The sequence below is a fragment of the Siniperca chuatsi genome, linkage group LG15 (genome assembly GCF_020085105.1).
Source record: "Siniperca chuatsi isolate FFG_IHB_CAS linkage group LG15, ASM2008510v1, whole genome shotgun sequence".
Classification (NCBI taxonomy): domain Eukaryota; kingdom Metazoa; phylum Chordata; class Actinopteri; order Centrarchiformes; family Sinipercidae; genus Siniperca; species Siniperca chuatsi.
Genome location: NC_058056.1, coordinates 17,864,308 through 17,966,972, shown reverse-complemented (window position 1 = coordinate 17,966,972; position 102,665 = coordinate 17,864,308). Strand labels below are relative to the sequence as shown.

General features: G+C 38.4%; 8 protein-coding genes across 11 annotated transcripts; 1 reads left to right on the top strand and 7 right to left on the bottom strand.

The window, feature by feature from the left end:
• Positions 1-2,580: 2,580 nt before the first annotated feature.
• On the top strand, positions 2,581-22,840 carry kcnk10b (potassium channel, subfamily K, member 10b). 2 transcript variants are annotated; one of them, XM_044167160.1, is made up of 7 exons: positions 2,581-2,733; positions 6,806-7,221; positions 16,069-16,186; positions 18,260-18,420; positions 19,368-19,560; positions 19,657-19,799; positions 20,611-22,840. In XM_044167160.1, coding segments are annotated over exons 1-7 (1,665 nt in total). In that variant the 5' UTR covers positions 2,581-2,732; the 3' UTR covers positions 21,244-22,840. The 2 variants fall into 2 exon arrangements, with proteins under 2 accessions (XP_044023095.1, XP_044023094.1); XM_044167159.1 differs by lacking the exon at positions 2,581-2,733 and adding an exon at positions 2,906-3,354.
• An 8,402-nt stretch (positions 22,841-31,242) lies between these two features.
• On the bottom strand, positions 31,243-34,856 carry LOC122862242 (psychosine receptor-like). The gene is made up of 2 exons (XM_044167589.1): positions 34,725-34,856; positions 31,243-33,604 (listed from the first exon to the last, which is right to left on the bottom strand). Exon 2 carries the CDS (start codon positions 33,592-33,594, stop codon positions 32,626-32,628), a length of 969 nt encoding a protein of 322 aa, XP_044023524.1. The 5' UTR covers positions 33,595-33,604; positions 34,725-34,856; the 3' UTR covers positions 31,243-32,625.
• Positions 34,736-36,709, bottom strand: LOC122862241 (G-protein coupled receptor 4-like). Of its 2 annotated transcripts, none has more exons than XM_044167588.1 (2): positions 36,226-36,709; positions 34,736-36,024 (listed from the first exon to the last, which is right to left on the bottom strand). In XM_044167588.1, the coding sequence occupies exons 1-2, from the start codon at positions 36,637-36,639 to the stop codon at positions 35,668-35,670; spliced, it is 771 nt and encodes a 256-aa protein (XP_044023523.1). In that variant the 5' UTR covers positions 36,640-36,709; the 3' UTR covers positions 34,736-35,667. The 2 variants fall into 2 exon arrangements, with proteins under 2 accessions (XP_044023523.1, XP_044023522.1); XM_044167587.1 differs by having other exon boundaries at positions 35,668-36,027.
• Positions 36,710-40,277: 3,568 nt separating this feature from the next.
• LOC122861958 (B2 bradykinin receptor-like) lies at positions 40,278-45,729 on the bottom strand. The gene is made up of 2 exons (XM_044167076.1): positions 45,539-45,729; positions 40,278-43,143 (listed from the first exon to the last, which is right to left on the bottom strand). The coding sequence occupies exons 1-2, from the start codon at positions 45,556-45,558 to the stop codon at positions 42,081-42,083; spliced, it is 1,083 nt and encodes a 360-aa protein (XP_044023011.1). The 5' UTR covers positions 45,559-45,729; the 3' UTR covers positions 40,278-42,080.
• A 2,763-nt stretch (positions 45,730-48,492) lies between these two features.
• On the bottom strand, positions 48,493-50,566 carry bdkrb1 (bradykinin receptor B1). The gene is made up of 2 exons (XM_044166302.1): positions 50,448-50,566; positions 48,493-49,975 (listed from the first exon to the last, which is right to left on the bottom strand). The coding sequence occupies exons 1-2, from the start codon at positions 50,457-50,459 to the stop codon at positions 48,866-48,868; spliced, it is 1,122 nt and encodes a 373-aa protein (XP_044022237.1). The 5' UTR covers positions 50,460-50,566; the 3' UTR covers positions 48,493-48,865.
• Positions 50,567-51,479: 913 nt separating this feature from the next.
• Positions 51,480-54,897, bottom strand: LOC122862011 (B2 bradykinin receptor-like). The gene has a single exon (XM_044167162.1). It carries the CDS (start codon positions 53,757-53,759, stop codon positions 52,731-52,733), a length of 1,029 nt encoding a protein of 342 aa, XP_044023097.1. The 5' UTR covers positions 53,760-54,897; the 3' UTR covers positions 51,480-52,730.
• Positions 54,898-55,418: 521 nt separating this feature from the next.
• On the bottom strand, positions 55,419-60,136 carry LOC122862010 (B2 bradykinin receptor-like). The gene is made up of 2 exons (XM_044167161.1): positions 60,003-60,136; positions 55,419-56,988 (listed from the first exon to the last, which is right to left on the bottom strand). The coding sequence occupies exons 1-2, from the start codon at positions 60,020-60,022 to the stop codon at positions 55,953-55,955; spliced, it is 1,056 nt and encodes a 351-aa protein (XP_044023096.1). The 5' UTR covers positions 60,023-60,136; the 3' UTR covers positions 55,419-55,952.
• Positions 60,137-73,197: 13,061 nt separating this feature from the next.
• Positions 73,198-101,481, bottom strand: LOC122862006 (uncharacterized protein C14orf132). Of its 2 annotated transcripts, XM_044167155.1 has the most exons (3): positions 101,152-101,481; positions 85,479-85,553; positions 73,198-75,583 (listed from the first exon to the last, which is right to left on the bottom strand). In XM_044167155.1, exons 2-3 carry the CDS (start codon positions 85,494-85,496, stop codon positions 75,347-75,349), a joined length of 255 nt encoding a protein of 84 aa, XP_044023090.1. In that variant the 5' UTR covers positions 85,497-85,553; positions 101,152-101,481; the 3' UTR covers positions 73,198-75,346. The 2 variants fall into 2 exon arrangements, with proteins under 2 accessions (XP_044023090.1, XP_044023089.1); XM_044167154.1 differs by lacking the exon at positions 85,479-85,553 and having other exon boundaries at positions 101,152-101,473.
• Positions 101,482-102,665: the final 1,184 nt, after the last annotated feature.

Sequence of the window (102,665 nt, the reverse complement as noted above, 5' to 3'; positions counted from 1 at the left end):
AAAACAAAAATGAAAACATTTGAATAGACATAAAAACATTATACAAATGCCAGTCTGTACAGGTACGTTTTTTGCTGACCAAATCCCTAAGGGTAATGGGGGTAAACTTATCTAACAGCGTGGAGGAGGACGAGGGCTCAAGTGAAGGGAGACGTGACACAGCAGGAGTAATTGAAGCTTTGATGTTTTCTATTTTTTCCATAACATATTTTAAAAAATTGGCAGGCATGGCAGGTTTGAATTAGGTCTAAATTATTTGTCATGCAATAAATATTTGACTTTATTTTAATCCCAAATGTAGATATCCACTGGCACTGGTATTGTTTATCATTAGGTTGACATGAGTTCCTAGTATACAGAACATATGCTAAAGATAGCAGAAAGAAAAGTAGACAAAATGACTAACATCACACATGAATTTGTGTTTCAACATTGTGGGATTTCTGGGTGTGGACGTGATATTTTTGGAGCCACAGTTTGTACATTATACACACAGTGGAGCCAGTGTGAAGCCCATAAATTGCAGGAAAAGCCAGCCCATATTGTCCTCACTGGTCATGAAACACAGTGGCATGTGAACCTTAGTCCATGTACCTGCCAATTAAGAGCAGGATTTCATGGAAATGGACTTGTACTTGCACTGAATTTTATACAGTTGTCTTCTTAATAGTGCAGTTATTTAAATTTTCACCAGAGGAAGAGACAAGACAGCAGATAGAAATTCAGGACCCTTTCAAAAGTGCTCTCAAGGGCCCTGAAACAGTAAAATTGATCTATAATGCTTGACATGTTCCAGAGACCTGGTCTAGCCCTGGACCGCCTGAATCAGCGTCTCCTCCATGGCGACGAGAGAAGACAGTGGAATGAAGAACTATGACTTAATGCATAAAATATGTTGTGACTTTATTTTGTCATTAGAAAATGGGACTTACTGGCAATTGTAACTGAAGGTGTTACATTTCTCCTTCAATGAGTGGTGGAACAGATACGAATTACTGGTGTTGCACACAATCACTGGCCATTTTCACAGCAGGTGATTTGACTTGTCATAGTAGGAAAGGCACAGGTGTTACTAACATTGACGATGGCTCTGTTCTATTCAAGTGCTCCAGAGTCCTGGATATCTACCAGATGCACCAAGCTTATGAATAACCATGTAATAACTGGTAGCCTATCTTGTTAATTAGGGCAGTTTGTGGTTATACACACCATCCGGCTTGCTGAAAACAAAAAAACACCAAAGTTTCCTCATTTATAGTAATGTGGCAGTGTGAAAAACTGACCAATGTGGGAAAACACAGAGTGCAACAAATATAAATTCTGATTCAGCAGAGTACACGTTGGTCATGAGAACATTCTGTCAGCAGCGTATTGTTAATTCTGCCATGTATTGTTTGATCGACCTTTTAACCCCTCACGTCATTTACCAACAAAGTATTGTGAATTACTGGTGTAACAGGCAACATGTGAAACAGACGTTTTGAACAGTGTAATTAGCTTTAGCCACAAACCAATTCATGCTTCATTTAGTTTTTTTTTAGTGTTAAACAGTTTGATGTTATCACCAGTTTAAAAGTTTCAAATTCATGTAAAATGGTCTATTAATACCCCATGCTGCACTCACAAATTGAACGACACATTAATTATATTCCTAACGTGTTCTCATGCTGTTAAAGACCTGTAAACACCAGTGGGCTTATCCTTGTACAAGAGTAATCAATTGTGATGAGCTGAGAAAATCTTTATTTGGCTTTGATGATGTATTGAAGTGGACACAAAATTACAGTTTGAGCCTTCAAGGATCCTAAACCTTCTGTTCCGAAACAATTTTTTGTAATTTTGCTGTCTGAATAAATGTTGCTACCCAGAATCTTGATCTCCTTTATTTATCGTTTCCAAATGAATCAGATTAATTTCACAGCTTGGCAACTTTAGTTTCATTCAACATTATTCAAAACTTTCATATGAATTCATTTTTACCCTTCCCAGGCTATAGGTTTCCCATTTAATCCATTTTAAGTGACTTTAGTTTTTTTATTTTGTGCTTGTTTTTTCCTCTAATATTTTCTCTCTCTCGCATTCTGGCCTATTTGTGTGTGTTATAAAGCAATTATCATTATAATAATTATTATTAGTAGTATTTGCAAGTGAAGATTGTATTACAGTTACAGTAACATAATTCTGACAAAATTAAAAGGAGTTCTCAAGCATGTTTCATACAATCTATTGAAATGAATGGAAACCAATGTCTGCCAGGAGGGCAGGGTGGAAAACTGATGTAAATATTGCTTGAATGGATGAACAAAAACATGCAAAAACAAGAGCATGGTCCTTTAAATACAACCTAACTTGGAACACTTGTATAGTACGTTTTGGCTACATAATCATCAAAACAAAAAGTGCAAAGTTTTGAGTTACACGTATACTACAAGCCTACGTACTTATTATGTAAGGCGTCTCTAAATATTTCCTGAAAATAATTTGGCCCAGCTGTTTATAAATTTCTGTCTGGTCAACAGTACACAGTTTGGGGGGTCTGACGGGACGGAGAAGGTGACTTGTCTTTAGCTATCTAAGTTCATAAATAGTGCACTGTTTCCCATACATGTGATGATGTAATGAGTCTGCTGCTGATTTGGAGAATATCTCTGACTTGCCGCCCTGCGCCATGTGCTCTGTCGCCGGTTGCCAAACGATGAGAGGATAATCCTGATTTGGGGGGAAAACATAAGAGTGAGTATTCAAAAACAGATTATTAAAATTAGTGAAATTTTAGCTGATGCAAAGCTAGAAGCAAATTTCCTCCAGCTAGTTACAGTAAAAGGCAGGTGGGGTAGTACGCTTTGGGAATGAAAGGGAGGAGAGTATCCTTCCCCGTTGTTCACGCTGCCGGCATAACGCGTGGGTATAGTTGCTTATTTGGACACACTCCAGCCGTGTTTCTGGACCGGACCACTGGTGTGTGTGTGTGTGTGCGCGCGCGCACGTTTGAGTGTGAGACGGGATGTGGTTTGGTGCGACGGCTCAGTGAAAGGTATCACAAGTATCTCTCTGTCAGGCGAACACCGCGCGTCCAAGCGAGGTGGAGGAAAAAAAGGGGGGGTGGGGGGCCAGCAAAGGCAGACAATGCGGTTTTGCGATGCGTTTATTCCTCCGTACAATTTAAACCCACATTCACGAAAAGATGCTGTGCAGATGATGTGGGAGAAGAGTTCCTCGTGATCCGGCTATTTTTCTGTATTTTTTTATAATCGCGCTGAACAAATTCCCCTACGTTTTGATTGAGAACAAAAATAGAGATGAAATTTCCAATAGAAAACCCAAGGAAACAAGTTAACTGGGATCCTGAACAAGGTTGGTAAATGCTTCTTATTGTCTAATAACTCTAGATATATGCAATTTAACAGTACTCCCAATCTCAGCAACACCTCATGGAGATACCTGAGACACAATAAATCACACCATTCTTCTACATTCTTCTTTGCACAATTTCTTATTCATTATTTAGTTTATTTCACCTCGTGTTTTCTCTTATTTGTATGTTTCTATTCTGCAAAAAGGACCCTTAACACAAGACAAATCGCTTGGGGGTATTTCTTTATTCTCCATCCTCGTTGTGTGCTCAGTTGTGCAAGGCAGCGCTGCTGGGAGCGGAGGTTCAACCGCTTAAAGCTACCAGGAATAACTAGCGTGAGACGTTGTCAAAATAAAAGCATGTAAAGTTTATGCCTAAAAATATGTGTATGAAATTCACTAATTTCCATTCTTAACTACCAGACATGCGTTGTTTTCAAAGACATGACTGATCACTCACGATGGATTATTACCAAATAATTAATCTTTAGGGAAATAGGCTAAGCTAAGTGAACCTAACGTGAATATTTTCATTATTTTATTATTATTATTATTATTTTTACATATAAATGTGTATTGTGAATTGAATTGGTTTCCAAAAAAGCTTACAATAGCTTCAACAGCTTCAATCTCTATTGAAATAAAATGTTCTAATTTTGTTTTGAGATACAGACAGACTACTCTGCAACTTCCTCAGTAAAGGTTTTATTGTGAAATTAATTATTTCCGGAAGTCATTGGCTTTCCGGTGTTATTCATGCTGGCTTGATGCTTGATTTTCAGGCTCAGCTGGTGAGATAAACGCCTACAACCTGTCTAGTGCCATGGGAATAACTGGGCCTAGAGCCGACCTGGGCCAACCCAAAATCTGCCCTTATGTTTACTACTACTTAGTTTTGCATTTTGTTCATCAGTGGGTGAATAATGCCTTTATACACGTAGCCCAATATGCAGCTGACATGCTAAAATGTTGACAAACTGAATGTTTCAAGAGTCCCACCACAGCTGTTCCCCATTAAACAGTGTGGTAAATGGTTGATGCAACATTTCATTGCCATCAGCAAAATCCTCATCCTCAGCCACACATTGTATCCCATTCTTTTTGTGGCTGAATTGTGGATCATCTTTTATGGACCTGAGTCACCGGTGAACATTTCCTCTGCTTTGGCCAGACATGCCGGAGACAGAGAGCCAGGGCTGAGAGAGAGAGTATCAGATAGCATCAGATAAAAAGCACTGCTTTCCACTCAAACCTTATTTAATTTGCAAAAATCAATAAGAAGCAAATTCAGTGGTTTGAGAAAGATTTTAGATTAATGCCACACAGCCTCAGAAATTTGAAATGCAAACCAAATTATGTTCATCACAGTTTTGGTTTTGCCTCTGTGGTTTCAAATTTAGAAATGGACATATTATTTTACTTATGATTGTTTTTGTTAATCACGTAGCTGCACGAAAGTCAATGAGATTCTACACTGCCCTACAATGTATAATGTAGCTGCCTCTGCACTGCCGCATAGAGCTGATTTATTCAATTTCACTCACTCATAAGATAAGTTGAAAAGCAAATTACGTCTTACTAAGACTAGTCATGGACGTGGGCCAATTTGCAATTAATTTACCAGTAGATGTTCAACTGCATCCATCAAAATGAATACAGCAGAAGATATTGATGTAGGGTCACAGTCTTTCTGCTGCTTCACCTCTCAGTCTTAATTTTCTAATTCATCTCATGTTCTAAAAATAGCCACTGCCACCGCCCTTAAAGGCATATACTGTAAATTGAAAGTGGCGTTTTTGCCCCTTCCCAAGCTTGTGACACCACTTTGCTGTTATTGATTCACTCATGATACAGGAATTAACTAACAAGACTCATAGCTCTTGGATCAGAAAATGAGACGTCCTTGACTCATTAGGTTAGGGTGTGTGCGTAAGTGCATACATTTTACTTATCCCCTAAGTGATACTATCCCATTAAGAGTGCCTCCCTCAAACAAATCCATTTCTTATTCCTACCTTCCAGAGTTGCATCATTGTAGATAACAGGCTCCGCCCATGGCTCTAAGGCACGCCATGCTCTCCGATCTCCGAGAGGTGGGGGGGTCAGGGGTGAAGGCCGGAGCTCTGAATAGCTTATACAATGCTTTATACACATTAAAGGAATCTAAATTTGGCTGCTTCCAAGGTGCTGCTTGCCACTTGGTTGACCTGCTCCAGCACTCATGCATTTATTATAAAACCCATCCAGAAGCCAATGACTAAAAGTGGCACTTATCCCTCTCTTACAGTCTATTAGAAAAATTGAATCCTGCTTCTCAGCAAAGAGGGTAACTCAATTTTCGTCTCCACCTAACAGTACTATAAGGGTTTAGTCATAAGTGGTGTGTGTTTTAAATATTTGCAAATGTTTTTCTTATTTTGCCTTTTTATTTATATACATCCATGTAATCTTCAGAAATTTGTTTTCAATTATTACCCCAAATTCATGATGTTTTTCCAGGTTTTTCATTCATTACATTCATTTAATGACGAGGTTTTCTGCATTGAAGTAGTAGCTGTGGACTTTTGAGGCTCCATTTCACAGGACTAATGGCTTTTATGAGCAGAACCCAAAACAAATTCACTCAGCATGGCAAGATGTTGAGATGACGGAGAGTCTCGCTGCGGCCCAGCTTTGACACAGCACTGGCATTTTTGCTGATAGCTTTGAGTGTCTGCTTTGTGAAGAGCCCTTTATTACCGCAGAGTAATAGAAGGAAGTCACTTTCTAATGCGTCATATAGGAGGCTATAGGTTTTCAATGGCTGTAATAAGTTTGTGTTACTTATACAGTAAAGCAGTGTTCAGTGTGCAAAACAAATGCACGTCTTTCTTGTCCAGGTGCCAAAACAGTACGGTGATTTCTGATTACTGTACATCACTTTCTTTAAAATGATCAAGTCATCAATTTTGATACCTCTGTACCTGATAAAGAGCCAGTTTGGGCTCGAAACATTGAAAAGTTGTATTGTTGTACTTTTTTGTTACAAGTCCTTGGGAAGCAGAAATTGTTTGTAAACTAGTGTCCATTTGCTGTATTTGACATGTAAGCCGCATGAAAGCTTAAAGGTGAGAAAATACTGTAATTAAACTCATTCCATATATTCATTTTACATTTCTGATCTGTAAAGACATCAGCACTGGAAATGCTGTGTAATCATTTTAAACTCACTTAAAGAAGACTAGACTAAACAACATCTCAGAAGATTTTTTTCTCATTACCCAATCTGTCCACATTTTTTCATATCCAGTCTCTAACAGATTCAGGGCCTTCAGCCAATTATTAGAACAGTCTGTTCATTTCTATTCACCTAAAATCATCAGAATCACTTTCAGAAGATACAGAATTTCTGCTTCTGTCTTGGAAAACATAAATTAATATAGTCTTCTCTTTCCTCGCCTCTCTTTGCTAGTGGCGGTCCAGACCAACTTGGTCCCTCCCAAAAAGGTCCAGCCTGGTATGGTGAAGTCCAGTCTAGTCCAGGCCAGTGTTGCCACCATGCAGAACCCCATGGGCTGTGACCCTAAGGCCAACGGTCACTGTCCACTGCCACGCCTGTCCATCTCTTCCCGCTCTGCCAGCGTGGTGGCCAGCATGGACGCCAGCTGTGATGGCATGTCTGCGGCGCTCCACTCAGTGATGAAGTGGAAGACGGTGCTGGCGGTGTTCATTGTGGTCGTTCTCTACCTGGTTTGTGGAGGCCTGGCATTCAATGCACTGGAGCAGCCGTTTGAAAGCAACCAGAAGACCAGTATCACTCTGGAGAAGGCTTCGTTCCTGGAGAGACACCCCTGTGTTACTCCTGATGAGCTGGAGGCACTCATCAAGGTGAGTGACTGAAAGTGGAGATGGGCTTTTGGAGTTTTAGATAAAGTCTACCCATGATATCCACATCTCCTTGGTTTTCTTCTTCCAGCTGCTCAGACCGCCTTGGAATAGCACATTGCATTTGATAAATCTATTCATCTCCAACAGATTAATTTGTAAGAGGATAGAAGATATGAATAATTAAATGAAAATGATCTGTTAAATAATATTGTGTCATTCAATTGGTAGATAAAAGGAAGGAAGTCAGAGGACTGATCTTTATAGCAGCAGTTTTCTAGATGATGATTGCTATCAGGGGTAATTAGGGGTTCTCGGAGTAATTTATTCTGGTTTCATTAGCTTGTCATATGATCTTGAAAAGCTTCAATTCTACTTTCTTTCATGTCCAGATTGTCCTTCAGCAAATTAAGCCTCTGTCCATCGACAGAAAAAAAACTACTGCAGAATTTTACAGAATAATTGCTCACGTCCACATAAAACATGTTACGTAACAACATGTGTCATGTTTGTTTTGATAAATAACAATGTATTTTAATATTAAGTTTTAAAAAATTTACTTTTCAGTTTTGGGTTACACTTTACTTGGATAGAGTATTTGTAACATTTCAGCAGCTTATTAGTTGAGATTCAACAATTCAACAGTTTCACAAATAAAGGTTTGGTTAGGTTTAGTCACAAAAAACATCTTGGTTAGGGTGTGTCCATGAATTGTCACATATACTTTATGTTGAAATGTTACAATCTGTAGGTGGACTATCCAAGTAAAGGGTTTTGATTTAAAAAATAATTTGTATTCATGAAAAACTAGGCTAAATTTAATATTTATAATTTATATTTTTATAATAATGTAAATGTAAATTTGAAAATAATGTGAAAGGGATTGCTTGCAGTGATGAACTTACAGAGAATTATCACAGGAAACTGCAGCTCCCCTCAGCTTTACGGAGCTTTATAGTCAGTTTCAGCTCATTGTTTAGCTGTACGGCCCACAACTTTACTGTTTTGGTTCACTCTCACCGCTCTCATAGAGTCATAACTGGTCGCAGCAGGCAGCTTTTTTCAGTGAAACAGTTCAAATAAACCCACTGTACACTACATGCTCAGTACGGTACACAGTTAAAGACTAGCTGGTGAACATAGAGGAGCAGTTAGCAGCCAAAGAACCATATATTTCCCTCAGGAATTGGTAGAGACCCTAAATAGAGTTAAAGCGAGTGAATATTGTACTTATATTCGCAAGACACACGACTCCAAATGAATGATAATGCTGCTCCGTACCTGCTGTGTCACTGTTGTGTTCACAGCTCATTGAAGGTTCCCTCATTAGCTAATGGTCTCCATCAGCAAATGGAACAGCTCAGGGTTCGTCACATGACTGAAGTTTGGAACGTCAACCATGTGACAATAAGTGGTCATATATGGATACTTAATATGATGATGACACCTGTGCCAATTCCATTCGTTAATGAAGATATGCAGTTGAAAGCTCAGAAAAAGCTAGTAAGCTGAGGCCATTTTGTCACATTTACTGTTCCCAAGGTCAAGAATGAACTTCCATGCTCAAACTCCTGTATTGGTTACTTGTTTTCTCCTCATAAATTTGTATTTATGGCTTCATAATTACAGACTGTGTAAACGCTTACTTGGAGCAGTTTAGGTGTTGTTGCTGCAGAGACAGACACTTGAGAATGATTGTTTTAGATGTTGTTGTCAGCTTCAGTTCAGTCATCCCTAATCCGACTCCACTACTCAGCCACTCTACTACTGTGAAACACCCCAGTTCTTATTTTGTACTCTGGATTGTTATTATTGTTCTTCTCTATTAAGATGCACTTAGCACCTTAATGTGTATGCAATCGGGGGGTTAGATTCGCCCACTCACTAAATCTAAGGCACCCAAATTTTACAAGTTTTAAGGGTTACATTGAACATAGCCACAAGAAATTTTATTAGGTTTCTTCCTGCCGTGTTGATGAGTCAATAAATCGATTATATAATGACTAAAGCACCATCAGAAGATACACCCCCTACTCTGCCCCCTGGTTGTTGACAGTTGATGGGTAAATGTCAAGAGAAGACTTAGAGGCTGATCCATCCTTCAGCAGGAAGCACAATGATACCTTCAGGGTCACCACGCAGATAAACACCCATAATTCTCAGTGACACCTCACATCTGTTGGCAAACACATTGTACATTACATGCGTGTACATGCAGTTTTCTGTTACATAACAGTACATTAAAGTAATCTCTGAGGAAAGGGCAAATAAATGAAAGATGTTTATCCTCATAGAAAATAAGGACAGTCACTGTAATCTTTATGCTATATCCACATTTGCTTTGAATTGTAATTGCAGCTCTATATTGATTTTGGTGTGTCTTCAGTTCATATGTAAACAAATAGTTACAGTAGTAAACAAGACCCACATTTTTTTATTAACGGCATAGTGGGTTGTTTTGAGAAATAGATTTAATAACTAAGTTGTATCTGAATGCCTTATACCCTCAATAATAAATGTATTTGTACAGTATGAAATTCCAGAGGGAGGTTTTAACAACACCCACACATTTTAAATAAGGAAACTAGCTCACGGCCACAACAGAATTGTTGTCTTTACTTTAAGAAATGTTTGAAGCCAAGTTTTTCTGTGTTTTCTGTCAAAACCGTGTGTGTGATATATCTTCTATTTTAACAGGAAATTTAGTAAAACTTAGGGATTTGAATGATCCAGGAAGAGTTCAGGAACTGAGTGACCATCTGATACTTAATAATCTACATGACACGCCATCAGAGTCTGTCTGACCATAAAATGAAATATAGTATCTATAAGAATGCTACATTTTGTGGCAGATCTCTCACACATGAACCTGGATAAAACAGCCTATTGTTAAAAACATGACTCACAACCCCTAAACTGTGACATAAAGATAGATTCAAGCTGACCTGAAGTACGCTTTATGCAATGTTCCACATTTCGTCAACATGGCTTGTGAAGCTTTTATTCTCAACCACTACCTGTGTGAACTGAACCAGATAACAAGCAGATTGTTAAAAAAAAAATCCTTTCACATCACAACTTAGCTGTGCAATTTACAATGTCTTTTTACAGTATCAGCAGCTTTAAAACACAGGGTATGGCGATGCTTCACTCTGCTCTCTGATATCACATCCAGAATTATAGGTCAAGACTTAAGGTCACTACATCAAGCTGATGTACAACTGGAAGCGGGATTGGACAATGATTTGAGATGTGTCAGCATGGAATTGGCAGAGTGGAAAGTTTGATTTGCGAGGGAGTGCAGTGATATAAAAAAGTGGGACTAAGATCAGTCAAACACTCCTTTGCAGAAGATGTTCACAAAGAAAAGAGAGGGAGATTCTGTGCCAATATGGGTTGTTTTCTTTGGACCAAATGTGAAATCCCTTTTAAGAACAGGAGTGCCTAATTAGCAGTATTCTGCAGAAAGTACATGAAAACACAATAGATCTAGCAGAAGAGCACTGCAAATACCTTACTTTTGAAGCAAAAAAAAAAAAATAGCATATGATACAGATGTCAAGAGAGCAAAAAGTACCTTTTTGGAATAATGTGCGTTCCATGTTTTTCTCATGTAGTCTGAGAATAGTAAATACAAGATTCACGTTAGCGTCACAGTGGGTTCCTCTGATTCCAACCACATGGCATTTGGTGTGCTCCACATTCTGCTAGAATGGCTCCATTTGATGACCGCTCCAGTGAGTTTTGGACTGCCTATCTGTCTCTCTCTCCTTCTCCACACACACCTCTGTTCTTCTATTCTTTCTCAGCGAAGCATCCTTTCTTCTTCTTCTTCCCTTGCAGTGCTCAACCTTTGAGCCACAAAAGCGCTATCATGAATTTGTAAAAGAATCAATGACAGTATTTCCTAAGGAGAAGTGTGGAAATAAAAACCTTTAGCATGGTATGCCTGGGGTCCAGAGGGAATCAATTATTCATCGCGCAGGCCAGCAGTCACAGACCTCCTACTGCAAAGCAGCACCAGTAACAGCAGCTGATTCATAGACAAGACTGTCTCCTGGACAAATGATCAGATTCAGCTGCATGAGGTAACGCATGATGGTGTGTCTCACCAGCAACTGAAGGCTAAGGAGTTGTATGAAATTTCCCAGAACTCATTTACAATCTTACATCTGACAAATTTAAAAGAATAGACATGTTGAGAGATTAGCTTTTCTGCAGAGAGTTAGATGAGAAGATCAATACCACTCTCATACCGTAAATATAAAGCTACAGCAAGCAGCCGGTAGCTTAGCTTAGCATAAAGACTGGAAACAAGGGGAAACAACTAGCCTGGCTCTATCCTAAGGTAATGAAATCCGCCAACTGGCAATGCTGACTGTAGCTTGATATTTACCGTACAAATACGAGAGTGGTATCAATATTCTCAGCTAACTCTCAGCAAGAAAGTGAATAAGTGTAATTCTCAAACAATTTCTTTAAATCAGAAGAAATAATGTTGATTTATCACTCTGCTAATTAATGATGGTACTTTAGCCCTAACCATTGCAAAAATAACGAATATCATGCCATGTGTGAAACTCACACTGACAAGTTTTTTCTGCTGTCTCAAGAAAAGGCCTTCAGGCTGCTTCAGAAGTACTCCATCAAAGGGTCTGTCTGGTCTTCTAACAGATTCTGTTATTGGTCTGTTCGTGCTGTGTCCAGCCTGTTACTCAGACAAAGATCCTCTGTGGCGACACAGCAGTGGTGACTCACAGTTGTCAAACTGTTTGGCGGAGGAGTTGACAGAAAAATTGCAACCTGGGGAAGCATGTGGGTGTAAATACACAGCGAGCGTGTGCATGAGATGGAAGAAGACGATGTATTAGAGAGCAAGGTTTGCTCCACAGCATGTGTTGATTTAATGTATGTGAGTGTGTGTCCATGCATGTCTGTTGACTTCATGTCTGCTTCGATATCTGTGCAGTCCACCTACCCACTGTTAGCCATCACAAAGACAGCAGACCTAATTGGCTTTCCTAGTGGCGTTGGGATGACTCACACTGTGGCATGATGTGAAGCCGCGCTGTTATTGACACCAGTCAAGCCTCGTTTATTGATGAGTTGGCCACGGGCGAGGGGCTTCTTTATCGCAATCCATTCCTGGAGTTGCGGGGCCAGATCCGGTGCCACACTGCCACGCCCCGGGCCCACCTCGACACCCAAATAGTACTGTCTCCCCCAGGTCGACCAGGTGTATTTGACGTTTCACCTATTGTCCAGGGTTGACAGTAGTTTACGACGCCCTTGTCGAGGAAAAAAACGTGACACTTCCTCCAAGGCCTGGATAAGGGGGTCCATGGCCAGGTTGCACAGCGACCCTGCTTCACTCCAACCTTCATGTTGATAGGCAAGGTTTTCTCTCCGCCACTATCAACCCTCGTCACGCAGTACACATATAAGTTTTTGATTAACTCAATAACAAATTGGTCTTAACGTTCAACATCGGGTACTGTGGTGAGGTCATCGTGCCCTTCACCACCTTTGCTGGGATCCCCGTGACACCAGATGGGCTGATGCCATCTCCCACTGAGGAGGCCGATTCGCTGTGACATCTTGAGTCCAACCTCCAACCCAAGAGTGGGGCTGCTTTGCCATACAGCACCAGGTCCAACCCCTAGCCTGGTTGTCACCCATTTTGATAAGCAAGAGGGGTGGTCCTGGCTGTTCTGCCATATGTTCGTTACCATAGTGTTTGTGGTCTGGCTAATGAGTCAATTGACTGGCCTAACCCATGGGTTTGCTATCTTTGCCATGCTCTGATGAGCACATTTCCAGCGGGACCGTGACATTAGTGTCTTCAAATGTCTCAAACAAGATACTGTATATGCAATGGTGGAATGTAACAGCATTGAGCATTTACTCAATTACTATACTTGATTACTTGATTCCAGTGTATTATTTTAAAGTACCTGATTTCCATTTCATGCTAATTTTTACTTACTTATACTACATTTCAGAGGGAAATAGTGTACTTTTTACTTCCACTACAATTATTTGACTATGGGTTTTACATTAAACTACTTACCAATATATAAAAAAAAATTCTGTGTACATGCAAATGCATCAGTAATAATAACACAATACTGTAATATGCAGTACTTTTATCCAAGTTACAAACATGAGGAGGGAAGAATATTAGAAACGCATCTCAATATAATGTATTCCAGTTCAACACCACTGCAAACTACAACCTCAATAATTAAAATATAGTTAACTGAATACCTCACTGACAATTATCTTTCTAAAGGTGGAATTTATGACAGAGCTTTTGTTCTGTATTGTTTTACAGGTGTACCTAATAAAGTGGCCACTGAGTATAATATATAATAATATGACACTGACAGGAGCCATTCTGCTCCATAATGAGTAGTCTAAGAATTTGAATGCAGTTCTGATAAAATCAAATCAACTTTATCTGTGATGGAGTTGAGTCTTCCTGTTTGGCTGTCATTTGGGCATCTCTAATGCTTCAAGGTGGTCGGGGTAAAACTATAGATATTAGTGATGGTGAAAGTGCTGCAGAGGAGAGTGCTTGGCACTGGCTCACAGTGAGGTTGGGTGAAGGAGAGCGTGAAGCACCATGCTGGCTGGATCACAGCCGTCACCTGCTGTGGGGTAGAAAGATACACTGAGAGGATAAATATCTGCAGTGAGTTAGCTTGCTCTATAATGACCCTGCAGTATAGAAAATGAAAACACACATTAGCAAAGAGCCTGTCATGGTTGTGTGTCAGCAAGAACGTCTGTATGCTGATTCTTCTGTGCAGTCAAATTGGAGGAGAGCATGTGTGAAACAAAAACACCATTTGTCGTCCTAATTAACATGCTGCAACACAAATCAAATTCACCATCCTCAAAGCGCCTCAAAAGTGCATGTGGAGAAGGAGGATTTTCCACTTCTCTAACGCAGCGTGAACTTGGCTGTGAAAAAGGCAAGGGACAAAAATAGACCTTCTCATAAAGTATTCAGATACATTGTGAGGCTATTAATAGCTCTCCCTTGACTCCAGAATTAGGTTATTTGGGGTTTATTATAAAATTACTGCTTTGATTTTGCCCCTAAAAAGTAGCTGTGTCTGCCAAAACCAATGAATTAGCATTAATGTAATTAGCAAATTTTAGACATAAACATCTGTCTCATGGGGGGGGTAATTACATACAAAATTATGAGTTGACATGTGCCGTGCTATGTGTAGAAGAAGTGGTCTTCCACTCTGTCTGCTTTGAAATGTATGTCACGAGAGTCCATACATATTTTATTATATGGAAGTGCATCTCACTAACAGCTTGCATGGATAGATTGGGGGTTGCTCTGAATTAAGCTGTATGTTACATCCCACCAGGAATGTTTGGAAATGCACTGAAACTATTTCTTACCAAAGGCATCCCTCACAATGACTTTCATGTCAGCAGAACCAATGTGTATTTGAGCCCAGAGGCAAAATTCAAACTATAAATTTCCATCGAGATGAGAAAAAACCCGCTTTCCTCATAAAATGCCCATAAACAGGGAATTTAGAAAGAACGCAACTAGATTAATTTCTCATGGCTACATAATAGAGCACAGAAGGATATCAATAAGAATAATAATGCAGTAAACGCAGACCATTGTGGCTTCTTAATGTTTTCCAAGCTGGGGATAAAGAAAAGCTGAGGGACTAAAGAAAAAGGCTGACAGAAGAAAAGAGAGATAAAGGTCGATGCTGCAAGTGAAAGTTTATGTGGGAACTGTAAAAACATGCAAACTGGGTAAGAATGCTGAGTGGAGAAACAGCTCCATGTGAAGATCCAGGCAATGAATAATGTGAACCGATCTCGTGCTAAATATTTGTGTTTTCATATATTGACATTATAATGTTGTTTTTAAATGCATAATAAAACATAACACATCTTAAATTATTACGAGACCATGCTTCCCAACATGGGGGTCAGGACTGAGGCTGCAAGCAAAATCGGAGGAGTTGCAAGAAAACATATTTCTGCTACAAAACGTTATGCTTATTTTTTCCTACTTTCCTCCAATTTTTGCTTTGCTTGAACTGGTCACAAGCGGCAGACATGCATCTAGTAACATTAGGTTGTAAAACACTGCTTCATTTTAAGGGGTCACAAAGGTTGGGAACACTGCTCTGGATATCTAGGGCTGGGTTCTACAGTATGTGGCTGAAAGTATGTATACATCATAATATAAATGTATGCAAAATGGTAAAATGATAAAATAATCAAATTCATATTCAATGCAATGCTTATTTTACAAGTTTTTAATTAAAGGCTATTGGAATCATTAATTTAGACAAGAGCATTTTGTAATACAATAACATGATATGACCATATCATATATAAGATAAGATTCAACTGCAAGAATAATATTGAACTGACTGAATTACTTGTAACTCCATCAACTTAGCTCTACTTCCTGTGTTATTACAGCTTTATGACATGGGTCTAAGATTAATTAAATTCTCTCCATCTCTAACTTATATTCCTCGCCCCCATTTTCAAGACCTTCCCAGTGCTCTTTCTTCTTCTTTTCTCTTTTATCAGGTAGCGTGGCCTTCCAGGTTCATCTGGAGATAGTCACACACAAAACAGTGTTACACAATCAGGTGTCACACACGAACATTGGCAGGAGATGGTTTAACATGCTCACTCTCTTCAAGCCATCAGGACTTTATATAGTGAAATCAAAGCAGACAAGTGTGTTTGTTGTGTTGCAGTCAGCTGAGCTGGCATGCAATCATGACTCTGAAATCCTCTGTTTATGAGAATTATGATCATTATAATTCACTCATTTTGCTTTTCCAGCATGCCATAGATGCTGTGAGTGCAGGAGTGAGTCCTATTGGAGACACATCCTACAATTCCAGTTACTGGGACCTGGGCAGTGCCTTCTTCTTTGCTGGAACTGTTATCACAACCATAGGTAAAGTTTTAAATAATCCACTCTGAATGAATGAATTTTGACAGTCTCTTAAGAAAAATCGAGCATGTCTTTTGCATAACGTTACATTCAATGTAAAAAGTCTGTCCTTATATAAACAGATGTAACAGCATTTACAATGTGAATGAGAAAAAAACCCCATCATCCTAGTTGTAATGAATTGAAATGACCTTGGTTTTGTTATTCATCAGTTAATCATACATTGCATTTCGAGCCTACTACTGCCCTGTCACCCCCAGTCACACGAGGAGAGGAGTGACATTACAATGAGGTGTAATGTTTGAAAAAGTTTCCCAAATGATCACAAGCCACGAAACAATTTTTACCCAAACAAATAAAAAGCTACCCACTTGGGCAAAAAACTATGGAAGCCCCAAAGTGTTCAATATAAATTAAAAAACATTATGATATAAATGATTATATGAATAAATTGTGTAATATATAGAAATGAACCAACAATTTGTGAAATTATTGACGAAATAATTCAGACAGTTCATTTGTACGAAATGTAATTTTATCTTTCTTATTTTCATAATTACAGAGTTTAATAGGATAATATTTATATTTTCATTTTATTTCACGTCACTTTTTCATGAAAAAGAATACTGAGTTGATATTCTTAAATTATTTTCTTTACAAATTATCATTTTATTTATATATTTGACAGAATTTGTTAATGTAATTATCTTTTTCATAATTACTCATTTATTTATATGATATTGAACACTCCTATAGAAACCCACCCAACCTGGTAACACTCCATATAGAGAGAAAAACAACAACATGAGCTTATAAACGCAAGAATAATTAGTTTTTCCAATTATTTTTTGATGGGATTTGTCCTTTCAGTTTGTCAAAGGTGTTTTCTCATTACAAATCTCTGTAAAGCAGTGCAAATCCTTCCCTCATTTTGCTGCCCTCAGGTGAGTTTTACAAATCCCTTTGCTCTCATGAGGTTGTCTTAAATGATGCAAAGCCAAAGCATGATGGTTTGTATGTGTCCGAATTAACAACCTGTGAAGATCAGCATTATTGAGGATGCTGACAAAACAGACACTGCGACTACACAGATGATGTGGTTTTACTTTATGTCACGGTGTCTGTACGTGCTTCATTCCCCTTAAAAGACCTTCTTGCTTTTACAAGACAAGCAATCACAATTTGTGATTAAAAAGTCTTGGATGCCTGGAAGCTTTGATCAAATGAAACCATTTACAATAGATGTAGTTCCATTTAGGAGCCACAATTGCAACATCAAAGCTAGTGCGTTAAAGTTTCTGGAAAAATACACAAAGTCCCTGACCTGTTGTTATGGTGTAGTCCAGGGATTTAATTAACTTTAGCATTTGCTAATATGCTGCTGAGCAGGCTTTCAGTGGCTTCATTTACTTCACTCCCCAGATGTACAGTGTTATTTGTACTTGTGAAATATCACAAGTTAGAATACACAACCTCCAGCTTCAAATTACTTAACAGTTACAAATACATATTTATTCTCTAGACATGTTCAAATTAATTTAAATAAAATTCTATGCAAAATATTCATGATAAAACTGTCCTTGATGTGAGAAAATCAGAAAAACACCATGACAGCGGAAGAAAGAAAGTGGAAGTAAACATTCTAACGACAGGATGCATGTTATGCTAATATTCTAACCACAACAGGTTGAAAGAGAGGGAGCTGGGTAACTGTATGCTGTATGTCCCCTTGTCTCGCTGGCTTCTTCACTGTATCTCTGTCACTGTAGGGCCTTATTTAATGGAATTTTCTCTAAGGGGAACCTAATTGTTGTCTCTCTTGCAGCTTATTTACTGTAGACCCCTGCTACAGGAACTAAGAGCCATTACATAAGGGCTTCAATTGACTATGTTGCATAAGAAAATCTTGATTGGCTTCTTTTGCTTCTCATCTTACTCTCAATACTCCACCTCCTCTGACTCCTCATTACCATATCTTCTATGCCTTCCTTTGCATTCCTTGTTTTTTGTCACATTTCTTCACTCATTTACCCTCTTTTTTTCTCCTCCTACCTTGCGTTTTCCTTGTTCTGACAGGTTATGGAAACATAGCTCCAAGCACGGAGGGCGGGAAAATCTTTTGCATCCTTTATGCCATATTTGGCATCCCTCTCTTTGGCTTCTTGTTGGCGGGGATTGGAGACCAGCTGGGGACCATCTTTGTGAAAAGCATCTTGAGAGTTGAGAAGATATTCAGGGTGAGATGCTAGTATCACAATGTATTGCTTTTTCTTTGTTTATGTGTTGTAGTGCTTTGTAGGTCTTCTATGTGGATGTGATGTAAAAAGCTCCAATATGCAAAGTATTTTTCCAAAATTTCAGTTAAAAGCAAGCTAGTTTTAGTTCTTTTTTTACTCATATTTGCCACTTTTTTCAATGGTATATTTGCCCCTTTTCAGATGTCAGAATCAGAATCAGAAATACTTTATTGATCCCAGAGGGGAAACTCTTTTGTTACAGCAGCTCACTATCACGTCAGTGCACACAGGAATAGAAGAAGTACTAAGCAAATCAAAATATAATACACTATAATACAGGTAAGATACATTGAGTACAAAGTGGTATAAAGTATATAAAGAATAAGTATAAAGTATAAAAGCTAAAATAAGTGTAAGTACTAAGTGGATTTAGAGGTTGATAAGTATGTACGGTATAATACAGTGTAATAATATAAGTAATAAGTAATAGTGCAATAATGAGTACTGTCAAGTTAAGTGTAGCAGATTACCTGGGTTTTTAGATGGTGGATATTGCAAAGCAGTAATATAAGTATGAATAAATATCAATAAACAGGGAATATTAAACTAAAAACAGAGTATATTGCACAATATTTCAAGTATTGCAGTGTTGTTAATGATCCAATGTCCAGTTTAGTGACTTAGGTTTATATAGACTGACACTTAGAGGGAGGAGTTAAAGAGTTTGATGGCCACAGGCAGGAATGACTTCCTGTGGTGCTCTGTGGTGCATTTTGGGGGGATCAGTCTTTCACTGAAGGTACTCCTTTGTTTGTGCATGTCTGATACAAGTATGTCATGTATCAATGCCTTTGGGTCTTTATTGATCACACTATCACTTACACTTTGATGATCTTTTTTAATTGCTTGTATTAGTTCTAATAGCATCTCCTATTTGGTTTTCTTAGCAAAAACACAAACAGATCAGCCAGACTAAGATCAGAGTGACGTCCACCATTCTGTTCATCCTGGCTGGCTGCATTGTTTTCGTTACCATCCCTGCTGTCATCTTTAAACACATCGAGGGCTGGACCACACTGGAGGCCATCTACTTTGTTGTGATCACTCTCACCACAGTGGGAATAGGAGACTATGTGGCAGGTAGAAGGATGGTTGTTCTGTCATGATGTAGATGACGTTTTGTCGAACTATCATGACTTATTTTTGACCGTACTGGTATTTTTCCTTTTCCTCCAGGTGGAAACCGTAGGATCGACTATATGAAATGGTACAAGCCTCTGGTGTGGTTCTGGATCTTGGTGGGTTTGGCATACTTTGCGGCCGTCCTCAGCATGATTGGAGACTGGCTTCGAGTGCTGTCTAAAAAGACCAAAGAGGAGGTGGGGTTCATTTAATTACACTGCTCAGTATTATGTTAGAGAGGTAGAAAATAAAAGGTTACCCAGCTGCTGCCTCTTCTGCCCCTTCTCTCTTATTTTGCCTATAAAATGCTGCTTAGACCTTATCAAAAGGTTTCCGTAAGAGGCTGCTATTGTTTGAGGTGTTCAAGATGTGAAGCTTTTCAGAAGAGACAACGACTTATTGATCCTCTAGAGTGGAAAAATATGTATAGGGGCTCAGTAAAGGTCTTCTCAGTTTTAACACAAATAGATTGTACTTGTCAAAAGTGTCTACCATGTACAAGTCCCTGAAAAAATGGTTTCAAATCTTAAGTATTTCTCTATAGCATTAAATATTCATGACTAAATATGCAACAATAAAAAGTAAAGTTTTGAAAAAAATATCCTCCATCAGGACTGTGTGGTTGTGGTTTGATCACATTTGATTGACATTGCTGCATACATAAGCAATCAACCCCGAAACTGTCATCACATTCTGTTTCAAATGCTGCTAAATCCCTATTGATGCACAGAAGTATGTGACATCACCTTTTTCCAACTGAGCCCTGCCCACTTCAAACCAGTGAGAAAAACTGAAATCTCTCATGTGAAATAACCAAAATTGTTCCAAGATTTTTGTTATCATTCCGGACCCCACCACGCACACTAAGGAGCTGGCTGAGACAATGGTTTTCAGGGCTTTTAAGAAACAGTAGTTTAACACAATGACAATGTCTTGCTGATGCAGATTGTACCCCTTATGATTTCCTAATATGTTCCTGATCCTTTCCTTGCTGCACTGTCGCCACAGGTTGGGGAGTTTAAAGCTCATGCAGCTGAATGGAAGGCAAATGTACGAGCAGAGTTCCGTGAAACGCGGCGGCGCCTGAGTGTTGAGATCCATGACAAGCTCCAGCGGGCAGCCACCATCCGCAGCATGGAGCGCCGTCAGCTTGGCCTGGAGCAGCGAGCTCACTCCCTGGACATGCTATCTCCAGAGAAGCGAGCCTTATTCGCCAGCCTGGATGCTGGCCGCTTCAAGACTTCCTCCCAGGAGAGCATCGACACCAAGCTCAACAACCTAAGGCTGAAGGGGGCCTGTGAGGCGTACGACCATCAGGGGAGTGAGCAAACGCAACAGACCGCGTCTTCCTCAGAGGAGAATCTCTTCAACCTGCGCTTCGGATCCCTCACTAAGCTGGCCAGACGCAACAAGAACCGAGAGCTGCGGAGCAACATTCCTGAAGATGTGCGACGGGCGAGTGTAGGCATAAAAAATGGCAGTGCCATGCTGGGTGAGGAGAGGACAGAAGAAGAAGATGGGGAGCTAGATGAGGAGAACAGAGAAAGAAAAGAGGGAAACACCAGTCTGACAAACCTGTCACAGTACACAAAGTTGAATGGGTTCACACCAGTACAGGCCAAAGACAGAGAGAGCGACTAAGTATTGAATTGAAGAGCACTTCAGAGACAGAGAGAGAAACACAGTGAAAGATACAGAGACAGAAACACAGAACAAGAGTGCATGGTCCTTGGGATGTCAAGAAATGTGCCTTTCTGTTTCCTATGCTTAGATTTGGAACTGCTCCCAGGAAATTCAGTTATTGTGCCATAGCCATGGAAAGAAAATGTTTTGCCAAAAATGAATGAATTGAAGGGACAGAAGAGGCTGTAGTTAAAATACCTCATATCGGATGTTACTGTAGAATGGGCTTCTTAAGAACTTTAATTTCTACAGGATCTATATTTCCAGCTTTGTTGTCTTTCAGCCCTGACAACTCTTACGAGACAGTGGGGCAATGGCTGTCTGTTAATGCTGAATCTTATTTTTTAACAATGTGGGCAGGACATCCTGAGAGCTAGCTTCATGTCATCCATCTTCAGAAACATTGTTGATCTCCACTTTGTCATCTCATACTGTGGTGGCTATTTTTAGCTCAGCGGCCCGCTACAAAAGGACTTCCACGTTTAATGAATGAAGGGTGGGAGGTTGTGTTCTGCTGGATCAATAGACAACACGAGCATTTACCTAGCTGACATGTACAATTATTCCTACATGGTATGTGACTTTGAAAATGTAGCCCATGGGCATAAACTACTACATACTAAAAGCTCATAAAAACAAACTATTCACCTTGATTGTGCATGGTTATTAAAACACAACCATAGCAGTTTGACATAACTATATATAATATAGTATATAGAATATAATTGACATAAACTAATTTGAAATTACAGCTGTAATAATGTTTCTTTTTGTTTTAATAAAATGAAATGTTTCTTTCATTCATAATTGGTGAAAAAAAGACATTTATTTCAGTAATTACTGCCACCATTTTCTTAATTGTGGACCCCAAGCTGGAATTCACCTGACAGACACACATTTAATCACCTTTGGCCATGAGATTGTCAGCAATGTTAAAAACACTTTTTTTGTATATCACTTTATCACAAATTTCTGGAGACAACTTAAATTACTTTTTAATTAATGAATGTGATGCTGTTGATTTTGTACTCACCAAGCATGTTTGCTTCTGTTTACTCCTTTTTCTATCAGCACTTGAGTTGAATTTTCCATTGAATTGTAAAATATGAACTAAATATGCCATGTTTCTTTTTCATATTTCTTCTCTGAAACTCAGTCTAACATTTTGGCTTCAATCATCTCCACACTGAAATGTGTTTTTCTGTAGTTCCTAGAGGTTTACTCACTGAAATGTTTGACACATGACCATTTTAACTTTATTTGCATTTTACAAACAGGCACTGATACTACTACCCAAGTACCCTACTTTAAATTTGACAGAATTATTAAATGTATCAATAGTGTGCATTGCATGTATTTCTAAAGCTGAATTACACACACACTGGATGTATTTGTAACCTGTTTATCTGATTTGTACAACATTAACCTTTCCATGACCATTACCTGTGTCAAATTGAGCGACTATTTGTTGTGTACAGTTTATTTTATGAAAAGATCACGTTAAATGTAGTGAGTGCCTTTTCCCAGATAATAAACAGGACAAAGAAATTTGAAAGATGGTAATTGCTTTACTAATAACAGCATTAGCATATTAATTTAATATACACTGGTGGTATTGCAGGGTGAATGGTATTGCTATTCCAAGGGCATTGCTATAAAATTATATTCCAGAATTAAAGCCATCATTTAACTTTTTCACTGCAGACAATATGACTGGGGATCGTAGAAAAAGCACACGTGTTACTCATAACATTAATGATGGCTTCGTTCTATTTAAGTGAACCAGCGAGCCATGACAGTGTGACAGTGAACCAGCATGCACAATACTAGGACCCTGAAACTGAAGCAGCTAAATGGGATTCAGCCATCATTAATTTTATTAATCACACATGTCCTTTTCTCACTGTCAAAATGTCTTTCCTGAAATAGAACTAATGCTGGCTTTTTTCGTTAAGAGGTTTTACAGTTTCTAGTAGTACTGTTATTAAAATTTGGTTATGCATATACATATCTAATTCAGACTAAAACATATGGGTTATCATCTGAACACACACTGAACACACGATTCTTTAGAGGCTTCAGGCTACACAATACAAAGACAGTATCATGCATATGGCCTGAATGCAATCTGCTCTTATGGGGCGGGTTACAAACTTGTGTTGTTTTTTTTTTTTTTGTTGTTTTTTTATGTTTTGGCCATTATCCTCTCAAAATGTTTTGGCACAAGTAAGATGGACAGCTGAGATGAATGTGTATTTAGAAGACTTTTTATTTTACACAGTTTTTGGGGGCTTCCAAACAGGGCTGGTAAACATGTACATCCTTTAACTGGAAATTTCTAATAGATGGGGTTACATCTGGTAGGTGGCTGTGACAAATTATGGTCCATGTAACATCACTGAATAGGAAATGGTTAAATTTGACCTCTAGCGTAATGTAATCAATTTCCGGTGAAATACTTTCCTGTAAAACATTGTTGACAAATGTAAAAATATGTTGATCTCAAGTTGTGCATCTATTTAGTGTATTATTCACAATTTTGCCCTTAAAAAATCAAGGGAATGAAGACAAGTCATACAAAGACACATTAATTCAAACACAATATGTCAACAAAGCATCAGTTCTCTGTACACTTGACTTTATTTTTTATCCTTTTCCTCTTTTCACGCCTCTCAAAAGGTTAGCCTAACCAATTTTTAAAATATACATTATCACTGTGAATTTGCCTTGATGCAGCTTTTGGGTAATTAGGTGACAGAATTCATTATAAAGCCAATGACTCACAGCATGTTGCAGGATGCTGGAGCCCGAGGTCTCCTTCCGTGCATATCTAGAAAGGAGCCACAGTCACGTGTGTCAATGTGTGGATGGCACCCAGGAAAAGACCCAGCTGAAAGCACCACAAAAGAAATTAATCAAGGAGGCAGGTCAGTAACAGCAGAGCTATAAATTGCATGTAATGGAAAGGGTGTGTGTATGTTTGTGTGTTTGTGGAGGTTTTTCCTTCAAGGTGGAAGTGACCTCAACTTGCTCCGCCCACCTCCCACTATCTTTCTGTCCCTCTATCTTTATCTCTGTTGCTCCCCCACACACGATGAATCAAGGGATTTTATCCTCATAGTGTTTTTATTTGTTCCTTTTTCTCCATTTGTGTGTTGTTCATTAGTCTATTTCCACAATCAGAGTCATTGACTTGGAAGAGGCCAGCAGAGTAGGTCTTACTACACAGCAGGAAACATTCAAACATCAATTCACTTAAATTCAAAGGGGCTTTATTGACATGGGAAACAGACATTTACATTGCCAAAGCAAGTGTAAAATAAAAACAACAACAAAGAAAAATGTACATAAGAATTGTGATTTTGCTGTTATATATATATAACATATACATATATATATTGTTGTATATATATAATATATACAAACAGATTAGTAAAAAATAAATAACTTACAATAGAATTGTAGACTTGCAGTTAAAAATAATACAAATACAAATACATGAAAACTAAATAAATACTTTTTACAATTAAATTATTTTTAATTTTTTTTTTAAATTAATGTAAATGTGTGTGTTTGTGTGTGTGTGTGTGTGTGTGTGTGTGTGTGTGTGTGTGTGTGTGTGTGTGTGTGTGGACGTCATTCACTGTCCCTCAGGTCGTAGCATGTTGATACATGTTGATACAGATCTGCTATGTCTCCTTCTCCCAGGAGCATTTAGCTCTTTGAAATCTGAGATTACAGAGTTGAACTTGTTAAAGTAAATGTTTCTTAATGTTTTACATTGTAGGAGGAAGTGCATCTGTTTCAACCTCACCTGTCGAACAGTGACCACGTATTCTGTTTCCTTTTAGTTGCCAGGATTTTTTTGTGTCTTCCTTTTTCAATTGCCAGCTTGTGGTCACTGAGCCTGTACTTGGTTTCTGTCACTGACAGTAGAGAGATATTCTGCCAACTCATAATCTCTTTTTAGGGCCAGATAACATTCTGATTTAGTTTGGCTTTTAGTTTCTTCTTTCCAATGTTTCAAACAGGTTTCTTTACATTGCGTTATAATTTGGTTTACTCTGATTGGTGTTTGCAAAGCAGTGTTGTTGTCATCTATCTCTTGACAAACATGTCCATCAAGCATCGAACAGTGTATCAAGATGTCCTAAAAATAATTTGTATTTATAATTTGTTTTACCACATAAATTTCAGTATATTCACATTCCTAGATGAGTATTTTTGTGTTTCAAAAATAATTACCATTTAAAGTATCTGAACAGTTTTTACGGTAAAAGGGGATATACAAATTAGGATTACAAACATTTTTTAAATAATGAAGTCCCATACAACACTGCCACTATATACAAGCTCAGCAATAATCAACACCTCGCTCTGCGTATCTACTGCATATTATTAATCTGAGGCAACAGGAAGTCTTTTTTGACCTTCACACCCTCCCAGTTATAAATATCTTAATTTTTTACACATTATATCATATGATGGCATGTTTCTGATGAATCAAACAAGGGGCTAAAGTAGGTATGATGTTGCATTTTGGGGTATTCCACTTTCAGCACCACATGTGGCGCAGGGCTAGAAAAGGAAAAGAGAAATGTGATTATTTAACACCTTTAAATCAAAATAATAAGATAGTTAAATATATATTTTATTTTTCTCTATATTCATAAACTGTGATTCTACATTTTCAGCCTCAAGTAGGTGGGTGGGTTGACACATTATCATTATTGCTGTACTTATTGGGTCATACATAGCAATGTACTAATAGACAACATTTGAAAAATGAACAAGTACGCCAAAAAGCAACAAGGAGAAAATAACTGTAATCCCCTTCCCTTCCCTTTAATCTTCACTTGCTTGCCTCCATTTAAACAAATCAAAACTATTTTAAAAATCAGCACAAAATGTTTATCTTCCTGTATAGCTCTTTGCTTCCTCCCTTTACTTCTTTTTGTTTTGTGTACTTAGTGTGGAACTTTACACCTGTCAACTGTGTTATTCTACAACCTGTAGGAGGAGAAAGGCAACAGTGATGGGTGGCTGCTCACGTCTCATTGCACCCAAAGGCCTCCTTTATTGACTGGTCACAATGAAAGGTGAGAAGGAACAAGTGACAAGTGACCTTGATGGCTGAGGAACAGACTTGTGATTTGTTATACTTATAGTTCTTAACCATCCTCATGATGCTGTATAACTAAGCTGTATTATCATATTATCATACAAATGTAGTTTTAGGTACAGTTGAAATTAAATTTGCACATGCAAAGTTAATGTGATGTTTTAACAAGACTGGAGTTTGTATGAAACAGAAAAAAACGTTTATTCATTTTACTTTGGCAAAGTATTTTCATCAATCTGGCCTTTAACCAAATCATGACACATTGCCAGAGTGAGTAATTGAACATTCCTGGACTTCTCTGATGCCAAAAGGCATCTCTTATGGCTCCAGTTTTTTCTGGTATACTGACAGTTAAGGAAACATTAACTGATGTCAAGCATCAGAGAGTTGTAGCGTTATAGCTCTTTCTCCTCCTTAAGAGAGCTATGCAATTTACCCCGAGGGTGCTGCAGAATCACAAATCCATCAAACGTATGAATGTGCGTATGAATGAGAACAAAGACTTGTGTGTCTCACCCGGAGAGAATGGCCTTGCATGCATGGGCACACATCCTAATCTTACCAAGTGTAAATAAAGGCAATCTCAGTGACAGTAGCCATAGCTACAACAGAAATATCACTCTGTTGCAAACAGATCACGTAGAGGGATTGTAATAGTGAATCCTGACACTTTCAATTCCCTTTAAACATGTTCAAAATGGCCATGAATCACCCACTTAGCTACATTATGATAGCAACTCTATAATTTTAGCAACACTATCTGTCAAACCACGATTTTACCCTGTTAATTCTGGTCTGACTGAGATGTAAGAGAACAAATCCCTGATCCTGCCATATGAGATTATTGTAAAAAGCAGAATTAGCAAGTAAAAAAAGGTCCTTCATTTAAATTTCTACTCAAATTAAAGCATTAAATTCATTACCATGGGAGATACATGAGGATCAAATGTACATGTCCTGTGTTTTGATCATGGCTCATGGAGCACACCGGCCAAAGGGGGCATTAACCAAACTATATTGAAAAAAAGGCTGTTTCAAGATAATTCAGCTTCCTGTTGGTGAAGTGGGTTTGTAAACTGACTTTTAAACATTTTCAACAACTGAACCTAATATGCAGATTTTTTACCCACGTTAAAAGTTGACTGATACAGTGCTTCTTGTTAGCGACAAGTCTAAAAACCACAAAAACAAAGAAATACAGCAGAGTTAGAGATTAAATAAACTCAAATAAGGCATCCAAGGAGACAAAAATGTCCTTTTATTAACCAGATGGAAACAGGTTAATTTGATACACAATCACTCAAACTGATTACGCCTGATCTGCACTACTGGAGTCTATAAAAGCCTTTTCCAAGAGTTTTTTTTGGTTGCTTCAGCTGTGCCACATTTTGATTTGTTTTTACATTTTGCAACTTTTTAACACACTACAACTTTCACAAAAGTTTATGTATTTGGTCTAAATGGTGAAAGCTACAGCCAGTTTGTAACAATAATTTCAGCAAAAGGAAACTCCAAAAAAAGCAAAAAAGCATTATGAACCATGATATTTTTGTTACCTGTAGAAAACTGAAAATAGAGAACATTAAAATTAAACACACACATTACTGCATTATAATGAAAGAGTTGCTACCCTCCTTTAAGTGATTATAATTTCCCCACACTGAAGATTTTGAGAGGATGTTGCCAGAACAAGGAATTGTTGTGAGGAAGGGAGAAGTGTGGAAGTGCTGAGAGCGACAGGGCGGATGTTGTAGAGGAAAGGTTGGAGGGAGTGTCAGACAGTCACCTGGAGGAGCCCAGCGTGCTTGACATCAAATGCAACAGGAGAGAGAAAACAGATTTCAGCGTGACAACGTGTCTGGCAGCTGAGATACTGAAGTGAAGAGAGGTGGAATACGATGTCATCTAAACCAGCCAAGAAAAACTGACAAATCAAGTTCATCATGTGTCACTGAAGTACCACAGAGGGCTTCAACTCAGACCAGGAGTTGGGTTTGAACTTAAGACAGATTTTGGATTGAATGGGGTTGACAACTACAGTAAAACTGTTTAGTTAAAGATATCAACTGTTGTGGCGTGCTAGTGGCCTATAGGGTTTAACACTGTAATTGCTCCTCTCTCTGTCTTCATTTCTTGTCACCTCCTAATCTGTCCATGATCAAAAACAAAGGAAAGAAATGCCTGAAGAAATACTTCAAGAAGATATCAATTGTGAACCGACATCTACAGTATTTTCCTTCACATTGATGCAGGAATAAACCCTTTAAATCTGAGTTTTCATAAAATTGGGATACTGAATAACCCTGAGACAAGACTGCAAATACTGTAGTTAAGACACAAACCAAAACTTCTTGTCCTCTAAGGCTCAAAAATTACACGACAAAGGAACATTATTATTTTCATGGGGACATGTCTCTTTATGAGTCTATTATTTTTTCTTATATATCTTCAGTCTAACAAGAGATTAAGAAATGTCTTAAAATACAAATATGTGGTAAAGGGAGAGAAAAACATTGCCCAACATGGAGAAATATATAGAGAAAAAGCTACTTTTGATGCTTATTAAAAATCAATAACCTGAATTCATGTCAAATCAAGTTTTTATTTTTGAGTGAAGGTGCAGTTTTTTTAATTGAAATGTTCCTTTGATCATGTCCTAAAGCGGGGGTCAGTAATTAGGTTCAGCCTTGGGTCAGTTTTTCCAGTATTGTTCAATGGGAGGCATTTATATGATATCAGTGTTTTGTTTGTTAGAATATTATATTTTTGAATATCTTATTTAATTTCAGCATAAAACTGCTTGTTTTAGGATTGTGTCTGAGGGACGAAGTCATTTCGTAAGTCAGGACTAACAGAGTTACAGAAGCTTATGTTAATACTCATTTGGTAAAAAATTACCCATATGCGTGATATTATGTATTGCACTACAAGACTGCAGCATTAAAAGTTGCATACAAAGCAATACAAAACTGGACAATAGATACAACAATACTAAAAACAAAGAGCAGACGCAACTGAGAATGGAAGCATTTGCCATATAGTTTACAGAAGTATCATCTATCTGTCAGAAATATCATGTTTAATTGATTGTGATTAATCATGTTGATGATACATATACATATGTACATACAGTATATTCATCATATACGTATCTTCAAAAAGACTTTTCTTGATCGGAGGAGAAAAAAGTGTGTTATCTTTAAATAATCAAGTTTGTAGTGAAAACAAGGTATAATTATTAAAAATTAGACAAATGTTCTTGCAATTCATTCTGGTTAGAGTTGAAAATGACTTGACGCCCTTGTAGAAAAAAAAATGCTCAAATTTACAGGGGTCTTTTTTAAGCAACTTTATGTCGTACAAACTAATAATCCAGAACAAATTCATATACTTTGAAAGGAATCACAGTGAAACTAACTAACCGGCCAATGCTCTCTGCTTCTCTGTTCTCCAATGACTAAAGATAACTGCTATCATGGCTGAGTCAGATGAGTCAGGTGTTGCACATGGGGAAAGTGGGAAAAAAAACAAGTGAAAGACAGTGGGACAGTTTGGATTATAGACTGGGAGATAGCTGGGGAGAGATGTGTCAGAGAAAAGCAGATTTATAAAGGGTTTTAGATTAGAATAATGAATAATTTGAATAGGCAAAACGGCATGAAAATTAATGGCAGCAATAAAGAAAGGAAAACGATTTCAGGCTGATGAGGCAATGAGGAAGGAAATATAGTTGGAGCAAATTGCTGAATGTAAATAAAACCATATTGACAGCCTCATTTATTCATAAAAAACTGTTGTAAATACAGTAAAACTAGATATTTTCTATTCTTAGTTTATGTAATGTTGTTATCACCCAACAATAATGCTATATTTGTCCATCTGTTTCCTTTTTTAGCATGTGCGTTATCCCTGCGGCACGTGTATGTGTACATTGCCCTGACTATTCCCACAGCCTGCATGCCAACACCCAGCATCAGTCACAGCTGCTGTAGCTGTGCATCCTGATTTAAGACCTGTTTTTTCCTTCCTTCCTGTCCAAAGGCTTGTTGCATGAGTTGGACCTCTAAATGACAAGGTCTGGTCAGTACACACAGATTCACCACTGATGTTTTATCCTTAACCTTAACTATAGCACTGTGGCTCACATTGCACTCTACCTTTTATTCCAATGAGAATCATGTTTCTATTACGTGTGTGCATACAATCAGATCACCAGTGTAGACTGCGGTCCCATTTATTCATCATGCCTAAGAGGGAGCAGACTCTCACAGTTGCATTATGGGGACTCACCTCCCATCTGGGGACATACAGCCATTCCAGGTTAATCTTCTGATGTTTTTTTTAAAGACCTATGATCAAAGTCTGTGTGTGCATGTGTGTGTTTATATGTTTGTACATGCATGTGTGTTTGAGCTGCAGGGACATGTGTTAGTCTGTGTGTGGTTACTGTGTTGTGCACATACCAGAAAGACCACCTCTGTGATCCTTGTTAATGTATCATGTTGTTAAAATAAAGATAAGAGAGGACAACGTTTATGGCATACATGAATTTCTATATTAAGTGTAACTGCTGTAATAAAACAATTTGTGCAAAGGTAACACGGAAGAGATTTACATCTGAAATGATCAAATATTCCAAGTGTAAACAGTGTAGACAGCTTGCTGCGCTTCCATAATTGTCCACTAGAGAGCTTCAGATATCCATGTTTTAAAAAGATCAGTTTGCCACACCGAAGACACAACCCACAAATCAAATATAAAATGTCTGTCATCTGACTTAACATCAGCATTAATACATTGCATGATTTTATTGGCTGACTTTTTTATTTTAAAATCATAGTACTTCATGGGATAATCTTCAGAATCAGAAAGCTCTCTCTGATGACTTTTATTTTTCCTCAAGAATGCAGGAAATGCTAAATGTTGATTTCATGAGCAGTTTGCAGCCATGACAAGAATTTAAAATAACATTTTCCTCACAGAAAACACTGAACTCAAACATACAGAATTTAATTTTAACTTGAGACATCCACAGATTTGACAATGGCAGTTGTACATTGTAAATGTTATCTGTTATTAAATTATTCTTGAGCCCTTTATTTTCAAATTCACAGCATTTTAGATCATAATCTGTTGGTAGTGAGTAATCTTCCAATATAAATGTATAGGGTTTACTGTTTTGTAATGGGATGATGGTACTTATAGAAAGGAACAAAAAAAATTGTCTGTTAAATGCAAATACGCCCTCCCCTGATCCACACTTGTCTGACCAAAAATACAAAGAGTGTTGCAAAAAAAGCTGAAGTGAAACCACAGTCAAATTAATTTATTCAAATGATGTATGGCGTCACATTTGCATTAAAATCCCTTTATTTTCCTTTGACCTATTTAGGGAAGGTTTCACACAACAAGACAACTGTGATGTTTGTATACTCCACCTCCACCAATACTCCACCTTAGAACATCTGTTCCCCATGACTCGCTGCTGATAAAGGGCATTTGCTGATGTTAATAAAGTACCTCCATAGCAGAGATACACAGTATAAGCAAAGTAAACTGTCAGTTTAAACGTGTTTGTGTGTGTGAACTGCAATTGGGATTTATCAACTTTGACGTTTAAGACGTGTATGTACAGGCATGATTTTGTGACTTCACAACTATTTTGGAAGCCAATTAAGGTCAGATAAGTGATGTGGTACACATACTGAGAATTGACTTTAATCTATTTCAAAAGTAGGCGACATCTTGTGTGCAGCAGTTAAACTTAAATATTTGCATTTTCATAGGTTTTGTATTTGTCAAGGAAGGAAAGGGACTGGATGTAATTTTTAAAAATGTTTAAAAAAGTGATAATTGAACTTTTTGTATAAGAATTATTATTCAAAGCATAGTATTTTTACATTTTAAATATTCATGTGTTCATTAGGAATGTTGGCTTGGGGCAGAGTGCCACAGAAAAGATATCAGAAAGCTTTGAGAGACAGACTAACCCATTGTTGGTTTGGGTTTTTAATGAGATTTATTGACAATAAGAAAAATATATAACACCACTAGCTTTATCCTATAACAGCTGACAACGTTTGCCATTTGACAACTCACACTTGAAACAGTGTCTGTAATTGTGTTGTTAACTTTTTATTATTGACTATTCTCTTAATGTCTAACTGTAAAGTTTACCACAAGGCTGTTACATTATTTAGTCCTGTGCTTTATTTAACCTACACCACACTGTCATCTTTGCTTCTCTTTTTTACCTGGAAGAAGAGAACAACCTGACTGACATTTGCCTTCCCTGTTCTAGTAATGAAGCAGTAAAGGAGAGGGTCTGCAAGGCAGTTGACGCTTGAGATAGCAATGCTGATCTTGTATGGATAGAGGAGCTGAGCAACATTCCTGCAGTCATCCACTAGTGTGCGGAGAAGCATCATAATGTGGATAGGTCCGAAGCAGAACAAAAGGCACAGTAGAACTACTGTCAGCAGCTTCGAAATCTGTTTACGTTCCTGTTCCTCTGTGGCCTGGTTGGATTTCACAGACTCACAGATCCTCCAGGTGGAAAACATCACCAGGAGAACAGGAACAATAAATCCCAGGAAGAAGCGCGCAACATTAGCCCGAGCCAAGTGCTCTGACAGTGGCAGGAAGACATCAAAGCACACTGAGAACTTATTGTTTTCATGGTATGAGTCCTCCCAGGTGACGGTGGTGGCGTTGAAACAGACCACCAACACCCAAATGGAAACACTGACTGCTGCTGCAGTGCCAACTTTCCTCAAGGAAGTGTACTTTAATGGGTGAACCACTGCCAGGTAGCGGTCAACAGCAATGCAGCAGAGGAGAGCATCGCTGGTGTAAAAGTTAGTGAAGAGAAAGTAGACAGATAGCACACAAACGTAGCCTCCGTGGGCCCAAACTCCTCTCCACAGGAAGTCCAGCCACAGAGAAAGGCCGATAGTGAAGGTCAGGTCACTCAGGGCTAGGTTGAATAGATACACACCAAGCTCGTTCTTCTGTCTAATGTGCTGCCAGGACACGAAGAGGGAGAAGGCGTTGGACGGGATGGCAGTGATGATGATAGCCAGGTAGAAAAACAGAAATGACCTCTTCCTGGATGTGCTGTCAGCCGAGTAACATTCTGAATAATTGGTGGCCAGTGTTAAGTTTTCCATTGGAGATGTGGTGTTCATATGCTCACACCTTGTCGAAAAAACATAGAAAGAAATAAGGAAGGAATACAACAATGCATATTAATTTAAATTAAAGGGGTGCTCCACAGATTCTACACATTAAATTTAGTTTACTTGTCAGAGAGTACTATTCCGCCTTTAAAACAGTCTTGGCCTTCGCCTTCCCATGATGGGAGCTTAAAATTAAACCCTGATGTGGTTAGGGTTATTTTGATTTGGTGACAACAAACGTTTAACAGAAAGCCTTCGTTACAAACTCGGGGTATGAAGTTTGAAAGACAAGGGCAGTCAGAGAGAATCTATCGAAAGATGCTATTAAGTTGCATTATGGGAAATATAGGATTTAGGCTTGACCCATGCTTGAGATTGAAAGTCAGGATATCTCAGCCTCTGCTGTTTTGATTTTGACGTGAAAAAAACCCCACAATGTCCCATGTGAGCTCCACGTAGTGACATACTACATCACTGGGGTGACCCTTCACAAATTGCTTTACCTTACTGTTGAACATTTTCATGACAAAGTCTTGAGATTTCCACCTTCCAGGAAACTTTTCCTTTCAGTACATTTTATTAGATTTGGAAAATCTTCTTGCCGGATGTAGTAACTCTGAGTCCAGATTGGTAATCTATCAGTGTGAACACTTAATCTGCTTTATTTTTTGTCAAAGTTACGTCATTTTCTATTGTAAACTACTCAGTAGTCTGCCTAAATTCACAATTTATGTAGCTGGTTCTCACTTTTTTTTGCAAGGAGGCCATTTCACAACACATCCTGCTGGTAAATGCATTACCACATGACAGCAATGTAACAAAAACAATTGTTGATCAAATGTTAACTGTGATGGATTATCTATCTAGAACAGGTTTCAAGTCTAAATGTGTTTTCTTTCCACCTTGCTGAAATAAATGGAAACCAATGGCACCCTGGAAGATGGGATATAAATCTAAAAACCTATGCTTTGGAGTGGTTAGCAATAATCTAGAATGGACCTATACATTAGAAATAGGCGAAAACATGAAAAACCTTTGGTATACCTTTAAGCCTCTAAGTGTCAACCATAAACATACATTAACCCAGCAAGTATTTTATAAGGAAAAGCACAATTCAACTCATATGAATGTCTACTTACTCTTTATTCAGTTGTAATTCCACTCCAAATTCTGTCCATAAAATGTATTATTATTAAAATGAAAACATTAAAACAGATGCAGAGTGGATTCATTCAGTTTCTTGTCTTCCACTGCTTAATCAGCCAGCTTAAAGAAACAGGAAGAGTCAGCAGCTGCCTCCTTGTTGTCCCTGACTACCGTATGTCATTTACTGGGTGACAGGCCATGACAGAACAAACTACCGGTGTTAGAGGACCACATGGTAAATTTAATTAGGCTACTAAGTCTACATGGGACTGCTTGTCTTTATGTTTGGTGTGTCAACATAGACATGGACTGAAATTAAATACACATCTGCTTGACTAATTGTTTCCATAGCGTAGTTATGTTGTTATGGCTGAGCCTACATGCTACTAAAGGATAAGTACACATATTTTTTTTAGTCTGTCTTAAAAACAATGCTCACATGTCCATATGTACATTGAAAGCGTTATTGGTTGCTGTAATTGTTCTTACTCAGATCGCAGATTATTTACAAATTTACACAAATATTTTTTGGGGCATTTTGCCTTTTTTGGACAGTGACAGCTGCAGATAGAGACAGGAAAGGTGGGGGGAGAGAGAGAGAGAGAGAGAGAGAGAGAGAGAGAGAGAGAGAGAGAGAGAGAGAGAGAGAGAGAGAGAGAGAATGTCTGCTATTGAACTTAAATAATCAATCAAAAATCTATTAAGAAATACATGTAAATGTGACCTTGTTTACACCACAGTCAAGCATTGTAAATTACAGTAATAAAAGATGATGATTTGTCCAATAAAACATCAACACAAAGTATCATAACATTAAAGGCATCAGCGTGTGAACACTAAGTTTCCACCTTTGGTATTACCTCTTAAATTACACAATCCCAAATAATTATTTGTTTTCCATTTCATTTGCAGTGAAACAAATAGATAATTCAGTTGTTAGGAAACTGACTGAATTCCAGAAGAGCTCTCTGACCAAATCCTCCTAATAAAAACTGCTCTACCTTTCTCTAGAGCTTTCCTAATCTCTTTCTGAGCACTCTCACTGATTAAACAGTATATTATAGGATCCAGTGTACTGTTTATGGTGGTCATGGCAACTGTGACCAGGTATGGATCTCTGAGCCTCACAGCATAGACGCAGACCCCGGGCTCCAGTATGGCTCTGAGCAGCATGACAGTCTGGTAGGGCACAAAGGCCACTATGTAGGTTAGAAGAAGGAACAACAACATCAGTCCCACTTTCCTGCGCTCCTCTGCCAGGATGGAGACGCTCTGTCGGAGAGATTGCACAATCTGCTGAAAACAAAAGGTCATGATGAATATAGGGACCAAGAAACCCAGGGTGACTCGCGTCAGGGCGATGTTGGCATCTTCTTGTGTCATGGGTATTCTCTCCTCACACAAGTATCTTGAGGAGAAAGCTTGCAGCGCCCCTGTGTGGTCAAGCAAGATAATGTGGATGGCAATCTCCAAAGTCCAAACAGCAATACTCACAGCTGCTGCTGTCCGCACCTCTCGGACCCAGTGAAAGTGGAGAGGATAGACCAATGCTAGGTAGCGATCAAAGGAGATGCAGCAAAGGAGGCCTGAGCCGACGTAAAAGCTGTTGTGCATGATCACAGCCACTAAACTGCAGAGACTACCCAGAGGCTTCAGCAGGGCCAGCTCAATCCACACAGGCAGAGAGATTGTGTAGAGCAGGTCAGAGATGGACAGGTTGACAAGGTAGACTGCCGTGCTGTTCCCATTCCTCATCAGCATCCAGGCTACATACAGAGACAGGCAGTTTGCTGGAAAGCCCACAATAAAAAAAAGAGAATAGGCAGCTGGATACATGTGCTTTTCCAAGGAGGACTCCACAGTGCAGGAGGTAGATGTGCTTGTCTGGTTGAGATGACCTGCGTCCATCCTAACACGTTGATGACCAAACCTGAATGTGAATGGAAATGGAAACCTCTTGTGTTGTATTGTGTGAGATAAGCTCTGCAATGCAAATTGTTTCTGAAGGTTTGTAGGATTAAATGGAAATGACACTGTCTAAACGGCTGATGAGATTTACATAATCATGTACTCAGCAGGAAGTCACAACTCTGACTGTATTACAATCCAGAGCATGTAACAGTTTGGTGCCTGGCTTAGGGGCACTTTAACAGCACACACTGCCAGTCACTAGGATCAGACCAATGGTGGTAGAAACCATCAAAGCTAATTTACTCAGGTACTGTACTTAAGTACTTGAGTATTTCTATTTTATGCTACTTTATACTTCTACCTTACTGCATTCCTTAGGGAGATATTGTACTTTTTACTCCACTGCATTTATTTCACAGCTAGTTACCAGTGGTTTCCAACCTTTTTGGCTTGTGACCCTTTACAAAAAAAAATGTTTCACCAAAGAAACATTTCCCCTCTGAACTTCTTAGATGTTTTTATTTAAATAATTGTTTGGCCCCAAGAGGGAAAAGTATCTAATATTTCTTAAAAAAAGAAAACTTAAGAGGATAGTTTTAGAAAATTATAATGACATGATAATGGCATTGATGCATCAATATTAACAATCTGATGATATTATGTATAATAATATATTAGTCATTGGAGGACATTTTTATTTTGATAAGTTCACTTTTGAAGTGTATTTTTCTAATAATACTTCTGTACTTTTAATTAAATAAGATTTGAAATGCAAGACTTTTACTTATATTGCAGTATTTTTACATTGTGGTATTGGTACTTTATCTGAATACTTCTTCCACCAAAATAAACAGGCAACAACTGGTTTCTCTATACAAACTATGTAGGAACATAGTTTGTTTCCAGGAACAGCATGTATTTACATATCCTATCATCCCCTGCTACCAGTGCCAATGTGGTGCAGGGAAGGATTCTGTTTGTTCAGTTGTGTTTCATTAAACTGAAATATGGCAAAGTATTGTGCTCCTGAAACAAGCCAGGAACAGACAGCCTGCTAAGCAGTTCCACAACTGAAATATTAATCTAGTTGGTTGCTGTTTACATTACAACAAGAACCTGTTGACAAAAAGAAGCTGAAGGCAGGAATGTGTTTGTTATTTTTAGTCTAATATCAAGGGATCACAGCTGACCAAATAAATGCTGGAGGTACTAATTTGTGCAACACACCCCATCTGACCAAATGAACAATTCATAGAGCAGGCACTTTTTTAACAAGTCCTTCTTAGAGGAGAGTCTGAATATGTGCAACACTGAAAATCAATTAAATAATCTGGGAAAAGGGTGGACTTTAATTTACATTTTAATTATGATGTACATTGTATTTCAACAGTTGTGTCATTCTCTAGTGGTTTCTAACAGCACAATATACATTACACTGTGATACAGATATATTTCAACAAATACAGTTACTAGGAGAGGCTATGTTATAGACATAAACAAGGTTTAATCTGACTAAACAAAGTCGTGACACTGATCTATGATGTGTTGAATGAAATAGAATCTCCTGAGACTGAGAGCATTAAAAGAGTATTCTGTCAATTTAGCATTGCACTTCTATAACATCGTTGACAGTGGTGGAATGAAACTAAGTATATTTACTCAGGTACTGTACTTTAGTACAAATTTGAGGTACTTGTACTTTACTTGAGTATTTCCATTTTATGCAACTTTATGCTTCTACTCCTCCACATCTCAGAGGCAAATATTGTACTTTTTACTCCACTACATTTGTCTGACAGCTTTAGTTACTAGTTACTCTTCAGATCACAATTATTTATATCCTTCCAAATTTGGTGATTTTGAATTTGACTTTCAAAGATTCATTGATTACAGATTACAGTGGTTCTCACAGGACAGCGACGCTACAAACATATTATGATCTTATAGAAGAATATGATGCATTGCTGTAGATTAAACTACCCAACTGTATATAATTACAATTAGCACAACCTTAAACATCTACAGCAGTAAAATGCAACATGCACATTAACGCAGCAGTAATATTAATCCAAAAACATCATACACTGAGGGACCATTTTACTGCATAATGAGTACTTTTAATACTTTAAAGTGGTCATATTATGCTTTTTGGCTTTCCCCCTTTCCTTTATTGTGTTATATATCTTTTTTGTGCATGTAATAGGTTTGCAAAGTGAAAAAGCCCAAAGTACACCCCAAAGGGAGTTACCCTCTCCCACAGAAAACTGCTCCTGAACTGCCTGAAAACAGCTCGATCGTAGTCCAGCCTTTACTTTGTAACGTAGCTACATCACTATGTAACATGTGTCATAATGCACTAATTGAGCAGTTTCCACAAGTACACCTAAATATGAAATTAAAATAATGTTAGATACCCTCTAGGCAGTCAATAAAGTTGTTATTGTGATGTAGAGACAGTGCACAGTTAAAATGTTATGTATGAAAAATATATTTGTTACAAATTAATAACTTACCACTCTGAAACGTCGTGCTCCAGTCTCGGTTGTGAAGCTAGTTCAGGTTGTTGGAACATGTACGGTTGAACCATAACGGCTGAACCGAAGCCATAGTTACCGGCTGAATTGTTTTGGATCGTACCTTGTTCGTCAGGACTCTGCTTGTCATTGGCTAGTAGTCCTTAGCTATGTACTGCACATGTGCAACTCCCAACAAATATCAGATAGAAGTGAGATGCCTCACTCGTTAGCTACAACAAAACACAGGGTGAAAAGCAGTCCTGCAGCAATGTACAGTATGAGCAAAAATATGGTGTTTTTTTGAAAATTAAACCATGGAAACCTATTCTGCAACAACCCCAATATAAAATGATGAACTTTAAAATGAGCATAATACGACCACTTGAATGCAGGACTTACTTTTAGTTGAGAATTGTCATATTGTGGTATTACCACTTTTTTTTAAGTAAAGGATCTCTTCAAAACCTGGTGCTTACATTAGGTGTATTATGCTAGTAGTGGCTGATGTAGCCTGGAGCCTCTAGCCTCAAGCAGAGATGAGGAGAGGGCTCACTTTTTTCAGATATTTTTCATTTTTCAACCGATGTCTCTTGAGGTGATTTATCAGATTTCACACAGCTCCCTCTGGAGCCACAAAAGGCTTCATACAAATTTTAGTAGTACTCCTCAAAAGATATGTAAAATTGCTGAGATCTGGGATCATTGGTGAAAATGATTCTGGGGACTGGGCAGGAACCACGAGCTTGTCAGTTATTCAGATTTTAAACAAATCACCTGACTGCTTGTGTAACATCCACGATAATTTCCAGTGTGTGTATACAGTTTTTCTGTGCAATGAGGGATTATTGCCAACATGTTGGGTGAACTCACTTTTACTTCCAAAGTGGTTTAAATAATCTGCCTAGTGTTGGCTTGTTAACAACCTGCCTGTTGTAGCGATGACATTGTGTTCCCAGATCTCAGCAATTAACTTCATCAGTTATCACAACCAAGAAAAGAAAATGAGAACTGAGATATAATATACATAGGAGGGGAAAAAAGAAAGAAATTAAAGTCTTTTGCTGATAAAAATTTCAATTTCTTAAATAGACTACAGTCCCGAACTAGACGGAACTCATTATTCTTCGTGGAAAGTGTCGTCAAAACTTTGCAGTGCTGACAAACATTGTAAGAGCATGTCTTTATAAAGTCACATAGGTATAAGTTTATTCGTATTGTAGATCAGCAAAAGGTTAAGTCTTGCATTTATGCCCCTCCAGGAAATACATTAAATTGATTAAGCAAATAGTTTCACAATTGATACACAGAGCTTGTTTCAACAACATTGACCTTGTACTCTAAAAAGATACTGACATGACTGTGTGAGTCACTACTCTTCAAGTTACTGTGACTTTGAATAGTAAAAATAAACTGTGCAAAGCAACAAATTGTAAACAAACATGCAAATGTATGCACAGTGTGTAGATAGCAGGTTGAAATTTGGTTTTGGGGTCAAAGAAAGGGTGCATGAGTTACAGAGTCAGAAACAGGATATAAAATGTGGCGGGGTTTGTTTTTGGCTGTTTAGCATTAAAATATCACAAGACAGTCAGAGCAACATGACTGTCTTGTGAAAGTACAGAGAAACAGATTCAGACCCGTGCACACAGACAGGTGTGGAACATCTTACCAGATTGCACCCAGCAGATCAGGAACGCCAGGAGTACCGCCAGCACCAGATAGGTGGCCTTATGCTCCATTTTCTGGGAGTTTACCCTCTCAATTAACTGGTTATTCAGAGCTTGAATAATCTTGACAGTGCAGTAGGAAATAATAGAAATGGGGATGATGAAGCTGAACACAGTCAGTATCCCCTCAGTCAGCAGGTATTCAGTTTTGGTTGTATTAATATAGCAGGTTAAAATATCACAAGACAGTCAGAGCAACACCATGTGAAAGTACAGAGAAACAGATTCAGACCCATGCACACAGACAGGCGTGGAACATCTTACCATTAAAGTGTCATATTAAGACTAAAAATCCTTGTGATTACACAGAGACACAAAGTCTGTTTCTATCTCTTTTGTAAATTACATCCATTATATTAGTTTGTGCCCATTATTTCTATGCTGTTTAATTATGTAGCAGTGTTATTATTTATTCATTATTATTATTATTATACAGGAAAAGATTAAAAGAAACATTACAGATTTTAAAATGTGTTACATTTAAACTGGTCTGACTCAGTTAAAACTGGTTTACAGCAGGTTCCTGTTCTGCAGCGCATAAAAGATACATTACAATAAAAAATAACAACAGAAACAAGACAATAACAAGACATAAACAGCTGACACTACAGTGTTAATGGCAGATACAGTAATTTGAGTCTCATATCCGAGAAAGCTGCACCAGAAGTGCCAACAGAGAGAGAGAGAGAGTGAGTCACATCTAATTTCTTGGGCTCAGGGGCCTGTTGAGAAAGGCCAGATACACTAAAACCTAATCTCGCATTTAGGAGTATGAGACCACATCTTCCCATCCAACAATTGTACATCACAGAGTGTGTTGAGAAAGGTTTAAAACTGGGAACAGACCCCAACACACTAAGTGTAGTGTGACTGCATACACCAGTCCTATAGCCTTTGCGTCATTAACCTCACCACCCTCCTCTCTCCCTCCTCTTTGCCCTGGAGCAAAGAATCAAAGAGCGAGTTCAAACACCACCATATTGAGCAGGATCTGATGGGCAACCTTCAAAGGGGTATATCATGCTTCTAATCAGGTAAACATGCCATTGTCTTGACTTCACCTTTTTGCAAACAGCGGTTGGAACACTAAATAAAAGGCATATATTTAGACTACACAAACATAATGGGGAAATAACCATGTGAAGTTGTAAAAAAACAAACAAAAAAACAAACTTCTCAAAGCCTCTCAAAAAAATCACAAACTTGCAGATTGCCTTGAGGTATTCTCAAATTTAAGACTTCTTGACAGGGTTGAGCGCATGGAAGTGATGTTGAGGGTCGCTGTTCTCTTAATGCTCCACTGCTTGAAGACTTCCCAAACTTTATTCCGGAAGTTCTTTCCTACAATGACGTAGAGGATGGGGTTGAGAACACTGTTGAAGAAGGCTAAGTAGGTGAAGATTTGGTTGCAAATTTTTATGCCATTGATGAGGCTACACCCTCCCAGGACTTCAGCTCTTACAAGCAATTCTACTATCCTACCCAGGTGGAATGGCACCCAGCAGATCAGGAACGCCAGGAGTACCGCCAGCACCAGAGTGGTGGCCTTATGCTCCATTTTCTGGGAGTTTACCCTCTCAAGAAACCGGTTATTCAGAGCTTGAATAATCTTGACAGTGCAGTAGGAAATAATAGAAATGGGGATGATGAAGCTGAACACAGTCAGTATTCCCTCAGTCAGCAGGTATTCAGTGTTGGTTGTATTAATATAGCAGAGAGCATGACTCTGAGAATTATGTTTTAATTCCCTGTAGATGAACGTGGGGACACTCAGGAGCAAGCCCAATCCCCACACCAGCACACAGCCCAGTTTGGCATATTTTGACCTACGAATTCTTTCAAGGGACATTGTATGCACCACTGCCACGTAACGATCTAAGCTAACCAGAACTAAGAAGTAGATGCTGCAGTAGGCGTTCATCTTAATGCACAGGTTATTGACTTTGCAAAGGAACAGACCAAAAGGCCAGTTGAAACGTTTGGATGCATTGACAGCCCAGAAAGGCAAACAAACCATTAGGACAAGGTCAGCAGCAGCCAGATTGCTCAAGTAGATCTCAGCCACGGTACAGGCCTTCTTGTGGAGGCAGAAAACCATCAGGACAAACACATTGAAGATTATTCCAAGCACAGTAATAAGCAAGATATAAACTGGTATCACAGTGTAGATCCATTCCTCAGATTCTCCTTCAGAACACACGTGATTTGTGTGGTTTTGGTCTCCATATATGACTGTGGTGCTGAAGTTAGCAGGGACGCTGTGGAGAGACAGAGGAAGGCAAATAAGACAAAACATTACAACAAAGACAACTTGAAGGTAACTTTGAAAATGTTCTTCAAAATGTTGTTAAAATCATAACATGGAATACTGAGAAACACTGAATTCTGAATAATACTGAACTCTGTGAAATACTGAGTAATACTGGATACTGAAACAATGTTGTCTACTGTGAAATATTGAATATTGAATGACACAGAACTCTGTAAAATAGCTATGTTTTGTCCCAGTTTAATGCGGCTCCTGATTGTGGATTAAAAATAGTGGCAACATTTAGGTTCAATGTGAGTCAGTTTTACAATGATCTTGTCTGGTACACCACTGTGATAGTTCTTCAAATAAGACAGCTAAGGTCTGATGAGTTCTCATAAAACTCTGCATGTCAGTCTGGACAGGGACTTCCAAGGTATGACCTTGTGAATGTGTAATAATGCCAATTAATGGGCTGTTTTTGTTCTTTGTTTTATGTCAAAGGATGTTAAATACTGGTTTTAAAAGACACTCTGACTCTGAGAATTGAGTTGTGAGTTGTGGAGTTATGTCGGAGTTATCTGATTTTGCAAAAAAAAAAAAATAATAATGTCACCTATAATTTGTTTAGTTATTTTTCGGTAATCAAAGCAACTGTACACCAGTTTGATATTACCTGGAATGCACACAAAAATAGAAAATTTCATTTGCAAAAACAACTCTGTTTTATTCTCCTGTAGATCAACTTTTCTCATTTAATATCATCCCTGCTGAGTCAATACACATGTAGACATGATTTACTCCTCCCTCCTCTTTTGTGTCTTTTGTTTGGGGAAGTAATAATGATAAAAAATAAAACTTTATTTATAGAGCACTTATCAAAACAAACAAAGTGCTTCACAGAGAGAGAAATAAAATACCACAGTGAATGATAAAATACATTTAAAAAACAACAATGAAAGAAACAGACAGCTCAGGTAAAATCAGGAAATGCTTTCAGATAAAAATCTTGAGAAGAGACTTAAAAGAAGACACTGACTCAGACAACCTAATTTCTTTGGGCAAGTTGTTCCAGAGCCTCGGGGCCCTGATGGTAAAAGCTCTGTCCCCCTTTGTTTTCATCCTGGTGTCAGGAACAGACAGAGACCCCTGCCCGAAGATCTCAAAGTATGTAAAGGTTCATAAGGGATTACAAGGTCTAAAATGTAGTCTGGAGCCAGGCCACGAAGAGCCTTAAAAGTAATCAACAAGATCTTAAAATCAATCCTAAAACAAACAGGGAGCCAATGTAGAGGCAAAACCGGTGTGATGTGATCGTACCTCTTGGTCCTGGGTAAAAGCCTAGCCTAGCACATTTAAAGAGTAACCTCTTTAAAGAGTAACCTCTTTAAAGAGTAACCTCTTTAAATGTGAATGTGGCACCTATTTACGTCAATGATAAATTAATTCATTTGAATTAATTTATAAACCCCTGGACTTTAATAGCTCCTGTGTTTCAGCAAGTTTTCTGTTCGTGTTCAAAACTTTCTGCACATTAAAAATCTATCCCACAAGTCGTAATTTAATAAGAATAAATTCATTATATTAAAAAAAAAAAAAATCTACCCGGCCTATACTCTGCTGTGCATTAGCCTATGTTATTGCTCAGCTGCTATGGTAGTATCCCCTTCAGACCGTCTGACAGACACAGAGCCCCGTTAAAGTTTAGGGAAGCGGCTGTGTGCGTAAATCTCACCACAAATCTACACAAATGTTAACTTTACCACCTCCTATAAAGTGCAGCTCACAGCCGCTTCAGTGGGAAGCATCCTGGAGTGGTAAGACAAGCAATAGCAGGCTGTTTATTTGTCAGCCAGTGTCAAGACAGTGTTTGTTTGACATTTACTGCATCAATTCTTTCAGCTTATCTTCACCTACATTTGCATCCACTTCAATGTTAAAATATTTTCAATTTAAATGCATCAAGTGTAATTTTCTTTAACTTCATTTTTGTATCAGCATAGTACAAACGGTACAACAGTACTGGTTGTACCGGTCTTACTGCTATCTAAACATTGGGACTAAAGCAGATCGACATCTAGCACTGAACATGTCGAGACAAACAGTGGCAGTCAGAACAACACAAATACCGTTTTTTATTTGATCAGGCTGCGTCTGTATGCCATGTCTAGATTTTACCCTTTTCTGTGTGAGACAGCTTTTTTCCCCATAAAGGTCAGTAGATTTTTATAAAGCGTTTGCAATCTGTCATTCACAGATAATGTTATAATGCACAAAACATTACTGATGATGAACAATGTTGAACTTTGATAAGTTGTTGATGACCCCTGTTAATATTCTAACTACAGTCAATAAATGTAAAGCATAGAAAAGTAATATACAAACCAAAAAAAACTGATGCATACCTTGTAGGCAGAAGAGCCATTCCTCCTGAGGAAGTCCAGATGTGAAAGGTGCAGATACACTTCACTGTTCCAGTGCCTTCTGCTACTGTCCTCTGTCTGTCTCTGACTTGTTCCTATAAAGGAGGAAGGATGATGTCTTACAATTACTTGGGAATATCATTTTCCGCTGTATTGCTCCCACCCCTTAACCCTTCATTCTGTCCCTCTTGCACCCCCAACCCCTTTTATTGCACTATATATAGACAGCAAGTATGCTTGTTGGCAGTAAAGTCTGTTTGCTAACATGTATCATTTTCAAAGTCAAGAATGAGTCACCAGAAGAGATCCACCAGATACGACTATTTTAAACAAAGGGTTGCAAGCTGCTGATTTGGTTCCTGTTTAAAGAGGATTCATGTGAAGTGTTTATCTTAAAAAAAAAACAACCTTGGGAAATATTATGACTACGTGCTGCTTTAGGCATAGTGTCTAATTTCTGGTCACCGGTGTTTGTGTGTTACTTAGTAGCGTATTTTTGCTGCTCTAGCTATCTGCCATACATTTAAACGTGCACTAGTTCTGCTCAAGCACGCCTAGCGCTCTCCTTCTTTTAAGGACTTTCTTATTAATCCTTATTAATTATTTTGCTAGGTACCGTTCTTTATTTTAGCAGCTAGAAATGACTTATCTCTCTCACTCTCCTGCTCTCTCCTGCTCGGTGTGTCAAATGTTTAGCTATTCCTCTGCCTCCTTTAGTGATAATGGCACATGTAATAAATGTTGTTTATTTGTAGCACTGGAAGGCTTAGTGGGGACTCAATCATTAGCTGCTGTAGGTAGCCAGCCCCCAGTAGCCGGTACGGACCGACCAGGGGCTCCCGAAACCGGGGATGCATAGCCCAAAGCAGCAGCCCACGGTTCACCACCAACCTGTTTCTAACAAGTTCTCCCCACTCAGCGACACACCTGCTGAGAAAGCACGTGAAACGTGAAGTTTGCGACACTAACATGTTTATCGGCATGTCTTCATTCCGCCGCTGGCTGTCGAGGCGGTGTCCAGCAAACGATGTGGGCTTTGCAGATAATTGGCGGACTTTATGGGGAAGACCTGGTCTGATTAGGAGAGATGGCATTCATCCCACTTTGGATGGAGCAGCTCTCATATCTTGAAATCTGGCCGAGTTTATTTGTGGACCAAAACCACGATAACTCAGAGTTGAGACCAGGAGGAGTATAACTTTCCTCTGTAAAATACAGTTTAGTCTTTTCCAAGACTCTGGAATGAAAGGCGTTGCAAGCTGGGGAAATGGAAATGCACGGGCACAAACAAGATTAAACCAGGCCAAAATGAATCCTCAGTAATTAACTGTAATTGTTACTGTTATTAGATTTAGACAATAGGCCCCTGGAAATGGATGTCAAGTTGGAAGAAACAGTAGACCAAATTGTTGACAGATCAGAAGTTACATATGAATACTTGAGAGAGTTTGTTTTTTTTTTTACTGCTGCTAAATATCAAGCTGATGAAAAACAACCTCAGACTTTTTTGTTATATATCAATAAGAAACTTTGAGCGTGTTAGCATGTTAACATGCATACAGTTGGTATGGTGACTTGCTCACATTATTTTAGCATGATATGTTAATTTATCTCAAAGTATAGCTAAAGCTTACAAAAATCAATTTACTACTTAAGTAATCTGTCATGAACGGATCTGCTGACAAGTGGAAAGTAAGTGTTGCATAGTGGTGATTTATGAAACAGGAATCACCAAAATCATTTGGAGTCATTCATTGGGGACGATGAACGTCAGTCAAAGTTGACCGTTAGCTAGGCCCAGTAGGCAATTTGTTAATTTTTAACATGGGGGATGACCAAATGGGAAACTCTGAAATAATGTATAATTATTACATTGTATTGTCAAATAAACACTCAGTTTGCTGCACAAAGATTTGTTTTATTTGAAAAATAAGGAGTGAGAACAGCCCAACAAAACAAAAAGTTTAGGAGCATTCAAGGGCACTTTTGCTCCAAGCTCTGTTAATTTATGACTGGACCGCTGTCATGCTGCTGCCAAACCTCTTTTCCAATGTGTGCTTTAGAGAATATTGATAAATTATGGCAAGTGGACCTAGTAAGGCTACTGAGCGTAAGTAAGTTAATTATCCAGGCATGCTCTCATTAGCAGCTTCAGTTAAAAAAAAGGAAAAAATGACTGTTAAAACCTTGCTCTTTTGCTCTTGTTTTTGGGGGTTTTTGGAAAGGCAAAAAGTAAGACCCTCTAAACACTATCACTAGCCCCATGCAAAATGAGTTGGCATGTTGCTAAGATGTTTTCGGGAGGGGTTCAGTAATAAGTGATGATGTCACAGGCCAATCCAGTAAGCGACTTGTTAATTTTTAACAAGGGGGATGGTCTAATGGTAGACAGATAACCACAGGTTCCTATTAATTTTATAATGGACATTTGTGTTGTGATATTTTAACAAACATCCATCAACACGGAAATAACAGCCTCTTGTGTACGAGACTGGTCACTTGAGAGAGCTCCAGCCAGCTCACAGCGGGGTCTGTGATTTTTGGCGCTATTTGTTGTGGTGAAACTATTTACATTTGTAAAACTTGAATAATTTTTATGTGAAATTAAATTATGTTTTTACAGAGTAAGTTATGCATATTTGCAAATCACTCTGTATTTTTGTGGATATGACTTTGCACAACACAAATAAATAAATACATGTTTGTGCATAGTGAGATATTTGTGGGTCATGGTATACATTTGTGGATTGTCTTCTGTGGGTTACAAATAATAAAGTCCTATTTATAGGACAAGGGAATTCTGAATGTAAATGTACACAAAGTACATGTGTGGCCATTCTCTCATGTTAGCTTGCAGAGTGTAAACTGCTTTGAGGAGTTAAAAGAAAGAATGAACAAGAAAAAAAGACATTGACAAGACAAGAACTACATTTCAGTTATCGCTGGTTTTGTTTTATGTATTTAACATTAAAATATCACAAGTCAAGTAACAATAAGGCCATGTAACAGTTCAAAGAGACAGATTCAGATACATAGTGTGTGGATGCAGAGCAAGACACACGTGTCTTTATGGAGACTGTAAACATAAAATCTGCTTCTATTTCTTCTACACATTATGTCCATGATCTCACTTGTCAATTATTTCCATGAAGCATAGTATTAAACATAATCTGATAGTGCTGGTTAACTATAACAGCATTATTATTGTGTTAAGTCTCATGAAATAACAATTTGAGACTCATATCCTGTGTATTGCATCACTTTTTCCATAAGCAGCAACGGAAGTGGAGGACAGGATGTCATGAAGAGTTACATCTGATCCTTTGCATTAAAAATTACGACTGTCTTAATTTGCTCTGTTCTGTTAATGTAAGTGGAGACAACAGAACGTTGATATGTGGTCATATCTGATCCTCTGCGATGATGTCTAGTCCTCCTGTAGATGGCACTAACTTTCCTCCTAAAGTACTGCCCTGAGAAGGCATACAGCAGTGGGTTCAGAGCACTGTTGAGAAAGGCAAGATACACTGAAATCTGGCCTCCTATATCAAGAGTGTGGGACCACAGCGTCTCATCCAACACTTGGACATCACAGAGTGTGTCGAGGAAGGTGAATACCTGGAAGGGACCCCAACACAGTAAGAATAGTAGTGTAACAGCATACACCAGTACTGTGGCCTTTGTGTCATTAATGTGATGAAAACCGACACTCTCCGACCTCTGTGCTAAAGCTTTGATTATGTTCCCAGTGCTGAAAACAATGACCAGAACAGGGAGTACAAAGCCCACCACGTTCATCAGAATCTGATGGGCCAACTTCCAAGGGCTGTCATGACTATAATCCAGTATACAGGACATGGTCTCGTACTCCTCGATGAACTTCACCTTTCTGTGAACTACGGTTGGCATGCTCAGTATGAGCCCTAATATCCACAGGATGAAGCAGATCACCTTGGCATAAAGTGTCCGTCTCAGCCACCTGGCCTTCATAGTCTTTACGAGTGCCAGGTAGCGGTCAAGGCTAATCATGACGAGGGTGTAGATGCTGGTGTAGAAATTGATCATGACGATAGAGTTGACCATTTTGCATAAGGCATCTCCGTATGGCCAGTTAAAGTCGTTGAGGATGTTCATCGCCCAGAAGGGCAGGCCACACAGGAGAATGAAGTCAGCCAGTACGAGGTTGCTCAGATAGATCTCCGCTACAGTCAGTCGATCCTTGTGGGCGAGGAACACCCCCAGGACAAATCCGTTAAAGAGAAGGCCTAACAGGGATATGGTGAAGATGTACGGGGGGATGATGGTGTGGACGATTTCCCATTCTGAGTTAGGAGACTCTGATGGACTGAATGGCAGGGACGTACTGGTGTTTTCAGACCACAGTGTTGCCACAGATACAAGCATCATTTGCTCCATGAGCTAGGAAACAAAAAAATATACAAAACTCATCAGTAATATGCTGATAAAAGTAAAATTATTTGATTTAAAATGCAAATGCATGAGATTAAAACTGAATATGTAAAGTTCATAATTTCCAGTTTAAACAGAATAAAATAAATAAAACATGTTCTAAAATGATACAAAAATGATCAAATGTTGCCAACATAATGACATATGTTTTCAAAGTTTTAGTTCTGCTGAGGAAAACAGGTAGCCACACATTAACAAATTAATAAATTTACCTTGAGTTTAACAAAACTTAAAATCATCATCATTCTGTCAGTATATGTCTCAGTAAGAGGGTCTGTATTGTGTCTTGTTTTCATGTAGTTCCTTAAATAATTTCCTGCAATTAAAGAGGCAACTGACTACATTATTTCTGGTGAGTATTTTACAGTACAGACGCTGATGCTCAAAACAAATAACAGGACGGATCATGAAAAGTTCTTACCGTACGTTTCATAAAAATGTTCCTCCTATGGTCAAAATCTTAATGAGAAAAAACATATCTGGAACAGGGCTCGTCTGTGTATACTGAGCGCTTGGTAAGAGTAGACAGCGAGCGTCATAGGGGAGATCTGCTACGAGCATTTTTGTATATAGAGTTGCATTCTTCCACACCCTTGGCCAAGGAGCTTAATATATCAACTTGTTTATGAAAGAGTCAAAATTTGGTCTGTGCACACATTAGAGACAAGCTGAAACTGCAGTGCACTAAAAATGTTGGTTTCATCAGCACTACCGCAGACTATAAAGGAAAGATTAAGAAAGAAAGTACTGATTTATTATTACTAATGATATGTTTTAGAGGAAGTATTATTTTATTACTAGAAAAGGGAAATTATCTCTTGTGTGATACTAATAAACAGTGTTTTCATGTAATCATAACATTCCTCAAGGCCAAAGGAAAGATTAACTCATTGCATTATGTGCAGTTCATATAAATGTGGTACCCATCCATCTTATTTAACCGATTAACAGGATTATTTCCTGTTTATGCAGTCTGTAGTACCCCTGTCTATGCTCTGATATTGAGATATCCGTAATTAATGCTTTGCTTTTCAATTTATGAACAGTATACTGTTGATCTACAGTTAATAATTTCTAAATGTTTGACTAAATAAGTAATAAAAACTGATTTATCCCTATGCCGATTTATCCTTAATTCATGTGTAATCCTATCCAAATCTATTCGAAATCTATATGATGCAATGGCAATAATAACAAACTTGATATGGCTTAAAAGCAAATAATCAAATTGTATAGACTGCAAAATATAAAAAATATTTTCTGTCACTATGCAATGGGAAGTGTTATCTGAAAATGAGTATGGTTGAGGCTGTGGCATCCCTTTTATGGTCAAAATGAGTTCAGTTCATGAAGACAGAGAGGTAATTCTGAAAGGGAATCTGGCTTATTCTCATCCAAAGTACAAAAAATCTTTTCTTATCAAAACAAAGATACTCCATCATTCCAATAGCTGTAGATGATACTTTATTGAAGACAGCAACAGTCATACATTGTTGTATTATGTTTGTGGTTGATATTTGTTTTACTCCAAGTTTCAGTTATATTGATTGTGCAGAAGTTCTATTTCACTCTAAACAGACAGTACTACAAAACAAAAACATGATGTATTCATCACTACACAAATATTTTTTTCATCTGTTCGAGTAAGAACCAGTTTCAACATGTTTAGTCATTCAAGAAAAACAACACACAACAGCTTCCTGATAGTTACTATAAAAATAGAAAGCACAGCCTCAGATAACACCTGTAAAAATGGCACCAAATTATGCTTTGTTAAGACAGCCAACCTTGGCTTTGTTTAGCAAAAAGAACACAAATGGAACAGCCCTGAAAGGAAAATACTGTTTAAAGTAATAAAATATGGCATCAAGTTCAAGATTGACAAACACAATATAATGGCAAACAGATAGTTCACAAAAACATGGAGCTGCATAATTTCACATAAAATACTTGACTTTAAATTTTTATGACCTTGCATCTATAATTTAATATACACTTTAATACACCCTGACCCATAAATATCAGTCCAAAAGTCCAAATAAAGAAAGCCAAAATTGCTTTTGCATTACAACAGATGACTTGCAAAAGTTTTCAATAAGCAACATTTTTCTCTTTCTTGCCGAGAGTTAGATAAGAAGATTGATATCATTACGGTAAATATGAAGCTGGTTAGCTTACTTTAGCATAAAGACTGGAAACGGGGAGACAGCTGGCACCTCTAAGATCACTAATCAACACATCATATCTATATTTGTTTAATTCGTACAAAAAACAAAGTGGAAAAACAACAAATTATGGTTTTAAGTAAGGATTATGAGCCAGACTGTTTATCAGATTTTGAATGGATTACCACATGAGATATAATGTGTTGATAAGTAAGCTTTAGACGTGCTGGTAGGCAAAATTTGTTACCTTAGGACAGAGCCAGCCTAGCTGTTTCCACTTCTTGCCAGTCTTTATGCTAAGCTAAGCTAACTGGCTGTTGGCTGTAGCAGACATGATAGTGGCATCAATCTTCTTATCTAACTCTTAGCAAGAAAGCGAATAAGCGTATTTCCCAAAATGTCAAACTATTCCTTTAAGTGGCAATAGGTTAATAAGTGACTGTATAATGGTATGTCTTCACAAAATACACTAAGTGCATGTTAAATGAATTGATTTCCTTAACTGCTGTTTTTGGTCAAACTTTTCTTTGTAGATAGATTTAGATTTCAGTACTCTCAGTTTGTTTAGTTGAGTTAAGGTTGACATTGAAATGACCAGACTTGCCCCACTGCTGTTTCTTCCTGCACAGCACAAGTCTAAACACTTCCCTCGCCCTCTGCTTAAAGCGCTTCCCCACAATCACATACAGGAAAGGATTCAATGAGCTGTTACTATAGCCAAGGTAAGTAGCTAACTGGTTGCCAATGTCCAACACGTACGCCCATGTACATCCAGAAATGACCTCATAATGATCCAAGGTGTCCAAGAAGATCAGAATCTGGTACGGTAGCCAGCATAGAATGAACACAGCCAGAACAATAAGTACAAGGTACGCTGCCTTCCCTTCGACACTTCCTCTGCTGCCTTTTCTCATCTTCTGGCTGGTCCGAAGGACTTTAGTAATGTGATAACTACAGAAGGATACAATGGGAACAGGGATAAGGAAGCCTACTATGCTGACAGTCATATTGTAGCGCAGTCTCCAGCCTTCATGGGGATACTTTACGTAGCATGCGTCAATGCCCAGATGAGGGAAGAACTGGACGGAGCGGAAGAGGATAGCAGGTAAGCTGAGCAAGATCCCAGCAATCCAGATACTGAAGCAAATCCCACGTGCCCAGAAGGCCCGTCTCTCCCATCCCTGGGTTAGGGGTCTAGTGAGGGCCAGGTATCTGTCCACGCTCACAAGCGTAAGGAATAGCACACTGCAATAATAATTCATCCCAATGACAATGTTGATAAGCTGGCACATGGGCTCCCCAAACCTCCAGTGGAACTTGTTGATAATGGTTGCTACCCAGAACGGCAGGCAGGAAACCATGAGGAGATCAGCTGCTGCCAGGTTGCTCAGGTAGATGTCGGCCACAGAGCTGCGCCGCTTCTGGAGACAGAACACACAAAGCACAAAGGAGTTGCCAATCACTCCAAGGAGACAGATGATGGACATGTACGCAGGCTGAATGGTGTAAACCCAGTCCCATGCATCTGTTTGATTGCAGACAAGCTCTGCTCTTTCGGCACTCTCCATAAGTAACCAACCTGCTGAATTGTGGATCACTGTGAAAGCTGTTGCACAGTAACAGTGATTTTAGAGGAAAAATAAGGGTGTGTTCAAAAGTAATACATACAGCATACCAGTAAAACCTTTTAATTGTGTCAACACAGTTTTAATGTATGTGGTGCTACCTTCACGTCATGAGTTGAGTTCCAAAGTGTGAAGGGATAATAGATCTAATGGAGTGTGGATAATGGTGGTTTATCAGTTCGAGCACACACATGCCATCATCAAAAAGGGGAGTCTCAGCAACAGATACTGTATGGAGTATCTGTGATTGAAAAGGACCTGGGCCACACATTCATACCTGCATGGACTTACAAACACATACAGTATGATTGCATACACACAATGAGAATTTATATATTAAGTCCAACTGAAGCTTGAATTCTGGATATATAAACCAAGATGATACCGCAGCTATTGTGCAAATGCTCCCATTTTTCAAGAGAATAGAATAGAATGAAGGCGTCTGGCGAGGTGTTTCTCATGGCAGCTGTTGACTGACATTTGAGGGCCTGCTTTACTAGGAGACACACTGTCAACTTACACAGATGTCTCTGACCCTCTGTTTGTTTGTGCACAGCTTTGTGCCTATCTCTCTGGATCTTCGTCCTCCAGGAAATACTCTGGTCTCTCTCTCTCCCTCTGTGTATGTTTCTTTCTCCTATCTGTGTGAATGGTGTTCTTAAGTTTTGGGTCGTATGTTTGTGTAGTCTGTCCTCTTCAAGGTTCTATGGTGGAGAGGAGGTTGTATGGCTCAGGTCCTATCTTTTTGGCGATACTCTTTGTTCATGTTACATCAACTCCTGCGGAGTCATCAGCAGCTCCTGCACACTCATTGTTGTGTTCATCCTTTCACTGGTTCAGTTGTCAACACTCACAGTAACATATTGTCCTGTGACCTAAGTTCTGTGTCATGATTCGAGTGAAAGGGTGACACTCAGAGAAACGGACAAAGTGCGGAAAGTGTCAATTGTCAATCGGAACCAAAAAATGGAGAATGATAATGTACAGTAGGGGACACTGTCACTGCAGAAAAAATAAATAAAACTTAAAATTCCTTCTTTTTTGTAAGCACAATTTTGATCCAAAAAGTACACAAGTCAAAACAAACACATAAGATATAAAGTATATTGATTCCTTAGCAAATTAATTTTAGAAGAATATATATATATATATATATATATAAGAACTGAGTGAAAAGCATTGTAGTATAATCCTGAAAAGCAGACAAAAATACAAAGAACAAGGTCAAACTGTGTATTTTTGGCATACATTTTACCCTTTTGAGGTAACTTTGTCTGACTGCATGTTTTTTTTGTTCCACAACAATTTCCAGCCCTGGCAGTGGTGGTAAAGCCTGACTCCTAACAAAGATTTCCTGTTTAGCAAGACATGCCTTCATTTTAGGGACAACTAGGGGTGTACCCTTGCCCACAGCCCACAATGAGTCAACATTGGGCCATTAAATGGTGGTGTGGGGAGAAATGTATAATGAGACAACTGATGTCCATTCAGCCAACAAAAAGTAGCATGTTTGTGTGTCACCACTGGAAACTCTTTGACAGAATCATATTTTTAACTCTGCAGACAATGAGTCAGAAACACCAGCAAACACTTAGCAAGCAGTTGTTGAGACATCCACAAAACCATATGTATGTTTTATTTGACGGTTATGTACAGAGAAAAACAAATACTGGAACTATTTACAATCTGAGTTATCAGCAATACAAGACGAATATGAAAACTGCATTTACATAAATTATTTTACAGCAACCAGGCTGATTTTTTACTGCTTGTGGTGTAAGGTGTTATAAAAGTGAGAAAAGCAATTGTGTTTGGTCAGGTTTTCCAGCTTATCATAAGTGACATATAATGAGACACAATACTGGCTGAGACACAATACCACTTTTGTTAGCGATCTGTAACACCTTCTCCAGGAGGGAACATTCATTCAAGCCTTCTATGTCACTGCACATACTGTATAATTACATTTCCTAAAAGTGATATGGTCCCATTACTACACAATTGCATCCACAACAAATGATCAATTTAGCTCATCATTTGAATCATTTACATTGGCGCAAGACTATCAAATGACCATCCACCACAGTTATCTTTCTGCAAAGTCTATTTTTGAACAGTGCTTTTGAAAGCAATATTTTATACCAAACTCTTTATCGTAGAAGACAGTGAACGTGTGGACTCAGAGTTTGCTGTTCTCTTAATGCTCCACTGCTTGAAGACTTCCCGAACTTTTTTCCGGAAGTTCTTTCCTACGATGACGTAGAGGATGGGGTTGAGAACACTGTTGAAGAAGGCTAAGTAGGTGAAGATCTGGTTACAGATTTCTAGGACAGTGATGAGGTGACACCCTCCCAGGACGTCAGCTCGTAAGAGCACGTCCAGTGTGGTGACCACATGGAATGGCACCCAGCAGATCAGGAACGCCAGGAGAACCACCAGCACCAAAGTTGTGGCCCTCTGCTCAGTTTTCTCAGCATTGAACCTCTCTATTGCTTGGATCTTCAAAGCCTGAATAATCTTGACAGTGCAGAATGAGATAATTGAAACAGGGATGATGAAGCTAAAAACGATCAACATCCCATCACAGAGCAGCTCTACAGTGTGGTTTGGATAGTCCAGAAAGCATGCATGTACACCAAACTCAGGGAAATGTTTCACCTCCCTGAAGATGAGTGTGGGAACACTCAGGAGCAAGCCCAACCCCCACATCAGCACACAGCCCAGTTTGGCATATTTTGGCCTACGCATTCTGCCATGGGACATTGTATGCACCAGTGCCACATAGCGATCTATGCTGACCAGAACGAGGAAGTAGATGCTGCAGTAGGCGTTCATCTTAATGCCCAGGCTGACGACTTTGCAAAGGAACAGACCAAAAGGCCAGTTGAAACCGTTGGATATGTTGACAGCCCAGAAAGGCAAACAGGACACCAGGACAACATCAGCAGCAGCCAGATTGCTCAAGTAGATCTCAGCCACAGTGCACGCCTTCTTATGAAGGCAGAAAACCATCAGGACAAACACATTAAACACGATTCCCAGAACCGTGATGAGCAGGATATACACTGGCTGCCTCGAGTTGAGCCACTCCCAAGCATCTGGATCAGGACAATGAGTGCCATTGGTGTTGTTTTGGTCTCCATATAAAGCTGTGGTGCTGAAGTCTGGGGCGCTGTGGAGAACATAAAACAAAGACAATTAAACATTGACATTAAAGCAAAAGTTTCACATTTTGTGAAATATGCTTTTTCGCTTTCTTTTCTGAGAGTTAGAAGAGAAGATCAATACCATTCTCATGACTGTACAGTAAATATGTAGCTGGGGCCAGCAGGTTAGCCTAGCTTAGCATAAAGACACGAGAGTGGTGTTGATCCTCTCATCTAATTCTCTGCAGAATGGGAATAATTTTATTTCACAAAATGTCGAACTTTGAACAAAGACAACATATAATAATAAAAATATATTTCAACCTTTCTTATTTGGAAGTTTTGAGGAAATTTAATTAACTGACATGCTTAATAACAACAAAGGTCATGGTCAAGTACATACAGTAAATACAAAACGCGCTGCAAATACACAGAACAACAACTAAAGTGTTGCCAGAGAACACTAAAAAGTGCTGAACATGGCTTGGACAGCTTGTTGTTGGCATGGTTTGTTTTCTAAAGTCCATGTTTGTGTCTCAAGAAGTTATTGAAGATGGGTCTATGTTTCATCCGCGTTTATGTTGTGGGTTTCTGACTGCTCTACTCTGAGCATTCGCTGAAAAGTGGCCGCTGCATGGACCTCGCAAGAGCTTGCAGAGCAAAGAAGTGAAATTCTAGGCTATCAGTAATTTTAATGATTAGTGAGGACATTTAGTGTTTATGAAATGTTATTTATGTGCACTTGGTCACTCCAATGTTCATAACAGGCTACAGTCTGTCTGTCATCACTGATGAACCTGGTTATTGTATCTGATTAACAGTAGTTTTCCGGCATTGTTTTTCAAATTCCTTCAAATTTACCTTAATTTTCCGTTTCAGAAAGGCTTTCTAAACTTTTTCTTTGAATCTGCGTGCTCCTGGAAGGTAAGTGCATGCTGAAGATCAGACTGTGCAAAGTGGAGAAACAATTGCCAACAAAACAAAATAACAGAAAAACAATGAACGGATGAAACTGACCACTTTTTTAGTGTCCTTTGGAAAAACTTCATTGTGTTGTGTGTATTTGCAGCGTGTTTTCTAAATGCAGCGTATGTGTTGTCAAATTGATGAAGATGTTTTCTTAATTTGCATGTGTTTTCTTAAGTTGCAGTGCATTTGCCCTTATCAGCCACCATACTAACGACTATATTTATAGTATGTTAAGAAAAAGCCCCACAGATTTTTTTCCATTTGAGGTGAAAACAAACAATTTGCTGTTGAAACTGTTAATGTGGCTATACATGACAAAATCAAAATTTTTGATTTCATAAATTAAGTTAATTTTCTTTTAAAAAACACAAAAAAATCACAAAAATAACTTTTGACATTTTAACATTCATTTGACATGCTAAAAATCAGACATACACTGAATCAAATATGTATTATTGAAATTGAAGTTGTTTTGAATCCAATCATACCAAACATTTGATAAAACTCCTTGTAGTTTTTGAGATACAGACATTTTTGTATCATACTATTTTTAATTGTTAGTCACATGGGGTTACTCATTTTGTCACTTTAAAAAAAAACTATTGGTTAATACAGGTTCCTATGATTCCTTGTGACTAACAACTTAAAAAAGTATGTTAACTTAAAAACTTGCACTGTAGCCTCATATTTTGACCGATTTTAAAAATTTCTGTGGATTTGTGCTTAGCTCGGCTAGTTTAAGTGCTAAGCTTTAAGTGCTGTACAGGAAATTATGAATAATAATTCTACTGTAGACATTAGTGGGTTAAAACTATTGACATTTCATTGGTTTATCAATGAATGTTCTTTGTATTTTCCTCTGTGATTATTAAGTTCAACTGTGTGATTTGTTGTTTGGATTGTTTGGATGTGCCTTTACCCACTGGGGAAATGTTCCTAAACATATGAACATTTGTTCATGTTCATAAACAGCCATCATCTTCAAGGGCCAACTACACAACCAATTACAAAATAGAGCGGTGTATTTAAATGCCCATCTCCATAACGTGTCTAACTGGAATTACTAATTGCTGTATTGCAACCTTTAGATGCACCACCTACCTGCCCTGCCTTCACCCAAAAATCAAGTATTTCCATTGTACCTGTGTCTAAGTCACGTAGTACAGTGTTTGCCATGTCCCAATAATGAGCAACAGGATTGGCTCTGTTCACCCTGGGGGTGTTTGATTTTGCTCTGCACAATATGAGATATCATCTTACTCATATGTTTTGCACTGAACCACTAAGTCAAAGTCAACTGTATTTTTAAATGATAGCCAACACATAAGAGAATGTTTTTGAATGTATGAAGACTCAATATCAATCAATAGAGCTGCAATTTAAGAGCGTAGGAGTACACCAAATGTGTCACAGAAGAGTTTGTTTTTGTTGCTGTAAGTAGAAGATACCAGCTCTGTGGCAGTGGGCAAATTGAATGAATAAGCAACTGTTGCAAAGTGCAACACGTGCTTTTCAAAAACCAAACAGTTTGACATTTATAAAGTTTGTGGTCTTTAGTATTTCTTCTTATACTTGGGGCAAAAACTGAGCTCAGATATGATGCACTGCAATCAATGAATTTTTCATTAAAACAAATCTATTACTGATACTTTTTGTGTTTATCAGCATAGAACAAACAAAACATTTAACCAAACTGTATATACCAAAAAAAGAGAGGGGGTTACTGCTCACTGACAAGTAAACATAAACACTGTTTAGAGAAACAGACAAGATGCTAAAAGACATGTCTTTACAACTAGGGATAATTCCAGTTTTTCTTCTCCTGGAGTTTGACTGTATTTCACTGTACTGTTTACTGTTATGTGTCAAGGTATCCTGTTACCTAAAACATCTTAATGTATAATAAATGTGAACAACAGCTTTCTTCACACATGTCAATACATTTTTAACAAGTTTCTGTACATTGTAAGCACAACACTATAAGTTGTCAATTCTCAATGTTTAAGAAGCGATAATGTATCTATGCTAATGTTAAATATTTTACAATATATAAACCAAATAAAGCTTATACCTTGTAGGTTGAAGAGTCATTCCTCCTGAGTAAATCCAGATGTGAAATTTTCAGATTTCCAGCTACACTGCTCCAGTACCCTCCCTTACTCTACTCAGTCTGTCTCTGACTCACTCTTTTAAAGGAATCTGTAATTATACTGTCAGCCAAAACGTCATACTTCAGTCTGCATGCTCTCTTTCTCTCTCTCCTGTTTTCCCCTGTCCTCCTCTTAGTAAGATCATACACGGCATGTTTAAGCTTTAAGCTTTAAGCTCTGACATAGTTAATGTTTACTTGCTTGTTGTTTAATGACTGGATAAAGACCTCTGGGATTGTAAATGTGTTCAGATACAGCCAATGTTGGAGGTGTTGAAGGATTTTGCTTTGTGTTGAAAAATTTAAGTTTTTTAATCTTTTGTTTTCAGTATGCAGCCACTTGAGCTGGAAGTTAAAGTTTCAAAGTGGGTAGGTGTTGTCTGTCTTTGTGTAAATACACTGTATTGTGTGAAGGTATTATTGAGAATTTCAGTAGGGTTTAAAGCACAACATTTTAATGGCTTCAGAAGTGCATTATGATAGGGATGTTGTTACACAGTGAAACCTTAGGTTACTGTGGGAAATCTAAAACTATGGGACAGAAGCACTGCTTTAAAAAACGCAAAGTAAAGCCAGGCACTGCGTCGACCAGTTAAATACTTGCAAGCACACATTCCTGACAGATCTTTATAATGTGATTTTCGTACGAGGAATAAAATGATTGTCGTTTCACAAAAGCAATTTGCGAGCACTGCTTCCTGAATCAAATTTAATCGTGTCGTTTTGGGTTTTTTTTCGTTTTGTTCGCCTGAGCTCCTGGTAAGAATGGGAATCGACTTTGTCAGGATCATTTATGCACATTGAAGCTTTGACATTGCTGCTGCTATGTACAGTCTATGATTATCATTTCAAGCTCTTCTCCAAGGTGAAACATCAGGCTATCACAAGACATTTGAAAAAGCATGGCCTACCTTCCACCTAACATGCCCTGCATGTTGCAAGTTGGACATGAGGATGTTCCTGTTTGTCCTGTGCACACGTGTCTGTGTGTGTATTACTTACAATGTGGGTAGATGGACCGGTGGCTCATTCATCAAGTCTGTGATTATCAGCTCTTATATGAGGACTGAGATTTCCATTTATCTCAGAGACAGCATTTGGATGATCAACATGCAAATTTGAGAGACATCAGATCTCACAGTGCAGCTAAACAGGGAGAATGTAATTTAAACCAAAGGCCATTTTCAAGTTAGCATTGATTATAATAGACAAAGGGCTTAAAAGCAGTCAATACTGTGTGAAAACTGATCTGGTGTGTCATATTCATGTGATTAATGTCCAGTAAAAGCATGGCCATGATTGTGAACTTCCTAAAAATAATGTTGCAATGATGAATTTCAGTTTTGCCACTTCCTGTTGGTCCTAAACACACACAGACAATGAAGGACAACCTCATGATATTCTGTAATGTATACCTTAGAAATGTAACTGTTGTCACACATGAACCCTTAACCATATTTTAGGGAAAGGTCGGTAATCTGAGGTGGTATCCAGTGACCTCAAAGTGACCTCTAGCAGGTGGGAGCCCAGTAACCAGGCTCAAGCAGTTAGCATTCAGTTGTAGATTTCCAGCTGGTGCTGGCGCCAGCCCACCATTAGTTTCCCACGGCAGGTCATAGCAGATTGTCTGTCATACAATCTAATAACAGCGAAGTAATGAGACTTCCTGGTGTTGCAATGGAGATATTGCTTCCTCCTTTTCTCATCCATCCTTTCTTTGTTTCTTGAAATGATAAGAATAAGAATGTTTTTATACACTTGTATGACTGATTGGTCTATGTACCAATGAATGTACTGTACAGTATATATTTTCCACTCATAACACATTCCCAAGACATTTCCTTGGAACCAAATCCACAACAAGGGAAACTGGATATCCAAACAACAAAACAAAAGTAGTAATGCAACACATTTAATACAAACAATTGAAGTAGTCTAATGACCAGGATTGATATCAGAATATTTTAATTTTGATATTCATTTCAAGTTATTTTAGTTTTGGATCAATATCAATCCAAGGACATTCCCTCTTGTTGCTCTGACAAATTCAACTCCTCAAGAGACTTTGACTTTAGACTGCACAACACTTGCTTGTTCTGCTTGGTTTCTTCATACTATTTGAAAGAATATTTGAGCTTCTGTCAACATCCTCACAGATCAACATGCCTCTCAGGTCACCTGGTTTGGCAATAAGCTCTGTTTTTTTCATCATTATCTTGCTGAACTTTATTTTGTTTCAATATTGCTTTTGTGTGGGTGGTTGTCCATATATTTTGACAAGACTTGTCTTAACTTGAGGACAATAGACACAAATAGCGTTAATTAATCAATGAAGCTATTTTGATTTGTGTTTACATATAGAGACAATTCTTGAGGTCCCCTGTAGCATGTTGCTTTGGGATGTCCTATTTGAATAACAATTGATCCACAAGCTATTTCCCCCATAAACCCCAAAAGTGATGTCTGGGTATATGACTTGTTATGACTGAAGTATAATTAGTGCAGTGGAAGGTACTATTTGGCTGCATCAAGTATTCCAGTAGGCTGATTATAAAACTGTTAAATGAGGCAAAGAAGAAACAAACTGGAGGAAAAGGTTAAAAATATTCCCACAAACAACTGCAGTAAATCATTATTTTGGCACTTAAAAGTAGAATTACTGCACTTCTGATAATGTTTTGAGCCACAAAATCAATTGCACAAACTGTCAGATTAAAGATATATAATCCCTCTTCTTAAGAAATGTCCTACAGCAAACAGTTTTATTTATCGCATTGTTTTTACAGAATGATCTACACCATTGCTGCCCAGAAATACCTCCTATCTTTTCGCTCATGCTCTCAACGGTTTTACCAGCAATTCAGTAACAATACCAAAACACTGCCAATGAAAACATTGATGTAAGGAGTTTTACTGTGGTTTGTCATCTGAAGTCATGTGCATGTTCCTATGTCCTGCTGCAGTATATTATGGACTGGTGGAGAACTGAACTTGAAGTAAAATGGTGTAGCTTGTCTCTATTGTACTGTCGACAGTTTTCATTAGAAACTATTTTCTACTGAACATAGAAAGTGTTGACAGTAAGGTCTGTGGTTTATCCTGACTAACCAAAACATTGTTTCTGAAAATGCAAGCAGCTGGGTTTTTATTTCAAATGTAATTTGCCAATGATATGAGCACCACAAACACAATTCCATTGTATTGGGGTGGCAACAGATGTCAAAGTGGTGGTTATTGCAAAACCTTAGCAAAAAAAAAAATCTGCCTGGCTAGATGGGGTTTTTTGTAATATGACCCTTTAAAGCATTATACCCGTGTCCAAAAATAACATTTATTTGATTTAACAGCCTTGTCACTTTAGGCTAATGTGTGTGATTTAAACCTCTCCTCATCCCAATCCTTCATAAGTTTATAGAGACACTCTGAATCCTTTACATAGTAGACTTTGAAGTAATTTATCATAGAAAACTGAAAGGTCCTTGAGTAATCATGAAAACAGACTACCACTCTGTCAGCTGCTGTTAGTTATGTCTCAGTAGTGTGTAATGAGGTATATAAAAAACGTCTGGACGCGAGGGCGGCAAGGCTCATGCTCCTCTTCGAAAATAGTCAGTTCATTTCCTGTCTCCTTCTGCTTGTCTCAATGTTTTTTCCACTCTGTGAGCTCCATTTCTTGGTGCTGATCCCAGCCCTGTTCCCTGTTAATAATTCCTGACAGATTTGAGACAATAGGGTACAGCTCCTCTAGTGTTGTTTATATATTGTTTTCACAGATGTCCAGTACAATCAGGGCCTTTGAAAGGCGAGTGAGTGAGGGCTTATGTGAGGTGGAATCAAACCAGCCCCAGGGGCTGACGCTGGGAGTGGCCCAGGGCCTCTGCGCTTGTCTGAAACCACTAATGCAACTCTGACGAGCACTGTGTGATACCACTAATGCAGCCAGCCATGGAACACAGAGCCGTTTCCTTAGAAATCAACCCCTGTTTTTAATTTTGTGTGTCTGACTGCTCAAATGTTCCTGGCAGGAAAAATACACAGACCACCTAATATTGCTGGATTAATCACAGACAGATACAGTAAAATCAGTTGTTTCTGTACACTAGGGTGCGACAGGTTTTGGAAAATGATGTGTCTTCGTTCATAATTTGCTCCCTAGTTTCAAATGCCTTATCTATAATTTTCATCTTGCTTTCAAATAAAGACAACGGAAAATGAGCAAATCAAATGCGAGGAAATAAAAATACGATTTAATTTCACATCCCTTTTTCATATTAACAAACCAGCCATCACAAGACATTATGCAATAGATTGAGTCAACTACCAGTGGGCGGCCGCAATCCAAACGTCTGTTTGAATTTGAGTTTTGTTTTCATTCCGTGATTTGAACGTCAGAACAAATCAAAAACATTTAACCTACACCAGGAAATCTGTGGTGAAATTAATGTGTTTATGTGCAACGACCGAGCTGAAAGCGTATGTTTCTGGCCATAGTTTAGAGAAGAAGTGAGTGTGTGGGAGAAAAGCCACTTGATGGGGAATAAATATTTGATCATTCAGCGTGGTTATGACTCCAAATGATTTTAGTGATCTATGTAACTTCTCAGTGAGCGTCCACTTTGTGATCATCTGCAAATGCTATTAAGAAATAAGAGAATTTTCTGTAAAACCACCTCAGCAACACGCTATCTTTTAAACATTTTATTAAAAAGCATAGTGTAAAATATGACACAATAGAGACTGTTTATTAAGAGAGAACTCAGCTTCTGCTTCTGATATTTTTTGAGATTTTCCACCATTAAAGGAATGTCTGATAAGTAAAAACTAAAATGCAATGTAAGACAAACAGATAACAGGCATGTCTTGTCTTAGACAGTTAAGTATTGTGTATTTTTATTCTGATGCCGACTGACTACATGGCCAAAGTTAGCCTCAGAGGGACAAAAGAGATGACTGCTTGTTTTACTGAATGGCTTTTGACAGTTTGGTGATACTTACAGAGAGGATTGCAACGACATATCACTACCTTGTCTCCTTCAGATGCCTGAAACATCTCTTCTATCAAAGGAAAACTTTTAGAAAACCTGATGCAGGGAAAAAAATAATGTAACGGAATATTTTGTTAAACTTTCACTCTTTCAATCTTCATGTAAATGCAATTAAGTTACTTCTTAACCATGTAAAGTATTACTACAAAATTGAACTATACAAATAAAAAATGACAGTATATCTGGTTACATAGAGACTGAGACAGATAGGGAAAACCCCATTACATAATGCACATAATCTATTTCCTTCAACTCGTTCCTCCTAGTAGGCGCTACACAGCACTGTGCGTCAAAACAGACACAGAACAGTCTCTTTCCACACGCCATTACACTCATGAACTGTTAAATCAGCCATATTATATTACAGAGCAATGAGCCTAAAATACAAAAATATCTTTAGTACACACACACACACACACACATATATACAGTATATACGTACATATACATTTATATATGCTAACTATGCTAACTTATCACAAGTGTGAGTATATTTAGAACTACACAAAAGTGAAGTCAAATCCCTGATATGTTTGCACTTTGCCAATAAAGTTGATTCTGATTCTACAGTATACATAGAGTAGTCTATGTAATGTGTGTAGTGTACACCCTCATCATCTTGGAATACCATCTGAAAAAGTTTAATTTGGAGCCCTCTACTGGATGAAATATAAAATGTTCTGAGCCTTGGAAATGAAATAGACAAAACACTAAAAGGTGAGAGGACAGCCGGTCCTCCTCTGTTGAAAACACACGTACATATGGAAATAATTAATTAATACTTAAACACATTGTGTCCATGTGACTGTCATCAGACATGATATGTATCTGAGGTTACTGAAATATTTGGTTTGATGTGAATTTGATGATTTTTGTCTAAAATCTATAACATACACTATAGCTTGCCTTCAAACAGTGGTGAATGTAACTAAGTACATTTACTCAAGTACTGTAGTTAATTTTAAGGTAATTTTAAGGTCAATTTTCTGATACTTTATAATTAAAGTACAATATTTGCCTCTGAATTTTAGTGGATTTTAGTATAAAGTAGCAGAAAATACTCAAGTGAAGTACATATACCTCAAAATTGTACTTAAGTACAATTAACCACTTAACAGAGTATTTTTTACACTGTGGTATTGCTACTTTAAATTAAGAAAAGCCCTGAATACACTATGGCCTTTAAGTCATGCAGAAATGACCTTACAGATGTCTTGAATCATAAATAAAATGGTAGATATAGGAATTGCCAGAAACAGAAAACAGACTCCTGGCACACTTGCCAACATTTCAGAGTGAACTACAGATGACAAAGATCAGCATTGATCAATCTCTGCTCTGCTCTGAGTGAACACCTGTCAGACGTTCATCACCACACAGAGAAATGGACAGAGTTTTCCACTGTTAATCCTGAACCTTTTCCTCCCCATTCTCTTGCATTTTTTCTCTTCTCAATCATCCTGACATTTTCTGTCAGCCTGTGCATCTGTCTAGCTGTCTCTATACTTGCCTCACTCTCTTGTTCAATGGATCCCCCATTAGCCCCCAGAGCAGTTTCCACTGTAGTTTTGGCCAGCAACCATGTAAGTGAGACTCAACTGTGTCTGCCACTGGGCGCATCAAGCAACCGCAATGATACATGTCAGTCTCCATGGTGACAGGCTGCATGTTCTGTATGCTCATATCCAATCATATCCAGTGTAGTGACAGAGCTGTGGCAGTGGTCTACTGAGGGATGAGAGTCTTATTCCTAGGACTCCTCCATTACTTTCTGAAACTTATGTTTAATGTTACGTCTGCTATACAGATCAGGTTCCTGCTTATAGATTGAACGTCATATTCACTTTGTGATTGAAGAAGTTGAAGAAGTGCCTGCAACTTGCAAGTGCTTCTTTGTGTTGTTTTTCCAGTATGTATATACACACAGTATATATATTTAGCCATGCTAGCAGTGTGGCTCAAGGAATGACAAAGTTGGTCAGTCAGTCCACCATTGTGGTCGAGACTGAAATATTGGATGGATTAGCATAAAAATTTGTACAGACATTCATGATCCCCAGAGGATGAATCCTACTGACTTTAATGATCCCCTGCATTGTAAGTACTGTATCAATCTGTGCCAACTTGCTTAATAAAAATGAAGGTTATATTAAAAAAGTAATAAGCTTAATATATTGGAGATTTGGCTTACGGCACAGGTGGGCAGGGCTGTGTCCATCTTGTTCAAAGGGCAGCTTCCTCATAAATTCCCCACTTTCTAAGGATGTTTTCTATATGAGATGACAGGCAGAGACAGATAATTTGTCTGTCCTACTACATCATAGAAAAGTGTGAGAGAGAAAGAGAGAGACCCAGCCATCCACTCAACAGCGATACAAAATCAAAAGAATAGGGCTCCTGTCGGATGACGGGCAATGCTGAGCTCCCATCATGGAGTAACAGTAATGAAGCATTTTCACTGAGGCTGCTGCAGCATCAGGGGGTGGTGGAGCCACCAGGATTGCATTAAAGACTCTGTGTTCCCTGTTACACTTGACACACTATTTACCATCCCATGCAATTGGAGGTAGAAAGGAAAGCTTAATGCAGAAACGGATTACATGGGACTTCTCTTAAATTTCGCCCGTGTCCTAAAATTTCTTGTGTCCTAACAAATGACAACTGGACTAAATTAATCAGTGGGAAAGCTTTCAATTACAACTCCGATTATTCAGAGCTTTAGGTGATGCTCTGTGAGCTCCTCATCAGAGGATATTAGCTGGATTGACAGGCATCATTAGAGGGTATGTTCGTGGGTGTGTTTGTGTGTGAGAAAGAAAGGTGGAAAGAAGAAAAACCCAAGAAAGAAACAAGCCAAATTGAGGTCCAGAAATGGCTGCCACAAGCTGAAGGTGCTGTCCAAATCCATTACAGCCTGCTGTTGCCATGGTAGCAGCCCACCTAAAATCCTTTCCACCAACCATACTTTCCCCTTATATGTTAATCAAGAGGCAATCACACAATGCCAGTTGGTAAAAAATCTCTGTTAGTGTGATGACAGCTGTCTGTTACTCACACAGTTATCAGACCACAGAATAAAACTCAATCCTGCTTGTGCGCTCAAGCAGTTACCATCAAAAACAACGTCAGAGCCAATTACAGATGATGCAAACAAAGCAAAATTCATGTTGTGCTCTGATACCTTGTGCCATATCAGTGCCTCTTTTAATCGGACAAACATGTCGTGGAGTGGAGACAGGCTGTTGATCTGATGAGAACAAGCATACTTTCATCTTCTTGGAAAGTGACCGTGTGGAGGTGGGCATGGTTAGCAGGCAGCTGGAGGGAGAGAGAGAGGTGGGGGAGTGGCTCAGGTGAGCAGTGCCAGGGAGAGCTAATTGTTTCAGCTGTGGCTCATGGACTAATTGTGCTCTCCCTTTATATGCAGTAGTGTGCTGGACCTGGGGATGGACACACACACACTCTCTCTCTCTCTCTCTCTCTCTCTCTCTCTCTCTCTCTCTCTCTCTCTCTCTCTCTCTCTCTCTCTCTCTGTCACCAGCACGGAACAGCCACACCGGCTGAACTTTTGTTTGTACTCTTTGTTTGGACTTAAGACTTAAGACTTAAGAAGAGCCACGGGGGCCAGCGTGAGGGAAGCCAGGCAACCAGAGACGCACGGTCGGGCTCATTTATGGTTTATGTGGAAACTGTGTGTGTGTGAGCAGACTGTGACGATAAAAGACGTGACCTTGAATGCCCTGCTGTGTATGTGTTTGGGGAACCCACGGTGGCAACAAGCTTTGCTACAGACCTCAAGCAGGAAATCTTGGGATCGAAATCCCATTATTGATTCTGATAACTCATATCCTGAGTCATAAAAACAAATTAAAATTAACCTGCAGCAATGCACTAATGTATCTCCATTATCCTCCCTCAATTGTGGTCAGCTGCCATTAGCTCATTCACCTGGGGACAGCTATTCAACTTATGACTTCAGCTCCCTGCTGGACAGCAGGCCTCACTGCAGGTAACATCACTAATGATTTGAAAAAATGCTGTCTGATTTCCTGATGAAGTTCTGTGACCGTGAGGCGCAAAAGTTAGAAAGCTCTAAAATTATCTTAGGACCTGAACAGACCAAGCCAACTTCATAGCAGGTAGCTCTGTCAGGTGTCCATGCTAATGTATTAGCATACAATATATTAGAAAGTATGATATAGTTTGCAGCTATCCAAAATTCAGAGGGATTTTTGGCACAGCTTCACCTTCTTCCAAGCTACATGCAAGGGAAATAGTCTGGACAGGTCAAACTCCAGCAACACTTGTACTTTAAGGAACAACTTTATTGTGAGACCAACTTATTTTGATGAAACGCAAAAAGGCCACGAGCCAAAGAGCTCAGAAATACTTTATTGATCCCAGAGGGGAAACTCTTTTGTTACAGCTGCTCACTATCACGTCAGTGCACACAGGAATAGAAGTACTAAGCAAATCAAAATATAATGCACTATAATACAGGCTTAATGAAGTTGGTCTTTATACTGCACGTGTTGCTGGCGTTGTAACCTCTCAAAGCAATCCAAAATTGGTCAAAGCATCCATGTGAATGTCTGCTGAGTCACAGCTTCTTAAAAGAAAATCTTATAACAAAACAAAAGTAACACTTTAGTTTAACCCCCTTATTTACTATTTATAAACACTATATAGCATTCCCAAAAGTTGGTCCATCATAAAGTGTGAAATTATTGAAAAAAAACAACTGTAAACTAGGACACCAAGAGAATCTGGTGAAGCGCAACAGATACCCCAGAGACTAACTGTATTGTATATTATACTGTCTTTTTAATTTCTGCATGATTCCATCTTTATTGATGCATAAGTGTGTGTTGACGCTACATGCAGGCTCCTGATGATACTGAAGAGCTCCAGAATTACTCACTACCTCACACACCCACACGCAGGGCTGTAAGCACAGACACTTGCATGCTGCAATAGACATCCACTCCTACATCTCCTCTTGCTGTTGCAATGCTTAGTCACAAATATCAATATGCTGTTATAGCCATAAATACAGTATGTGACACATTATATAGATGGTAATGTCTAGCCTTTGTTAAGGGTTGGGATAAGTATAGACCCATACTGTACTTTCCAATTTATCTCTGAAGTGACAGTTTGACAAGATGTGTCTAAGCGGCTTGGCATTTATTAGCATACCCAGCACCTCATCACCAGGCTGTCACTCTCGACTGGACAAGAGTTGGGTTGAAGTGTTACATCCTGTGAGACTTGAGGGCAACCGAGGAGCAGTGAGTCAACTTCTCGTTACATTCTCCTGTTTCACACTTTCTCCTGCTTTCCTTTCCTTTCCTCTCCTCATACTTTCAGACTGATTAATCACATCCTGGTTTTAAATCACCAACATTATCTATTGTTCACAGGCAAAGCCATGCCTCATCTTGCACAGACCATTTAAATGAAGTCTGAGCCACTGTAGATTCTATCACCTGAAAATCTAGTAATTACCATGTATTAGCATGGATTAGCCCAGGCAAGGTCAATGGTTATCCATTTCATCTTGCTCTTTTTGAAGGATTTTTTGAGACTCACTTGCCTCTAGGAGTCAGGAGCTGTAGCGAAGCCCCTGGGACTATTTTTTTCCCCACAATTGAGTCGCTTGATCGGATAAAGAGGAAAGGCACAGCAAGCAGCAGAAGCAATGTGAAGGTTGTTTAAAGATCATGTGCAGCTGACTTAACTTCCAGCTCTCTCCCCTCTGCTGAGGGGGATCAGAAAGACCCAATGGCGAATTTGAAGGGAGTTGATCCACATATTATCAAACCAAGCTGCCTTTTCAGTGTTGAAAGGGTTCAGTCTGTAAGGTGGCGTAAAGGTTGAGTAGCACAGTTTCATGGAATTATGAATGTGAAACTGATCTCTAAATGTTTTTGACATCACTTCTGCCCAGGGTGACTTGGGATTTGCAACCACAATGTTCTGGTAGCAAGCCATTCTGGATATGATTGTTACGATTATAAAAGCACCTGTGATGCTGTGGATCTCAATAAAGGTGTAAAGTCAAACTTTTGATTATGATGAAAAGGTTAGATTTTTTTATTTCAAAAAACAATATTTACATAACAATATTTGCTTTAGATACAGTAAACCCAAAAGCAGCAGCAATATAGAATAAAAATAAAAATAATGTATGAGGTAATTTAGCAATTTAGGTTAGTAGTGGACCTCAATCTTACAGGAAAAATGTATTGACTGTACCCATAAAATGTACAGAAGCATTTCTTTTTTAAGTAGATAAAATGCTCTTACATTGTTTTAACATAGTGAGGTTTTTAGTCATGCAAGCAGCATGGCTCTAGTATGGTGGCCAATAAGAGCAAACGCATTGCAGCTTAAGAAAACACATGCAAATAGACAAAACACAAGCAAATTAAGAAAACATCTTTATCAATTTGACAACACATGCACTGCAAATACACACGACACAGAACAACAACTGAAGTGTTGCCAGAGGACACTAAAAAGTGCTGAACACGGCTTGGACAGCTTGTTGTTGCCATGGTTTGTTTTCTACAGTCCATGTTTGTGTCTCAAGAAGTTATTGAAGATGGGTCTATGTTTCATCCGCGTTTATGTTGTGGGTTTCTGACTGCTCTACTCTAAGCATTCGCTGAAAAGTGGCCGCTGCATGGACCTCGCAAGAGCTTGCAGAGCAAAAAAGGAATTCTAGGCTATCAGTAATTTTAATGATTTGTGAGGAAATTTAGTGTTTATGACAGATATTAACCTAGGAAATGTTATTTATGTGCACTTGGTCACTCCAATGTTCATAACAGGCTACAGTCTGTCTGTCATCACTGATGAACCTGGTTATTGTATCTGATTAACAGTAGTTTTCCGACATTTCTTTTCAAATTCCTTTAAATTTACCTTAATTTTCAGTTTCAGAAAGGCTTTCTAAACTTTTTCTTTGAATCTGATCAGATGAACAGATGAAACTGATCACTTTGTGAGTCACAAAGCTGTTTAGTGTCCTCTGGAAACACTTTCATTGTTGTTTTGTGTATTTGTAGCATGTTCCTCTATTTGGTTGTGTTGTGTGTATTTGCAGCACATTTCTGTATTTGCAGCGTGTTTTCTAAATGCAACACGTGTTGTCAAATTGATTGACCGTACTCTAAGGTTGGCGATATTGGACGGTCAGACTGAAGTATCTCAAGAACTACTGGGTGATTGCCATAAAATTTTGTAAAAACAATCATGGTCTCCAGAGGATGAATCCTAATGATCCCCTGACTCATTCCCTTTTACCCCAGCAGGTTGACATTTTAAATTTTTAGTGAAGTGTCTTGACAACTATTGATTGCCATAAAATTATACCTATAGCTAAACATCAGCATGTTAACATTGACATTGTGAGGATGTTAGCGTGCCGATGTTAGCACTTAGCTCAAAGCACCAATGTGCCTAAGACACCCTCACAGAGCAGCTAGCGTGGCTGTAGACTCTTGATCTTGTTGTTGCAGTAAAAAGGTTAGTTCATTTCATCAAGTAAAAGTAATTTTAGCTTTTAGGATTTCAGACTAGAGGATAAATGTATACAGAAAAGCCCAGAAGCACTTCTTTTTTGTAAATAACCTGCCTTTCTTAGTAGGCAAGACTATCTTACATTGTTTTAATATTATGTTTTTTGTAAGTGTTTGCAAGTCTGTTGGTTCAGCAAAACACGTATGAAGACAAATAGATGGAGGGAATCAGGGGTCCAAAGAGGAATAAATCCAGGTGGTTTCTAAACAACTTGTGCCTGTGTCAAAATGACAGATGGCGCAATCTCAGCTTCGCATCAATCTCACCTGATGGCTCGCAGCGACTGGCGATGTCTGTCAGTGGGTTGGCTTCACGAGGACGATTCAGGCAGAGAAAAGATGGAACTAAAACACCTTCCCGTATGAGAAGCACTGTGTTCAAAGCCAAAAGTTTGCATTTAGCAATGTTTCCAGTGAATCATTCTTCACTTGATGAAAGGTTTCTGTGACCATGTGTGCCTCTTTTGTCAACAGAAGAAAACAAAATGCATTCATACAGAAATTTTAATAGCATATGTCTTTACAAAAGGAGAATTTTGTATGTGGTTTACAATATGTCTAAATACAGTATTTCTACATCAACCATTTATTAAAAATAACAGGCTTGAAAAGTCCTTCTTTGAACATTGTAGAAGTACACTCATAATAACAGAGATTAGTGTGTTTGAATTTCTCCTTACATTGGTACAGTTGATACAGTAAGCTAGTATTGTAATTTGCAGTGTATGAACATTTGAACATGTATGGTGTTTACAACAAAGGTTCATATCTTTTAACCTAACGCACATTGATGTTATCTCCTAAATCCCAGAAGAAATACAGTATAAGTTTACTGAAAAAAGAGCTCCCTCTTTCTATTTCTCTCTGTGTCTAAAATATATCAGTTTGCCAGGTAAAGAAAGACCAGTTGACAGACAAATAAAAACTACTACTGGAAAAACTAAATTATTAACATTTTTATCAGTTCTCCAACAGTAGCTTGCTGTCTTAAAAAAGGGAAATAAAACACTGTAAGCAAAGCACAAATAATTAGCAAAGTTCAAACATTCAATGGTTACCAAATGTAATATTTGTGTAAATGTAGTGCAATGTTTTCTGTGATTTTCTTTGTGTGGGAGTATTCATTAAATGATCCGAGAAGAAAGCATAAATTGCATCTGTGGCTGCAGGTTAATGCTGGAGTCTCAGAGTAAAGTTGTTGTTCACAATTAGGACGAGGATTAGTTGCCATGGAGACAGCTGCCTCCAGATTCCACAGTAACACAAAACTAATTTACTGCACAGTATATGCAATGTATAGGGACAGCTTGATATATAACAACATTTCATTCCAAAATAAGGCATCCTTTCCCCACACACATTAGTATTTATCACAGATTCACTATAGATCTGGTCAGTGAACACATATATCTGCCCTTACATATCTGTAATATCAGGAACTTCCACCTTCTATTGCTGACAGTATTAATTGAGTGATATAAAATACTTTTACAAGCTGTACTTTTAAAAAACAATTAAACAACTACAAAAAATAAGCAGGTGCAGTAAGTAAAGTAGGCTATGTCATCTTGCAATTCAATTTGTGCTTTTAATTGTATTTTGTTAACATCTGTAGATAATATCTAAACATTACTGAACAGACGATGACAGTACAATTAGATTTTCTAATAATCCCTGGTGTATTACTGTAGGTAGCTGACAATAAGACCATTTGTTTCAAAGGGGTTGACTTTTTACACTACACATATAATTATATCCATCCTCCATTGTGTATAATTTAGTTAACATTGCAGAAACTATTTTTATTAGATTTTAAATGTGTACCAAGATGAGTTTAATGATAGTCAGTGTCCTATTCTTTGTTTCCTGTCAGTAAAAGTGTTTAGAAACATATCATATACACTGATGATCAGTGTCCATAGCATGTTTCATCCACAGATCAGTCCTTAAATGAGCTCTAATGTCCTGGGCCTCAGGGCTGCCTGACATGAAAATAATCCCAGTATTTTCTAAATGTTTTAACAGTCATCATCTCTGTTCAGCCACATAATTAAACAGCACTGCCCTAAATGATTTAGCAAGTTTCTGGTGGATGTTTAAGATGGCCCAGATCAACCTTAATTTTAAGCCCCATTTAATCTCCATTCTCATCTCTGCATTACAAGTGAGGATGTTGTCTGAGGAGAAACATGGAAACAAACTTAAGCTGAAAAAAAAAGTTCCTTTAATTCTTGCTTGATAGCGCAGGTCTGATGTTTCTGTTTATAACTAAAGAGCTGTCGTATGGAAAAGCTTCTTTTCAAATGTTAGCATCCAAAAACGTTCGGTACTGACAAATGCAGCCAAGTCCCAGTCTTTCCCTCTTATGAAGAAATATAGTTGTCTATATATCATTGTTTAGTATCACAACTTCCACACCCTCAGGGGCCCAAACTGATCCAAAAGCTAAGTGCAAGGGAGAGAGAGAAAGAGAGAGAGACATAGAGAGAGTGTATGTGTCTGTCTGCAAAGCATGGCCTCACTCAGGGGTCCAGGGATCCGGAAAAAGCAGGATGTGTGTGTGTGTGTGTGTGTGTGTGTGTGTGTGTGTGTGTGTGTGTGTGTGTGCGTGTTTGTCTTTGTAAGCATATGTTCATCAGAAAGTGCAGGCATAGACAATGCCAACCACCACAATGTTTCCGATGGTGGCAACGATGGCGATCCAGAGCCAGATGGCATCGCTGGACATGGACTGCGGCTCATCCTGCTGGCCGTGTACCGAGGCGGCCGAGGCAGCGGCGTGGACGCTGGCCGAGGAGTTAAAAAGCGAGTGCTCGCCACTGTAATCGTCATTGGGTGAGGAGTCCATGAAGGCCCCCGTCATAACTGGGATCTAGGAGGGGAGGAGGGAAAGTAAGGAGAAAGGTTCAAATATATTTAAATTTTAACACTTCTAGTCATGTCACATCAGGTGTTTCATTTAGGTTTTGCTTTTCCAATTACTGGCTACCAGGCCCATAGCTACTATTGAGGACACTGAGGTCATGACCTCTATATTTTTTCAGGGAAATTGGGGGTTTTAGCAATCTTACATGTTTTTCAAAACTTACATGTGGTGGGTATTTTTTATTCTGATTCTAGTACTATATTTAAATTTGACTACTTTTAGGCCAACAAATAAAGGATTCAGTAGTTCTCCATCAGAATGTCATTCCTGGCAGTATATGGAGGGCTTTGAAACAGCATTTAAACCTTCATGTTGGGAAATAAAATGGTAAATCTTTATGTTATGGGTCAGTAATTCCCTACACTATAAATTATGTTAAGCTGGTAAATTACCCCGCTGCCTTTATTTGAGTTAATTGAACTTAATTTGAATAATTAGTGGGATGAATAGAGGATGAATTGTAATATCTTTGGTGATCCCTGAATCAGGTCAAATTTTTCATTTTTCCAATACTTTGGTTTATGACCAAATACCTGCAAAAATAATGACATTCCAAGCAGCAATCTGGGCTTTGTGTTTAATGTTATTAGAAAATGTTAGCATGCTAACACTCTAAACTAAGATGGTGAACATTAGCATAATTTCTGCTAAACATCAGCATAATGAGCATGTTAGCATGTTGAAGTTAGCATTTAGCTCAAAGCACTGCTGTGTCTGTACAGCCTTGTTTCAATGAAGAGTGAGAGTGATAATGTTTGCAATGACTTTGCATTTTTTTTTGACAGTGTTGGTTTGCTAAAAAAGGAATAATCATTTAAACTCACCACTAGAGCAGAAGCAACTGAATGCTCTCATGTATGTGTGTGTGTTTGCGTGTGAGTATTTTACGTATGTGTGTCTCCATAGCGGGGTATATGATTGTAAAATGCATGCGAGACCCATGCTTCACTCAGGCTGGAAAACAGACTCTGCTGAAGATGTTGAAAAACAATGCTAAAAATACCTCGGAGGGATGTTGAGCGCTCACATACACAGAAATTCTCTCTTGCTTGCTCATTTGCTCATCCTCACTCTCTCTCACACTCCTACCCACTCAGCTTGTCTCTCTCATACACACAGGATAATGCAGAAAGACGTTAACACACATACACACTTCAGGTCTTCCCTCGCACAGAGGAAAACACTGTTTTAGAAAGCATTGTGCTGCTCTCCGTTCATTGGCCCTTGGTGGTGAATAATGACATGACACATCCAGTGGAGCGCCTGCTGTTCACATGAGCGTAATGGAGGCAGACAGGCATGCATGAAGTCCAGAAACCTGGGTCTCCTTGTCCACCACGCAGTCATCGTAACTGCTGATTCCTCCTGCTACAAAATCTCATATGTACCTTTCATCCATTTTAACGTTTCTTTTTTTTCTTATGAGCAGATTCATATCAAAATGTAGGTGCTAGGCTAATTAGCATCAATGAGAAGAGTAATGTCTGCACACTGATTCCAAACCACACATTTATTATAATGGACAATATTTTGATTCCCATTAGATCATGTTTAAAAAGATCAACACACACACACTTATATTGTACCAACAGGCTCTATGACGGCAGGTGTGGTTAACCATTCAACCTGCCCAGGGTGAAAAACATCTGAAAGCAATTATTACTAAAAACATGCCCAGTGAAAATTCAGTTAAAAGTATATTAATCCCAAAATGTGGTAGTACAAAGACATTAAAACATCAAGTCAATAGTTGAACTTGATATGAAAGGAAACATAAAAATATTTTACATGACAAATTCATGCAACTATTGACAAGAAATTATACCAAAAATATACCCAAATATAGAAAAATCTAAATTTACAAGAAATGTTTTATTGCATATTCTTGGTTCAGATACCAGTTAATAAACATACGTATAGGAATAAATGGAGTGTTTTGGACACTCAAGTAGAAAAAGAGATCTCAATGAAAAACCCATACTATTTAATAAAAAGAGTAACTTTTTATTGCTCATGTTCTTTGTTTGCATTATAATGGTAAACAGTTATGCCGTCTGACAAATGAAACTGAATTTTTGGTGTCTTATAAATTTATGTGGGCTTGGCACCTGTATGTGCATGACACAATATATAATATAACCAACATAACTATAAATATGAAAAAAATTAAATAGCTGTATAACAGTAAAAAATATATACATATAATTTTGAAATTACCCTTCATTTCTAAACTCTTGAAGAAAGTTGCATTGGACCAACTCCAAGAAGTGTTGACAGTAATAACATTTTAACGTATACATTGATCTGCATGAGAAACTCAAGCTGGCAAAATCCATTTTGTCATTTAAATATTGTCTTTAAAAAAGGTTATTTTGGGGTCCACCTGTTACTTTGAAGGAGCTCATTTGACCTCTCTCATCAGCATGCTGCTGATTTTTTTTTAAATAACACCCTACTATGATCTCTAGACACCACAATGTTGAAAACCTTATCCTGCATTCAGAGCTGCATCTGGCGTTCAGTCGGACGATAACTGAAGCTCTCAACCTTGTCTGCATTCTTTATATTTATGTTTTATTTATAAGTAACTCATTGTCCACAGGAGTGAGCTGTTTGCATAAATGGGGAAGTGTACCGAATAAAATGAAGTGGATACTAGGAGTGTGTGCAAAAATATTCCAGTAGTAAGCCTGAATCTAAATATTTGATTCTCTATTTTTGGCAGAGATGGTGTGCTTATGTATATACATGTAGATAAGCATTTCGATTACATGTCAGTAGTATATCATCATTCTTTAAGTGACTTGACTTCTCTATCTATTCATCAAAACCCACAATTCCTGTGTGGATCACGCACATAAGGTTAGCGCAGAAAGTGGTTCTGCACTAATGGAAAAGCGGCAAATAGAGACCTCAAGAAGGAGCATTTCAAAGCATCTAAGCACTTTTGTGGGCAGTAATGGTCATCCCCTAAGCATTACTGCCAGGAAACCCATGCTTGTTGACATACATGGATGAGTGACTTCAGTAATAAAGTTATACTCCTGACCAGAAGTTTCCTGGAAACTGTACACACTCACTTCTCCAGCATAATGGTAAACTAGTGGCTAAATGGATTCAACAAGCACATCCAGACAGAAAGCTTGGTACTTGATTTCAGTAAGTGTGTTAGAATTGAGCTTCCTGAGCACACAGGAACACTCAAAAAGTATTCCCCTGGCAAAGGTGAAAGTTGTCTCATTTCCCAGGTTGTCTTATGAAGTAGTTAGGTAAACTGGTTCACACTCAGGCTATAAAATAGTCTCTTGAAGTTAAAAATGACTGTATCTTTATTCTTTTGTAATGCATTTCTTCCTCAGCGTTCCATCTCTGGAAGACATCAGACAAAATGTTTGTACTTGTTACTCTTCTGCATTACAAAAGAATAAAGATACAGCAATTGTGAACTTTAATACCAGTTTACCTTCAGGTGGAATTGCACATTTTGTTGGTTTAAATGCACCAGCTAAACAAAGGGAAGAGCTGTGATTCTATATCTTTAGATTGAAAAAACATTTTGGATTCAGACCATACTAGCTTCTTGTGATCAGTTGCTGTAACTAATTACTGTAGTTGGCCAAATATTGGAATGATAAAGCTAACTTCTTCCACAGAGACTCCATTTACACTTGTCATTTCGAGTGTCTCGTATCCTGATAAAATCCAGATGAGATTTAATGCACTTTCATTTACACTTAACCGCATCTGTTTCTGTTGACCGGATCACAAATCATGATTGCAATCCGTCTTGGTTTTCCCAGGTTATGTGCAAATCAGTTTCGGCTCTACTCCAGCCCAGAGATTGGTGGTAATGCACCTGAAGCTGTTTGGTAACTGCTAAAAATGACAGAAGAACAATTACTAATGCACTTTAGCTAGCTAACAACTATCCATAACCTAACACAAACACATGGATAAATTGTATTTATGGACTACGAACAAAACAAATGTTTTATTGTCTTCACAGGATCCACCTGGAGGTGGTTTGAACAATTTGCTTTCAATCAGTCTCTAATGCATCTTGGAGGCATTTACACTTAGCTTTTTAGGTATCCAATAGCGATCCAACCAAGATGCATGAAGTGACCAAGTGTAAACGGGTTATAGATAAACACTTGTTTCTAAACATTGTTTCTGGACATGTAGTCACTTTTTTCAGTCCTTTGAGCAGCACAAAATTACAGTCATCTCCACTGAACTGGGGTCGTGGCAGAAGTCTCAGCAAAACTATCTGCATGGCTAGATACCAGTAAAGGTAAGTGAAAAAAATAGCTTTTTTGCGGTCTAACCCTTTAAAATTACCATTTGACGTTTATAACTTCAACCCATCAATAGCCTCCATAGATTACACCACTTCACATCTCTGAAGTTATGATTTGATATTTTAATGATGAGTGAAATGAATGCGATTAAGGGTAAACAACTGTTTTATTCATCTATGTGATATTATCTGAAAAATAACATTCCTCCATTAACCAACACCAGAGAAATCTCCTGACTTGCATATTTCACACCTTCTTGGCTCTGACTGATGCCTACACCCGTGCAATACTCCACACAGCAAAACCCCAATCTATGGCAGACGATACAGTGAAGTTCCTTTCACTGTACTATTCCACCTGCTCTGTTCTCACAGCTTTGATTTATTCGTCCCAGCTGTTCCTAGAGCTGCGCCATCGTACACGGATGATCGCAGTAATTGTGAAATAGAAAGGACTGTAATTGCCTCCTGTGGGATGTCGCCACAAGTAAGTGCTCAGTGAAATGGCTTTGGAACAAACAAGCAAAACCCAAATAAATGTCTTTGGATAGTGGGGAAACCAAAACATATACCTAAGCCACCAAAGCACTCCAGCATGGCTGTTAAGACCAAATCAGAGACAACAAGATGGTTTTCTGCACTCAGGGATAATTTGAGGTCAGTCTCAAATCTAAGTCAATATTTGTGTCCTTGTGGAGAGCAAACTTCAAGGTGTACTTGAGAGGACAAACTGTATCAGCACAGAGGTGGACGCCTCCTGTGTAAAGAATGGACTTTGTGTTTGACATCACATGCACAATCAAAGAAAACACACAGCTGTTGATTTTCCCAACTGTCACGAACATCTCTGCTCTATTGACTGCAGTATTGCTTTGACTTGTGTTATTGTGGGCTTCACACATTTGTCTCCATATGATGTCATCTTTGGTTTTTCTGGTTTTTATATGACTTTTGTTTTGAAATAACACTTCAGCCATGACGTTAAAAGAGGTCACTGTAGGACACACAAGATTGCGGTTTAAGACAGAGTGTTGTAGCTACTGCAAAGAGAACTGATTTCAAAGACATTTTGCTTCTGGATTTATTTGGTTTTGATATGAGCAATACCCACAGCTCCTATAAAAAAGCTCTCCATTTGGATGAAAAGCTTTTTAAATAGGAAATTAACTGTGGCTCATGCATGTTGGAAAACAGTTTTGAACACTGCTGCAGTGTTTTGAAAAAGATTAATTTTTGCTCAACTTTCTGAACTACATGATCTAAAAATCTTTTGTAATTTTTTAGTTATTCAAATACATTTTATGTACACACATCTTTATTTGCATGTGTGTTTGAGTGCAAATCTTTTCACAGCACTGTACTGTCTACATCATATATTGCAAAGGCATGGCTTTCCTTGCATTATGCCTTGTTATGCCTGTGAATTTTAAAGCAATGACTAGTTCACTAAGGAGCCGTGAAAATATTTATTACACACATCACCCTCAAAAATTAATAGGCCTGTTTCACAGCAGACATTTTGACTTGTCATAGGAAAAACACAGGTGTTACTAATAACAATAACAATGGCTCTGTTCTATTCAAGTGTCCCAGTAATCCATGGCAGTGTGACAGTGAGCCAGCATGTACAATACTGGGACCCTGAAACTGAAGCAGCTAAATGGAATTCAGCCATCATTCATTTTACTATTTACACCTATGCTTTTTCCTACTGTGACATGTCAAAATGTCTTCTGTAAAAAAGGCCCTTCCTGTCCAAACGAGGCTTTTGTCAGCCAGCAGCAGCTACTGAAACAGACACAGATGTTACTTGTTGTTCTGACGAGCTCACTGCCTCAACACTCAATCACCACCCTGCTGCCACACCTGTGTATCACCATGTGGATTTAAACATCAAATTAAACTCGCAGTTTTACATGCAGTTATTTACTGCATGCCAATCCCAACAAGCTCATTTGGTTAAACAAAACAAAACATTTTGCAACCTTACAGCTAAATCATGGAAATCTTAATAAGATAATATCTAAATCTATAACAATATCTAAATAAGCGATTACTGGCACATGGGTCAGGTGGGTACATGTAATTGCAGGGAGAAACTACATTAACTTTAAAGTGCTTTGGTATCACAGTGGTGTTGGAAGAGAATCACTGAACAAAACATCTTATATTTATTTCATGTGGACTTGGGAGTTAGAAAATAAGATCTTTTTAAAAAATGGATGCATGCCAGACTAGGCTTGTTGATGCCTGTCTGCTGTCTCCCTTCCTGTCTGGTGTACACAGACATGGTACATAGGGGCTCATCCCTATGTTCCCAGGGTCCTATGTTCTCAGCATGTGTGTCTCTTGATATAAACTAACATTACAAGAGACTGGTAAGGACTATCTTCACAGTTCAAATTGCAAAGAACTAAGGGAGATTGATGTTTTATATCCAGTTTTTAATGGTAAAAATCCATTCAGCCGCTGTGGAGATATATAATGTCTAAAGTCAAGAAAACTGTCTTGCTCGCAAATTTGAGGAGTAAAACATCAGTAGGCTATAAGCTGTAGGTAGGTGATTTCAACATATTGACTCAGGGAAACATGAATTTAACATTTGACCTAGGGAAAAAAACATTGCTGAGAACATACAACCCTTTGAAAGGTCTTGTTAATGTTAAGAGGCTATTGAGCTTGGGAACATAGGACCCTGGGAACATACAGCAGATACGCCCCTGTACATAGCCCCTTGTTCACTCTTTCACTATTGCCTATATAATAGACACTGAGTTTACTAAATTGAGTGTGGACACTTAAGAATCGTTGTTATTGTGCATAATCACTGACAGGTGTAGTGCCAAATGACATCAAATGACATGGAATAATTTTTACATCTATAAAATGAGACTCATTGTGATTGTTAGTAGAAAGTAGTGTATGTGCCATGGATAATTTTCCCTTTTGCAGGGCTCTTTGAGCTCTCAGCTCACACAGTGATTCTCCTAAGTGCAGCACATTGCAAAAAAGTGTTACAGAGACAATACAAACTTACCTGGTGTACAAAATGTAAATAAAGGAAAACATTTTTCCACTGTAACTGATTTCATGCTATAATTCTGAGGCCAAACTATACCCTTTACATTAAAACTTTGTTTTCTTTTTTGAGAAAAAAAGTCACAGACTTTCCAGCTGTACACAACTGTGTAAAGTTACAACACCTCAAATTTCCCAAAGGAAGGATAAGAAACGATGTCAGTTTTTTGACAGGGGGTGTTATCTATAACCTACTGCACGTACAATTCAGGACACCACAGATCAGGGAAATAAATCAAACGGGATTACAGTATTGAGGATTTATCTCTTACGTGTAAGGGTAGTGGCCTGCAGAAAAAAGTAGCCACTCTTTCGACACAATAGCAGCCACTTAGTGGAAACAATAGATTTGGTCTGTACCATACTATACAGTAGCATATTGACCTAGTCTTGCCATAAATCTGGAGGGCGATTTACAGAGGTTTTAAGGAGGCTTGTTCACCCGCACAGAAGTGGTGAGACCTCTAGTTTCAGGCCTGGTTCCTGCTGGTCAGATTTACAGCTCTGTTTTCATTGATTTTCCCTGTCTCAGCAGCCCAGCAGCATTTTTTAATAAATCTTATAACTCAGTAGAACAAGTGTAGCCCAAGTGATCTTCGCTTGACATCCTGGTCAATCTGTCAGCTCAGTGGAAATTGTGCAGCACAGGAGATAGTTTATTATACCTATTTGATATTATCAATGATAAATGTATCACCTTCATATTTCTTGACCTCAATGTAATAGATTTTCGTACATCATTTGCACTCACAGCAGTAAAATAATAGGAATAAAGAATTAAAGCTTGAAAAAAAACATTTCTTAAAAACATGACAAGTGGAAGAAATAATGCATGGTCACATCTGGAATTGTTACTGATATATGCAGCTAATTAAAGTTAACTCATCAGTTATGAAACATTAAAATCCACCACAAACAAAGAGTGATGTCTTATTCCTGCCAGATGCGAACTGAGAAGCAGTGCCAGATGATCACACAAGAAGAATTGAGTGATGTGAAAGAGACAGAGACCGTGTGTGTTTGTGTGTGTGTGTGTGTGTGTGTGTGTGTGTGTGTGTGTGTGTGTGTGTGTGTGTGTGTGACCACATGTGTATTTTACCCATCTGGAAAGCTGGAGTTTCTATTGTCCTAGTGTCTGACTCTTGACATGTGTAAGTGCAAGTCTGAGTCTGCAGTGCTTTGGTCTCTGACTCCCGAAGCTGCAAAGACTCAGTTCACACAGGAATAAAGAAAGATATCCTAAAACTAAACATGACAACTGTCAGCAGCATCTAAAACACAACACAGACAGACAAGTGGAGTTAAAAGACTTTTACATTTTGACGACAAGTCAAGATTTCATCTTTAATCTTCCAGAAGATGCACTGACTGCACCCTCATTTTCTCCCCAAAACAAGGAATTAAGAAGCTCAGATCACAGACTGTGCAACACTGGTATTAAACTGTCAGCCTTAAAAGTCTTTTCGACACATATGTTATTATTTAGGTGATTAATGGGGTGAATACCTCTCTAGGCTTTGAGATTATATTGCTGAAATTCTATTCATGCTTTTTTTATTACTGACACAGCACATTTATACCTTGGAATTCAATTATTACATTAAACTGTAATTCTAAACCTATTCAGCACATCCTTGCCCCTGCACATTTTGTCCTTTTGTTTTAAATATCAGTAGTATCCAACAGGTCTTAAAAAAAACATTCCTCTTTCTCTTCTGGAATCTTTTGAATTGTAAATTTGGGTGACCAAACTGAATCAGATGGGGACCATCGTCTTCTCTCTTTGTCTGTGCTGTTTGTTAATTAAGAAGTTAGTGTTGTTTGAAGAGATGCATATTTATTTGAGTTCGACAGGGGTTAAATGCAGGACAGGGACTTACATTTAGTAGCACTTTCTCAGAGTGCTTTAAACATCTACAAGGTAAGGGACAATCTTTCAGGCTTTTTAACATAAGGTTACTGACTTAATACAGGTACAGAAATTACAAGAGTGTCAAAGATATGGCGTATAACACATTTCCTTTGGTGGCTTCCTTTTAAAAGGAACAACGGCGTATAACTCAACTTACAGGTTGATTAATCATGAAAATGCTTCTCTTGTGCTGCCAAATCCCTGCACTAAAATGTGTCGCCATTATTTTGACATATTTAAACTTGATAAATTAACTAATAACATCTTCATTTTGAGATACTTTTCAAAATCTACAGAAAAAAAAAAGATTTTTCACCAAAGCCTGGGGCCATTTAATATTCACAGGAACAGATATTTTAAATATGCATAAACTGGATCATGTGCAGCATGTGTTTCATGGTACAGTTTACACCAAAGAACACATCATGCTTTAGCAACAGAGATTTCTTGCTGTGCAATGTTGCTTCAAAATCTTCATGCAGAGCTCGCTCATGTATTTTACATTGTGAGCAATTTCAATTAATAACACATCCAGTGGAGTCGCATGTTACCTTTTTCATGTTCAGCATCAGTGGCAGCTGCTAGTTATGATGGGTCCCAGTGGAAGATTTTTGAATGGGCTCCCCCTTGTGCCAAGAAACACACAAGCAGTCATGTGAGCAAACAGTAAACACACTTTATTCATGGAAAAATAAAGTCTGTTTGCTGATCTGATACTACATCACAACATCTCTGCAGTTTTATACCAAAATGGGCCGACAAATAACAAAACCAACTCAAGCATAATACTCCTACGTTAAAGATTTGATGTTTTCTGATTCAAAATCTAGTTGAAAATAATGGATCTGTGTTGTGTGTGTAGGTCTGATTAACAAAAGAACCATAACCGTCTTCATTCCTAAGATTCAACATTTTCTAATGGGTTATTTTCCATTTAAATCTGTATCATGAATAATATTATAGTCAGGGAGAGGAGGAGAGTCTGTTATCTTTGAGCAATAAACACATTTTAATGACCTGTCGTTACTTCCATCCAGTCACATGTGAGTCTGAAAATCCCAGTGCGTCGGTTAGAAACGAGTTTGTATTTAGATAATTTCCACATTCCCTAAAACATTCGGGCTCATAAATCATTTCTTCAAATTATAAAACATTCTATTCATAACCTGTATTTTTAAATAATAAATTTACAAACAGAATTTCAACAATTGCAAATGATTATTCCGCCCTGCGACGAGTTGGCCACTGTCCAGGGTGTACCCTGCCTAGGGCCCAAAGTCACTGGGATAGGCTCCAGTTTAGAAAATGGATGGAAAATGATTATTCCGTTTTTTAATACATTTAAAAAAAAAAAAGCATTCTGCCAGTAATGGCTCGTGTGCATTCGGCATCTGAGCAGTGTCCACTGTGGTTCGACTGATCTGTACACAGTCTTAATAAAGAATGCAGGTTTTTAACAAATGTGCTGATGCTTGTCATACTGTTTATTGTAAGGGGGAAACATAAAGAGAGTCTTAAAACACTGCTGCAAAGTTTACTGTGCACCCTTATTATTATTTGGACAATTCATATAAATGCAAATACAAACTCCAGACTAACTCAAGTCACCACAGAGCTGTAATTGACTGACAGCTAATCCAGTTGTGCCACCATCATCAGAAACAGACAGCGCTCCAAGTGACAGTTTTGAAGAAAGGATGTCTTATTTCTCTAAAAAAACATGTTTCCTTGTTTCTTCTCTCCCTGTGTCTTCAGTGGTAGGGACTACGATGCAAGGAAAAAACGCAAGTGAGAGAAACGTGCATTGGAACCAATGAGGGCAGAGTTCATGGAAATAAGGTCAAATCATTGTCATCATCAAACCTGATAGGAAGGTACAGTATCTGGGGAGCTTTTCACAAGTTTTGTAAGAAAGATGCCCGAATGGGGGTGGCAAGATCACCACACTCTGTGTATCTGTTGCTATCATCAGCCACCCCTACAGCTCCATCCATGCCTGCTCATTCACTGTGCAATACAGAGAAATTTCAGGCGTAGAGATGGAAGCCCTTAATTGAATCTCCACTCATGTAAGACTTGGTTCAGAGAGAGGTGCAGCAGGGTCTGGCCCTGATTTGCACCCACTCTTAATATACAGAGCAAGCAGAAACATTTGATCTTCGAAGTGCAAAGCAGACAGCAATAAAATGATGAAGAAATGTCTTTTGCCACTATCTAACAGATGACGAATACATTTTTCTCAAGGCCACTCTAGCTCTGTGATTCATGGTGCTACTCACTCTTTAGACTACAGCCATTTGTAAATGATCATTAGTAGAAATAATGATCATGACAAATTGTGATTTTGTGCAAATCACTCCCCCGTCAGCCACTCTGGAAATGAAAAGCTCTCATACTAGCTCAATCATCAACTAAATCTCGTTTTTGCTATTAAACCACCACATTCTTATAATTCTACTTCTGGATCAATGTTCACATTGCCCAATATTAGTGGAAAAAGATAATTTTTAAAAACAGATACACAATTTTCAACTCCAATCTGTAGTCAAATATTTTTAACAGCATCAAAAGCAAGTTTCAGACATGCTAATCTACTGTTACACTTAAAGAAGCAAATGATAAATATATCCCAACAGTGCTTAATAATGCTATTATGGTCATGTGCTCTGCAGACTATTTTCAGCATCTCATTGATATGTACTTCCTTTGGTTTAGTATTGGCACAGAAGAAAGCTACTGTTTGAATGTTCTAATACATTTATTTCTATTAGTGTGAACACAACAGCTAAAAGTAAAATTAAAGTGCCTTGCTCACTGTTGAACTGTGAATCACAAGAGGGAATAGTATCAGCAATATTAACATAATGGCCGCATGAACATTACAGCCCAACCTCCTCAAATTCACCTTATATCACTTTTCTCACTTCAAAACCCTACAAGGCCTCAACCAAGCCTCCAGGTCCTGGTTCAGTCCCAGATGCCAGACATCACTCTGTCGTCTCTTTTAGCTTCCTCTGCTCTGACCTTGTCATCGCTGGTCTCAAATCTTTTCCCTCCTGGCTCCCCGAGGCTGCAATTACTTCAGAACAGCAGAGTCACTCCTCATCTCATGTAGGCTGAAAAGTTATCTCCTCGAAAACTGTAACACCTCATGGCACCCTCTCCTTCCTGAATTATATCTAGTATTATATCTACTCACTGTATATGTTCTCAGATCCCTTTTTAGCTCTCATTTTAATTCCTTTTCCTCTCATCTTGCTGTAAATGATCAATGGTTAAAAGAAACCTTATGAGGGACTCTACAGCTGACTCTTGCACCTTCGTATTGCATGAAGCTAAAGTGTTCTGCATGACCCCACATACCATGCTATGTTTACATTTATAGCATTTGGCAGATGCTCTTATCCACAGTGACTTACACTGTAATGCTGTGTCATTCTATAAGATAACTCTATATTCAGAAACGTTAGCCAGATGGAGAGGAGTTCTTTCAATTGCACATATAGTATGCATTAAAGTAAAAATGCACACAAGACTCCAGGTACACACACTGTATGTAGACATGATTATGTGCTTACAGTTCTGCTCAGTGAATAGTATTTGAAATTGTTTATTATAGATATAGTTTGACAACTTTTAATTAAGTTACACAAGTACAAACTGTGAGCCAGTCTTGTTGTGCACTGTCAACCCTCAGCTAGTGCTGCAGACCCCTCTGAACCACCACTCTTCATGTCAAATATAAATTAGGCATAACACGTTTCAATTCATCAGAACTTTCATCCCTGTATTGTTTGTTTTCTAACTATATTTTTTACATATAAAAGCACCCTTACTATTTCCCTTGTTCTGTTCCTCTCTTGTGAAATAGGGTGCTTGCTGCTGTCACAAACTGTCAATATCATGGCGAAACATGATTAATTACCCCCTCTGTTAAAGCTAAGAAGTTGTAGAAAAGCTGTACCCTACTTCCATACTAATTCTAAGCAGGTTTCGAGTATGTATTTCTGTTCACAATGGAAAAGAGACAAAACTAAGTATACTCAAAAGTCAGTATGCATACTAAAAACTTTTTGTTTTTCTTGGGAGGAGGTAGTGGTGGTGCAACAGCTCATGGAAGAGCTTTGGAAAAACATTTGTCTTTTGCAAATTTGCAGTTGTCAGTGCACATATTACATCCTTTCCTGTTAGCGCACAACAGAAAGTGCATTGATTTATTTTATACTAACTGCAAAAGCATATGCTATGGGTGTTATTACACCTAACCTGTTTGGTGCATTTCAAAAGAAAATTTGTGGCATTCACCAATTTTCTCATACTTAGAAAAGAAGGGTATGAAGCATTGTAAAATTCTTCTTTTTACTCTTTGGTAGCATTTTTGTGAATGAAACTTGCCCCCAAACAGAGCAGATCAGACAGCCTTATATAACAATTTTAGTGGTGTTGATTATGCTAATGATAACAAGTTTGTCGAGTTAAGTGTTTGCTGAATCCAACTAAGAACACTACAAGCAAACCTCACAGAAAAAAGTAAGTGGAAAATGTTCTTGCATGAGGCCCAATGTCTTTGTTGAAGCCCTGACTGACTCGTAATGTTTCTATAGTGTGTAAATTGCCATCAGCATAACACCACAACTGCTGTAAAATGAAATTAGCATCTCACCACCTATACTGGTGTAACTGCTACAGTGCTGTATATAGGTTGGCATCAGCATTTATGAATGGTTACTGTATGTATTTTCCCTGTGGGAGGAGGGGGTGGGTGGGGGTGTCCTGAATTTGTCACGCGAGTGTCATGTTGGCCTAGTTACAGTGTTTTCAGATACTGTAACAGTTCAGCAGCACTCCCTCACTTGGTATACCCTCAGTGTAGAATTAATATGATTTTTACAATATGTGTGTGTCCATGTATTTATGTAAATGTGTGCAAGTACAGTAAGAGTCATCAAGGAAAGACATGTTTGTTTATGGATAACGTGACCAAACACATGTACACAACAATAAAATCATATGAGAATGATTCCTTTGCAAAGAAGAATTCCTAATTCATCTGATTACATGCATTTACACACAAAAATACACACACACTTACAATTTAAGGCGCTGTATTTATTTGGGCCTTCTGTCCATAAATCACGGCTATAAATATATTTCTGTCTTTCACAATCTGAGATGGATATATATCACAGGGTGAAATGAGGTGGGCGTCAGGGCACAGAACCTTGTCTGTTCATGTGTGTGTTTGTATGTAAATTGAGAGCATCATAAACAGGTGTGAAATTAATCAATTACAACATGTTTACAGTCTTTGATTAGTAATTGCAGCAATAAACAATATCATTGCTTCTAAATGATACAAGTGTTTGAATTTTTTTTACACACTGATGGGTAAACAGTAATCCCACACAGCATCAACTCTGTAGGGGCTGTGTAATGCTTACAAAGTAGATGTAAGCCCAAATGGATATGTGACGTACATACTGCACACTAGATTGTTGTGTTGCACTACAGGTTGCAACATGGAGAAGCTCAATACTCATTCAGTCATTTTGACTGGAGCGAAATGCCTGAAATCATGATTAAAAAGCTCAAAGTAATGTGTTTATTGCTCCTCTGTAAATAGCTCAGGGGTAGAACAGTGAAACACAGTTGCAACGGAAAGACCATGGATCCATACAAATTACTGAGATTGGTGACTGAAACTGTGGTGAATACAACATTATGGTATTTAGCTCAAACACAACACAGCATCTGCAAAGAAAAACTTGAAGCTATAGCTGTGAATTGATTCACAACTCCTTCTAAGCGTCATTAAAAATTCAGCATTTTAAGAAAAATCTAAGTTGGTGTATTTCTCCACCACTCATGCATACCAGCGGGCATTCCCAATGATTTCCATAAGTAATACAACTGACTGTACTCTAAGTGCCTGATTCATCATCCGGACATTAAAGTTGCATGCAATTGAAATGAGAAGGTCACAATCAGATTGCTTTATATAAAACATTATAAGAGCTGTGAAGCATTAAGAGAGGCTTGGCTATTACTGTATGACAAAAATAGCTGATGTAAAATATCAGGAGCTGGTTGCAGACAACAGCAACAGTACATTGTAGTTTAGCACAGAGGAGGGGTGTAATTTAGCTTTGGAGGGGTTCATCAGCAGGGAAATTGAAACTAGTCCATTTGTAGCCTAAATGATCAGATGCATATGACACAAATGAGCTATGAGACTGAAATACAGTAACTGAGTTCTAATAGGAAGGGGGTGTCACATAATCCCAGATAATAAGGTGCTGTGTAGATACAGTCAAATTGTTCTTGAGCTGTGGCTGCATACTGAGACTGTCACTGAAACCTAAAATGCTGCCTTGCACTCCAAACTAAAGATATTTCTCATAGGGCAACAGTATTTTTTGGGATGTGAAGGTACATTAAGTGCGAAATAACTTCAGTGCCTTTGCAGATTGAACAAGAGGTGAGTGAGGTGGAAACAAAGAGAGCAAGGTCTGTCTGTACACTATGTCTATGTATTAGGGCAGGTTTCAGGGCAGGTTTCTTTGAACAAACCCAAGGTCAGACTCAAAAAGTTAAGGACCAGTTAAACAGATCAAATCAAAAGCAGGTTTCTGCTGTTTGTATTATCACAGAGGCATTGTTTGAAGGGTTTTAAATCTCAAAAGAGAACAGACATAAATTGTGGAAAAGCTGCAGCAGAAATTCTGTTGTCCAAAAATGGAAAACAATCTGAAAACCCCATTTTTAAAATGATGTCTGAGAAATGTGTTCAGACCAACACGAAATCATTCTTCACTCATTCTGTTTGTACTCACAGGGGTAATATACTGAAATTGCACCCAGGGATGAAAACATTTTAATTGACATCTCCTGGCAAACTGGAGAAGTTGTGCGGACTCACTACATAACACACACATAGTTTTATTACTTTATGTTTAGCATGCTAATGATTCCAAAAAATGCATTATGATCCCAATAAATTACAACAGCCATGGTGATATTTAACTACAATCAGAATTCATCTCTGCTTCCTCCTTAACTGTGTGTAATTAGCTGCTGCCATTCAGCATTTTGCCGGCCTTTTCACTGTTTAACTCACTTAATTTCCATCCGTGTTTCCTTTTCATCAAAAGAACTGCTCTTGAGCTGAATTCAGATTTGAAATTCGTGTGCTTCAATGGCAAAAATGTCAGCATGGAGCTTTTTTTAAAAGACGAACAGGCTGAGGCAATATTCATCAAAGTGTTTCACCCCACATCATAGCTCAGCTTTATTCGGAAACATATCAATACAAGGGATAAAGATGCTTTTAAATTATCTCAGGAAGGTTGGAGAATAGATTATTTATGTAGGATTACATAATTCATACCTACTGAATATCAGAAGGTTTAGTTATATAGGAAGCATCATGCAGTTAAGGGGTTAGGTCTATCAGGGAACGATATTATTACTTCATACTGGGCTGTCACAGTCCTCTAAGTCTCCCTTTCATTCTCCCCAGGACTTTTTTCAATATGCAGTCATTCATTTCATGTGCAAAACAGCTGGGAGATGTTTGCGTCTACAGTGCAAACATGTTGTAAAATAAGATAGTACAGAGACACTAGGAAATAATGTACAGTAATGTGGCAGCGGAGTTGCATTATTTTCATTAATCAGTGTACTCTGTCAGCCGTCCCCCACTTTAACCAGTAATTGATCAGTAAGCCCTGCCCTTAATTACTGTTGCTAAGGCTGTCAGGCTTTCTGTTCTTGCATGGCACATATGCAGTTTACAATAATGGTGGCAGACTTACCACTCAAAATTCTGTTATTTTTGAAAGTATGGGTCCTTGATTAAAGACGGACGTAAACAAAAGCCAGCTTCTTATTTGTAGCCAGCGACCATCAATTTTTACAGCTAAAATGACAACTGATGCTAACAGATTTTATCAGATATAGCCAGATAGCAAATTAAGCTAACATTAGCTCAGTGACTTGGTTAAAAACACTGTCCTGAATTTTTAATGTTTCCAGCTGACTGAGATCTTAAATATGCACTGACGATAAGATCAGACTGTTTCATTCTGGCATAACCCTGTTTGGCTTCTTAGCTTACTTGTTTGTATTTTCAAACATTATGTTTACACTTTACGTTACAAGAGAAAAGACTTTAAGGATAAGAACTAACCAATGTGTTTGGCGAATGTAACGTTATCTCGGATAAGGAGTTTGGAGTTTTGAGTGTTAATTTACCCAAAACCAATAAAGAGCAGGACAGAGTCAGTAACGTCAGCCTACACTCTGATATAGTAGCATCTACGACTGGCTTCCACACAGTGGGGAAATACAACACAGTGGATGTCCGAGTTGTGAATGCGGCTTTATGTAACGTAATCTGTAACCCCACAAAATAATGTAGTATTAAATTCTCCTAGACTTAACAGAAAATAACATTGGGTTGCTACTGTAGGTAGTAAGCTAGTTAGCCGGACATGCTTACCTTTGCGGCTTACTTAGAGAAGACACTGTTTAACCCATTCTACATTTTTGCGCTTGTATTTTTGGTTCTGAAGAGGGCAAACAAATTAATAAATAAATAAACCACCATCCAAACTTTTTATGTACTGAGTTTCGCTCTTACAAGCCATGCACACTGCTTGAACTTTCAGAGAAATAGAAAGCTTGAAAGGCCTGTCGTGCCTAGTTAGCGTGCCAGTTGCTAAGCAAAGATTGGACAATTGCTGTTCAGGGGAGGGGTTTAGCAAACGTTCAATTTGGTAATGAGGCTGTTTGGCGCTTGCTTCAATAGTTATCAGAAACAAAAATTGAGACATGCAATTTCCTGGTGGTTATTGTTCCCATTGAGAGCATACAGATTTCTCACTTAAACAGGAAGAGACTGAACCTGGGGTTGCTCATTTAACCTGCAGCGGCAGGGCCTCTCTTCACTATCAGCAACAGCTATAAAACATAAACCCCTATTTAAGTCTTTGGTTTGATTATGGGGAGGATGACAACAGTCAGCCAAAGCAAACCTCGTACCAATATGCAGCACACTGTTTGTTCTGAATGTTCTACATTCAAATCGTCATCAGACGATAGCCATTGGGTTCTGCAATTGCCAATCAGACTTTAAACAATGACAGGCACACGGAGGAAGTCTTGGCCTGGATATCCATTATCTGTTATTGGCCGTTGCCCCCAGAGGCTAAAACGGCGTTAGACGATAGCCAATGGGTTCCGAGATTGACTATGAAGTGGCCCTGCTATGAAGAGCCTGACCTTTCTTTCAACCCAGCAGTGAAAAACCATTTATTAATCATCAAGCATATTCACTTTAAGGCTTTATCTATGTTTTCTCATTAACAGGGTCTACTTTTTAAAACGTTGCATACTGGCCCTCCGTGATTGAATGCCCCTGCTGCACACAGTACACACAAAGAACTAATTTACAGTCATTGTGGTTTGATTTTTAACATTATTCTGACAATTTAAAGGACCAGTGTGTAACATTTAGGAGGATCTATTGGCAGAAATGGAATATAATATTCAGAAGTATGTTTTCATTAGTGTATAATCACCTGAAAATAAAAATTGTTGTGTTTTCATTACTTTAGAATAAGCTATTTTTATCTACAGAGGGAGCAGGTCCTCTTCCACGGAGGCCGCCATGTTGCACCGCCATGTTTCTACAGTAGCCCAGAACGGACAAACCAAACACTGGCTCTAGTTTGGGCCTTTCACGCTTGGAAGGGAAGGGTTAGGTGAGCAGTATTCAAATGGTTGCAAACTGCAATTTCACCACTAGATGCCACTAAATCCAACACATTGCTCCTTTAAGCCTGATTTATCTGAACGATGATAGAATATCTATGAAGGGATAAAAATGGGAAGGAAAAAAAACTAAGTATGAATGACAATGAAATTAAAAGGCTCCAAATCCTCAAATAGCTCTTCCTGGAAAACTGCTCAAAGTAGACCTAACAAAGACAGATTCACCTGCTTTTCATCTGTTTAAAGCATGGATTTTTCTTGTGCAGACAGCTCTAATTGGTTTTTTGATTGTTATTTTCTCAACCTGTTTACAACATTGCAGGGTCATAAAAGTAGAAGAAGGCTGAAAATTGGGGGCTGTTGCAAGTTTTCACTATCTCAAGACTACAGCTTTCATATAAAACCAATTGCTGAAAAAGCAGACAAAAGACCAGAGGGAAAATGAACTCCTAGAGATGAAAAGGCTGGTGTGCCATTATTACACTCTTCAAATAAGCCTCCACTATAGAGACCAGGAGATTTATTTTTTCAAAGGGACAGTCTGGGCATGAAGAATGCACAGTGAGATAACATGATTACGTAATTGAATTTTTTATGCAATTGAGAACAAAAATGGTCTTGATACAGGCGGCTGCTATGTGAAAAAAGTGTGTTTAATAGGAAAATAATCTCATCTGTGAACTATTCAACTTGCATTTTCATATCTGGCTTCATATCAGGGGGTAGTGGTGCACAAACAAGTCTTCTCGTTATGTCTCCAGTCACTCTTTCTCCAGTCAAATGTCACTTATATCACAGTTAATTTGGTCCAATCATTTTATTTTTGACCTCACAATCAAAGTAGCTTTTGCAAATAATTCTGCAAATTACAAATAAATTCTGGTTGTAAGCTGCATGTGCGTGTGTGAAGCTGAATGCATTAAACACATCTACTAACTTTAAAATCATGTAGTCTGATTGTATTGACTTTTGGGCACTTATTTTAGTGTCCTATTATTTGGCACCAGTGTATTTGCCAGTCCTGTCTGATCTAGTCTGGGTGCTGTGGATAAATACAGATGGCTCTGTTTGTGTTGAGGCTGTCAGCCACTCCCTCCATCCTCATCCTTTCACTCTCATCTGTCCCATCTAACACAAGCGGAGAAGGACAACCCTGTCAGGTAGAATGACTCAGAGCCACAGCTTCACTGAATAATTGAGTAATGAGAAATGCTCATGGCCTGTCATGAAAAGACAAAACATCTGAAGTGAGAATATGGAAACAGACCTATGGTGTCTCATTTAAGAGTTAACTGTCCAGACATGTAAGTAATGAAAAGGAAAGGAAATGCACATAGAGTCCTTTTTTAACATTCCTTATGTGCCTTTTTCATATGCATGGGAATCAAATGTTGCCTATAGTACATTTTTAAAAAGGTCTGTGCGTGCATTCACGTGCGTACATGCAAAAATGAGTAAAAGGCCAAGGCCAGTGGGTCACTGTGTACCGGATAGACAGAGCCTTAAGGGTTTCGCTGCCCTGTGTGGCAGATCTGTCAGCTGAAGCAAGTCTGACACTGGCAAAATGCCCAGGATGGCTTTGGAGCCTGTCTACAACACATCAAACCTGACCTCAACATCAGTTAGTAACCGGGGAACACACTGGCTCATACCTTAACATCTGCCATTTTAATAATTTCGACAGCCTGCACAAGGCGCAAAGAAGCACATGATGTGATTAATCACAGTAGCTGGTCTGGAATTCGAGATCTATAAGAGAGTTCAAGTTATATCAAGTATCAAGTTTAATAAATCTTATTATCTATTTCTAAAGAGTTAAGGGAAATTATCGGAAACATTTCTCAATTCAGTCTATTTGAAACAATAAAGAACAAATCGCCTGATTGCCCTCAGCTTAATATTCAAAAGCTTCACTGTGATTGTGACCTGTTAATCCATGTTTTGCAATGCTTGAGGATGCCACCACTTTCAACCTAATGAAGTATGCCCTTTTTAATTTCAGACCAGTGAGGCATCGCTGCCAAATGCAAATCATTTGCCAAACACAAACGCACACACATTGAGAGAGCTATTTAGCATGTTTCTGTGATATCGTACAAAACCATTTTAACAAAAAGAAGAGTGACAAATGCAGCTAAACAATGGCCAATTGTTGCCAGTCTGAACTGCTATTCTGTATAATGGAGCACACGTGATGCACATTCTTGTTTTGGAAGCTTAGTTTCTTATAGATATATATCACTAAGGAGTTTAATGTGTTTTCTTACATTACACTGCACGACCATTACAGCCTCTGAACTACTCATTCTTCATTCTCCAGCTACAGGGAGAAAATCAGTAACCAGCTCTTGAGTCGAAGTTCTTAAACTTTCCTTGTTTTTTTTTTTTTTTTGGCAGCATCAGTCATCTTTTAAAGACAAAGTGATGGCGAAGGTCCAATGATTTTCAGGCGGCAGAGCTACACTAAGATGAATGGGCAAAAAAATCATCCATTGTGAAGTCAATCTTCAAAACTCCAGGGACATTTTCCTGACTTCATTCACAGTCACCATTACAGAGTGACTCAGGGCACTGGAATGAATTTCACCTCCGAAAAAAATTGCCATTACCTTTCTGAAAGAGCTGCATTCTTGAGGAGAAAGGTGTATGGATGCTGGGGGGTGAAATAAGCATGATGTAGCTTAATGGGTTCATGGAAAATTGGAAGCAAACCAGAGCCTTATTTAAGCCAGGTTAGGACTCCTTGAATCAAATAGTTGTCATCATCCACAAAAACTGTTAAAGAGGAACTATTATGCTTATTTCCAGCTCTATATATTTATTCTGGGATTCCACTAGAGTAGCTTTGCATGATTCACAATTCAAAAAAATTATTCATCTTATACTGGCCCTTTATGCAGACCCTCAGTTCATCCTCTGTCTGAAACATGCTGTTTTAGCTTCTGTCTCTTTAAGGCCCCCCCCCTAAGAGCCCACTTTCTTCTGATTGGTCAACTTCCAGGAAGCCTGCCAAGGGGTGTGTGAGACGCTGTAACCAGTTCTGTTATATACCCATTGCTGGGAGCTGCACACTGCTGCATTTGTTGCAGGTTTGCTGGACGGCTACAGTAACTTAGTTTGAAAAATAGTAATATGAGGCACTGAATTGGATGAATATTACTGTTAATCAGGCCACAAATGAGACAAGAATTAGGTTGGGGAAATGATATACACAGCCTGAGAGGAGTGTTTCTGGGGGCTGGGCCTCACTGTTTACTACAAACCTACTTAAAAACACACAACTTTTATAACTTTAATCACTGACTTTGGTGAAACTGGATCATATTTTATGGAGAAAATATTTTCTGGTTTTCCCTCTGATGTCCTTCGACTGCTCTACCTCAACTCTGTGATTTGCGGCTTTTCCTGATGGACAGATAGCTTTAAAGTAACCGCTAACTGCTAGTTAGCTCAGCTAGCCATGCAGCTAGTGGTCCTTTTAGCTTAGCTGACTGCCGGACTCGGAGCCCCTAGTGAGTGTTGGTGTTTACGCTGCTAGCACAGGAGCTTTGGACCGCCAAGAGGAGGAGGTTTTCAGGCCCTGACTTCAAGCTCCCACTCCGGGCAGAGTCAGCTAGCTAAAAGCGCTAGCTACACGGCTAACAGAGCTAACAGTAGCTGCGGTTAGCAGTAGTTAGCGGTTACTTTACCAACAAGTAAAGCCATCTGTCCATCAAGAAACTAACTTTCCTTCACAACCCAAAAAAGCACTTTCTGCGAGACATATTGAACAACCTCCAAAAAACTTGAAGAGTAGTCCTGAGCAGAGTAGTCTCACATAGTCAGACACTTAATTTTAGCACTATGACCAGAGCGATCGAATAACTCGATAATAAGCGGATGGATGGGCACGTCCCTGTACTCGGGCACGATCAGAGCCTCACTGCCAGTGATAAATGTGTGCCTTGGTTACATGATCAAGATACGGAACAAGGTGGTGGAATTCCAACGAGGCGTTTCAGGCTGGTGTCAAGCAGTGTTTTCTATGGGAGAGAAGACCTCCCTTTGACACGGACTTTGGGTTTTGTGACTTTTCAGACCTTTTACATGCACAAAAATGCTATACAACACAATGAAGGGCAGGGAAACCCCAAAAAAGTATAATATGGCCTCTTTAACATTATTCTGCCGCCTGCCGTTGGTTTCAGATGAACATTCTGTTGCTAGTAACAACCACTAATGGCACAGTTCCATAGGAGTTACAGCTTAACTGACATTATTACATCCAGCATTTTGTTAGATCTGTGACCAAACAAATATTTGCAAGAATCTTGTATTTACTCTCCAAAGGCTCTTGTTGTAGCTTTATCTGTAGGTACTCTTTTTATTTTAGCTGTTTTGTGATTGTTGTTTTGTAATTTTGTATGATTTAGTTGACTGCTAAATTAGTCATTAAACTAGCTGTCTGAGGGTAATATGCTGTTTAGTTCCTGTTGGGATAACTGTTAAGTATTTTACTCTGTCTACCTTTACTGATACTCACAGACAGAATTTAACGACTCTGGAAAGTTATCACAGCATCAACTATTTGATCTTTCGTCACAACGATCGCAAAGTAACGGTTCCAGTTGGTCTGAACGGGGCCTTATTCCCCTGTGATCGTAAACTGAATATCTTTGAGGTCTGGACTGTTGGTTGGACAAAACAAGACATTTGAAAAGTCACCATCGGCTCTGAGCGCTTATACAATTTCATTTTATAGACTACATGATTAATCGAGAAAATTATCGGTTGATTACTGGATTACCAAAACAGTTGTTAGTTGTAACTTAGTTATATGTATGTTTACTAAATTAATTCCATGTTGTGTTGATCTATCACTGGTAATACTTTGTTTCTCCCTAGCATGTGGAACAATGTAACTAATCTGACTACTAGTTTATACTTTTGTGAATTTAGTTTCCCACACATCAGGTCTAACTCGTGTTTATGGTATCTATTTTTTTCTGATTTGTAATGCCTATCATTAAATTGTTGTCCAATACTGTTTTCACAGTTTCACAATTGCCTTCAGTAAAGATGTCAAAGAACTCCTTGTCTTCAACCTTTACTGGGAGTGTGTTTAGCTCACTGCATAGATGTGCATCTACACGCATAGTCAGGGCAGAAGAATACTACATTGGCACCAAAGTCTCCAGCTCCAGCTGAGTGGTTTCAAACACTGTGGTATTCCCAGTTGTGAATATGAGTAACTGACCGCCCACAAAAACTCATGAATGCTGACAGTGGTCTGCCTCCTTCACTGTGCTGCTGTCAGTGCCTGTAAACCTGGTTCTCGTGCACTGCTACCAAAGTTTCTAGAAACATAAGAGCACATTAAGTCCTTGAAGACACTGTATCACCAGTGTTATGCGAAGTATTACATTGATTTTGATTATTTGAATCACTAAAAGTTTGCACAATGAGTGAATAATACTGACTGTTCTGACTACTCCACCTTTCTTTCAATCAGGTCATCCTGAATAAAAATGTATTCGCAGATGGCTCCATGCTGCATGCTCCAATGCATTTCTATTTAGGGGTCCTTGATTTAAAAAGATTTGGGAACATTTGGCTTAGTCTGGCCCACAGAGCAGTCATTGGCAGCAAAGATAATGCTCTGAACCATTTAATAGCAGTTGCACATAAAACGGCAAAGTATGATGGCACCAGACAAACCGTAAGCAGCCAGGTACTGAGAGAGGGGAGGGGAGGAATAGCCCACCACACCAGCTCCTAATGAAAACAAACCACATGTCCAAAACAGATGCACAACAACACACGTTCTCTGTGAAGCAAAAATCAATTGACATACTCAAAGCACAAATAACACAATATGCCACAAAGGTCCTGGTCCAGTCAAACAGGTGTCATTTAACTGCCAAAACTTAAATACAATTAAAATAAAACAAGTAACAGTATGAAATGCACTTTGTACAGTCAAAATTTAACTGATGTAATTATGCTCCTTTTTTTAATCAATCACAGTACTTGCTCTAGGTTCTGACACAAAATCACACAAAAGTACAGTAAGTCAGACATGGCTTAATGAACTATAAAAAACCTAAAGTCTAAAACTATATAAAGGATAGCTACATCAAAACTATTTACTAAAAGACCACTACAATAACATTACCATACAGTAGGGGGAAAATAAGTAGCCTACCATAAAGTACAAAAGCAAACGCAGTTTAAGTCCCATTAGCGATATTATGGAAATATAGCCTACACTGATTTTCCAGTTAAGGAAAGTAAATGTATGTTTCTTAACATTTTGAATTAATAGTGTTCAGACGTACAGAAAATCTAAAATTGTCAAAGTGCCTCATGAACTTGTTGACCGGCCACGCCCATGAAATCAATGGACAAATGTAATAAAAAAGTTCGGACGAGACATACATCTATGTATAAATAGGAGGAGAAATGTCTCACCTGCGCAGCCATGAATGACAGATCCATACTGTTGCTCCGTTCAAGCCAACGCACTCAATGAAACATGCAAATGTGCGTAGGTTTTTCTCTCATTCCCCGATAGAGCATTTGCCTTCTTTGTTTTTTTTTTAACTCGGCATCCACAGGCTCTGCAAGTTGAAGGACTTCACGTGAGGAGCATGTCGCAGATGAAGAATCAAAATGAAAACAAAGGAGGAGGAGAAAATGAGGAGATGTAGGCTAGCAGAAAGCAGGAACAGAAGCTACGCAGACGGAGAGATGAAGAGATGTGGATACGAGAGACGGCATGAGAGTGAGAGAGGCAGAGGAGGCGGCTGTGGAGCTGGACTGTCGCACACACATAACGCAGGAGGTAACGAAGTCCTCTCTCTCTCTGTCTCTCTCACTCTTTCTTTCTTCATTTGCATTTTTCTTCTCTGTGCCTCTTTTTCTCTTATTTATTTGCTTATCATTCTGTCTTTCTTTAAAAATATTATATTTACTAATATCTTATTATTGAGACGTGGAGGTCCGTGTAGTGTGCATATATACTGTATACACCCATGTCCATGTACTCTTGTGTACTTTTGATCCGAGGCTGTTTTTCATAGTTTGAGCTAGTCCCCAGTTTGTGCCTCTCATTTATAATTACATTTAAGTGGAAAGAGCATCTGTTTTTCCCCTGAAAAATAAGCACCTATCCAGGTAGCTGGAAATTACATATTTAAGAAATATATTGATTTTTGTATGAAAATATAAAATAATTGACCATCATTATTTATAACTGATAATAAAACGTTTTAATTTGGGTTCATGCCATAGATATTGAGCAGGACAAATAAAATGTATGGCTACCAGCTTTGTTTTGGAAATAGAGTCCCAACTTAAGAAAAGGTTCAAATCTTCCTCCTTTTTTAACATAATTTTTCATCCAGATGGTCAGAAGAGTCTGTGAGTATTCTGGAAATACCTTCACAACATTGGAAAGTGTTGCTAAATGAGGAGCTTTAGCTGAGGCTAAGTTTGGGCCCCTTACTCCTTGTAATAGCCATTTATTATTTGTTTGTATTTTATTTATTTATTTGATTTTGGTAGTGCTTTGTTTTCTTTTGTAAGAATTGGGCAGCACTATAGGCATCTCTGGTTCATATAGGTAGGCAGGTATAGGGCCAGCATGCACCTGGAAGGGTCAAAGGAGCCATAGTTTGTTTGTTTGTTTGTTTTTGCTTGATTGCCAAGTATTAATAAATCGCAAGAAAAATGCAAAACTTCTGTATGGACAATAGACTTCTTTTGTAAAATCCATTCCCATGGTGCATCATTGGCCTTTTGATATGAGGTTTGCTTGATTTGTATTACAGACAAAAAGCTACTACAGGTTTAATTCAGGGAAAATCTCAATGCAACAGCATACAAAGGTTATTTTAGTACTTTACTTTGAGGCAACAGTTTGGGGTTGGACTTTTTGGGTTTCCCTCGTGCACAAAGCCAGGTCCATGAAAACATGGTTTTAC

Coding starts and splice junctions, on each gene's coding strand:
- LOC122862006 (XM_044167154.1), bottom strand. CDS start 101,178: ATGGATCTGTCATTCATGGCTGCGCAG. Junction 75,584..101,151: donor TGTCATTCATGGCTGCGCAG/GTGAGACATTTC, acceptor CTCCCCTCCTAG/ATCCCAGTTATGACGGGGGC.
- kcnk10b (XM_044167159.1), top strand. CDS start 3,300: ATGAAATTTCCAATAGAAAACCCAAGGAAACAAGTTAACTGGGATCCT. Junction 7,222..16,068: donor AGCTGGAGGCACTCATCAAG/GTGAGTGACTGA, acceptor TTGCTTTTCCAG/CATGCCATAGATGCTGTGAG. Junction 19,800..20,610: donor CTAAAAAGACCAAAGAGGAG/GTGGGGTTCATT, acceptor CTGTCGCCACAG/GTTGGGGAGTTTAAAGCTCA.
- LOC122862242 (XM_044167589.1), bottom strand. CDS start 33,594: ATGAACACCACATCTCCAATGGAAAACTTAACACTGGCCACCAATTAT.
- LOC122861958 (XM_044167076.1), bottom strand. CDS start 45,558: ATGGCTCTTCTGCCTACAAG. Junction 43,144..45,538: donor ATGGCTCTTCTGCCTACAAG/GTATGCATCAGT, acceptor GTCTCTCCACAG/CGTCCCTGCTAACTTCAGCA.
- LOC122862010 (XM_044167161.1), bottom strand. CDS start 60,022: ATGACTCTTCAACCTACAAG. Junction 56,989..60,002: donor ATGACTCTTCAACCTACAAG/GTATAAGCTTTA, acceptor TGTTCTCCACAG/CGCCCCAGACTTCAGCACCA.
- LOC122862011 (XM_044167162.1), bottom strand. CDS start 53,759: ATGGAGAGTGCCGAAAGAGCAGAGCTTGTCTGCAATCAAACAGATGCA.
- LOC122862241 (XM_044167587.1), bottom strand. CDS start 36,639: ATGGACGCAGGTCATCTCAACCAGACAAGCACATCTACCTCCTGCACT. Junction 36,028..36,225: donor AGGTGCGGACAGCAGCAGCT/GTGAGTATTGCT, acceptor TTTTGTTTTCAG/CAGATTGTGCAATCTCTCCG.